This window comes from Balaenoptera ricei, chromosome 17 (assembly GCF_028023285.1).
Source record: "Balaenoptera ricei isolate mBalRic1 chromosome 17, mBalRic1.hap2, whole genome shotgun sequence".
Taxonomy (NCBI): Eukaryota; Metazoa; Chordata; class Mammalia; order Artiodactyla; family Balaenopteridae; genus Balaenoptera; species Balaenoptera ricei.
Window position 1 is genome coordinate 43,589,907 of NC_082655.1, and position 144,179 is coordinate 43,734,085.

Below are 144,179 nucleotides of genomic sequence, written 5' to 3' on the forward strand. Positions count from 1 at the left end.
GAAACTGTGAACTCCAGCTCTGGAATGCTGGAGTTGGGGAGAAAACTGAGGGTAGTATGAAAGAAGAGCATAGGGGCATCCCTCCTAAATATGTAATATTAATGGATATAATATTGATGAATCTAAGCAATTATTTAAGTATGCATACTATTAATCCTAGAATTGTAGAACACTACATCTAACAGTTGCAGAATGCACATTCTTTTCTAGTGTATTCTGTGTGTATTCTAGTGTATTCTCACATTCTCTTGAGAGCAATCATTGAGATAAACCATATGCTGGGCTATAAAATGAGTCTCAATAATTTTCAAAAGTTTGAAAGCTTATAGAGTATGTTGTCTAACAAATTGTAATGAAATTAAAAGTCAGTAACAGTAAGATATTTATAAGACACCCAAATACTTGAAAACTAAACAACAGAATTCTAAACAAATAACAGTGATAAAAGAAAAACTCACAGAAAGGGAAATTTAAAAATAATTCCAAATGACTTCTAGTTAAAACACAACATATCAAAATTTATGGGATATTACTAAAGCAGTTCTTAGAGGTAATTTTCTAGTTTTAAATGCTTATATTATTAAAGAATAAAATTTAAATCAATTCTTTTTAGTTTCCACCTTAAAGACATAGAAAAATAAGAAAATTAAATAGAAAAAAAGAAATAACAAAGAGCAGAAATCAATGAAATATTAAACAGACATTAGAGAAAATTAACAAAGACAAACTTTGGTTTTCTGAAAAGAAATACATTTGAATCTCAGAAATACTTCTGTTAGGAGGGCAAAATACAACACCTTGAAAAAGCACTTTGATATTATATTTTCATTTAGAATGTGCACGTGCTCTACAAATCTGTGATTTTACTCCAGGTTATAAACCAAAGAGAACCTCTTGCGAATCTACACCAGGAAAATCATATAAAAGTATTTATAAGCACGCTTTTTGTTATAGAACAAACCTAGAAACAGCCCTAAAGCACTATCACAGGACAATAGATATAGGAATTGTGGCATATTCATGAGTTAGAATAGTATAAGGAATTAAAACAAATTGATTACAGCAATTAATTTAATTAAAACTTTTCTTGTGTACCTATTAGGTGTTAGGCACCTGGGATACGTCAATTAATAAAACTGACAGAATAGACCTCTACCCTCAAGCAACTTACATTCTGAGGTGAAGAAAGATAATAAACAATTTACATAATATATAAGTAAATTATACTAAAAACTGATGAATGACTATTAACAAAGGAACCAATGAAGCATGGTAAGGGGACACTTGAATCTGAGTTGGAGAAACTGAGGAGGCAATACACAAGGGGAGCATACTATCAATATTATGTGTACCACTAAGAAGGAGAAAATGCTATCAGGGAATTATTTATGAGCTGCATCCTGATTTGAGAAATGTTTGTGAAATATGTCATTGACATTTTGGGTTAAATGCCCAATAAGCAGAAAAAAAGAAGTAAATGTGAACATTTTCAGCTCACTACAAGGTATGCTTTTTATGTATGTCATTTGATGATTAAAGAAATAGCTGGCAACTCTACATTTGAAATTATATACTCAAAATATTTGTAATATATGGTCCATATTTCTTCTGTGTACATAAAATAATTCTCTATATATGTTCTCACTATTAATCATCTGAAGAATTTTTTGACATAATTTTCTTCTAGATTTCAGAGACAATATTGCATTCAATTATTCAAAAAGCAAACAAACACTGAAATATGTGTTTAATAACATGTCAGTTCTCTTCATGGAGTTCATTCTATATATGTGCTATATAACTGTAATTTCAAATATAGAAATCAATAAAAATGTTTTTTAAAGTTTATTAATTTTCTGAGTTTTGAAAAGGAAGGCTTTCTTTAAGAAAACATACCCATTTTCCAGGTTTTGTTAAGTGATTTAAATATAGTACAACAGATTAAAACCAAGACTTTCAAGTACAGACTTAGAGGATCACAGAGTTTTTAAATGAACTTACATGAAAAATCATTCGTTTAAATTTTTAAACAAAATTCACCCTAAACACCTCCCTGATGTTGTTCTAGGACAATCCCACAGAAATAATATCATGTGTGTTTGACCTAGTAAGTAGCCGATTCCAGCTACTGAGAAAGCAAATTTGGATAATTCAACTTTTAAAATCTAAGGCAAAAGACTGCTTAACAAGATTAAGTAATTTGATATGATATTTCTTATTTTAATATATTCAATGAATTTCATACATCTTGACAGGATTATAATTTCTGCAAATTGATCCAAAATGATTCTCCCAAATTTCAATCTATATGCACATTTATCTAGACGAAAGATGGTGGCACATATAATTATTAGATTCTAGTTGACAATTCAACTTACCACAAATTTAACTAAATGACATATCTGCCATTATATAATAAAGAAATAGGTATATTCATAACATATATCTGGATGTTTAATTTTATGTAAAGCCATTTATTTCTTGTTCAATGTCCCTAGATATACTTTATTTGGTATTTGGTTAGTATATTCCTCATAATTTCTTCTAATACATATTTGTGCCTAGGAGGGAATTTTAAATTATACACGTTCCAAGTATTGGAGAACAAGCATGAGTTGAAAAATAAATAATTGAGGTCTGGATAACATGAGACTCTCTTACACCAAAAGTTTAAAGTATTAAAAGTTAATTTGAAACATTATTTTTTGGAGTTTAATTATTTTAAAAGATGCTTGCAAGACTACTTTGGAATAGCCATATTCATGGAAGGTAAGTTGGCTAGTGCCCACCTTATAGATCAGTAAACTACTTGCAGACAATTTGTAAGGAAAAGCTATCTCATAAGGGTATGTTCAAGATAAGAAATTCATTGGCAGAGACTCATTACTCACAGTTTTAACCTTATTTCCTCACTGTGGATACAGTTTGAAAATTTATTCCTGTGTATGTGTAACACACTATTTTCTACGAGATGTTTAAATAGATACCAAGGTGTAGAGTTCCAGAAATTTGAATATATGCTTCAAACATCTGGAGTTATACATATGGGGAATATACAGCTGTGTTTATTTCAATGATTACACATTTACATGCATATAATACATTTATTTAAATGTATAATTTCTTATATATGTGAGAATATTCAAACACATTTGCTGTACTTATTCGAATATGCAATTGAAAAAGGATTCAAATAAATAATTCACCATTTTTATTTAAATCTTACAGTATTTATTTGTATAATGTACTTATTAATATACAATCAGAGCACTTTTTAGTGTAAAACCAAATATTTTTAAAAGATTAAAGTAACAATCGGGATCATGAGTCATACAAATGAAGAAATTTTTTGTACAGAGGTATTCATAGCTAGCAAACTTTCAGAAGAATTTGGAAATTCAGCAGGACAAGAGAATAAAAGCATTTGCAATTGGAATGTGTTTCTTTTATTCTAACAAGTTTATCATAGTATAGTGGCCATTTTAATTGAATCTCAAAGCACTTATCCAGAGGCATTGTTTTTGTTTGTTTGTTTTTATTTTCTTTCTTACTACCTTATCTGACAAGACAAACACTTCTGGGTATTGGTATAATATAGAACGAAAAAGGATTTTATTATTTTAAAGCTGCACACATGCAAATCTGGTCAAGAGTATTAAGATAATCTCATTTAACTCTACCTTTATTTCTGGAAGAGGAACTGGACCAACAAAGGATTTAGAAGGACAAAAAATAAAATTACATTTTTAGACTCAATTCCTGGCCCTGATATCTTGGGAGATTTCAGAGAATCTTCTAGTTAGTCTGTTTATACTTGTCCAGTTCTTTTGTATGCTATTTCCTTTCTCAAGGTTTTCTTTTGTTTGTTCGTTTGTTTTTAAAGATTTGACGGGCTGTCCTAGAGAAAAGTGACTCATGTTTCAGCAAGAGAAAAATTAAATTGGAAGTCACATAATTTTTTTAAAAGAAGTTTGAGTTCAATTTACTACAGTATAAAAATAATGACTGCAGGCACTTTTTCATGTGTTGAACGACTGAATAAACGTCACTCACAGCCTCAGTTTCTTCGTTCTTAAGCTGTGGATAATAACATCTTTCAATGGGTGTTGTGAGGATTATATAAGGTATAAATCATTCAACTGTCAGATGCTTTGCAAATAATAACTAATAACAATATTTCATTCCAATTTTGTAGGTGTGAAGACTGGGTACCTGGACATATCTCCAAATCTTAGTTGTTGGTCAGGTTTCAGGAATCACCTTTCCTAAACTGATTAATCTGTTAAAAGCTTGAATCTGCAAACAACATTGTTTTCAGACAGTTCATTCTTCTTTCCAGGGATACCCCCCCAGAGAGTGTGGATGGGGATATGTGTGTGTGTATGTGTGTTACATGAGAAAAGTTCAATAATCAGAAGAACGTATTTCTGTGCTTTATATTGAAAAACAAGTCGCAGTCCTTATTTTCAGTTTCCACGGTCACTTTGTGAGACAGGTATCAGAGCTTGGGAATTGCGTCAAAAGGAAATGCCACAGGTTCCGCGCATTTCCTTCCAGGACCCGCGCAGAGGCGGGAGAGAGAATGACCAATCGGAGCGCAAGTTAAGGCTGCTCCCGCCCCTTTCCGTCGAGCCCCGCCTCTTTTCCGTACCGCCCTCTGGGAGTAGGGGTGTGCAGCAGGCTCGTCCCGCCCCCTCCTCTGAGTGACAGGAGCGTGGACAGCAACATTTCCAGCCGGACACATAGTTTGTTGGCCCTTGCGTTGGCTGAGCTGAGGTGTGTGTGTCCAGCGAGGGCGAGGGGATTGGGGAGGCCCTGCCCGGGAAGCTCGGGGTCCGGGACTGAAAGCAGGCGCACCTCCTTAGTGGACCCCCAGTGCGTTTAGGAGACGTTTGATCCGCCCCTGGTAGCGGCACTTGGGCGGGCTGGGCGGAGGGGAGCTCTGGAAGAGGAACCCAGAGCCCGGGAAACCCAGTAGGTACGATAATGACTTAAGGACCCTTCCCGGCGAGCAGGGAGATCGCGGTGGGGGTGGGGATGGCGGCGCGGGATTCGGGCGGTGGGTGGGCGTGGCCGCCGTGGTTGCTAAGGAACGCGCGGTTCCCGCCCTGCCAGCGTGTCTGGAGCTGGCTGCTGGGCCCTAGAAACCGTAGCCCCACCCACCTCCCAAGGCCTTCCGCTAGGGTAGGGGTTGGCTCCCGTGTGCTGTCAGTTAATTCGCGTCCGTTTCACTGTCCTGATCTCTGCGTCTGTAGTTCCCGCTCAGGCCTCCCTCTCTCATGTTACTCCTCTCAACATTTTTCCTCGCCTCCCCTTCTAAAATGAACAAGTATCTGCAGACCAAAACATGTGCAGAGAAGGGCTTCAGGCAGCCTGAGGTGGCTTTATTGCCAGGATGGTGGGGCGGGATTGGGCCTTTTCCTGGTATTTCGTGAATCCCTGAACCCGCATGGTGTCCATGTGGATGACTAGGAAAAGGGAGATAGAAGATCTGATTTCTTCAGCCTGGAATTCTTTTTAATGGGTGCTGCTGTTTGAGCTCAATGAGCTTCTCAGGAAGTTGAGGCAATTCATTATTGGACATGCCCTAATATATGATCTCCCTTTCGGAGCCTATTATGGAGAAGGGTGGTACTAAGCCTATAAAGCCCTCTTTTGCTTCACTGTCCCATGTTTAATGATTAACTATGAGATGGTAACGATAGATAACCATTTCAAATCTCTTTTTTGCCCCAATCAGCTGGCCCCAAATGATTCAGCAAAACAGACATTCCAGAGAGAAAACACAAAGGAGCTAAAAGTCTGCTTTTACTTCCTTCTGCTAGGTTTACTGTATAAATCCCCAAGAAGGAAGCTTGTATTACTTGTTACCACTGGGAAGAAGACTGGCCTAAAAGTCAGGAATCTAACAGAGTTTGGAAATATTTGCCCTTAGGTAGTAACCCTCATAACTGTTTTCTCATCTGGAAAGTGGAGATACTTATGTGCCCTTTATTTCTAAAAAGTAAGGAGGAATAATTGGTTGTGAAAGTGTTATTAAAGTAATGATCTACAAGGATGTAAACTGTTATTGATTACACTTTTAATCTATCTTTTTGTCTCTATGATCTCTGTTGTCGATTCTGTATTAGGTCTTGTTAGATAGTACCTGAAATGTCTTGCATGACATTTTTTTTTTCCATTGACATCACTAGATTTTTTTCAAGTATATTCATAGCCTGAAAGAATTGGTAAAGAGTACTTTCTAATTCAACGATGAGTGACCTTTTTGGTGTCATATACCATTGTAAGAAGCCAAGGGAAGCTATTGACTCTCCCCTTAGAAAAAGACACAATTACAAGCATAAGTGGACCTTGGATAAAGAACATCTGTTTTTGATCAACTTCTTGAGGGTTAAGGAAATTACTCTCCCACCTTACCTCACTCCAAAGAGTGAGTAATTTATATCCAAAACTACTTGACTGGGAGCAGAATTGGGTCTCTTTCCTTTCTTCCGCAGTGCATCTCACTGTAGCTTACCTTAGTTCATGGTCTTCAGTGAATCCTTTTTCTTTTCTTTTCTTTTCTTTTTTTAGTGTTTAACAAACATGAGCTACCAATGATCAATAAACTGTTGCTGTCTTTCAAAAACATGTAAATTGTATTTTATTCCAAATGCCCTTTGATCATCCTCTTAAAGAATATTCTTATATTTAAGCAAGTAAAAGAGAAATTATTGTCAAATATTTTGGGAAAATGTTAAATTGTATTTTTGTAATTCTCTCTTCTATCAAAGTCCATTTTGGACAAAGAAACGCTGATTACTTTTAGTGTATGCTACTAGAATTATTTAATTTAAATGAATGATCTTTTATAACATTATAATTTCCCGTGTCTAAAAAATATTGTGTTTGACTCCACTTTGGCTCTTTTCCCGATTTCTGTATTAAAATGGAAGGCTAGAAATAGAGATATTTTGTTTGCTAACGTACCTTTATCTAGCTTTATCAGTAAAAGTGGGCATTAGTAGTAGATACTATCGTTAGATAGAGAAAACAATGAAAAGGAAAAATATATAGCTTTTGTAATAAACATAAGAGTATTTAGGAGCACTGATTGTTTCTTTAGCACTTATAATTTTATTCGAACTGTTTAGTATTTATTCCTTTGTTTACTCAACTCACTTCATTTCTAGTGGAGAAACTAGAATAAAGACAAACTGATTGCAGCGAGAATTCTAATGGAATTAAAGTTTTAGGGCCTCAATAAATAATAGCTCTTTTGAATTTGTAAACAGGTGGAGTTGGCAAGATCTGCTTCATTACTACAGAGCTGATTGGACATAGTGCTTTCAGTGGGAGACCAAAAATGAGTACTAGAACTTCCTTCCCCTTTTTAGCTCCACTCCCTTTCTCGGAACCTAGACTTTAGTCCAGTGAGAGAAAATTTCAGTTTAAAGAACAGATGCACTTACTCAGAATTGCTGGTCTGTATGATCCAGGGCAGAGAGGGAAGAAAAAGAAGGTAAACCCCTAGTGTTTACAGGTTTATAACAGGTTATCTCTACCCATTGGAATAATATGGACTGAAGGATTTCAGCTACAGATCGTGTAACTCCCCTGTTGGGAAGCTGTGAATACAGAGTGGGATCTGAGGCCAGGACTGTTAATCTAGTGCTCTGGTTTTTCATCCTGGATGGTACCTCTGGGCCATTTGAAATATGTGGAGGTGTTATTAAATTATTACAATATCTTTAAAAGCTACTGGCTTTTAGGACCCTGAGATTTAAGGATGCTGAATATTGTATAATGTAGAGGTCCTCCAGCTCAATGAAAGCTTTCCTTCCCCTACTCCAATGCCAAAATCATCTCTAGACTAGAGTGGAAGTTCCTCCATATAGAAACATGAAACTAGGCCAAATTTCCCCCTAGTCTTTGTTCATATGTACCATGTTTTTTCTTTCTTTCTTTCATTTTTTTTAATTGCAGTGTAGTTGACTTACAATATTGTATTAGTCTTAGGTTTACAACAGAGTGATTCAAAATTTTTATAGATTATACTCCATTTAATATTATTATAAAATATTAGCTATATTTCCTGTTCTGTACAATATATTCTTGTGGCATATTTATTTTATACATAGTAGTTTATACCACTTAATCCTCTATCCCTATCATGCCCCTACCTCTTCCAATCTCCCCACTGGTAACCACTAGTTTGTTCTCTGTGAATCTGTTTCTGTTTCATTATATTCATTTGTTTGTTTTATTTTTTAGATTCCACATGTAAGTGGTAATATACAGTATTTGTCTTTCTCTGTCTGACTTATTTCACTAAGCATAATACCCTCTAGGCCCATTCATGTTGTCACAAATGGAAAGATCTCATTCTTTTTATGGCTGAGTAATATTCCATTGTATATATACACACCACATCTTCTTTATCCATTCATCTATTGAGTATCTACCGTGTTTTTGATATCAATAGATTTGACTCTAAATTTGAAGGTCTTAATAAAAACACTGCTTAGAATGTAGTTATTTTTTGGTATTCTCTCAGAATGACTAAAATTACATTAATGGAAAATAGCGATACATAGTTCATCATATTTAATATCCTTAAGACTGAATATATCCTTACTGAACATATAAGAATCATAGACTCCTAGAGCTAAATTTTTTTCACCCCTATTATGTACACTTAATTCTTTCTTATATGGTACAAGTATTAAGTATCTTTACAACAATAGAGTGAGTAGGTACATATTTTCATCAAAAAGAAAAGATGACTTCTTAGCTTACTTTTTAGTTTTGAAATGTTAACAACGATAGAAAGATAAATACTCTGTACTCAGTGGTTTAACAAACTCTGTTGTGTTGAATCAGAAGGTGGAGACAGTTCTGTAAATGAGAGGATCTTTTCAATTTCATGGTTTTCAAGCCATTGAACATGGAGAATGAAGCAGGAATAAAGTAGCTTAGTTCTTCTATAGTAGTATTATGTAGGACAAAGTTGCAAAAACAACAGACCAATTAGATTGAACAACAAATTTTTGAGGAAGACGAAGGGAAGATAGTTTAATGCAAAAAGCATTTTTTACATACTTTGAATTTTAAAATATTCAAATATTGCCGGATATAGAATAAGAAATTATATGGATACCTGTGACAAAATCCTAATTGTAGATTACAGTTTATAACCTACACCAGCTAGAAGGTGCACTGGACTGAAAGTTTTAGACTTGGCTCCAGCAGTAGATACATCATTTGTTGGGTTTTATAATGTCTCCAGGCATCAAGTTCCTTATTTGTGAATAGAAAGAGTTGAAGATTTATGGTTTTCTACTGTTTTTTTCTGAAGAATATGCTTGAGTATTATGAAAATTCTCATTATTCACAGTGATTCACTTATAGCAGTTTATAGCACTGAATCTTTCTGGGCAGGAGTGTATTAGATATTTTTTAGGTATAATTTTAAAAAGAATATCCCAGTTCCTGATATCATTTTGTCTGTTCATAGAGGTCTATTCTCTGTCTCTTCTCCTTTCCTCAACATTCCCCTCACCCTCCACACATGCACACATTTGGAAAACACTGGGCTATGTAGAAATGATCTATACAGGCTCTTTCAATGCCAGAACTTTCTGGATAAATTTAGCATTTGAAATGAATAAAGTGGAACAAAAAAATCCCACAAAACCGAGGAAAAGGAAATTGGCAGAATACTCATAAGCATACCTGTGAAAATCTGAGAAGAATTTTAAGCTAAGGAAAAATATTTGAGGGAATTTTTTGATATCTAACACATGCAAGAATGCATAGCCTCTATGGATAGGAGAATGTCATATAAAAAGAGCAATGATTAAGTGACACTAGGAAGAGAATAAGATAAAAAGAGGACAAAGAAACTGAAAAATGTGAGAACTGTATTAGTTTTATATTCATGCTGTATGATTTCTGTATTTCAAAGTCTGATACAGGTTTTACTGGGCTGAAATCAAGGTATTGGCAGGGATGCATTCCTTTCTGGGGGCTCTGGGAGAGACTGTTTCCTTGCCTTTTCCAGCTTCTGGAGGCTGCCCACATTCTTTGGTTTATGGCTCCCTTCCTCCATCTTCAAAGTCAGCAACACTGCATCTCTCTGACTATTCTTCTGTAGTCAAATACATTATGACCACAACTAGGAAAACTTAACAACATTTAAAGACTCATCTGGATAATCCAGGAGGTTCTTCATTTAATCACATCTGCAAAGTTCCTTTTGCACTGTAAGGTAACATATTCACAAGTTCTAAGAATTAGGACTTGGACATCTTTGAGGAGGGACATTTCTGCCTATCACAATAACATATTAAAAGTTCACATTTGAGGCAGTAAAGAGCAGAACTGATGTTATGGTAGAAAATCTAATGTGTGGAGAATAGACTTGAAAAAATGTCCTAGCTGAAATACTGAATGCAAGAAAAGAGAGAAAGATGAATGAAGTCCATTATATGAACATTTGGAATTTCTGAAGGAGAGACTAGAAAATAGATAATTGTTCCTAAACAAGAGAACAGAACATTTACATTTGAAAAAAAGTAATAAACAAAGGGATAACAGGAAATAAAAGTTTTATGAACTAAAAAGTGACCAATGTATGCAGAAAGGATATTTCTTATATAAGATGTGACAACTCAGAGACACAATATCAAGATTTTTTTCAAATTATAATGATAAAGGAAAAAAAAATTTCATATGTATAGAAAGAGAGAGAAAAAATAGCATATTATTATCAGGAAACAAAAATTAAGCTGGTCTCAGACTTCTTTTCTGTAGTATTAAATACCAAATGACAACAGAGCAACATTTTTAAAGTTTAAAACAAAATTCCATGCAATCTGTCTTATTCACACACAGCAACAGAAAACCACTCTTAAGTATATAAAGAACTCTAAACTACATACTTTTTGCTTGGGGGGAAAAAGGACAATAATTTATAAGAAGCTGATACAATATAAATATGAAAGCGATGGTATATTAAAAAATGAACAAAAAAGATGATATATCTCAGAGCCCTAGAATATAGAGGTGGCTTTAATAATTACGTTGTCTAGTTAAAAATTCAAATGTAACAAAAAAACTGCATGAGAAGATATATAATGTAAAAATTAATTCAGTAACAGCAATCTAAATTTAAATAAAACATTGTGATTTTCTGATTTATTTATGCCAGAGATGAAACCTGGTAATTCAAGAGTATGAATAGATTAAAAAATAAACCATAGCTCAGCAAACTATGACCCGGAGCCCACCCACATCTGGCTTGTTTTTTTTTTTTTTTTTTTTAGCAGCAAAGTGTTTTTTTTTTTTTTAAGAAATTCATATTCTTTTATTTATTTATTTATTTATTTATGACTGTGTTGGGTCTTCGTTTCTCTGCGAGGGCTTTCTCTAGTTGTGGCAAGTGGGGACCGTTCTTCATCGCGGTGCACGGGCCTCTCACCATCGCGGCCCCTCTTGTTGCGGAGCACAGGCTCCAGACGCGCAGGCTCAGTAGTTGTGGCTCACGGGCCTAGTTGCTCCGCGGCATGTGGGATCTTCCCAGACCAGGGCTCGAACCCGTGTCCCCTGCATTGGCAGGCAGATTCTCAACCACTGCGCCACCAGGGAAGCCCCTGGCTTGTTTTTGAAGGACCCATGAACCAAGAATAGTTTTTATGTTTATAAATGGTTGAAAAAAATCAAACCTGATATTTTGCAATGTGAAAATTATATGAAATTCCAACTTTATTGTTTATAAATAAAGTTTTATTGGAACACAGCTACACTCATTTGTTTACATATTGTCTATAGCTGCTTTTGTGTTAAAACAGCAGTGTTGAGTAATTGCAACAGAGATATAAATGTGGTGCTCTCATAGCTTTGCGTTGCTTCTCAGAGTGCTGCAAATCACAGTGACAAAATTGAGTTATAACTTGATTTTGTCTCTTGACCTGCAGAGCTTAAAATATTTATGATCTGGCCCTTTACAGAAAAACTTTGCAACTCCTAACCTAAACTTTATATATGGACTCTAGTGTATAAGACTGAAACTTTCTTTTCAATTCACGGTACCCAGATTTACTCAGTTATTTCCCTTCAATGTTCTACTTACCCTAGCAACTCTTTGGTCTTATATGGACTTGGGTTAAAACCAAGAATCTATTATTCTTTATATTTAATAATCCAAATTTTCTCTTTTTCATCTCTGTGCTTTAGAAAAAAATTCATGTAAAGATTTTAGAATATCACTTCCAAAGACAAAAATCAGTTAATACTGCAATACTGTAAGAAGAAATAAGTACGTTGTATGTCAATCATTTAATAATCAAATATTTGTTTGGCAAGTATAGGTGAATTATTTCAGAAGAAGTGACATTGAAACAAGGTTTTGAAGGATATTTGTAAATTCAAGGTGGTTAAGGCTGGGGCTAGGGTAACATGGAGAACAAGATTGGTAAAGCCACTAAGCTGTCAGTGGGGTCATGTGATTGGGAAATGTAAGAAATTCAGTAGCTGGAACAGAATTTGGAAAAAAAAAGTGGCTGGAGTTGAGGCAATAAGACCTGCTAGCCCAGGCCAAGAAGGCTGTTATATGTCATGCAAAGCCAGTCTCATCTTGTGGGCAATGAGGATCCATTTCAGATTTTTGAACTGTAGAGCAACATGATCAGATTAGTATTTAGAATAATGGTTCTTAAATTTTTCAAGTACAGCACTCCCTAAAATTCTTTAATTCTATGACTTATACCTTCATGAAGCAAAAGTTGCCTTGGGATATACCCATTTATGTTATATTTATAACAGTTTTTCCTTTGAGGGGGATATATAAACAATCCCCCAATTTCTTTTCTCCATTTTACAGATGTAAAGTCTATATCTCAGATAAATGATCTGAACACTGTCTTCCTTGTAGAGGAAGGTGAGTGTGTTCTGTGATTAGACAGATTTGATTTCAAATCTCTACCCTTACCTTGTTAACTGCATGCCTGGAAAAGTCACCTAATCATTAGAAAACCTAGTTTTCCCAGTTGGGGTTAATTGTACTTATCCCACAGGAATATTATGAGAATTTCTGATAATGCATGCAACATACTTAACACAGTAAATGGAAACTGCTGATATTATTATTATTACTAATATTAATCATCATCATTATAAGGCTTCGACACCCATTATTCACATTTTCAGAACACAAAAGTTTTGAAAAATTATTTTTTTTCCAAGTTTTCACAAACTCATTTGAGACAAACCAGCTTTGAAATGACAAAGTACTACTTATATAGTATTTATTTTTCTAGTCATTGTAAATATTGATAAGATTTTGCTATGAAGTATTGATGTGCTGCCCCCATACTCCTCTAAGAGTGTCATGTAATTATGGTAGATATGGGACATATTACCTTTCTATAGTCTCCAAAACACATCTCGCCCAGTTTATTTTATTTAATTTTTATTTTATTATTTATTTATTTTTTAGAATTAAAAAAAAATTTTTTTTAAAAATTTAAAAGAATTTTTGAAGTGTTTTAAAAAGACTTTAAAATTCTTTTAAAAATCTGGACCATTCTTAAAGTCTTTATTGAATTTGTTACAATATTGCTTCTGTTTTACATTTTGGTTTTTTGGCTGCGAGGCATGTGGGATCTTAGCTCCCTGACCAGAGATCGAACCCGCACCCCCTGCATTGGAAGGCGAAGTCGTAACCACTGGATCACCAGAGAAGTCCCTCAAACATTTTAGATAAGGACTACAGATCTATATTATTATGATTCTTTTATTTTAATAACAGCTTCATTGAGATATGATTCACAATCATAAAATTTATCATTTTAAAGTGTACAATTCAGTGGGTTTTAGCATATTCACAGAGTTGTGCAATCACTACTATCTAATTTTAGAATATTTTCATCACCTCAGAAAGTACCCACTATCAGTCACTCCCCATCTGTTCTGCTCTCACCCTCACCATTAATCAAACTATTTCTGTCTCTATAGATTTTCTCATTCTGAACATTTAACATAAAGAGAGCAATAGGAATGATGCATTAATTGGACTTTTGTGAATGGCTTCTTTCACTTAGCATAATGTTTTCAAAGTTCATCCATGTTGTACCATGTATCAATATTTCATTACTTTTTAAGTTGAAATAATATTCAATCGTATGGTTATACCACATTTTGTTTATCTATTTATCATGGACTGTTTTCACTTTCTGGCTATAAGGATAATGCTGCTATTTACATTTGTGTACACATTTTAATGTGAACATACATTTTCATTTCTCTCACGTATATACCTGGTAGTGGAATTACTGGGTCACATGGCCATTCTGTTTAGTTTTTTGAGGAACAACCAAACTGTTTTCCAAAATGGCTGCACCATTTTGCTTTCCCACAAACAGTGTATGAAGGTTCTAGTTTCTCCACATCCACAGCAACACTTCTTATTATCTGTCTTTTGGTATAGCCATCCTAGTGTGTATGATTTGAATTGTGATTTTGATTTGAATTTCCCTAATAACTGATGATACTGGGTATCTTTTCATGTGCTTATTGGCAATTTGTATTTATTCTTTGAGGAAATATCTATTCAAATCCCTTGCACATTTTGAAATTGTTATTTGTATTTTTACTGTTGTAAGCGTTCTTCATATATTCTCTGTATATGACCCTTATCAGTTATAAAATTTGCAAATATTTTCTCCCATTCTGTGGGTTGTCTTTTCATTTTCTTGATCATATCTTTTGTAATACAAAAGTTGTTTTATTCTGATGAAGTCCAATTTACCTATCTTTTATTTTGTTACTTGTGCTTTTCATGTTGTTTCTAAGAAACTATTGCCTAACACAAGGTCATGAAGTTTTACTTCTGTGTTTTCTTCCAAGCATTTTATAATTTCAGCCTTTGCATTTAGGTCTATGACTTGGTTTGAGTTAATTTTTGTGTATGGTATGAAGTAGGAGTTCAACTTTATTCTTTTGCAGCATCATTTTTTAAAAAAGACTATGCTTTCATATTGTGACTCTTGACCTGAATTATCATCATTATTTTCAAATAGTCTACAAATTGCAAGCTACTATTTATTGAAATTCAGTTGACCTACAATATTATATTAGATTCAGGTGTACTGTATAGTGATTTGACATTTGCATACATTATGAAATGATCACCACAATAAGTCTAGTAACCATCTGTCCCCATACAAATATATTATTGACTATATTCCTTATGCTGTAACTTATTTATTGTATAACTGGAGTTTGTCTCTCTTAATACCCTTCACCTATTTCACCCACCTCCCCACCTCTCTCTCTTCTAGTAGCCACCCATTTGTTCTTTGCATCTATGAGTCTCTTTTCATTTTGTTTTGTTTGTTTGTTTGTTTTCTTAGATTCTACATGTAAGTGAGATCATGCAGTATTGGTCTTTTTCTTCACTTGATTTATTCAACTTAGCATAATACCCTATTGATTCTTTTGCATGTAGCTATCCAGTTTCCCCAACACCATTTATTGAAGAGGCTCTCTTTTCCCCACTACATATTCTTACCTCCTTTGTCATAGATTTATTGATCATATAAGTGTGCATTTCTTTCTGGACTCTGTTCTGTTCCATTGATCTGTGTGTCTTTTTTTTGTGCCAGTATCATACTGTTTTGATACTTTTGTAGCTTTGTAGTGTAGTTTGAAATCAGGGAGGGTGATATCTCCAGGTTTGTTCTTCTTTCTCAAGATTGCTTTGACTATTCTGGGTCTTTTTGTGTTTCCATACAAATTTTAGAATTGTTTGTTCTAGTTTGATAAAGAATCCTTTGGGATTTGATAGGAACTGCATTGACTCTGTTGATTGCCTTGAGTAGTATGGTCATTTCAACAATATTAATTATTTCAATCCATGAGCACAGTATATTTTTCAATTGTTTGTGTGGCTTCAATTTCTTTCATCAATGTCTTAGAGTTTTCTGAGTACAGGACTTTTACCACCTTGGTTAGATTTATTTCTAGGTATTTTATTCTTTTAAATGGAATTATAAATGGGATTGTTTTCTTAATTTCTCTTTTTGATACTTCATTGTTAGTGTATAGCTATGCAACAGTTTCTGTATATTTTTATTGAATTCATTGGTGAGTTCTAATAGTTTTGTGGTGGTGTCTTTAGGATTTTCTATGTATTTATATATGTATATAAATTATATAGTATATACATATTTTATATATATGTATATATATATTTTTATATATATATTCATGTCATCTGTAAACAGGGACAGTTTTACTTCCTCCTTTCCAATTTGGATTTCTTTTATTTCTTTTTCTTGTCTCATTGCTGTGGCTGTGACTTCTGATACTAGGTTGAATAAAAGTGGCAAGAGTGGGCATCTTTATCTTGTTCCTGATCTCAGAGTAAATGCTTTCAGCTTTTCACCATTGAGTATAATGTTGGCTGTAGGTTTGTTATACATGGCCTTTATTATGTTGAGGTACATTCCCTCTATACCCATTTTGTTGAGAGTTTTTATCACAAACAGATGTTGAATTTTGTCAAAAGCTTTTTCTACATCTATTGAGATGATCATTTTTTTTTCAATTTGATAATGTAATGTATCACATTGATTGATTTGTGAGTATTGAATCATCTTTTGTCACTGTGATAAATCCCACTTGATCATGGTGTATGATTCTTTTAATGTATTGTTTGATTTGTTAATATTTTGTTGAGGATTTTTGCATATATGTTTATCACTGGTGTTGGCCTGTAATTTTCTTTTTTTGTGGTCTCTTTTTCTGGTTTTGGTATTCAGGGTGATGTTAGCCATGTAACATGAGTTTGGAAGTGTTCCTTCCTCTTCAATTTTCCAAATAGTTTGAGAAGGATCGATGTTAACTCTTTAAATATTTGGTAGAATTCATCTATGAAGCCATCTGGGCCTGAACTTTGTTAAGAGTATTTTTTTTTATTACTGATTGAATTTGTTAATTAATGATTGAGTAAATTAATATTAATTTATTTATTAATGACTGAATTTCATTACTTGTAATTGGGCATGTCATATTCGGTTGGCCAAAAAGTTCATTCGGGTTTTTCCATTACATCTTACAGAAAAAGATGTATGTTTTCCCATACGTCTTACAGAAAAACCCAAACAAACTTTTTGGCCAATCCAATATTTTCTAAATTCTTCCTGATCAAGTCTTGGGAGATTTTACTTTTCTAGAAATTTATTCATTTCTTCTAGGTTGGCACATAATTGGTTGTAGTAATCTCTTATGAGCCTTTGTATTTCTGTGGCGTCAGTTGTAACATCTCCTTTTTCATTTTTCATTTTATTTATTTGGGCCCTCTCTGTTTTCCTTGATGAGTCTGTCTAATGGTTCATCCATTTGTTTATCTTTTCAAAAAACCAACTCTTAGTTTCATTGAGCTTTTCTCTCTCTCCCTCTTTGTTTTGTTTTGTTTTTTTTAAGTCTCTGTTTTATTTATGTCTGCTCTGATCTTTGTTATTTCTTTCCTTCTACTAACTTTGGATTTTGTTAGTTCTTTATTTTCTATCACTTTAGGTGCAAGACCAGATTGTTTCTTTCAGATTTTTTTGTTTCCTGAGGTAGGCTTGTATCACTGTCAACTTCCATCTTAGAACTACTTTTTCTGCATCCCACAGAGTTTGGATTGCTGTGTTTCCGTTTTCGTTTGTCTTCAAGTATTTTTTTACTTCATTTGATTTCCTCTATTACTCATTGGTTGTTTAAGTAGCATATTGTTTAGCTTCCACCATGTTTGTGTTTTCTGTAGTATTTTTTTTTCTTGTAATTGATTTCTAGTCTCATAGCGTTTTGATGGAAAAAGATGCTTGATATGATTTTAATCTTCTTAAATTTATGAAGACTTATTTTGTGGCCTAGCATGTGATTTATTATGGAGAATGACCCATGTGCACTTGAAAAAAAATGTGTATTTGTATTCTGCTGTTTGGGGATGGAATATTTTATATGTATCTATTAATTTCATCTGCTCCAATGTGTCATTTAAGGCCAGTGTTTTTTTTTTTACTAATTTTCTGTCTGAATGATCTGTCCTTTGATATAAGTGGGGTGTTAAAGTTTTCTACTACTGTATTACTGTCAGTTTCACCCTTCATAGTGGTTAATATTTGCTTTATTTATTTAGGTGCTCCCATATTGGCTGCATTTATATTTACAATTGTTATATCTTCTTGTTGGGTTGATCCCATTATCATTATGTCATGTCATACTTTGTTTCTTATTACAGTTTTTGTTTTAAAATCTATTTTGTCTGTCAGTGCTCACCCAGTCTTTTTTGTTTCAATTTTCATAGAGTACTTTTTTTTCATTTCCTTACTTTCAGTCTGTGTGTGTCTTTAGAACTGTAATGACTCTTGTAGAAAGCATATGTATGAATCTTAATTTTTTAATCCATTCAGCCACTCTATGTCTTTTGATTGGAGCATTAAGTCCATTTAAATTTAAAGTAATTCTTGATATGCATGTACTTATTGTCATTTTGTTAATTGTTTTTGGGTTGTTTCTGTAGTTTTTTTTTTTTTTTCTCCTTTCTTCTTTTGCTTCCCTTTTGATTTGATGGCTATCTTAGTGTTATGTTTAGATTCCTTTCTCTTTTTTTGTGTCTGTATCTATTTTAGGTTTTTGATTTGTGGTTACTCTGTGGTTCATATATAACAACCTATATACATATATATACAGATATGTATTGTGTATGTGTGTGATTATTTTAAGTTGATGATCTCTTAAGTTTGGAGGCATTCTAACCGCCTTATATTTTTACTCCCCCACCACCACGTTTAATGTTTTTGATATTATATTTTTGTTTTTGTGTCCCTTAACTATTTATTGTGGATATAGATGATTTTACTAATTTTGTCTTTTAATCTTCCTACTTTATAAGTGGTTGATTTATTGTATGTTTGCCTTTATCAGTGAGATTTTTTTTCCTTTCATAAGTTTCATATTTATAGTTGTGGCCTTTTCTTTTCTTATTAAAGGAGTCATTTTAATATATCTTTTAGACCTGGTTTGGGTGCTGAAGTCTTTTAGGTTTTGCTTGTCTGTAAAACTTTTGATCTCTCTATGAAATCCGAATGAAAGCCATGCCAAGTAGAGTATTTTTGGTTGTAGGTTTTTCCCTTTCATCATTTTAAATATATTGTGCCACTACCTTCTCACCTTCAGAGTTTCTGCTAAAAGTCAGCTGATAGCCTTATGGGAGTTCCCTTATACATAACTTGCTGCTTTTAACTTGCTGCTTTTAATATCCTCTGTTATCATTAATTTTTGCTATTTTATTTATAAAGTGTCTTGGCCTGAACCTTCTTGTGTTCATCTTGTTTTGGAATCTCTGTGCTTCCTGGACTTGGACGTCTGCTTCCTTCCCCAAGTTAGGGACTTTTCAACTATTATTTCTTTAAATAAGTTATCTGCTCTTTCTTCTCTTTATTCTGTGACTCCTATAATGTGAATGTCAGTTTGCTTGATGTTGTCCAAGAGATCTGTTAGACTATCCTAATTTTTAAAAATTCTTTTTTTGTTTTTTTTTTTCTGTTCAGCTTGGGTAATTTCCAGTAGTCTATCTTCCAGATTGCTGATCTGTTCCTCTGTATCTAATCTACTATTGATATCTTCTAGTAAATTTTTTTTATTGCAGTTATTGTAATCTTTGCTCTCTTTGTTTCTTCTTTATATTTTCTAGCTCTTTGTTGAACTTCTCACTTTGTTCATCCATTCTCCTCCTGCATTTGGTGAGCATCTTTATAATCATTACCTTGAACTCTTTATTGGGTAGATTACTTATCTCCCCTTTGTTTAGGTCTTTTTCTGAGATTCGACTTGTTCCTTCATTTGGGACATATTTCTCTGTTGCCTCATTTATCCCAGTTCTCTGTGTTTATTTCTACATGTTAGATCAGTCAGTTATGTTTCTTCTTCTTGGAGAAGTGGCCTTATGTAAGAGATATCCTATGTAGCCCAGCAGCATGTTCCCCTCTGGTCACCAGAACTATATGTCCTCGGGGTGTCCCATACATGGGCTGCATGTGCCCTCTGTTGTGGCAGGGCTGACTACCATGGTCGTGCTGGTAGGTGAGGCTGGCCCCAACCCGGTTGGCTGCGAAGCCACATGTTGTGTGGTAGCTGCAGGCCTGCTAGGGGATAGCATGAGCTCCCCATGCAGTTGGTTGTACAGCCTGGGAGAAATAGGACTGCCGCTCGCCTGCTGGTGTGTGGGGCTGAGTCCTAGCATGGCTGTTTGCATGGTCCAGGTGGGCACTGAGCTGGCACTGGCCTGCTAGTGAGCATGGCCAAGTCTCCGGGCGGCTGTCCACACAGTCCAGGGAGGCATGAGTCTGTTGCTATCCCACTGATGGCTTGAGGGAGGATTCCAAAATGGGGATTGACAATGCTGGTGGTATTGCTGTAGAATGAGCTCCCAGAAATGGTTGTTGCCAGCTTCTCTATCCCCATGGGGAGTCCCAGTTACCTCCTGCCTCTCTGGGAGGCTCTCCAAGATCAGCAAGTGGGTCTGACCCAGGTTCCTCTCAGACTACTGCTTCTGTGCTGGGATTCAGAACATGTGAAGTTTTGTACATGCCCTTTGAGAGCAGAGAGTTTGTTTCCTATAGCTGTCTGGCTCTCCCAAACATAAGACTTGCTGGTTTTCAAAGCCAGACATCCTGAGGATTTGTCTTCCTGGTGCAGGACCCCTAGGCTAGGGAGCTTAGTGTGGGGCTCAGGCCTCTTATTCCTTGGGGAGGAACTCTAAGATTTTGATATTCTTTTCATTTGTGGTTTGACAACCTGAGGAAGTGGGCTCTGACTATACCACATCTCTGCCTCTCCTATTCATCTTCTCGTGGTCCCTTCTTTATATGTTTAGTTGTGAAAAATCCTATATGCTAGTCTTCATGTTGTTCTCGTAGAGAATTGCTCTGTAAGTAGTTGTAATTTTGGTGTGTCTGTTGAACTCCAGGTGAGTTCATGGTCTTCCTACTCCACCATCTTGGCCACCTCTGCAAGCTATTTTTAACGATATAATTACAATTAGTAAAACTTGTATTCTCAAATACTTTGAGTTAAATTTTGTGTTGATTATTATTGTTAGACAGCAGTTTGGAACCACTTAAATTTGATACTCTATGTGACAGCAATTGTGGCATAAAGCTAGAGATAAGTTCAGTGCCTGGCACATAATAAGTATTTAATAAATATTCATTGAACAAAAATGAATAAACCATACATTATTTGAATGTTTTCCTTGTTGCTTTTTAATTGGCATTTGGTTTAGAAAGTAACATGTACTTAACAATTATGGCTGAATAAATATATTTATAGGTCAACTCTACAAATTGCAATAACAGAAAATAAATTCAAATTAGTCTCTACATTCATATTTAAGTCTAAAATATACTGGAAACATCTCTTAATACTTTTCAGATAATCACTATACAATGAACCATTCTTCAAGTGTGATCTGCAGAAATAATGTTACTGTTTATTACAGTGGAAGGGGGTCTTTACTTAAATAAATTTGGGACACATTGGGTCAAGTAAATTTAAATAGGCTTTTCTATTACAGGACTTCTCAGAGCTTTTTTATGAAAGTGTACCTTGTGTAAAGGGGGAGTAGTATGCAATGTTTTTCAAGTATACATGGCCATAGAAACTTAATTTGAATGAACATATAACAGAGCTAGCAAACCACAAACCACAACTTGGAAAATGCTACCACAGTGATTTTATTTTGTGGACATTAAGGAACTGGAGATCATCCATTTAATATTTCCATATACTCTATTTTGAATTCCAGTAAGAAAAAGCAACCAAGAGTATTATTATTGGTATCTGGAGTTGAATTTGCCAGGAATGTGAGCACAGCTTTCTCAGTAAAGATCTTGCCTTTGGAAACATCTTACCCCTTGACATCTCTCCAGAGTTAAGACTTGGCAGCCTCAAGGACACAGCACAAGGTGTGTTTATTTGATTTAACATTTGGCAAAAGGTGTTTTGACTTGTGGTTTGTTTTCTTTCACTTTGTTTCTCGTGTTTTGGTTTGTTTGTTTTTGGCAATGAACTTGAGTTTGGAATTAGTTCTTTTTTATGGGAGGCAGGATTACCATGGGGAAATGTTTTTACTTGGATTTACTTTATGATTTTGGGTAAATCCAAGAAAATGAAACAAGATCCATAAAACTATAAATTTTTATCTGATTAATTTGTTAAATCATTTAGTATTATTAATTGTCTATGAGAATTTGTTGCCACATTAAATATTTGGTCTCTCTTGATGTTTGATACACTATGATACTTTGATATATAACTATATGTTGATAATTATATATTGGTTAAAATCAATGTCCCTGCGTAGTAAGTAGTGAACAAATTAAGATCATCATAAAATATCTATTATTCAACATTATTTTAAATCTTTCTTGATTAATTGGTACATCTATGTCTCACATGCTTTGTGGAGAGAGGAAATATGTTATAAAATGGAAGAAAATGGGCCCCCATTATATCTGTGACCCTATCTTCTACTCTCTTCTTCCACCCCTCATGCTAATTAGAACTCTTCAATAGCTCCCCATTTCACTCAAAATAAAAGCTAAAGCTTTGAAACTGGCCTGTATGTCTCTGAAAGACCTGGCTCCTTGTTACCTCTCTAATCTCATCCCTAACTACTCACTTGCTCAGCCATACTGTCTCCCTTGTTGTTATTTGAACATGCCAGGCGGGTTCCTATCTCAGGGTTTTTCCATTATTTTCTCTACTGAATTGCTTTCTCCCTGATATCTGCATGACCAATTTATTTACTTTCTTTTGGGTTGTTATTAAAAGGTCACTTTCTAAATGAGGTCTTACGTGGTCACCATCCAAAATATCCCTGCTCTGTGTTTTCTACTTAGCATTTATCTTATCTAATAAACTATGTATTTTATACTTATTTGTCTTGTTTACTGTCATTATCATTTGCAAGAATATTAGTTATTCCTATGAGGGTAAGGGTTTTTGTTTGCTCTGGTTTTATTCTAGCAACCAGAGTAGTCCCTGGCCTTTGATGAGTGAATGAATGCATGCTTAATTTAGCAAATATTTTTTAAGGACTTACCATGAGCAGTACTAGTTGGTGAGGATACAGAAATGAAATACACAGTTCCTGCCCTCAGAAGTACACTTTGAAGGGAGGTAGAAATTGCAGCAGTATGAACAGAACTTTATCATTACTTGAGGAAGCAACATTTAATCAGACTGTGTTGGGCTCATGAAAGTCTTCCTGAAAAATGTAACCCTTTGAATCACTCAGATAGCCTAGGTTTTGCTGTAGGAACAAAGAAGCCCAAAGCTCAGTATCTTTCTTTTTTTAATTTTTATTTTATATTGGAGCATAGTTGATTAATAATGTTGTGTTAGTTTCAGGTGTACAGCAAAGTGCTTCAGTTATACATGTACATGTATCTATTCTTTTTCAAATTATTTTCCCATTTAGGTTATTACAGAATACTGAGCAGAGTTCCCTTCCACTATACAGTAGGTCCTTGCTGGTTATCTGTTTTTATTATAGCAGTGTACGTGTCAATCCCATGCTTCCAATCTTAGCACAACAAATATTTATTTCTCACACAGACTACATGTCCAAGTTGGACTGGTAGGGATTCACAGTGACCAAAGACACTGAAGCCTTCATCTGAATGTACTTCCATGATCACTGCAGAAGTGAGAAGAAAGAGTGGCTAGTTATGCACTGGCATGTAGAGTTTCACTGGTCAAAGCAAATTGCTTTATTTCAAATGGGGGACTGTGAAGTACAATACTGGCCTCTACGCAAAGGGAAAGGAAAATTGGAAGATATGTGAACAGAATTAATGACTACCATGCCTTTCTACTGTTTTAAAGGAGTATAAGATACCCAAGTAAAGAAGTATTTGAAAGCATTTTCAGAGAAAGGAAGGACATGGGCAAAGCCAGTAAGCTGTTACATATTATGATCATTTCAGAAAACTACATGTAGTTAAAACTAGTTGGGGCATAGTGCATGCGTGGGGAAAGACAGATAAAGAGATTAGTGGGAAAACAGGGGCTAGATTATAACACACTGTGGAATTAGAACTCTATCCTAAAGGACTTAGGGAGCATTGAATGATATACCTCAGAGGAATTTCCTGATTAAATTTAATTTGTGAGAGATTATTCCTGTTTTTTGTTTGTTTTTTTTTGTTTTTATTGAAGTATAGTTAATTTACAATGTTGTGTTAGTTTCAGGTGTACAGCAAAGTGATTTTATATATATGTGTATATATACATAGACATATGTGGGTGTGTATATATATATATATATATATATATATATATATATAACTTTTTCAGATTTTTTTCCATTAAGGATTATAACAAGATATTAATATAGTTCCCTGTGCTATACAGTAGGTCCTTGTTGTTTATTTTATATATAGTAGCATATATATGTAGTAGTATAGTATATGTTAATCCCGTATTTGTATCATTTTTATTAGATTCCACATGCAAGTGATATATGATATTTGTCTTTCTCTGTCTGACTTGCTTCACTTAGTATGGTAATCTCTAGGCCCATCCATGTTGCTACAAATGACATTATTTCATTCTTTTTATGGCTAAGTATTATTCCATTGTATATGTATACTACATCTTCTTTATCTATTCATGTGTCGATGGACATTTAGGTTGCTTCCATGTCTTGGCTATTGTAAATAGTGCTGCTGTGAACATTGGGGTGCAGGTATCTTTTTGAATTAGAGTTTTCATGTGAGATATTATTCTGGAATCAGTGTGGGGGATGGCTTTGAGGGGAGGAAAAACTGGAGACAGTAAGACCAATTATGATACTAATGCAGTAATGCTGGTGAGACCCTGGATAAAGACAGTGACAGAGGAGATGAAAAGGAGGGGAACAAATGGTAAAAAGGCAGGAAAGTGTTTATGGAGTGGACTCCAGGGCACAGAGGAAGTAGGATACTTCTTACACTGGCAGTGTTTGTGCCTGAGCATGTGTATGTGGATTTTTGTTTAGTGTGTGTGTAAATGTGTATGTTGGTGTGTGTGAGAGAGTGAGAGTGAGCTTGCAAAGTCAGTTGACATTACCTAAAGATATATGTTTTCTTTGTGATTTGGTAAACAAACTCATGTGCCCAGACTGAAACGAAGATGGGTTTCAGGAGAGCCCTGCAAGCTGGAATGGCTACTGAGTCAAATGGGAGATGGGATCACCTTGGGGCTGAGAAGTTGCTGGGTAGTGTTCTGTACTTGTAAAATATCAGATTACACATTTTACAGCAAAAATTGCTTTGGGAAGTTCAGTTGCTTTTTTCTTTAAATTGTTTAGAGTTCAGCAATAATTTGAAAATAAACATTTTAAATGAGTTTGTGTATGCTATTTCCATTAGAGGGGCCCATGATATATAACCTATCCCCTGCTCCCAAATTTTGGTTAATGTGATAATGAAGACCCAATCATTTTATAATAGAGGAAAATTTTCTAAAATTAGTGAGGTAGTTATCCAGTGCTTTTATAAAATCATTTTTTTATGATAGACTGAAATAAAATACTATAATGTTATAGTGAAGTTTAATTTTCAAAAAGAAAATAGAGAAGTGATTGGAATACTTATATTTTTCTTAAAGTTTTTTGGAAGACATTGGAATGTACTATAAATTAAAGATATTCTGAAATTGTATTTCTTGTTTGCCATTGTATGTTAGACCCATGGTCATTTTAAATATTTGGGATGATAAATTTATTACTGCAAATTCAAGTTTTGGTCATCGACAGAACCTGTTTTATCTAATGTCAGATTACTGCTCTAGTAGAAAGAACCATACTGACCTGCCCAATGCACGTGGTGGATATATGAGAGAAATTGTGACATATAGACTTAGAAATAACATCAAGAGTTTACAACTCCTGAACTCCTGATAAGAGAATATCAAAGAAGTCGTGGAAATGTTGAACTGAGAAGATTCTTTTCTTAGACTGGAGAATAATTGGAGATTTCTGACAAAGATAAGAGATTCAGTTGTTAGTTTAAAAGATGGGGACTAGTGTTAAAGATTTTTGTTGTTGTTCCATAAATGGAATGCCTTCCATTTTAGAAAGTATTTTTGCATACTGATTATGTACATGTACTGTAAACATATAAGTGATAATCTATTCAAAGTTTTCAACACACTAACAAGAAGACAGCATATGTAATTTGGCATTTTAAAAGTTATCCAAAGATACTTTTGCTGAAACCACTTAGCTGGTGATAGAAGATGGTTAGGAGACCAAATAATAGCAGAAAGGGTACAATTTATATGTAATTAAGTTACACATAAGATACATATTATGAGAACATTCTTTTCTTTTTGTATCTCATTGACCTTTTAAATGAATGTGAGGTCTTCAAGTTCAGGTTATTTTTTTTTTTTGTCTAAAAAAACTTATTTGGACTGTATGGTGCCTCAACAGTGAGTAACTGATTAAGCCAGAATGTTGTAATGATACTAACAACAATTATTGAGCACTTACTATGTGAGAAGCACCATGTTAAGTACTTTAAATGAACTAGCTATTTAATTTTATGCTTAACAGCAGCCACATGGGATAGGAATTCTTACTGTACTGATTTAAAAAAATGGTAAATGAGCTTAGCTTCGTAAACAACTAAAAAGTAACAGAACCAGAAAGGAAACGAGTTAAAGCAGGGAAGAGTTAACCCACACTTTATCAGGCTCATATTCTTATAAAAGATAGAGAACTTATAGTAATATTTTAAAACTCAAAGCATTTTAAAATTAAGTTTATAATAATTAAGCATAAAATGTGGATGTTTTAACTTAATGTAACAGTCTTCTGAAAAATATCTACTCAAAAATATACTGTCTACTATGTCCACAGTGTTCTAATTGTTTGAGATTATTTAGTGTACAAACAATTGTGGTACTACCTTCTAGTGGAGGGAAGTCAGAAAATAAGCAATAGACTAAATTTAATATGAAAAGAGCTTTTTAACATTTTAAAAGTAATAGTTGATAGGTCTAAGGTAAAAATAACTTTTCTGTTTCAACACTGATCATCTAATTGTTCATATTTTATATGCCTACATCAAATCATGAAAAAGGTGAAATATTGATTGCTATAATATGGTTATTTATTTTAAATATTATTGACCATTACTTTGAAGAAATCTCTCCCTTTCCTCCCTCCTTACACACTGAAGATGCAGCATTCCAAGAAAACAATTAAATGTCATTTGTAAAAGAACTTTATTTTATATAATTACAGAACTAAGTGCTCCAGGGCTTAAACTGAATGAAAGTGAAAATCTTAGGACATATTTTTCCTATGAAGGACACATTTAATTGCATTTTAGCACCAAAATAGCTGCAGATGCTCATGATTAAAGGTTCAGTCATCGTCTTTTTGTTTGCAATATATAGGGGTATGTTTATGTGTGTATGAGAAAAAGAGGAAGGGAAAGAATAAACATGAGAATGAGAATGAATAATGCCAAAGCTCCCTAGGTGCTTTTGTTTTAGTAGCTTCTCAGAATTCTACCTCTATAATTCAGGGAATTGACTAAACATTTACATATATTGTTAAAGTAAAGGATGCCATTTCTCTGTTCTATGTTTCTTCTATTTTCTCTCAAGTGGTCTTAGTATTACTATACTGGATATTCTTTTATGTAGCTGTCTCTAGTATATCGCTCCGTATCTACTTGGTAGACCGTCTTACATCTATTCTTTCTTGTGTATGCTTTAAGGAGTTAAAAAATGGTTATAGTTTATGAACTTCATTATTGAAGTAGTAATGATGTGGTACAGTGAAAAATTAAAATGTTCAACCACAAGGTCATTAACAAAGAATGAAAAATAATTAAGGGCAAAAGATGAAAAAAGGTTTTAAGATAAAATCGAAACTGAAGTATGAAAAGACCACTGTGTTGAGAGAGGCATAGGAAAGATTTTTGCAGAGGATATAATCTGTATTAAAAGCCCAGTTCTGTTAGGAACTAGACTTTTGTACTGAATGAGATAACATGAAAGTCTTTGGAACAGGCAGTAAAAAAGTTTTGGAAAAAGTAAAGGTAACAAAAGTGAAAAGTGTAGTTAAAAAATAAGCAGTAAGGAATATGATTCATTAGGGAGAATTTTGGACCAAGCAGAGATTGTGATTATGGCCAATAATGTGAAAAATTTGGAAAACAATATTTTTTTCTTTATTAATTGCTTCATCAGTTTATTCATGCACTAAGAGTTGTTTACTTTCATAAAATCCCATTTTCCAATCTGAACTAAACAAGGCAAGTTTAAAGGCAGGGACTCAGAACAGTTCACAGCCCTTTCGCTACATTCATTTCTAAATGCCTTATTTGAAAGAGAATGCCCTGGTTTATGATTTTCATATCTTTTTCCCTTTTAGAAAGAGGCAGATGGTATGAAAACTGGACTCCCTTATTTTAAAGGGAATGTTGATATTTATAACCAAGCTTATCTCCAGCAAGATTTGTTTTTTGCAGCTGTTCCAGGTTGAAAAAAATATTATATTAAAGCCCTGGCTTGTTTTTCTTTCCATATTTGGGGGGGGGGGAATCTTCAGAATGTGAAAAAGTGATGTTTGATTTTAAACATGAATGCAATGTAAACTGTGATTTTTTGCTTCTATATGTGAATTTTCTGTTTGTATGCTGTGATGATATTACTCTTTTTGTTTCACTGATCTATTTCCTAGATACATCACACTTGAGAAATAATTTACTCATCTTTTTCCTATCATCAAAGTATTCTAGGAAGTGTAGTAAATTTTCGCTGAATTAGCCTTTATTATTAAACAAACTATTTTCTAACTGTCCATTTTGATATGTTAGTCATTTTCTTTCTGCCCAGAGTGAGTATATTTTTCGCTGGGAAATCAACTTTTTCTGTTCTTTTTTAATAGTTATATTATTTTCTGTAAGATATGTTTTTCTTTCTTACTTTCTATTCTTTGTTTCTATTTTCAATTATAAATGCTGCTATTTTTCTTTGAACATATTTTAGAAGCTTTCTTTTATAATTTAATAGAAAATTAATTATATTTTAAACTCTAAACTTAATATATGGAGCTATCTTTTTGGGCATGTGATGACACTAGAATGAATATCTAAGCTTATACACACACATAATCTTTGTTCATATGTGTTCTTATTATGTACCCACATATACAAAATTTTCCATAAAGAAGGATATTTTATCAATATATATGTTGATTTATTGTGAATAAATGTGATTATTGATTTAAGTGGACATAACTTACATAGCTGGCTTGTCAAGTTAAAGCAAGCCCCACTATTTTCATAAAGATTACCTTCTTGAATATGAAATATTATGCAAATTATGATTATGTCAGGCATATATTTTTCCTTTTTGATAATTAAAGCTGAAACTATTATTTAAAAGTTGTTAGTGTTTATCAGCACTCACAATTAAACTATTTAATTTAATATCATGAAAACCAGCATATTGCTTAAATTTACAAAACCCCAACCATTATTAGTAGTAAACAGTTTATTTCCAGAGAGTTTCTGGCTGTTTTCTGAATAAACCCTTTAAACTTCAATCTTTGATCCATAAAATAATCAGTCTCTCTCTTTAATCACATAGAACATGAGTAACTTTAGTAGATTTTATCAGTTCAATTTATTCCACACCTCCCTTTATTCTTCCTTTATTCTTTACAATGATAATCACGGTTAAAAGTGTTGTGAAGAATATGTGAACTCTTTGTTGGTGTGTCACCTCTCTCCCTATCTTTTTGTAAGGAATGCTTTTCACTCTAGTATGTTAGTTCATTGTACAAATGCCATATTTTCCTTGCATGAGTGTTTGCCTAATGTGGGTTTAGTAAAAATTTAAATGGAATTCTCAAAATAAACAAATTGTCTTGAAACACTTAGTGAAAGCTGCTAGCATTCTATTATTCTGTACTCTCACCATGTAACAAAGCAAGTGATTCTACAAAACGTATGAAACTGAAAACAAAAGTCTTTCACCTTACTATTCCTGGTTTTATTATTATTGCTGCATGTTCCCAATGGATACCGTATGAGTGAGCTTTTAAGGATCCTGTGACCTGGGGTTGTCTATATTCATTTTCTACTTCTTTAGCCAGGAGATCCAAAGTATATATTTCTCAAATTCTTTGAAAATAATAAAAATAATAAAGATAAAAGGGTGTTCTTTCAATCAGTACTTATACATCTAAATCTCACATAAGTTCAAATACAAAGAGATAGGGCAGAAATAAAATACATTCTTTTATTATATGATATGGCTGAAGGAGATGTTGTGTTTAGTCATAGAGAAGTAGTATATAAAAGAAAGCGAAATAAAATATATTTATAAACTATATTAAAATAATTGAAATTTTAATTCAGAAAGCATTTATGTGTTTCCCAGGCTTTCAGCCTTTCATTTTGTTTTTTTTTTTTTTGTTTTTTTTTTTTTTTTTTTCACACACACACACTGTATTTTATTTTTACAAGAGATAAATCGACTGACACCAAGCATTGTACATGGATGACCACAACAAAAGCAACAATGATTGCAATTACCAAACATGAAACACACTCATACTATGTCCAGCCTTTCATTTTGAACATTAGTGATCATTATTCTATTAGTTCATGGGGAAAATAGCAAACTGCTCACAATAATCACCCTCTTTTTTTGAAATATCCTTCTAGAGGACCTGATTCCAAGGTAAAATGTTAGCTTATGTGAAGGAGGATTTAATTAACAGTTGAAAATTGACCAGTGGGAGAGAGAGAAAACTTGTAGAGTAGGAATGCCATTTTGTAGTGAATAAAAATTGATTCTAAATATAATGACACTTTAATTTCTTAATAAGAATGTAGTTTAGGAAGGGTCTGACAAAGGTTACACATTCTTTTGTCTTTAAAAATAATTACTGGGGGGCTTCCCTGGTGGCGCAGTGGTTGAGAATCTGCTTGCCAATGCAGGGCACACGGGTTCGAGCCCTGGTCTGGGAAGATCCCACATGCCACGGAGCAACTAGGCCCGTGAGCCACAATTACTGAGCCTGCGCGTCTGGAGCCTGTGCCCCGCAACGGGAGGGGCCGCGATGGTGAGAGGCCCGCGCACCGCGATGAAGAGTGGCCCCCGCTTGCCACAACTAGAGAAAGCCCTCGCAGAGAAACGAAGACCCAACACAGCCAAAAATAAATAAATAAACAAAGTAAACAATGCCTTAAAAAAAATTCTTTAAAAAAAAAAAAAAAAAAAAAAAAAAAAAAAAAAAAAAAAAAAAAAAAAAATAATTACTGGGAATTTCCTGGTGGTCCAATGGTTAGGACTTGGCGTTTTCACTGTGGGGACCAGGTTCGATCACTGGTTGGGGAACTAAGATCCTGTAAGCTGTGTGGCGCAACCATAAAAACAAAAAACAAACAAACAAACAATAAATAAAATAATAATTACTAATAATAACCAACATGGCTATGTTTAACTGATTCAATAAACTACATATTAGATAATTGATTTCCAGGTATGTGTTAGTTTTCTATTGATGCATAACAAATTACCATATACTTAGTGGCTTGAAACAACAACCATTTATTAGCTCACAATTTTGTGGGTCAGAAGTCCAACATGGCCTGAATGGATTTTCTGCTCAGGGTCTTACAAACCTGAAATCAAATGCCAACCAGGCTGTTCAAGGCTCTGTGAAAGAATCCACTTCTAACCTCTTATATGTTCTTGGCAGGATTTAGATTCTTCTGGTTGTAGGACTGAAGTCCTCATTTCCTTCTTCTTGGCTAACTGCTCTATTTCAGGTCAGCCTTATTTTTTGCCACATAGCCCCCTCCATCAATGGAGAATTTCTTATACACAGAATTCCTTTGACTTTGAATTTCTCTGACTTCTCTGGCTTTGACCTCTAGACCAAGATTTAAAATGCTCATATGTGAAACCCCTTTGCTGTTAATGTAACATAATCACAGGAGTTATATTTTATCATATTCACAGATTCCACCCACCTTAAGGAGGGGAAGAGATTTGCAAAGAAGACCATATTGGAGGTCATCTTAGAATTCTACCAATCACATTTGATGTAGTCATTACTTATCAATATGAGTGTATGGATAACTTTTAATTGACGGTGTGCTCCAGGATTACCTCATTTTTGTAGCTAATACCAGGTCTTTCTTGCTCTGCTCACTTAAAATTTTTGTATTTACATCTAACATTTTACTTCCTACATCTCTGCTGCTTTGTCATAGTTTTCCTCTTATCTGTGTTTAGAACAGGTGAGACATAGGAACCCACACATTGAGATTTCTACTTTTAAAAAGCAGCAAATGAATTCCTAGGGAGAGTTATTCTGGGTCTCTTTTGGACATTCAAAACTGTTTTGAGAAAACATAGTTAATTGCAAAAAGCTGTAATGAATTTAGGAATTGATGGGGCAGAAATAGAGTAATGAATTATATATATTATCACAGGTTCCCCAGACAACAGATTCTGAGGCACAGCTTAACCTTGAATGCAATACTAGGGGGATAAGAGTGAGTGAAAAATGGAAGAAAGAAAAACTTTAGATAAGGAGGAAAAAAAAATACAAGGTGGTTACTAAGCTGGCCATAGGTGCAAGAGAAAATATAGACTTTTGTGTAGTCATGTGGGACTTCTCCAGGCCGGCTGTATAGAATCAATTAGTTGGGTTGAGGAGAAGAAAGTAATTTATCTGCCAGCATCTCTCTTATTTTTCATTGGTCAAAATTCACCTCATGGTTTGTTACTATCCCTGTACTTTTCAGATTGTTGTTGTGCTATGGAGCTTGGGATTTGGAAGTGGCAGGAGGAGCCAATCTTCCTATGGGTCTAGGTGTAGGTATTGCTGTAGCTGTGAAGGTAGTGTTGGAAGCTGTACCTTCACCTTCACCCCCAGAGGAAGCCAAGTCAGCCAGTGGTATTAGAAGATTAGTTGAGGTTAATGGCTGGTGCTATTGGGCAAGTGACTGAAGATCCAGGAGGCAGTGAACCTGCGGAAGTACATAAATTGGGTCTAACATAGAATGACATGTAGTGATTGCATCTGGTCAATTTCTTTAAAGATTCCTTATAATATGTAAATGTGCCTTTGATAGTACCTATGTCACAGTTAAAACTCATTAAATGTTTATGAAGGTTAATTTTTAGATAACATCATCTCCTTGGTCATCAGATAGTCTTTTCAAAATTTAGATAGTTTAGTTTTTAATAGTTGGGGAAATAATCAAGCATAATTAATGTGAGAAGCAATAGATATCATTCCTTTGGATATCCATTGCTAATTGCGTCCTAGAGTTATACTGAAAGGCATTGATCTTGTGGATGTGTTGCCTTTCAAATATGAGTATTCAACCAGGTCAATATTCTTTACAAAAGCCAATTGTCTAATTTTCACACCATTACTGTAACAGCAGAATTCAGATTAACATTTGCGTGGTCTTCTTAGACAAAGATTTTGTTATTATTTATTTTCTGTTATTATTATTAGGATCAGGGTAGGATTGAACCCAGGTTCTCTGATAAGGCTTGTTGGACTGTCCAAGGTATAAAGGTTAAGAACAAATACATGTATTTAATCTCTGAGGTTTCTTCTGATTCTCTGATTCTGTTGTACTAAATAAACTGTTGTGCTGGCTAGTTATACTCAGATCCTTCCTTTTATATATTTAAGGTAAGTTCCATGGCTTTAATACTACCATTCTCATTCAAAAATTGAGGTATATTCATATATCTTTTAGTTAAGTTCTGTGGTTTTAACTACCATGTTCGTCCCAGATTTTTTTTTCTTTCAGACTAACCTCAAATATTAATCTCTGGGACTATATTTTGATTGACTTTTGGAAAATTCTAACTATGAAGAAAATAATAGCTCTCTAAATTTTGTGGTTGATTGAGTGAACAAACAAACCAAACTAAGTTTGTATAATTCAAGTACATTTTCATTGTCAATTGTACATGTAAAGCATATTATCTGTTTTATAATGAAATATTTCGTTATCAAATGAAATGTTATAAAGCAATGTTATAAATATCTATGTCTCACACACAAGACTAAGAAATAAAATTACAAATTGAAAGCTTCCTCTTATGGCCATGGTGGAGGAATATGGGCCACACTTTGCCTGCTTTAAACAACTATCAATAACAAACTGGTATATTTCAACAATTTTAAACATTGGACAACAGACAGTAGAATTGTGATTCCTAAGAGAAGGAAAACAAACAAGGTGAGCACTGGATTTCTTCCTGGAATTAATTTCCTGCTTGTGGGTATAGAGAGGAGGAACCCAAACAGAACCCAGCCACCTCACTGAATTTAGCTGATACGAATTGGAGTTTGGAGAAGCTGAATGGGCTATATATTGTGGGGCAGAGTTCTGGATGGAGATATGCAGTCAGAGCATTTCAGAAATCTACATAGGGGTTCCCTTGCATCTTTATTGTGTGCTATGCCATACATGTGTAGTATGCAACTCTGTTTGGCTGGGCATAGCATGGGAAGGGTGTGTTAAATTGAACAATTATGAGAGCTTACACAGAGCGGGAAGATTAGAGCTTTGGCCAGTCAGAATGGGGGGACCTCATTGTCAAGTAGGGCATTTAGTGGGACCCTAGAGATTATAATGCCTTAAAAGTAGGACTGATCTGAGTGAAGGCTGTGCCAGACCCAGCCTAGAAAAACTTAAATAAAACCTGATCAAACTGATTTGTAACTTAACTGCTTTCCCATCCTCCCCCTAAAAAAAAACCCAAAATGTTTCAAAGGAAGAAAATGATATCCAGACACTCAACAGTGTAACATTTATAATGTTCATCATCCAATAAAAATTACTAGACATGTCAAGGTGCAGGAAAATGTGATCCACAACCAGGATAAAAAACAGTCAATAGAAACAGACTCATAAATGACAGATTTGGTGGACCTACCAGAAAGGAATTTAATTAGTTATTATGAATATTTTTAAATTTTTGGAGGAAAACATGAACATAGAAAAATGGAAGGTATTAGAAAGAATCAAAGGAAGTTCTATTGATAGAAAATACAGTTTATGAATTAAAAATTTTACTGTATGATATTAATAGATTAGACACTGTAGAAGACAAGATCAGTTTGAACATATTGTAATAAAATAAGCCCCAAATGGAAAATAGAGAGAAAATGATTGCTTAAAAACAAAAAAAACAAACAAAAAAACCCACAGAGCCTCAGTGACTTATGAGACAATATGAAGTAGTCAAATATATATGTAGCTGAAGTCCTAGAAAGTGGGGGGCAGAAAAATATTTGTAGAAATCATGGCAGAAAAATGAAAAAAAATTTTTTTTTAAAACATCTTTATTGGAGTATAATTGCTTTACAATGGTGTGTTAGTTTCTGCTTTATAACAAAGTGAATCAGTTATACATATACATAAGTTCCCATATCTCTTCCCTCTTGCATCTCCCTCCCTCCCACCCTCCCTATCCCACCCCTCTAGGTGGTCACAAAGCACCGAGCTGATCTCCCTGTGCTATGCAGCTGCTTCCCACTAGCTATCTATTTTACATTTGATAGTGTATATATGTCCATGCCACTCTCTCACCCTGTCACATCTTACCCCTCCCCATCCCCATATCCTCAAGTCCATTCTCTAGTAGGTCTGTGTCTTTATTCCCGTCTTGCCACTAGGTTCTTCTTGTTTATTCCCATCTTGCCACTAGGTTCTTCATGACCTTTTTTTTTTCCCCTTAGATTCCATACATATGTGTTAGCATACTGTATTTGTTTTTCTCTTTCTGACTTAATTCACTCTGTATGACAGACTCTGACTCCATCCACCTCACTACAAATACCTCCATTTCATTTCTTTTTATGGCTGAGTAATATTCCATTGTATATATGTGCCACATCTTCTTTATCCATTCATCTGATGATGGACACTTAGGTTGCTTCCATGTCCTGGCTATTGTAAATAAAGCTGCAATGCAGTCTTTTTGAATTATGGCTTTCTCAGAGTATGTGCCCAGTAGTGGGATTGCTGGGTCGTATGGTAGTTCTATTTGTAGTTTTTTAAGGAACCTCCATACTGTTCTCCATAGTGGCTGTATCAATTTACATTCCCACCAACAGTGCAAGAGTGTTCCCTTTTCTCCACACCCTCTCCAGCATTTATTGTTTCTAGATTTTTTGATGATGGCCATTCAGACTGGTGTGAGGTGATATCTCATGGTAGTTTTGATTTGCATTTCTCTAATGATTAATGATGTTGAGCATTCTTTCATGTGTCTGTTGGCAATCTGTATATCTTCTTTGGAGAAATGTCTGTTTAGGTCTTCTGCCCATTTTTGGATTGCATTGTTTGTTTTTTTGTTATTGAGCTGCATGAGCTGCTTGTAAATCTTGGAGATTAATCCTTTGTCAGTTGCTTCATTTGCAAATATTTTCTCCCATTCTGAGGGTTGTCTTTTGGTCTTGTTTATGGTTTCCTTTGCTGTGCAAAAGCTTTTAAGTTTCATTAGGTCCCATTTGTTTATTTGTGTTTTTATTTCCATTTCTCTAGGAGCTGGGTCAAAAAGGATCTTGCTGTGATTTATGTCATAGAGTGTTCTGCCTATGTTTTCCTCTAAGAGTTTGATAGTGTCTGGCCTTACACTTAGGTCTTTAATCCATTTTGAGTTTATTTTTGTGTATGGTGTCAGGGAGTGTTCTAATTTCATACTTTTACATGTACCTGTCCAGTTTTCCCAGCACCACTTATTGAAGAGGCTGTCTTTTCTCCACTTTATGTGCTTGCCTCCTTTATCAAAGATAAGGTGACCATATGTGTGTGGGTTTATCTCTGGGCTTTCTATCCTGTTCCATTGATCTATGTTTCTGTTTTTGTGCCAATACAAAACTGTTTTGATTACTGTAGCTTTGTAATATAGTCTGAAGTCAGGGAGGCTGATTCCTCCAGCTCCATTTTTCGTTCTCAAGATTGCTTTGGCTATTCGGGGTCTTTTGTGTCTCCATACAAATTGTGAAATTTTTTGTTCCAGTTCTGTGAAAAATGCCAGTGGTAGTTTGATAGGGATTGCATTGAATCTGTAGATTGCTTTGGGAAGTAGAGTCATTTTCACAATGTTGATTCTTCCAATCCAAGAACATGGTATATCTCTCCATCTATTTGTATTATCTTTGATTTCTTTCATCAGTGTCTTATAATTTTCTGCATACAGGTCTTTTGTCTCCTTAGGTAGGTTTATTCCTAGATATTTTATTCTTTTTGTTGCCATGGTAAATGGGAGTGTTTTCTTAATTTCACTTTCAGATTTTTCATCATTAGTGTATAGGAATGCAAGAGATTTCTGTGCATTAATTTTGTATCCTGCTACTTTACCAAATTCATTGATTAGCTCTAGTAGTTTTCTGGTAGCATCTTTAGGATTCTCTATATATACCATCATATCATCTGCAAACAGTGACAGCTTTACTTCTTCTTTTCCGATTTGGATTCCTTTTATTTCTTTTTCTTCTGTGATTGCTGTGGCTAACACTTCCAAAACTATGTTGAATAATAGTGGTGAGAGTGGGCAACCTTGTCTTGTTCCTGATCTTAGTGGAAATGGTTTCAGTTTTTCACCATTGAGGACGATGTTGGCTGTGGGTTTGTCATATATGTCCTTTATTATGTTGAGGAAAGTTCCCTCTATGCCTACTTTCTGCAGGGCTTTTATCATAAATGGGTGTTGAATTTTGTTGAAAGCTTTCTCTGCATCTATTGAGATGATCTTATGGTTTTTCATCTTCAATTTGTTAATATGATGTATCACGTTGATTGATTTGCATATACTGAAGAATCCTTGCATTCCTGGAATAAACCCCACTTGATCATGGTGTATGATCCTTTTAACGTGCTGTTGCATCCTGTTTGCTAGTATTTTGTTGAGGATTTTTGCATCTATGTTCATCAGTGATATTGGCCTGTAGTTTTCTTTCTTTGTGACATCTTTGTCTGGTTTTGGTATCAGGGTGATGGTGGCTTCGTAGAATGAGTTGGGGAGTGTTCCTCCCTCTGCAATATTTTGGAAGAGTTTGAGAAGGATAGGTGTTAGCTCTTCTCTAAATGTTTGATAGAATTCGCCTGTGAAGCCATCTGGTCCTGGGCTTTTGTTTGTTGGAAGATTTTTAATCACAGTTTCAATTTCAGTGCTTGTGATTGGTCTGTTCATATTTTCTATTTCTTCCTGGTTCAGTCTCGGCAGATTGTGCATTTCTAAGAATCTGTCCATTTCTTCCATGTTGTCCATTTTATTGGCATAGAGTTGCTTGTAGTAATCTCTCATGATCCTTTGTATTTCTGCAGTGTCAGTGGTTACTTCTCCTTTTTCATTTCTAATTCTATTGATTTGAGTCTTCTCCCTTTTTCTCTTGATGAGTCTGGCTAATAGTTTATCAATTTTGTTTATCTTCTCAAAGAACCAGCTTTTAGTTCTGTGGAGCTTTGCTATTGTTTCCTTCATTTCTTTTTCATTTATTTCTGATCTGATCTTTATGATTTCTTTCCTTCTGCTAGTTTTGGGATTTTTCTGTTCTTCTTTCTCTAATTGCTTTAGGTGCAAGGTTAGGTTGTTTATTCGAGATGTTTCCTGTTTCTTGATGTAGGCTTCTATTGCTATAAACTTCCCTCTTAGAACTGCTTTTGCTGCATCCCATAGGTTTTGTGCCGTCGTGTCTCCATTGTCATTTGTTTCTAGGTATTTTTTGATTTCCCCTTTGATTTCTTCAGTGATCACTTCGTTATTAAGTAGTGTATTGTGTAGCCTCCATGTGTTTGTATTTTTTACAGATCTTTTCCTGTAATTGATATCTAATCTCATAGCATTGTGGTCAGAAAAGATACTAGATATGATTTCAATTTTCTTAAATTTACCAAGGCTTGATTTGTGAGCCAAGATATGATCTATCCTGGAGAATGTTCCACGAGCACTTGAGATAAATGTGTATTCTGTTGTTTTTGGGTGGAATGTCCTATAAATATCAATTAAGTCTATCTTGTTTAATGTATCATATAAAGCTTGTGTTTTCTTATTTATTTTCATTTTGGATGATCTGTCCATTGGTGAAAGTGGGGTGTGAAAGTCCCCTACTATGATTCTGTTACTGTCGATTTCCCCTTTTATGGCTGTTAGTATTTGCCTTATGTATTGAGGTTTTCCTGTGTTGCATAAATATTTACAATTGTTATACCTTCTTCTTGGATCAATCCCTTGATCATTATATAGTGTCCTTCTTTGTCTCTTGGAATAGTCTTTATTTTATAGTCTATTTTGTCTGATATGAGAATTGCTACTCCAGTTTTCTTTTGATTTCCATTTGCATGGAATATCTTTTTCCATCCCCTCACTTTCAGTCTGTATGTGTCTCTAGGTCTGAAGTGGGTCTCTTGTATACAGCATATATATGGGTCTTGTTTTTGTATCCATTCAGCTAGTCTGTGTCTTTTGGTGGGAGCATTTAATCCATTTACATTTAAGGTAATTATCGATATGTATGTTCCTATTCCCATTTTCTTAAATGTTTTGGGTTTGTTATTGTAGGCGTTTTCCTTCTCTTGTGTTTCTTGCCTAGAGAAGTTCCTTTACATTTGTTGTAAAGCTGGTTTGATGGTGCTGAACTCTCTCAGCTTTTGCTTGTCTGTAAGGGTTTTAATTTCTCCATCAAATGTGAATGAGATCCTTGCTGGGTAGAGTAATCTTGGTTGTAGGTTTTTCTCCTTCATCACGTTAAGTATATCCTGCCACTCCCTTCTGGCTTGCAGAGTTTCTGCTGAAAGATCAGCTGTTAACCTTATGGGGATTCCCTTGTGTGTTATTTGTTGTTTTTCCCTTGCTGCTTTTAATATGTTTTCTTTATATTTAATTTTTGATAGTTTGATTTATATGTGTCTTGGCATGATTCTCCTTGGATATATCCTGTATGGGACTCTCTGTGCTTCCAGGACTTGATTAACTATTTCCTTTCCCATATTAGGGAAGTTTTCAACTATAATCTCTTCAAATATTTTCTCAGTCCCCTTCTTTTTCTCTTCTTCTCCTGGGACCCCTATAATTCGAATGTTGGTGCATTTAATGTTGTCCCAGAGGTCTCTGAGACTGTCCTCAGTTCTTTTCATTCTTTTTTCTTTATTCTGCTCTGCTGTAGTTATTTCCACTATTTTATCTTCCAGGTCACTTATCCGTTCTTCTGCCTCAGTTATTCTGCTACTGATCCCGTCTAGAGTATTTTTAATTTCATTTATTGTGTTTTTCTTCATTGCTTGGTTCCTCTTTAGTTCTTCTATGTCCTTGTTAAATGTTTCTTGCATTTTGTCTATTCTATTTCCAAGATTTTGGATCATCTTTACTATCATTATTCTGAATTCTTTTTCAGGTAGACTGCCTATTTCCTCTTCATTTGTTAGGTCTAGTGTGTTTTGAGCCTGCTCCTTCATCTGCTGTGTGTTTTTCTGTCTTCTCATTTTGCTTATCTTACTGTGTTTGGGGTCTCCTTTTCACTGGCTGCAGGTTCGTAGTTTCCATTGTTTTTGGTGTCTGTCCCCAGTGGCTAAGGTTGGTTCAGTGGGTTGTGTAGGCTTCCTGGTGGAGGGAACTACTGCCTGTGTTCTGGTGGATGAGGCTGGATCTTGTCTTTCTGGTGGGCATGTCCACGCCTGGTGGTGTGTTTTGGGGTGTCTGTGGCCTTATTATGATTTTAGGCAGCCTCTCTGCTAATGGTTGGGGCTGTGTTCCTGTCTTGCTAGTTGTTTGGCATAGGGTGTCCAGCACTGTAGCTTGCTGGTCATTGAGTGAAGCTGGGTCTTGATGTTGAGATGGAGATCTCTGAGAGATTTTCGCTGTTTGGTATTATGTGGAGCTGGGAGGTCTCTTGTGGACCAGTGTCCTGAAGTTGGCTCTCCCACCTCAGAGGCACAGCCCTGATGCCTGGCTGGAGCACCAAGAGCCTTTCATCCACACGGCTCAGAATAAAAGGGAGAAAAAATAGAAAGAAAGAAAGAAAGAGGATAAAATAAAATAAAGCTATTATAATAAAAAATAAGAAAAAAATTATTAAGAAAAAATTTATTAAGAAAAAAGTTTTTTTAATTTTTTAAAATAAATTTATTAATTTTTTATAATAAAAAATAAGAAAAAATTATTAAGTAACAAATTTATTAAGAAAAAATTTTTAATTTTTTAAAATAAAAAATATGAAAAAATTTATTACGAAAAAAAATTTTTAATTTTAAAAATATGAAATAAGGAAAAAATTATTCAGAAAACATTTATTAAGAAAAAAAATTTTTTAAGTACAAAAAAAAAAAAAACAAACAAAAAAACGGACGTACCGAACCCTAGGACAAATGGTGAAAGCAATGCTCTACAGACAAAATCTCACCCAGAAGCATACACATATACCCTCACAAAAAAAGGAAAAGGGGTAAAATTAATATATTCTGCTCCCAACGTCCACCTCCTGAATTTGGGATGATTCGTTGTCTACTCAGGTATTCCACAGATGCAGGTACATCAAGTTGTTTGTGGAGCTTTAATCCGCTGCTTCTGAGGCTGCTGGGAGAGATTTCCCTTTCTCTTCTTTGTTCATACAGCTCCCGGGGTTCAGCTTTGGATTTGGACTGGCCTCTGCGTGTAGGTCGCCTGAGCGCGTCTGTTCTTCGCTCACACAGAACGGGGTTAAAGGAGCAGCTGCTTCGGGGGCTCTGGCTCACTCAGGCGGGGGGGGGGGAGGGAAGGGTACGGATGCGGGGCTAGCCTGCGGCAGCAGAGGCCAGCATCACGTTGCAGCAGCCTGAGACACGCCGCGCGTTCTCCCGGGGAAGTTGTCACTGGATCTCGGGAGCCTGGCCATGGAGGGCTGCACAGGCTCCCGGGAGGGGCGGTGTGGATAGTGACCTGTGCTCACACACAGGCTTCTTGGTGGCGGCAGCAGCAGCCTTAGCGTCTTATGCCCATCTCTGGGGTCCGCGCTGTTAGCTGCGGCTCGTGCCCGCCTCTTGGGTCCCCGCTGATAGCCGCGGCTCGTGCCCGTCTCTGGAGCTCGTTTAGGCAGCACTCTGAATCCCCTCTCCTTGCGCACCGTGAAACAAAGAGGCAAGAAAAAGTCTCTTGCCTCTTCGGCAGCTGCAGACTTTTTCCCAGACTCCCTCCCAGCTAGCTGTGGTGCGCTAACCCCTTCAGGCTGTGTTCACGCCGCCAACCCCAGTCCTCTCCCTGCGATCCGACCGCAGCCCGATCCTGGGCTCCCAGCCCCCGCCCACCCCAGAGGGCTAGCAGACAAGCCTCTCGGGCTGGTGAGTGCTGGTCGGCACCGATCCTCTGTGCGGGAATCTCTCTGCTTTGCCCTCCGCACCCCTGTGGCTGCGCTCTCCTCCGTGGCTCCGAAGCTTCCCCCCTCTGCCACCCGCAGTCTCCGCCCGTGAAGGGGCTTCCTAGTGTGTGGAAACCTTTCCTCCACAGCTCCCTCTCACTGGTGCACGTCCCGTCCCTATTCTTTTGTCTCTGTTTTTTCTTTTTTCTTTTGCCCTACCCAAGTACGTGTGGAGTTTCTTGCCTTTTGGGAGGTCTGACGTCTTCTGCCAGCGTTCAGTGGGTGTTCTGTAGGAGCAGTTCCACGTGTAGATGTATTTCTAATGTATCTGTGGGAAGGAAGGTGATCTCCGCATCTTACTCTTCTGCCATCTTGCCCAGACCCCCCAGAAAAATTTTAAAATTTGATGAAAACTTTAAACGCACAGATCTAAGAACTCCAGGAATCCTAACCAGGACTGAAAAAAAAAAAAAAATTAGACAGACAGCAAAACACATCAAATTGCTGAAAACAAGGATTTAAGAAATCTTCTAAATTAGCTAGATCAGGGGAGGAATATGAAGCGAAGAAAAAATGGTGAATTTGAAGAGTGTTCATCAAAACTATGCCAGCCAGAAGACTGAAAAAATATTGTGACCCTAGAATTCTATACCGAACAAAAATATTCTTTAAAAGTCAAACACAAAACAATACTTCTGTATGTGAAAAAAATCTTAGAGAATTTGTTGCCCAAACACTTGCATTACAAGGAATATTAAAGATAGTTCTTTAGGAAAAATGAAAATGAAACCTCAATCTATACAAGGAATAAAGAGAACTGGAAATAGTAAATATGTTGGTAAATATAAAATGTATTTTTCTCATTTCATAAATTTTTTTTTAATTTTTATTTATTTATTTACTTTTGGCTGTGTTGGGTCTTCGTTTCTGTGCGAGGGCTTTCTCTAGTTGCGGCAAGCGGGGGCCACTCTTCATCGCGGTGCGCGGGCCTCTCACTATCGTGGCCTCTCTTGTTGCGGAGCACAGGCTCCAGACGCGCAGGCTCAGTAATTGTGGCTCACGGGCCTAGTTGCTCCGCGGCATGTGGGATCTTCCCAGACCAGGGCGCGAACCCGTGTCCCCTGCATTGGCAGGCAGACTCTTAACCACTGCGCCACCAGGGAAGCCCCATAAATTTTTAAAAAGATGCTTGTTTAAAGAAAACATATTAACTATGACTTGGAGTGTACTGTTGCAAGGCCTTATACTACGTTAAGTAGTAGAATGTTATTTGAAGAAAGACTGTGATTAGTTATATATGTGGGTTATAAATTCTGGAGTAACCACTGAAAATGTAAAACAAAGAAGAATAACTAATAAATTAAAAGTGAAAATAGAATATTAAAAAATGTTCAGTTAATCCCGAAGAGGCAAGTAAAGAAGAACAAGGAAAAGAACAGATGGAACAAATAAAGAACAAATTGCATGATAGTAGGTATAAACAGAAATATATGAAATCCAGTAAACAAAATTATCTTAAAACTCCATTTGAAACAGGTATTTTCAGCCTGGGTAAAAAGACAAGCCGCAACTATATGCTACCAACAGATATAATTTAAATACCTCTGTGCAAGCTATCTCAATTGTTATCTTCCTTCCTCGTACCCACCAAATAACTAAAGAATTTGGTGTTTTGGTATTTATTATTAGGAAGCATGAATATACATATATATAATATTGTATATATTTTACCTAAATAATATTAGCTATTGATTTGAATGTTTTAAAATGTTATATAAATGTATTAACACATGTATTTTGTCCATATGTTTTAACTGCCTTATATTTCATTGATGAATAAATTGTGATGTATATGCAGGGCTTTTTTCTTTTATTGCTGTTATTAAAAATGTTGCCCTGAACATTCTTTCTAGTGTTTTTGTGCATGTAAATATAGAATTGTTTTTCTAATTCATATAACTAGCAGAGGAATTGATGATTCTGGTGAATGCATATCTTAAATTTTAGTAGATATTGCTGCATCACTCCCCAAAATACTCATTAGTTACTGCTCTTATTTTATTACAGTAATCTATTCTCTTTAAAAAGTTCTGTAAGTGATCTTGCATGCATTTTAGAGGTATTCATAGTATTTATAGGTATTTTATAGATTTTACTGTTATAGTAATTATGATCTTTGTACCTAGATTTAATATACATTAGTCTTGCTGAGCCCTTGTAAAGAATGTTGTACACATTCTAATAATTTGCCTGTAGTTTCCTTTCTCTCTCCCCAGTCATATTATTTGTGAATAATAAGTTTTTTTTTTTTATTTTCTTTCCAATCCCTGTATCCTTTCTCCCCTTGTCTCACTATATTACCTGGATTTCTCAGTAAAAGACTATATTTGTCTTGTTTATGATTTTCACTATTAAGGATAATGTTTATCTGTTTGCCTATTTATAATCAGAGTGAGAAAGTTCTTTTCTATTCCTGTTTCCTCCCTCTCTTTCTCCCCTGCTCCCACCCAACTCTTCTTTATTTTCTTTCTCTCTGTCTTTAAGAATCAATGGGTAGTAGATGTAACTTTTATTTTTGCGTCTATTGATTGAGGACTTTCATTTTTTTTCTCTTCTTTAAAGTTACATGCAGAATATTATTGTGTTATCTAATATTAAACTATCCTTCCATTTTTGTTATTGGCCCAGCTTCTTCATGGTGAATTTTGTTATTATGATTATACATACTGGATTTAGTTTATAATATTATATTTAGGATTTTTATATCTCTCTTCATAATTGAGATTGGCTTGTGATTTTTCACTCTCATAATGTCCTTATAGTGCCTATTTGTATTTTTCAAAATAGCTTATTATATATCTGATCTAGCTTGTTAAGGATTTTCTTTTCCTCGAATATTCCTTTCACATCTGAAGCTGGGGAGCTGATTGATAAGCATGTCTCTTAACCAGTTCTTGATATCTTTTATTCATTAACGAGATGCTTATTCCCTTCCCTTATAATCCTTCTAAATCAACTTTCCAATAATCCCTTTAATTCAACAAACTTTACATGAAACAGAGGTTTTATGGGATGATAACGGTGCAAAATTTGAAAAGTTGGACAAGTAACATTGGAAACATAGTTTCAAGTCCTCTCAGAGATTAACAAGACACATGTGGAGATTCAGTAAAGCTTTGCAGTAAACTTGTCCTAAAACTACCACATTTTGGGAACTTGGTTCACGTTTACTTCAATGTAAAATACATGTAAATTAAGAAAAATAAAAATTTTAACTTTGTTTGAAATAAGCCAAACTTGGTTATAAATAGTGATTTTGATAGATTAAGGGTGAATCAGAACACTTCATCTACACAGATATATATTATTTTGGGCTAAACATAAAAAACGTACTTTTTGCTGGTAAACCTTTGTCTCAGGTAACTTATTGAAAACTCTGAATAAGAATTTGCTAATATTACTTCAGAACCAAGGAAAGGGAGTTCATATTGAGGAATTATGATAAAATAGATATACATCTGTTTACTTAGGAATTTCAGAGATAAGAATAGATGCCATCTGAGATGTTTGCATTTAGAGCTTATTGTTTTCCCTCATCTTTTAGCTACCAGTTTTTGGTAGCATCTGGATGGAATAAAGTTTTTTTTATTGATATGATAATTGAAACAATCTTGGGTTTCATAAAATTCCCTTAAAATAATCCCTCGTGTAAAGGGATTGTAAGTATTGAAAAATCAAAGTTTGTGACCTTTAGAGCTAGAACCCTATTTTTAATTACTCTTTGTCTCTTCAGGAAAAACAGTCTGTAGGTGTGTTGGTCAAAGGTCAAGGATGCGAAACTGCCTTTTCTCTGCTTGAGTCCCTGAAGCCAACCATAGCCTTGCTTCCTCTTATTCCTCTTGACTGTTAGTAGCTCTTAGCATGCATTGTACATGTTGCCTGACTTACTGATTTTATACTAGAACTGTAGGTGTCTTTGCTCTTTTTACATGGTTGGATATGTGTCTCTTCTTTTATCAGCACTTTGTAATAGTAAAAACAGGGTCTGGAGTTTTACTTATTTGGTACCATATTATTGTAACCTATAAAATCTTTTTGAAAGTACAGTTTACAATTAAAAAAACCCTTATTTGAAAGAGTGTAGTTTATGACTTTTTAATTAACTATTAAAAGTTATATCATAGGCCAATCCTAGCTTAATTAACCTATCTTCTTTTGCAAATGTAATACGAGAAATTAACTGAAGTGCATTTCCCGTTTTGCTGAATTTAAACCCTGCAAATCATAATGATCATTTTTCTGCTTAGGAACATGGTCCAGAGAGAAATTCTCTCCCTGTCAGATTTGAAGTGCCTATTCCTTTGATATTTATGCGAAGTTCAGAATTTTAAAAAATAATTCCATGGGACCCAGCTAATGTAACTCCCCCACCCCCAAATGATGAGTGTTGTTGATGGTACATGCAGGCAGCTTTTTGTCTATTCTGGGCAGTATAAATTTAATGTGTTGTTTTCAAGTACGCCATGTGTCCAGATGCCACAACAATCTGTGAATTAAAAAGGCATTAAAATAAAAGTAAGTAAAATATTTGTAGGTATTTTTTTTATGAAGACCTGGGAATTTGTGATACAATTATGTTTGGATTAACTAATTCTATTAGGTTTCAGGAAAAACAAGTGCATTGTTTTCTTACAGCAATTTTAAACATTTTATGGTGTGGATTTATACTACTACTCTATCCTCATCGCCTAGCCCATACCTTCTTCTCCCGCTATATTACCTATTTCTGTTAATGACATTACCATCTCGCTAACCCAGTATTTTGCAAGTATGGGCCATGAACCACCTGAGTTTGAAAACTGCGGCAGGGAGCTGGTGCTTGTTTAAAATGCAGCTTCCTTGGACCCACCCCGACATTGCTGACCGGCTGTATCTGAAGAGTAAGACCTGGGACTTTGTATTTTAATTATGACTCAGTTTAAAAGCATAGTCATCTTCAACTCTTCCTTTGCCTCATACCCCCATCCAGGATGTTCCCAAATTCTAAAAGTCAAACACCAAAACGTCACTTCCTTTCTACTTGCTGCATTCCTCCCTTAGTGGATTGCCTTTGAACATAACTAAATTTTTTTTTAAACTTATTATGTTCAAACCTTCCAGTCTTTCTAATATCATTAGAAAGTGTCTGATTTGGTTACCTCAATACCCTTTTATGGTTTCCTGTTGAAAACAGGAAACCCGAGCCTTTTCCTCTGGAACTGAGATGCTCAGTTCTGGGCAGCTGACCCTTTCCCCAGGGACTGAGATCTCCCCATTTTACCCAGGCCACAGCTGCCTCCTGAGAGGGACGCCTGAGTACTCCATGCAGTTATGAGTTAAGCTCGTTCGAGATATTACACATTCCTGTTATATTCATTCACTTTTTAAGATGACCTATTTGGCCATTTTTCCTCCCCTTAACACTTATGTCCCCCATTATTTTGTGGGTTTTTTTGGTTTTGTTTTTGTTTTTCATGGACCACTCTTTTGCTGTTCCCTTATGTTCCTATATTTTTCTTTATGTCCCTCTTGAACCCCATCCATTCTCAAGCAATTGATTATTACTTTTACCTCTTGGCATTAATTGAAACCTTATTCTTCTCAGAGACACCATTTCCCTGAAGCTTTCTTCAGTGGAGACTGTTCTTCCTTTAACCCTGCACATACCCATGGATCAAGATTTTGGTGGTTGTCTTTTCATTTCCTTATTACCACTTCCAGATCATTTCTTTTTCCATGCATATAGAATGACAAATGAAACAAAAAAAAACAGCTCCTTTGTGGTTCATTCCATTAGACTGTAGTGCCCTTTACCTCTCTTCTTTGCTGTTATCTGTGGACATTCAGGTCACAGAGTCTCCCTAACTTAGAGTTTTCTTTCCATCCTACCCCAAATCTTTCCACCCTCCTGAGTGCCTTCACTATTCATATGTATGAAGTATATATTATTCTGGTCTCTCGTTTCCTTCTCTGCCATATTGTTTTTCTATCATTTTAGTCACCCTCCATGATGGGTGACTAACGTGCTTCATCCCGATAATAACATCAATCACCTCACACTTTCTATTAATAACCTTTAGTTCTTCTAGAGTAAAAGAAGACTTTGGTTATTGGACCTCATACAAATCTTTAAGTCCAAAAATTGATCTATTTTCTGCTTAACTCTTAAATCCCCACTGTCTCCACTTCTTTCTCTATCTTTAAACTCCATGGTACATCATTTCACCCACTTTTTATAGTACCCTAATCTTTTTGCCCTACTGCCCTTCTGTTATGCCTGTCCGGGAAAAACGAAACTTTGCTTAATCCAGCTCTCTACCCCGTCCCTAGACCAGCAATGCACAGCTGAACACTCAGAAATATATTATTTGCAATCATGTAGCTTGCTGCTACCGTGGATTCATGGTTACCAAATTAATGTGGTCTCTTAGTGTTTCTCATTAATCCGATTTTCCCTAGACACCTCTTTCCATTTCTCCACAGCAGAAATTCCAGCCTCTGCACTCTCAAATCTCTAAACTTCCCACCTTCTGTTTCACTCTTAGGAGATAACCTTGCTTCCTAATTCATAGCGAAAGGAGAGCTACCACTGAGCGCTCCCTCTGCTTTTGGCAGCCAGACCTCAAAACTTACATAGATTTTTACTCATCGTTTTTTCCTCTTTCCTGCTGAAGTGAAATAGGTAGTCTGCTATGATTATTCCTTCAAGTGTACACTGAATTGTCCCTTCCTATCTACTTGGAAACCTCAGTCATTTTCTGGTTTTTTTCCTGTGTCTTCACCTCCTCACTTTGTGCTTGTTCCTTCTACTTACTATTTAGACCAACTCAAATTTCCATCTGTATTCAAAAACAAACATGCCCTCAAGAGTAAAACAAAGCAAAGCATAACCGAAAAATCTCCCTCAACCTCAGTTCCTCTCTACTTACTATCCTATATCTCTCCTTCCTTTTACTTATTTTGTAATAGATTTGTCTAGGCTTTCCATCTCTGCTTTCTCACTTTGTACATATTCCTGAGACCATAGGAATTAAGTGTTTCAGTGTATGTGTCAGGGAAGAAGCAGGGATGACCATTGTTAAATCATATTATAAGGCCACTTATAATGAAACTGATGAATGCCCATTCAATTTAGGTCCAAAGGAGACATTGCTTTTTTTGCTCAGCATACTATTTTTGAGATTTATTTCCATTGTTGCATACTACCAGTAGTTTTTTGCTGGGTAATATCTCATTATATGAATAAACCGCAGTTTATCAGTTTTTCTATTGATCAGCATTGGAGCTGTTTCCACTTTTTGGCTACTATGAATAACAATGCTATGAACATCCTTGTACAAAGCTTTTTTTGTAGGCATATGTATTTATCTCTCTTAGATAAATACATAGGAGTAGAATTGTTGGTAGTTAATTTTGTAAGAAATTGCTAAACAATTTTCCAAAGTGGTTGTATGATTTTACAACTTACATACATGAGAGTTTCAGTTGCTCCACATCCTCCCAATATTTTGTAGGCTAAATCTTTATTTGAATCATTCTAGTGGATGTATAGTGATATTTCAATTCTAATTTTAATTTGCATTTTGCTGATTACTAATGGTGTTGAGAACTTTTTCGTGTGCTTGTTTGTTATTTACATATCTTCTTTGGTGAAGTTTCTGTTCAAGTTTTTTACCCATTTTTTGTTGAGTTGTATGTCTTATATTATTGAGTAGTTCTTTATACATTCTGGATGCAAGTTCTTTTTGTCAGATATAGGTATTATGAATATTTACTTCCTATAGGTAACTCATCTACTTATTTTCTTACTTGATGAAGTTCAGTACATCCTTTTCTTTTTGCTTTTATGGTGCATACCATCTGTGTTCTCTCTAAGTGTTATTTGAAAGTAATCTTCTTTTTTCCTAGAAGCTTCATTGTTTTATTGTTTTTCTCTTTTGTTTAGGTCTATGGTCTATCCTCAATTGAGTTTTGTGTGTGGTATGAGATAGGGGTCTTTTTTTTTTTTTTTTTCCCATAAGGATATACAGTTGTTCCAGCACTATTTGTTGATACTGTAATTACTTTAGTTCTAAGTATAGATGAAGGGTAGTCCCAATCACTAAGATTCCTCTTTTGGAACATGACTTTTTGGAGTCATACAGATTACTGTCTTGTAGTTACTTTTCTAATGAATTTTTATATCAATGTTGGCAGGTGATCAGGATTTTGGAAATCACATTTTCACACATTCGAGTTTTTACATACTCTTTCTGCAGCTACAAAGGAAATTAATTCGACAAAGTAAAGACAAAATGGTCACTTTGATCCTTGAAAATATAAGGAAGACCACTGTTTAGCTCTCCAGTTTTATACAATAGGAATTTGTTCTTATTACAGACTTATCTCACTCTTACACTTATGTCAAGGTATACATTGTCTACTTGGATGCTGTGTCACATTTTAATAGTCTTTTAATTACCTATTTTTCATTTCCTCAATTGTGGAGAATTATCTCTGGAGATCTGAATCATGTACCTTTTCTTGAAATATTAAAATATAGATTCCATGAGTGGGGGGGGGGCGGGCTATGGAAGTGACATTTAAAGTAAATTGCAGAGTTTCAAAATCATGGACCTAAAAGCTGAATTTGATAGTGCACTGGAACATGAGTAGGGAACAAATGACAAACTTGGATCATTAATGCTTCTTTATACCAAGGATTTTTGCTTTATATAGGAAAAAGGCCATCATTTGGATGACTTAAGTATGTTAGTTACATGATCAGCTTTGAATTTTTAAAACATTACTCTGGAATGTTAGATCAGGGACCCTTATCTTCTTCGTTTACTGCTTTCTTCAATTCAGCTTCTAGCATAAGATTGTATTTTCATGATTGGTTCTCAATTCTGATCAAGCCATAGCCAAACATATTTTTTGCCTGTTTATAACTTAATACTTAGGTAAGAGGTTTTTTGTTTTATTTTTTTGTTTTTTTTTAAGTGAGGGTCTATCTTATAGCCTTAAAAACTGAGATGGTTAATTTTTTGTGGTTATGGGTTGATTTTTTTTTAATAACCTGTGTTTCGATCTGTATTTAAATGTCACAGTCTGGATTGAATGCTTTTTCTGGAAGCAGAGACATATGTGTGAAGTCTTCAGGTTTCTTATTTCTTTACATGGTCTTTCTGGATTTCATAAAAAAGGTATAAATGAGCAATAAAATAATTTGGTTGGAATGTGATTAAATATAATACTACCTTTGTTTTCTTTTTTAAAGGTCACATATTATGCTTAAAAATATGTGTGGCAAATTGCTGTACAAAATTCAGGTTAAGAAAGGATACTAAAAACAAAAGTATTCTCTTTAATTTTAAAAGTCCTAAAGAGTGTACAGTTTTAATGGCGTAAAAATTAATTATGAATTATTTTAATATGCAATTTATGTATTAAATAAAATTAACTTTTTTTTCTTCCTTAAAACTGTGTTTCAAGAATGTTAAAAACTTCTCTGATGATTTAATCCGAAATAATTCTTACAGCAAAATTCATAAATAATAAATATTATCTTATTAATCCATATTTTAGTTTAGCTGGGTCTCAGAGCAAGTTAGTTCCTCAGGGAATGTAGTCTTCTTTATAAAAGAAGGTGATGAGATATAATCTCCAAGGAATTAAATTGTGAAAACAGTCTTGGTATTGTACATGCTAATATAAATCTGTTATTCCCTTTCTGCATCTATCACAACACATTTTAAATTGTGGCTGATCTTGTATGCAAATAGCTGTCTTATTAGAAATCGTGGCTGTATGTGCTAATGTCTCCCTGGATTTCTTGGGGGTTTGCTATCTAACCATCAAAGCAATAGAAATGAATGATGATTACTGCAAGGCTTTGAAGAACAAAGAAAAGTCAGAGCATTTTAGAGGTTCTAGATGTCTGAGGCATTGACAGTTTGCACCATATACATGAATGGGTTTCTCTTTAGATCATTTAAAATAGCCCCAATGTGTTTATTAGGAAAGAAAAATATTTTCCACCTTCTTGTGTCTGTTGCAACTAATAAAATGTGAGTCATTTGTGCACGTGTGTGTTCTCTAGGCATTTTTTTGTTTCTTTCAACATTTGTTAAAATGTAACCTTGCTTAAAAAATAGAATATAATAATTTCAAAGATAAGAATAAAGTTTAAATTTTTGAAATTTTGCATAAGGGTTATCAATCACCAAAATAATTAGGAACAAACATTTAAAACTAGTTCCTCTTTAATGTATCTCCTAGGTTGAAATTCTCTTAAAGTTTTTATATTCACAGGTTATTATACACATAAAATGTGTCATTTATAAAGTGTAGGCCCTTATAAACCTTTAGGTTCTTTAGCTTTTTTTTTTTTTTTGATATAATTTTGTGTATTTAAAGTACATTTTAAAGTAAATAAAGTCCAGTTTACTTTGGTGAAAAGATTATCTATGAGTTCCTGACTTTTTTATTTACTACAGATAATGAATGAATAAAATACTGGCCTCTAAAGTGTTATCTCTGTTTGGATATTTGTTTAAATGACCAGGAAGGAATTGGGGGAAACATAGTTAGTGACTGTTTTGGTAGGTCACCTTAGTAACTTGCTTTTTAAACATTTAAGCTATTCCATAAAGGCAAAAAAACAAAACCAAATTGAAGAGAGAATAATATCTTGTGTATTTATTCATTTAAATTAACTTCTCTCCTAAAATGTAGTGATATCTTGTCTAGTCCCACACAATCAAGATTAAAATAACTTGACTCCTCTCTACAATTAACAAATGCAAAACAGTATGCAAATGGAATTGCTATATGAATAAATTATAATATATCTGTTGACATTATTTATGGTACTTGTATTATCAGAATTATTTTTTGATATTCTGAATTACAACAAGTGAGAATATAGGATTAGGTGATGTCTTGGTTTCAATTCTGTAATTTTAAGGGTGTGTTATCTTAGATGTAATAACTACATGGTTTATGAGAGATGAAGACAATTTATTTGACTTTTTGTCTTGCTTTGTACATTCCTAGATATTACCATAATATTAAATCTGAAGACTATTATGAATATAAAAATCAATTTTTAGCTGAATTTATAATTTTCTTATATATAAGTAGAAATTATTACTTTGGAAATGCCTTTTACTGTACAAAGTGGGATCATTGTTATCATTGCTCTATCTGTGTGACCATAAACATAAATAAACAATACAGTTTGGTCTGAACAGGTTTCAAATGTGTTTGGCATTGTTAATAATGCTCATTTACAGTTTGATAATTGCATCAGTTTATATGGAGAAATCTATACATCTGTTTGTTTTAGTTAGGGTGATACTACCTACTGTGACAAATAGATGCAAAATGTATAGAGGCTCAAATGCTACAAGTTTATTTCTTGTGCTCATAGCAGTATGAAAGGGAAAACAAGTTGGTTGAATAGCTGTCCTCCATGCAGTCATTCAGGATCCAGGATGTCATGGGCTCTGCCATCTTCATCACATTATTAACAGGGTCATTCTGGAGGTCATCTCCATTTCAGCCAGATGAATGAGTACATATGAAAAGTTTTTATAGGTTAGTTATAGAAGTAGCAAACATTAATTTATTCATATTCCATTAATTGAAACTCAGTCACATGCCCGCAACTAACAGCAAAGGAGGCTGGAAAATGTAATTGAGTGTGACCAGGAAAAAAAAAAGGAGAGCATGTAATTTAGGAAACAGCTTTTCCTACATTCCACCTTTCTGGTTATGATATAGCCATGCACATCCTTTTTCCTGCCTCCCCAGTAGGGAGATCCTAAAGTTCCCCACTTACTGAATCCCGCACAAAGTCAAGGATCTCAAGCCAATGCACAGTCTGTGGTTCCTTGAGGTTTACAGACTGTGAAATTTACCTACTGTTTCCCAGCCTCACCAGGCCTCTAATAAACAACAGCAAAGCAAAGGATAACTGCTTCATAGCCGTGATTTATGTCATAGAGTGTTCTGCCTGTGTTTTCCTCTAACGGTTTTATAGTGTCTGACCTTACATTTAGGTCTTTAATCCATTTTGAGTTTATTTTTGTGTATGGTGTTAGGGAATGTTCTCATTTCATTCTTTTACATGTAGCTGTCCAGTTTTCCCAGCACCACTTATTGAAGAGGCTGTCTTTTCTCCATCGTATATCCTTGCCTCCTTTGTCATAGATTAGTTGACCATAGGTGCGTGGGTTAATCTCTGGGCTTTCTATCCTGTTCCATTGATTTATATTTCTGTTTTTGTGCCAGTACCATACTGTCTTGATTACTGTAGCTTTGTAGTATAGTCTGACATCAGGGACCCTGATTCCTCCAGCTCTGTATTTCTTTCTCAAGATTGCTTTGGCTCTTCAGGGTCTTCAGTGTTTCCATACAAATTGTGAAATTTTTTCTTCTAGTTCTGTGAAAAATGCCATTGGTAGTTTGATAAGGATTGCATTGAATCTGTAGTTTGTTTTGGGTAGTATAGTCATTTTCACAATGTTGATTCCTCCAATCAAAAAACATGGTATATCTCTCCATCTGTTTGTATCATCTGTAATTTCTTTCATCAGTGTCTTATAATTTCTGCATACAGGTCTTTTGTCTCCTTAGATGGGTTTATTCCTAGGTAATTTATTCTTTTTGTTGCAATGGTAAATGGGAGTGTTTCCTTAATTTCTCTTTCAGATTTTTCATCATTAGTGTATAGGAAAGCAAGAGATTTCTGTGCATTAATTTTGTATCCTGCTACTTTACCAAATTCATTGATTAGCTCTAGTAGTTTTCTGGGAGCGTCTTTAGGATTTCTATGCATAGTATCATGTTATCTGCAAACAGTGACAGCTTTACTTCTTCTTTTCTGATTTGGATTCCTTTTATTTCTTTTTCTTGTCTGATTGCTGTGTCTAAAACTTCCAAAACTATGTTGAATAATAGTGGTGAGAGTGGACAACCTTGTCTTGTTCCGGATCTTAGAGGAAATGGTTTCAGTTTTTCACCATTGAGAATGATGTTGGCTGTTGGTTTGTCATATATGGCCTTTATTATGTTGAGGTAGGTTCCCTCTATGCCTACTTTCTGGAGGGTTTTTATCATAAATGGGTGTTGAATTTTGTCAAAAGTTTTTTCTGCATCTATTGAGATGATCATATGGTTTTTCTCCTTCAATTTGTTAATATGGTTTATCACATTGATTGATTTGTGTGTATTGAAGAATCCTTGCATTCCTGGGATAAACCCCACTTGATCATGGTGTATGAACCTTTTAATGTGCCGTTGGATTCTATTTGCTAGTATTTTGTTGAGGATCCTTGCATCTATGTTCATCAGTGATATTGGCCTGTAGTTTTCTTTCTTTGTGACATCTTTGTCTGACTTTGGTATCAGGGTGATGGTGGCCTCATAGAATGAGTTTGGGAGTGTTCCTCCCTCTGCTATATTTTGGAAGATTTTGAGAAGGATAGGTGTTAGCTCTTCTCTAAATGTTTGGTAGAATTCGCCTGTGAAGCCATCTGGTCCTGGGCTTTTGTTTTTTGAAAGATTTTTAATCATAGTCTCAATTTCATTGCTTGTGATTGGTCTGTTTATATTTTCTATTCCTTCCTGGTACAGTCTCAGAACGTTGTACTTTTCTGAGAATTTGTCCATTTCTTCCAGGTTGTCCGTTTTATTGGTATATTGTTGCTTGTAGTAATCTCTCATGATCCTTTTTATTTCTGCAGTGTCAGTTGTTACTTCTCCTTTTTCATTTCTAATTCTATTGATTTGAGTCTTCTCCCTTTTTTTCTTAATGAGTCTGGCTAATGGTTTATCAATTTTGTTTATCTTCCCAAAAAAGCAGCTTTTAGTTTTACTGAGCTTTGCTATGGTTTCCTTTATTTCTTTTTCTTTTATTTCTGATATGATCTTTATTATTTCTTCCTTTCTGCTAACTTTGGAGTTATTTTCTTCTTCTTTCTCTAATTGCTTTAGGTGTAAGGTTAGGTTGTTTATTTGAGATGTTTCTTGTTTCTTGAGGTAAGATTGTATTGCTATAAACTTCCCTGTTAAAATTGCTTTTGCTGCATCCCATAGGTTTTCGGTCGTCATGTTTTCATTGTCATTTGTTTCTAGGTATTTTTTGATTTCCTCTTTGATTTCTTCAGTGATCTCTTGGTTATTGAGTGGTGTATTGTTTAGCCTCCATATGTTTGTATTTTTTACAGATTTTTTCTTGTAATTGCTATCTAGTCTCACAGTGTTGTGGTCAGAAAAGATACTTGATACGATTTCAATTTTGTTAAATTTACCAAGGCTTGATTTGTGACCGAAGATATGATCTATCCTGGAGAATGTTCCATGAGCACTTGAGAAGAAATTGTATTCTGTTGTTTTTGGTTGGAATGTCCTATAAATATCAATTAAGTCCATCTTGTTTAATGTATCACTTAAAGCTTGTGTTTCCTTTTTTATTTTCATTTTGGATGATCTATCCATTGGTGAAAGTAGGGTGTTAAAGTCCCCTCTATGATTGTGTTACTGTCGATTTCCCCTTTTATGGCTGTTAGCATTTGCCTTATGTATTGAGGTGCTCCTATATTGGGTGCATAAATATTTACAATTGTTATGTCTTCTTCTTGGATTGATCCCTTGATCATTATGTCGTGTCCTTCTTTGTATCTTGTAATAGTGTTTGTTTTAAAGTCTATTTTGTCTGATATGAGAATTGCTACTCCAGCTTTCTTTTGATTTCCATTTGCATGGAATATCTTTTTCCATCCCCTCACTTTCAGTCTGTATGTGTCCCTAGCTCTGAAGTCGGTCGCTTGTAGACAGCATATATATGGCTATTTTTTTTTGTATCCTTTCAGCCAGTCTATGTCTTTTGATTGGAGCATTTAATCCATTTACGTTTAAGGTAATTATCGATATGTATGTTCACATTACCATTTTCTTAATTGTTTTGGGTTTGTTATTGTAGGTCTTTTCCTTCTCTTATATTTCCTGCCTAGAGAAGCTCCTTTAGCATTTGTTGTAAACTTGGTTTGGTGATGCTGAATTCTCTTAGTTTTTGCTCTTCTGTAAATATTTTAATTTCCCCCTGAAATCTGAATGAGATCCTTTCTGGATAGAGTAATCTTTGTTGTGGGTTTTTCCCTTTCATCACTTTAGATATGTCCTGCTATGCCCTTCTGCTTTGCAGAGTTTCTGCTGAAAGATCGGCTGTTAACCTTATGGGGACTCCCTTGTATGTTATTTGTTGTTTTTCCTTGCTGGTTTTAATATGTTTTCTTTGTATTTAATTTTTGATAGTTTGATTAATATGTGTCTTGGCCTGTTTCTCCTTTGATTTATCCTGTATGGGACTCTCTGTGTGAAGTGGACCTGATTGACTATTTCCTTTCCCATATTAGGAAAGTTTTCAACTATAATCTTTTCAAATATTTTCTCAGTCCCTTTCTTTTTCTCTTCTTCTTCTGGGACCCCTATATTTCGAATGTTGGTGCGTTTAATGTTGTCCCAGCGTTCTCTGAGATTGTCCTCAGTTCTTTTCATTCTTTTTTCTTTATTCTGCTCTGCGGTAGTTATTTCCACTATTTTATCTTCCAGGTCATTTATCCGTTCTTCTGCCTCAGTTATTCAGCTATTGATTCCTTCTAGAGAATTTTTAATTTCATTTATTGTGTTGTCCATCATTGTTTGTTTGCTCTTTAGTTCTTCTAGGTCCTTGTTAAACGTTTTTTGTATTTTCTCCATTCTATTTCCAAAATTTTGGATCATATTTACTATCATTATTCTGAATTCTTTTTCATGTAGACTGCCTGTTTCCTCTTCATTTGTTTGGTCTGGTGGGTTTTTACCTTGCTCCTTCATCTGCTGTGTGTTTCTCTTCTCATTTTGCTTCACTTACTGTGTTTGGGTCTCCTTTTCTGAGGTGCACGTTCGTAGTTTCCAATGTTTTTGGTGTCTGCCCACAGTGGCTAAGGTTGGTTCAGTGGGTTGTGTAAGCTTCCTGGTGGAGGGAACTGGTGCCTGTGTTTGGTGGATGAGGCTGGATCTTGTCTTTCTGGTGGGCAGGACCACGTCCAGTGGTGTGTTAAGAGGTGCCTATGACCTTATTATGATTTTACTCAACCTCTCTGCTAATGGGTGTGATTTTGTTCCTGTCTTGCTAATTGTTTGGCATAGTGTGTCCAGCTTGCTGTTCGTTGAGTGGAGCTGGGTCTTAGCATTGAGATGGAGATCTCGGGAAGAGCTTTTGCCATTTGATTTTATCTGGAGCTGGGAGGTCTCCAGTGGACCAATGTACTGAACTCAGCACTCCCACCTCAGAGACACAGGCCTGACACACAGACAGAGCACCAAGACCTTGTCAGCCACACAGCTCAGAAGAAAAGGGAGAAAAAAAATGAAAACTGAATAAAATAAAATAGATTTTAAAAATTATTAAAAATAAAAATAAAACGTAATAAAAAGAAAGAAAGAAAGAAGAGAACAACCAAACCAAAAAACAAATCCACCAATGATAACAAGCACTAAACATTATACAAAAACCAAACAAAACAATCAAAAAAATCCAGACAGGCAGAACCCTAGGACAATGGTAAAAGCAAAGCTATACAGATAAAATCACACAAAGAAGCATACACATACACACTGACAAAAAGAGAAAAAGGAAAATATCTATATAAAAATAAATAGGAAACGAGCAACCAAATCAATAAATAAATCTACCAATGATAATAAACTCTAAATACTAAACTAAGATAAACATAAAATACTAAACTAAGATAAACATAAAGCTAGAAACAAATTAGATGCAGAAATCAAACCCCAAGTCTACAGTTGCTCCCAAAGTTTACCGCCTCAATTTTGGGATGATTCATTCTCTATTCAGGTATTCCAGAGATGCAGGGTACATCAAGTTGATTGTGGAGTTTTAATCAGCTGCTCCTGAGGCTGCTGGGAGAAATTTCCCTTTCTCTTCTTTGTTTGCACAGCTCCTGGCATTCAGCTTTGGATTTGGCCCGCCTCTGTGTGTAGGTTGCCTGAGGGCGTCTGTTCTTCCCTTAGACAGGACTGGGTTAAAGTAGCACCTTATTCAGGGGCTCTGGCTCATTCAGGCCAGGGGGAGGGAGGGGTATGTAATGCGGGGCAGAGGCCAGTGTGACATTGCAACAGCCTGAGGCACACTGTGTGTTCTCCCGGGGAAGTTGTCCCTGGATCATGGGACCCTGGCAGTGGCAGGCTGCACATGCTCCCAGGGGTGGAGGGGTGGATAGTGACCTCTGCTTGCACACAGACTTCTTGGTGGCTGTAGCAGCAGCCTTAGAGTCTCATGCCCATCTCTGGTGTCTGTGCTGGCCACAGCTTGTGCCCATCCCTGGATCTCATTTAGGATGTGCTCTGATTCCCTTCTCCTTGCTCACTCCAAAACATTGGTCTCTTGCCTCTTAGGCAGTTCCAGACTTTTTCCTGGACTCCCTCCTGGCTAGCTGTGGTGCATTAGCCCCCTTCAGGCTGTGTTCACGCAACCAACCCCAGTCCTCTTCCTGAGATCTGACCTCTGAAGCCCGAGCCTCAGCTCTCAGCCCCCGCCCGCCCTGGCAGGTGAGCAGACAAGCCTCTTGGGCTGGTGAGTGCTGGTTGGCACCGATCCTCTGTGCGGGAATCTCTCTGCTTTGTCCTCTGCACCCGTGTTGCTGCGCTCTCCTCCATGGCTCCGAAGCTTCCCCCCTCTGCCACCCGCAGTCTCCGCCTGTGAAGGGCCTTCCTAGTGTATGGAAACCTTTCCTCCTTCACAGCTCCCTCCCACTTGTGCAGGTCCTGTCCCTATTCTTTTGTCTCTGTTTTTTCTTTTTTCTTTTGCCCTACTCAGGTACATGGGGAGTTTCTTGCCTTTTGGGAAGTCTGAGGTCTTCTGCCAGCATTCAGTAGGTGTTCTGTAAGAGTTGTTCCACATGTAGATGTATTTCTGATGTATTTGTGGGGAGGAAGGTGATCTCCACCTCTTACTCCTCTGCCATCTTGAAGTTCTCTCGAATTTTATATTCTTTACCAATATCTAATGGGAATAAGTCAAATGCATTTTTACCTGTTGCTTTAAAAATGGATTTTGTGAAATAAATTATTCCTGAAGTTTGTAGAGAGTTCTTTTGAGTTTTTAGGACTTCATCATAATTATTTTCTTTCTTTGCAGCAGGCATTTTGGAGATCAAAGATGGGGAGAAAAGATGCCTCCACTATAAAACTGCCTGTTGATCAGTACAGAAAGCAAATTGGTAAGCAATGAATTCCCTTTGATACATTCTTGTGAATTAAGATGAAGAAAAAAAGCAGTTATGTGTGATATTAAGAAAATAACTTTTCCCTAATACATATGATGCACAGAATATGAATAACAAAGGACTGCACAGGACTGTTTTTAAGGAACAAAAATCAGTGCAGCCCTGTTTACCTATGAAGAAATACCTTTTTTGTACTTATGATTTTTCAAAGCTCTTATAGATTTAATTAATTTGGTAAAGCAAAAATACTTTTATTGTTATTCTTAAGGCAAGGTGCTTGTGTATAATCAGTATTTTTAATGTTAACATCTGTTTAATTATTTATTTTTATCCTTATAAAATCTTTCAATTCTTTTGACTCTTAGTGAAAATAATGTGATAACCTCATAATTCTCCATTAAAATTTTAACTTTGTAAAATGGTGGACTAGAGAGAAGTCCAGTCAACAGCAAAGGAAGATAACAGGAAGCTTCTCTGTTTTAGACTATGCTCTATGTGCAGGATTTCCTACTCAATCTTTTCAAGGATGCATGGAGTATTTACAAAAAATTACCTCCATACTACATCACAAACCAAGTCCCCTCAATTTTAAAGAATCAATATCCTGCAACCACATCTTTGAACAAAGTGTAGTAAATTAGAAATCAGTTGGAAGCCAAAAAGTTAACCTCCCCTTCCCCACCCGCTACCCTCTCTTCTTACATGTTCCTTCCTGTTGCCACCTGTTCCCATTCTTTTGGAAATTAAAATAATAATAATAATAATAATAAAACCTCTTCTAAATAACTGACAGATACACAAAGAAGTTACAATACAAGTCAGAAAATAAGTAGAAGTAATTGATAACAATAGAGTATATACCTGTTTTATAAATATGATGCATAAGGTACACTCCAGAAGGGAAAAGATATTTCTGCAAAACAAAGGAGATGAAAACAAAGTGAAAAATATTTCAAATATGTAACCAATTAAAAATTTACATGTAGAAAAATAAAGCCCTACTGTAAAGAAAATAATCTGGAAATCCAATAGTAAAATGGGCAAAAAATATGAGCAGGCAATTCATAAAAGAGGAAATCAAAATACACAAAACCAAACAACTATTACAATAAAAAATGCAATCAAAAAAATCTTATGAAAGGTTTAACTCACGTAACTGATGGATAATGCAAATTAAAATACAGTATTTCTGACTATATTATTTCTTAGGAGAAGGTTTATGATATTTGATTTCTTTTGTATATATCTTCCTTCACTTATAGGATGCAGCATGAGTAAATTGTGTGGGTTGTTATATTATTTATGTGTTTAAACAGAAGGACTTACTTACCAGATTGAAGTGTGATCAAATGGGATGTGCTAAACCACATAAATAAAGAATAACCATATTGGGGATCAATCCACATCCAACTCTTAAATAAACAATTCTTAGAATTTTGACGAGTGTATATATCCATGTAACCACATATTCCAATCAAAATATAGAACATTTCCATCTTCTCAGATAGTTCTAGTCAGTCCTTACCCACACCCCCCATATGCAACCACTGTTCTGATTTCTATCATCACTGATGACAGAAAAATTAAATAAAGCATCAGCTAAGATTTTTATTGAAATTGAATTGTATCTAATGATCAATTTTTGAGAATAGACATCCTAAAAATCTAAAGTATTCTGTTCTATAAACATTGCATATCTTTCCTTTGATTTAGTTCTATTCATACATATAAGAGCCAAGAAAGAATAAGACAGAGAAAGTAATATAATTGTAAAGTCTCAGCCGTCTTCTTATACTAAATTGTTCTGAGGATTCTGTGTTATGCATTATGTTCCCATATAGAGTTCTCTTTCCTGTTTCACTTCCTCTTGAAAATATAAGCAGGCACAAGATCTACCCTTCTCACAGGATGCTTGTGAGATCCATAAAAAGTGTTAGAGCAGTTTATAAACTAGAGTGTTGCATGGACATGAGTTATCCTGGGTATACTTTGCAAATACAGTAATCATGATCAAACAAACTATACTAAAATTAAAATAGTGAGGGTATACTTTTGCTTACTCTTTTTAAGGATAATGCACTGCAGTGTTTAGATTTTCATGTATATACTATAGAATATTATAGTAATATTATGTAAGTAATAATAATAATAATATGTAAGATCTTGTAAAGAGAGAAAAAATGAAATAGAAAAGATATTAATTAGTTAATTAATTAGGATATTAATTTTTTTTTTCGAGAATTTTCTCAAGGAAAGATTTTTTTTTTCTCACTTAATGTGTCAGAGTTAGAAAGTACCAGAAGCCTCAACTCATACTAATGATGATAGATGGTCTATCACCGACACTGTCTTCCTTACATGGAGTTCTATGTAGACGTTTTCCCAGATACGATCCAAAATGTGAGAATAAAGCACCTAGAATTATTTTAAGAAGATATTTCAGTATTGGTGGTAAAAAACGAAGTACAAATAGCAAATAAACTGAGTATCACAGTGTTTTTTCTAGTATTCAAGCTGTTAGTAAGCTAATTTAGATTGCTAATAAAGTTTCACAATGAATAGAGGCGTTGTATGTGTGCAGTGCTCACTTGTTACTAAATCTCATTTATTTATGTAATTTTTGTATGGTCAGTCAGTAACTGTACTTGGCAAAACCAGTGCCATTTTTGAATGATGATTTCAATATCACTGTTTAATATTTGTCTTCCACTAAAAGTTTTGCCTTTTTAATTATGTAATAAATGACAGTGATTAATGGCTTTCACAAAAAGCCTTTCTTACAATAGTCTTTGCTCAGGTAAGAATCAAATGAGCTGACACTGTGACTGGAAACACCTCGTAGATAGAGAATTTTCACATTAAATGGACACTATGTTAATTATTGTATCGTGATCTTGAAATGTGTAGTGAACTGAGATGGAATACCCTTCTCACTTTCAAGGCAATAAACTAAGAAAAACTGAATATTCTGAAATATTGCTGACTGCAAGGGGAAATAAATTGGTTTGGGCCTTACATTTCTTCATAAATAATGTTTTAAAAATATATAATGTGAGACTGGCTAATATTACATGTATTATTCTAGAGATAAATTATTTCAAAATTGGAAAAGAATAGAATTTTTAAAACTCCTAACATAAGATATTTTGTAAATAGATATTATTAAATATATGAGGCCAAATAATACATGTGCTAGGTAAATCATATAAAAATTATAACTAATTTACTTATAAATTCCTATTTTCTTATATAACAGAAGTATTATAGGCATCTTGTGCCACGCATATCTTATTTCATCCTCATAGTAGTCCTATAGGAGCTATTGTTAGCTTCATTTTTTACAGATCGGGAAAATACAGCACAGATGGGTTAAAGAACTTTCTCAAGGTGCTACATTTGGTAAGAGGTAGAGCCAGGACTCCGTTCCAAGAAACTGACCACAGAATCCCTTCACTATACTGCTTCCCTGGGGCCAAAGACTATATTAGGTACTGGCAGATGCAAAAATAATTAAGTCATAAGATCTGAGTTCATGGAATTGGCGGTATAATAGCACTATGGCTGTTATGACTGTCTGAGGAAACTCTGGTCATAATTTAGAAATACAAAGTCCAAAATAAATTCTGGTATTTCTTAATTCTCTCTATATTTTTAAAACTCCTAATGTTATTACTGTAGTTTATTCAGTAAAAATTCATATATAATGGTATACGTATTTACTATTTCCTCTATTCCTAATTCTGTTTTATGTCCCAGACTTTCTATCTAAAATCATTTTCTTTTGTGCCTGGTAGACATCATTTTTTAGAATTTCCTAGAATATATGCCTGCTTGTGGCAAATTCTCAGTTTCTTTTTTTAAAAAATGATATTGATATACCATTATTTCTGAAATATGTTATCTCTGGCTATAGAATTTGCATTTAGAAGGTTTTGTTTTTATTTCATTGTGTGTTCTTTCAATATATGAAAATATCACTCCTTTGCATTTTGTCTATTATTTTTACTCCTAGGAACTCAATCGAAATGTTACTTCTTTAAAAATAATCTTTTTTTTTTTTAACCTCCTTTTAAGATTTTCTGTGTCTTTGGATTTCTGCAGTTTCACTAAGATGAGTCTAAGTATAGGTTTGATTTCATTTATTCTATTTGGGGTTTACTGGGCTTCCTGTTGTTGTAGATTCATTTTTTTAAATATGTTCTTGAAAATTCTTATCCATTTTTTCCTGAAAATATTACCCCAGTTTCATTCTTTTTCTCTCATTTTTGGCAAATACCAGATATTCTATTGCTGTACAATAGAAAGGTGCATTTTCAGCTTTACTAAATGCTGGTAAATTACTCTCTAAAGTGGATGCACTCACTATTTTACAGTCACAGAAATGATGTAAAATGTTGTCTATTTCTCCATATCTCTTTGTTACTTTTTAGACTTAAAATTTTTGCCAATCTCATACACATGAAACTGTATTCATTCTTATTTTTTCATTTTATTACTTACTAAGATTAATCATCTAATATATTTATTGATCTTTTGATTTGTCTCTTTGGCAAATCTATTGCTGCCATTTTTCTTTTTCTTTTTTTTGTGTGAGTAGACTTTTAACTACTATTCTTTTCTTTCATTCTTTTTTTTCATCTGTTAATAGATCTATATTTTCTTGAACCAATTTGTGTAACATCCTGGGATGAAGCTGAATGAAATCTACTGAGTTGTTTTTCTCTCAATGCATTGTTTCATTTCTTTATTTATACTGATAATAATTCTCTGTTACTTTATTCCATTATCCAATTTGCTTCTTGCTTTGGAAATACCTTACTTGTTTAGTTACTATAGCTTTTATACTTTTATACGTTTTTTTTAATAGTCTTTAAAGTGGTAGGACAAATCCTCACCCTTATGTGTTGTTTTTAAAACTTGTCTCAACTACTCTTGGTCCTCTATCCACTCATGTGAATTTTAAAATTAACTTTGAATAGTCATGAAAAAGACCACTGGTAGTCAAATTTGAATTCCCTGGGATTTGTAGATTACTTTGTGGAGAACTTATGTCTTTATATGTGAAAATTCATATCAATTTTATCTTTTGAAATGATCCTATGGCTGATAAATTCAATAATTTTTTATTATTTTCTTCATAAAGTTATTGAGTATTTTTGAGCTAAACAGAAGTGATACATAATTTATTTGCTATTATTGTGTAATTTTTTTGCTAATATAAAATTATATTTTGTAATTGGCTCTTGCTGCTATATAAACATGGTAATGAGTTTTAATGATTAACCTTGTACTAAGCAACCTGACTGCATTTTATTAGTAGTAATAATAATTTGTAATTTCTTTTGATTTTCTATATAGATGATTTTCTAATAGGCATAATTAATTTTTTTTTAACCTTTGTATTTTATCTTTCATATCTTGTTATGTTGTGCTTTTCAAGTAGTGGATATAAATTACTAACTTTTAAGAAAACACTTCAGTCGTTTTGCCATTATGTATAATACAGCTCTAGGGTTTTGGTACATACTTTTTGTTGGACTAAGGAAATTCTCCTTTGTTCTTAGTTTGCTAAGAGTTTGTTTTTCTTTTTTAAAATAATAAAGTATGTTGAATTTTATTGAATTTTTTTCTGTATCTGTTGGAAGGATATTTTTGTTATTTTGGCAAATTGTATTTATAGATTTTCAAATGTTAAACTATCCTTGCATTACTGATATATATCCTACTTTGTCTTGATATTTTTTAATACACAGCTGAATTTAGTTTACTAATAATTTAAGATTTTTTTAACATCCTTCTTCATGCATGAAATTGGCACATAACTTTCCATTCTCTTGCCATCTTTGTTCAGTTTTAGTTTCAGAGTCATATAAGATTTCTATAATGAATTGGAGAAATATCTTTTTTATATGCACCAGGATAGGTTATATAAATTTGGAAATATGACTTTCTGGAATGTTTATAAAACTCCCTAGCAAAACCCCTGTCTGAAGCTTTTTAGGTGAGTAGACTTTTAACTACCTTTTTTTTCCATCAGTTAATAGATCTATATTTTCTTCAGCCAATTTGGGTAACATATTCAGTGATAAAGTTGAATGGAAAATATCAAATATATTCATAAACAGTTATGCATAAAATTTTCTTAATATTTTAAAATTATAACTGTAATTTCTATTTTTAATTGATGTTATTTAATTTAACTCTATCTCTTTTTTCATCATCACTTGAGATTTGTTTAAATTTTTTAGACACTTTAAAGAATTAGCTTTTGTTACTAGATTTTATTATTTCCTTTTCCATAATTCTACTGTTGTCTCTGATTTCCTTCATTGTAATTCTTTAACTTGTCTCTTTCTTTTATAATTATTTGAGTTGAATTCTTCACTATTTGCTTTTCAAACATTTTTTACTAATGTATTCATTTAATGGATCAGTTTTCTTCACTACATTATTGGCTCTATTATATTATTTTAGAGCTTTCTTGAGTTATATACAGTTATCCCTCAGTATCTGCCAGGGATTGGTTCCAGGACCCTCTGCAGGTACCAAAATCCATGGATGCTCAAGTCCCATAGTTGACCTTTGTATTAATGGCTCTGCATCTATGGATTCAACCAACCTTGAATTGTGTGGTACTGTCTGTATTTACTGGAAAAAAATCTTTCTAAAAGTGGACCTACATGGTTTAAACCCATGTTGTTCAAGGGTCAACTGTGTATATATATATGTATTTCAAATTGATTTTTAACCTTATTGTTTTCTGTTCAGAAAATGTTTTTAGAATAATGTTAGTTTTTGATATTAAGCTCTTCTCTATTGCTTACTATATATATGGTCAATTTTGTTAACATTCTCTCTGTGCTTGCAAAGGATAGGTATCCTCTAATATTGGGATGCAGTACTGCTTATATTAATTGTGGTGTTCAAATCTATTTTGTACTTAATATGAATGTATGAGCTGTCATTCTGTGAGAAAGGATAATTAAAATATTCTTACTAATTCCATGAAGCTGTCAATTCTTGTAATTCTGTCATTTTTTACTTTGTATATTTTGAGGTTATGTTTTTGTTGCATAGCATTTCTAAATTGGTATATATTTCTGATAATTATTCCCCCTTTTCTATTAAATGCTGGTCTTTATAAAGTGCTATTAATTTTTTTCAGAGAATCTTTTTGTCTTAAATTAATGTTGGTAAAGACCTTTCTTTTGTTTAGTATTCTGATTGACATTTTTGTTCCTACCCTTTTACTTTCATCTAGACTTTAATGTTATATTTTATGATTTTGATACAGCCTAAGAATCTTTGTTTTGGGGCAAGCAAATTTAATCGTATATTATTTACTGTGAATAAAAAATCTAAATATATTTCCACAATTTTATTTTGTATTTTTTATCTGTGGTGGTTTTTCCTTGCTAATCTCTACCCTAACCTTCTTTCCAAAAAAAATTGGATTGTCTTTTTTTTTCTTTCAAATTTTAAAGTTTTACATTCCATTTCTTTCTCTATTTTCTTTTTTTGTTTGTTTGTTTGTTTAATTTTTTCATCCTTCAGATGTTATCCGGTATATTTGACTTAGTGAAAGCTAAAGTGTATCAATATGTTTATTTATCCTAAACAATATAAAGATTTTTAACTCTTTATATCTGATTACTTTTTCCTGTTGTTCATGTTGTTGTATGTATTACTTTCTCTCTTGTTTTTAACAGGATAATAGTTATTGTTATTATTTTTAACTTTTTTTTTTTTTAACTTTTTAATCACCAATAATTACTTAGATCTAACTTTATGTTTGCTCTCTTTACTAACCACTACCTCTTATATTTTACATCTTCCTCCTGGTGAAGTTTCCTTGCTCCTTTTGCCTGAATGCAAATATCTATTAGGGAAAAATTCCTCTGTCTCTGCTTAAAAGACAATATTGTTACATTGTACTCACACTTGAATTATTGTTTCAGGTGTTTCTGGTGAGAACTCATCCATTAGTCTAATTGTCATTTCTTTTTGGTGTATTTTTTTTCCTGTCATTAAGAATTTTTTAACATATTTTTCAACTTTAATTTAATGCAAATGTTTATTTTTATTGGTAAAAAGAAAGAAAGGGGGTGGGCTTCAGAATTGGTGTGATTCTTCATCCTGGGGATTCTCGTCTTTCTTAAGTTTCAGAAGGACTTAAATCTCTGATTTTTTTTTTTTTTTTTTAATAATGACTTTCCTCCTCTCTAATCTCTCCTTCTGGAATTCCTATTATGTATAAGTTCAGTCTTCACATTATAGCATCCATATCTCTTAAAATCATTTTTATATTTTATATCACTGTCCTACTCTGGGTTACTTCTCAGATCTACCTTCCCTTTGACTAACATTCACAAATTCTTTCTTTTTCTCTCTCTCATTTATTTCTTACTATGTCTAACTTGCACCCATAGATGTATCATTTCAGTGACCTTTTTTGTCCTGGGTAAAAGGTCTATTTAATCATTTTAAAAAATCATTCTGTTTTTATTCTGTTCCTTAATTTTTTCCTCTTTAATTATTTTAAATACCTAGTTTATATATTCTTTCAGGTTTTTTTAAATTATTTCTTCTTATGGTACCAACTTTACCATTTGTTGTATTGGCTTATTTATTCTATGTCATGCTATTTTCTTCTTTTTCTTTCTTTTTTTTGATCTCTTTGTGCTTTATGGTTCTGAGTTTGTGTGTATGTATTCAGCTTCAACAGAGGTTTGTTTTTGTTTCTGTTTTCTCCCTCTGTGAGAGTCCCAGCAGTCTGAATTATGAAATATTCTTATGGAACAGTGTTCTATTTATTTATTGACAATGGGGATTTTATAGATTTTGAACTATTATTTTGGACTTATTTCTTGGCCTAGGATTCCCACAATTTGGACTTCATACCTTGTTTTGGGTCTAACAGTATTAAGATTTGTATTTCTCACAGGAGACACATCTATCTTCCACACCCAGAACTTAGAGGAAGCAGAAAGATTCCTTGCTATTTCTCCAGACAAGCACAGAATTACTTTTTGTATGTTTTGGTCAGTCCTTTGAGAACCTCAACTTTATCCATATATCTCACAGTGGCACTATACAGGTCTGGGCCTTTAAAATCTAATGTGCAAGCCTCTTGACGTCTAATACAGGCACTAATATGACCACCCCGACTTCTGCACCCAGGACCACCAGGACATCAGCTGGAACTAGCTGTCTTGCTTTGAGTTTTTTCCTTGTTTCTGGCATTTGAACATTTTCTCTATTTCCTTTATTTTATTATAAATATATGTATGTATGTGTGTATGTAAATATGTGTACATCTAATATTAAGAGCTTTATAGAATGTTTGTTTGTTTGTTTGTTTTTTTCCTACTGTTTCTATGTACTTATATCAGAGAAGGGTCCATCTCAGCCCACTCTACCATGTTTTCAGAACTGGAAATCCTTTTAACATTTAACTTTGCTGATTGCACACACTGCTTCCTTTCTACCTTGTTTAAGTATTTATATTTTTATTTGTATCTACTAGGATTTAAACATTTTTGCAGGCAGAAGCTCTATCTAATTTTTGCATCCTTAATGATCATCCCTAATGATAGAAGGTACTTAATACAATAAAAAAGTCCCTAATTCTTAGGTAATTAAAATTCTATATGCCCTTTGTTTAACCTACTCTGTTTATATTATTTATTGTTTTGTAATTCCTCTTGAAATAATAAGCAGTATCTTTAACTAACTTGAAAACTCATTGATATATGCTGTTATTTAATTTTTCTGGAATTTGTTTTTTATCTTCTGTGTGATACCTTTTTGTTCTTTTCCTTTAATTTCATCTCTGTATCCCCAAGGGCACTTTACACATAGCAGCTACTTAAAAAAATATTTGTTGATTTTTTTTTGAGGGGGGGAGTGGTGGTTAAATACAAACTAAAGATTGAGATACTTTATAATACCTCTTACTTAACTACATTTCCCTCTGTTGGGGAGGAATAAACTTTCCTCTATCCATCTAGGTTCTTCTGGCTGGTCTAAGAATTAAATTGATATGAGACAGATTAATAGGAGAAAAATCAAACAAAAGTTTAAATAACATGTATACATAGGAAAGACCTAGCATAAACTGATTAACTCACCAAAATGACTGAAACCCTCACCTTAAATACCATCTTTAGCTAAAAATAAAGGAGGACTTGGGGGTAGTAGTTTGGAATTTTAAAAGAGAGGAAGGTAATTCACATGCAGATGGAAAGCAAACTTTTGGTAAACAAATGTTTGCTGGGCCCTGCAGAGATAATGAAACACAGAGTTCACTCTGATCTGTAGGCACTGCAGAGTTTCACCCACCACACCCAGCCCCTATTCTTGCAGATATCTCTGGTGATAGCTCTATTCTTAGAACAAGCTCTCTACCTAAATTTTTTAAACAGGAGAAGGTCAAAGTTTCTTCCTGAGTCTTTTTGGGCCTTGATTGTTTTAAGCTCAAAATAATCTGCATGCCAAAGAGACATTTTGGGGTGGCAAATTTTGCTCCCCTACATGTATAAGTTGCTCTCCATATATTAAATTGTTGCTTGGTTAGCATTTTTAAAGTATTTTTCTGGGAAGTTAATTTATATCTCATAAGCAACTTGTTGCATTATCTTTGTAGCCACTCAAAGTAAAGTACTTGTTTCTTAGTACTTAATGACTTAATGTGCTGTTAAATGGTGATGATTAATGTTAAGTTGATTAATGTATGATTAATGTTAAGTTGTTCTGTGCAAGCATTGAAAAATTATCATTGTTTGAGTTGCCTCTATAACATAATTTTAAAAGTTTGCGTGAGAATTTTGTTTCTGAGGATTAATTTACCAGCTTCCTCTCTATAGCCTAGATACCCCTCAATAATTTTAAGAAAAATACTTTTTTCAAATTTACTTTTATAGATACCTCCTTTTTCTAAGTAAATATGTGGCATCATTTTGTATGACTAGCTAAGTATAAAAGTGTACAATGCTGATGAGAATCCATTAGATCTGTATTTTTTATTGTGTTCCTGGTTTTGTAATAATTTTCTTTTTATCAACTTGATTGATTAAAATTTTAATTATATTTTGCCTGTGACCATGCAATTTGTGATTTTATTCATTTTGCAGCTATCAAAATGCAGACTTTTTGTTTACTGGCATAGCTACTGGAGCTTGCTATAGAGTTCCATAAGAAAGACTATTGACCCTTGCTTTTGCAAAGAGTTTTCTATAGTTATTTGTAGTTTGTAATATAGTAGCTAAAAATTGTGTTCATATAGTAGTTGGAAAATTACTTTATATGCCAAATAGTATTGTTCTTTTATGTGTAATTATGGTAATATGAGAAAAGTAAGATTTCAAATAGCATTTTGCTTTTTAAGGAAGGGAGGATGGATTTGAAGCAGTTGAGAAATTATTCTAAAGATGTTATAGGAAATATAAAAGTCTTTATTGTTGATTAGCAAATTTTATTATTTGTCAGTATTTTGGGCATGCTGTAAATAACTCATCTTCCAATAATTCATTTGAGTAATTAAATTTAGATTGCAAATTTTTCTTTTCAAATATTTTGACTCTTATCTCTTTGCTTTTCTATTGTATCTTAATTGGTGTGGTCTATATAAATGGACAATAAATTATATATCTTTGTTATAGAGATCAGACAGTGAATAGAACTTGGTATTCATCCCAGACAGAATTATGATTGAATGTGTTTGCAAGATTAAAGCACTGAATTTACTTTTTTCTAATTAAAGGCAATTAAAGATTTCCAGACACAAATAAAAGACAATGAATTGAGGAATAAGTGTAGGAGCAAGTCCATTTGCAGGTGAAAAGATGTGCCTTTGAAGCAGAACCAGCTGTATTTTCATTGAAAGAATAACAGTTGAGGAAGCTTTTCTGCATGTGCTTGCTTGATAGCATAATGTACTCATAAGCAGCTTATGCAGTATTCAGAAAATAACAGTGCATTAATTTTTAAAGCAGCAAAGGCAGAGGAAGAGCAGTACTGCCACATGATGATAATGAGTGTGGCTAGTGTAAAGTCTACTGTTCTAAGAAAGAAAAAAAAAAAGTGAGCTTCTGAAAAATGAACATTTATAAAACAATAACCAGATATTCACATGATAATGAGCTTAGGCCACAATATCAACAAAGGGCAAAGATGCAGTCTTGTTTCTGGGCAAAGCTAAGGAATTAAAAAGCAAAAAGCCAAAAGCAGTTAAGTTATCTATTCTTTTATTAAACTAAGGAAACTGTCAGTTAACCTGTGGCACAGTAAACACAGACTATTACTTTAAATATAAAATAATTCATGGCATAAATGTAGGTTTTTATGTTGAATTAAATAGAGCATATAAATTAATCTATTCTTTCCTAAATTAATTTAATATGAGGAATGGAAAATGATAATATTGAGATATCAAAATATGATCTTTATTAAACATATATTCTTATATCTACCCGTGATTCTTTATAGAAACAGTGCCCATGCTAAAGTTAAATATATTTTAATTATACTGAATAAGAAAGGAATTTTTAACATATATAATATCTACTGATTAGAAATTGTAAATGAAAATGGCTTTTTAAAGTATTCTGTTTAAAAAAGCAGATACTACACAGATTGTTTGCAAAGTGTATATAAATAAAAATTATGAGAATGTAGGTATTATCCTTGCTATCAAAAAATTCAGGCATAATTCAAAAATTCTTTTGCATCAATGTTTTCTTTTTAGTTATTATTTTGCTCTTAGTTTATATTTATAATCCCTGTTTAAGACTTGAAACAGGAAATTCTGGTGATTATGTACAATGAGTTGTCAAGTATATGTTTTCAATTTGTATTTAACAGGAGAAATCAGAGACAGACTAGTTTGTTTTGTTAAAGTTGCTTGAATTGGGAACTACACACATATTATTAGGTAAATCTTAGTTTTCTGTCATTAGAAGTAACCTGAGATATAATCTTTTGGGGCATAAGGATGATTAAAATGATCCCAAAGAAAAGTATCCACTCCACTTTGCTCTTAGTTTTATAAAGTGTGAGCCAGGGCTAGAAATAGCCGTGAATCCAGAGTGAAAAAAGAAATAAACTTATTGTTCTCTTATTTCCTGGAATCAAGAAGTAATCAATTAACCTCTCTCTCTCATTTTCATCTTATTTCAAGTTGGCTTTCTGTCCTTTATCATGAAAATAATCCTGAAGAGTATCTAAGAAGATCCTCAAAAACTACCCAGATATTTTCCAACCAAGCCAGAGACTGTTACTCTCTAAATCTAGGATCTTAAGTGATATTTAGTCTTTTTATTCTTTCTTCTTTTTTCTATTATGATCCAGCCTAAAAGATGAGAAAGAAATATTTAAATTTTTATAATGCTGTTTTAAGGAGAAATTGGTTGTGTAGAGAGGATGGGCAGGTCACTCTAGGAGCAAGAGAAGGTTGCTCAGGTTATCATTGGTTCAGGTTATCATTGTCAGTGTTCTAGCTGGTCATAGTACTTATAGTTTATGACCTTCCTTCTCCAATATTCATTCCAGATCTTCTTATCTCTAGCAAGAATCTGAGTTTGATGAGCCCTTTGCCATTAGTGGGTAACACAAATCTTCGTTCCTGAAGGTTCTAAGTGATTCTTCTTGTTATAAAGTCACACAGTTGAACTTTTTTTTTAATATAGATATAGAAATATATATATTTATTTATTTATTTTTAACATTTTTATTGGAGTCTAATTACTTTACAATGGTGTGTTAGTTTCTGCTTTATAACAAAATGAATCAGTTATACATATACATATATCCCCATATCTATTCCTTCTTGCATCTCCCTCCCTCCCAAACTCCCTATCCCACCCTTCTAGCTGGTCACAAAGCAACGAGCTGATCTCCCTGTGCTATGTGACTGCTTCCCACTAGCTATCTATTTTACATTTGGTAGTGTATATATGTCCATATATACACTACCACTCTCTCACTTTTTCACAGCTTACCCTTCCCCCTCCCAGTGTCCTCAAGTCTAGTAGGTCTGCGTCTATATTCCCATCTTGCCCCTAGGTTCTTCATGATCTTTTTTTTTTTTTTTTTCTTAGATTCCATATATATGTGTTAGCATACAGTATTTGTTTTTCTCTTTCTGACTTACTTCACTCTGTATGACAGGCTCTAGGTCCATCTACCTCACTACAAATAACTCAATTTCATTTCTTTTTATGGCTGAGCAATATTCCATTGTATATATGTGCCACATCTTCTTTATCCATTCATCTGTCGATGGCCACTTAGGTTGCTTCCCTGTCCTGGCTATTGTAAATAGAGCTGCAATGAACATTGTGGTACATGACTCTTTTTGAATTATGGTTTTCTCAGGATATATACCCAGTAGTGGGATTGCTGGGTCGTATGGTAGTTCTATTTTTAGTTTGTTAAGGAACCTCTATACTGTTCTCCATAGTGGTTGTATCAATTTACTTTCCCACCAACAGTGCAAGAGGGTTCCCTTTTCTCCACACCCTCTCCAACATTTATTGTTTGTAGATTTTTTGATGATGGCCGTTCTGACTGGTGTGAGATGATATCACATTGTAGTTTTGATTTGCATTTCTCTAATGATTAATGATGTTGAACATTCTTTCATGTGTTTGTTGGAAATCTGTATATCTTCTTTGGAGAAATGTCTGTTTAGGTCTTCTGCCCATTTTTGGATTGGGTTGTTTTTTTTTTTGATATTGAGCTGCATGAGTTGCTTGTATACTTTGGAGATAAATCCTTTGTCAGTTGCTTCATTTGCAAATATTTTCTCGCATTCTGAGGGTTGTCTTTTCGTCTTGTTTATGGTTTCCATTGCTGTGCAAAAGCTTTTAAGTTTCATTAGGTCCCATTTGTTTATTTTTGTTTTTATTTCCATTTCTCTAGGAGGTGGGTCCAAAAGGCTCTTGCTGTGATTTATTTCATAGAGTGTTCTGCCTAGGTTTTCCTCTAACAGTTTGATAGTGTCTGGCCTTACATTTAGGTCTTTAATCCATTTTGAGTTTATTTTTGTGTATGGTGTTAGGGAATGTTCTAATTTCATTCTTTTACATGTAGCTGTCCGGTTTTCCCAGCACCACTTATTGAAGAGGCTGCTTTTCTCCATTGTATATTCTTGCCTCCTTTATCAAAGATAAGGTGAACAAATGCACATGCACTTATCTCTGGGCTTTCTATCCTGTTCCATTCATCTATATTTCTGTTACTGTGCCAGTACCACACTTTCTTGGTTACTGTAGCTTTGTAGTATAGTCTGAAGACTGGGAGCCTGATTCCTCCAGCTCCGTTTTTCTTTCTCAAGATTGCTTTGGCTATTCGGGGTCTTTTGTGTTTCCATACAAATTGTGAAATGTTTTGTTTTACTTCTGTGAAAAATGACAGTGGTAGTTTGATAGGGATTGCATTGAATCTGTAGACTGCTTTGCGTAGTATAGTCATTTTCAGAATGTTGATTCTTCCAATCCAAGGACATGGTATATCTCTCCATCTATATGTATCATCTTTAATTTCTTTCATCAGTGTCTTATAGTTTTCTGCATACAGGTATTTTGTCTCCTTAGGTAGGTTAATTCCTAGGTATTTTATTCTTTTTGTTGCAGTGGTAAATGGGATTGTTTTCTTGATTTCACTTTCAGATTTTTCATCATTAGTGTATAGGAATGCAAGAAATTTCTCTGCATTAATTTTGTATCCTGCTACTTTACCAAATTCACTGATGAGCTATAGTACTTTTCTGGTAGCATCTTTAGGATCCTCTATGTATAGTATCATGTCATCTGCAAACAGTGGCAGCTTTACTTCTTTTCCGATTTGGATTCCTTTTATTCATTTTTCTTCTCTGATTGCTGTGGCTAAGACTTCCAAAACTATGTTGAATAATAGTGGTGAGAGTGGGCAACCTTGTCTTGTTGCTGATCTTAGTGGAAATGGTTTCAGTTTTTCACCATTAAGGACGATGTTGGCTGTGGGTTTGTCATATATGACCTTTATTATGTTGAGGTAAGTTCCCTCAATGCCTACTTTCTAGAGGATTTTTATCATAAATGGGTGTTGAATTTTGTCGAAAGCTTACTCTGCATCTATTGAGAAGATCATATGGTTTTTCTCCTTCAGTTTGTTAGTATGGCATATCACATTGATTGATTTGTGTATATTGAAGAATCCTTGCATTCCTGGGATAAACCCCACTTGATCATGGTGTATGATCCTTTTAATGTGCTGTTGGATTCTGTTTGCTAGTATTTTGTTGAGGGTTTTTACATCTATGTTCATCAATGATATTGGCCTGTAGTTTTCTTTCTTTGTGACATCTTTGTCTGGTTTTGGTATCAGGGTGATGGTGGCCTCATAGAATGAGTTTGAAAGTGTTTCTCCCTCTGCTATATTTTGGCAGAGTTTGAGAAGGATAGGTGTTAGCTCTTCTCTAATTGTTTGATAGAGCTTGCCTGTGAAGCCATCTGGTCCTGGGCTTCTGTTTGTTGGAAGGTTTTTAATCACATTTTCAATTTCAGTGCTTGTGATTGGTCTGTTGATATTTTCTGTTTCATCCTGGTTCAGTTTCGGAAGGTTGTGCTTTTCTAAGAATTTGTCCATTTCTTCCAGGTTGTCCATTTTATTGGCCTATAGTTGCTTGTAGTAATCTCTCATGATCCTTTGTATTTCTGCAGTGTCAGTTGTTACTTCCCCTTTTTCATTTCTAATAATATTGATTTGAGTCTTCTCCCTTTTTTTCTTGATGAGTCTGGCTACTGGTTTATCAATTTTGTTTATCTTCTCAAAGAACCAGCTTTTATCTTTATTGATCTTTGTTATTGTTTCCTTCATTTATTTTTCATTAATTTCTGATCTGATCTTTATGATTTCTTTCCTTCTACTAACTTTGGGATTTTTTTGTTCCTTTTTTCTAATTGTTTTAGATGTAAGGTTAGGTTGTTCATTTGAGATGTTTCTTGTTTCTTAAGGTAGGATTGTTTTGCTATAAACTTCCCTCGTAGAACTGCTTTTGCTGCATCCCATAGGTTTTGGGTCATTGTGTTTTCATTGTCATTTGTTTCTAAGTATTTTTTCATTTCCTCTTTGATTTCTTCAGTGATCTCTTGTTTATTAACTAGTGTATTGTTTAGCCTCCATGTGTTTGTATTTTTTACAGATTTTTTTCCTGTAATTGATATCTAGTCTTATAGTGTTTTGGTCAGAAAAGATACTTGATATGATTTCAATTTTCTTAAATTTACCAAGGCTTGACTTGTGACCCAAGATATGATCTATCCTAGAGAATGTTCCATGGGCACTTGAGAAGAAAGTGTATTCTGTTGTTTTTGGATGGAATGTCCTATAAATATCAATTAAGTCCATCTTGTTTAATGTATCACTTAAAGCTTGTGTTTCCTTATTCATTTTCATTTTGGATGATCTGTCCATTGGTGAAACTGAGGTGTTAAATTCCCCTGCTATGATTGTGTTACTGTCCATTTCCCCTTTCATGGCTGTTAGTATTTTCCTTATGTGTTGAGGTGCTCCTATGTTGGGTGCATAAATATTTACAATTGTTATATCTTCTGCTTGGATTGATCCCTTGATCATTTTGTAATATCCTTCTTTGTCTCTTGTAATAGTCTTTATTTTAAAGTCTATTTTGTCTAATGTGGGAATTGCTACTCCAGCTTTCTTTTGATTTCCATTTGCATTGAGTATCTTTTTCCATCCCCTCATTTTCAGTCTGTATGAGTCTCTAGTTCTGAAGTGGGTCTCTTATAGACAGCATACATATGGGTCTTGTTTTTGTATCCATTCAGTCAGTCTATGTCTTTTGGTTGGAGCATTTAATCCATTTACATTTAAGGTAATTATCGATATGTATGTTGTTTTGGGTTTGTTATTGTAGGTCTTTTCCTTCTCTTGTGTTTCATGCCTATTGAAGTTACTTTAGCATTTGTTGTAAAGCTGGTTTGTTTGTGCTGAATTCTCTTAGCTTTTGCTTGTTTGTAAAGTTTTTAATTTCTCCATCAAATCTGAATGAGATCCTTGCTGGATAGAGTAATATTGGTTGTAGGTTTTTCCCTTTCATCACTTTAAATATGTCCTGCCACTCCCTTCTGGCTTGCAGAGTTTCAGCTGAAAGATCAGCTATTAAACTTATGGGGATTCCCTTGTATGTTATTTGTTGTTTTTCCCTTGCTGCTTTTAATATTTGTTCTTTGTATTTAATTTTTGATAGTTTGATTAATATGTGTCTTGTCATGTTTTTCCTTGGATTTATCCTGTATGGGACTCTCTGTGCTTCCTGGACTTGATTAATTATATCCTTACCCATATTAGGAAAGTTTTCAACTATAATCTCTTCAAATATTTCTCAGTCCCTTTCTTTTTCTCTTCTTCTTCTGTGACCCCTATAATTCGAATGTTGGTGCGTTTAGCATTGTCCCAGAGGTCTCTGAGACTATCCTCAATTATTTTCATTCTTTTTTCTTTATTCTGCTCTGCAGTAGTTATTTCCACTATTTTCTCTTCCAGGTCACTTATCCGTTCTTCTGCCTGTTATTCCGCTACTTTTCCCTTCTAGAGAATTTTTAATTTCATTTATTGTGTTGTTCATGATTGTTTGTTTGCTGTTTAGTTCTTCTAAGTCCTTGTTAAACGTTTCGTATATTTTCTCCATTCTACTTCCAAGATTTTGGATCATGTTTACTATCATTATTCTGAATTCTTTTACAGGTAGACTGCCTATTTCCTCTTAATTTGTTAGGCCTGATGGTTTTTTACCTTGCTCCTTCATCTGCTGTGTGTTTCTTTGTCTTCTCATTTCACTTAACTTACTGTGTTTGGGGTCTCCTTTTCACAGGCTGCATGTTCGTAGTTACCTTTGTTTTTGGTGTCTGTCCCCAGTGGCTAAGGTTGGTTTAGTGGGTTGTGTAGGCTTCCTGGTGGAGGGAACTAGTGCCTGTGTTCTGGTGGATGAGGCTGGATCTTGTCTTTCTGGTGGGCAGGTCCACATCTGGTGGTGTGTTTTAGGCTGTCTGTGACCTTATTATGATTTCAGGCAGCCTTTCTGCTAGTGGGTGGGGTTGTGTTCCTCTCTTATTAGTTGTTTGGCATAGGGTGTCCAGCACTGTAGGTTGCTGTTCATAGAGTGGAGCTGGGTCTTGGCGTTGTGATGGAGATCTCTGGGAGATTTTTGCTGTTTGATATTACGTGGAGCTGGGAGGTTTCTTGAAGACCAATGTCCTGAACTTGGCTCTCCTACCTCAGAGGCACAGCCCTGACACCTGGCTGGAGCACCAAGAGCCTGTCCTCCACACGGCTCAGAATAAAAGGGAGAAAAAAAGAAAGAAAAAGATAAAATAAAATAATATAAAATAGAATAAAATAAATAACTTAAAATGTTATTAAAATAAAAACAAAAATTAATTATTAAAAATTTTTAAGTAATTAAGAAAAAAGAAAGAGAGAAGAGAACAACCAAACCAAAAACCACATCCACCAATGATAACAAGCACTGAAAACTATACCAAAAACACAAACAAACAAACTAAAAAAAACGGACAGACAGAACCCAGGACAAATGGTAAAAGCAAAGCTATACAGAGAAAATCACACACAGAAGCATACGCCTACACACTCACAAAAAGAGAAATCGGGAAAAAGAAAATATATATATATATATATATATATATATATATATATATATATATATATATCGTTGCTCCCAAAATCCATTTTCTCAGTTTGGGATGATTCGTTGTCTATTCAGGTATTCCTCAGATGCAGGGTACATCAAGTTGACTGTGGTGATTTAATCCACTGCTGGGATTTAATGAGGCTGCTGGGAGAGATTTCCCTTTCTCTTTGTTCGCACAGCTCCTGGTGTTCAGATTTGGATTTGGCCCCTCCTCTGCGTGTAGGTCGCCTGAGGGCGTCTGTTCTTCACTCAGATAGGATGTGGTTAAATTAACAGCTGCTTCGGGGGCTCACGCTCACTGAGGCCGGTGGGGGAGGGAGGGGTACGGAGTGCAGGGCGAGCCTGCGGTGGCAGAGGCCAGCATGACGTTGCACCAGCCTGATGCGCACCGTGTGTTCTCCTGGGGAAGTTGACCCTGGATCACAGGACCCTGGCAGTGGTGGGCTGCACAGTCTCCCAGGAGGAGAGGTGTGGATAGTGACCTGTGCTTGCACACAGGCTTCTTGGTGGCTGCAGCAGCAGCTTTAGCGTCTCATGCCTGTCTCTGGGGTCCACATTGATAGCCGTGGCTCACACCCGTCTCTGGAACTCTTTTAAGCAGTACTCTTAATCCCCTCTCCTTGCGCACCAGGAAACAAAGAGGCAAGAAAAAGTCTCTTGCCTCTTCAGCAGTTCCAGACCTTTTCCCGGACTCCCTCCCAGCTAGCCGTGGTGCACTAACCCCTTCAGTCTGTGTTCACGCAGCCAACCCCAGTCCTTTCCCTGCGATCTGATCAAAGCCGGAGCCTCGGCTCCCAGCCCCCGCCCGCCCCAGTGGGTGTGGAGACATGCCTCTCGGGCTGGTGAGTGCTTGTTGGCAGCGATCCTCTGTGCGGGAATCTCTCCACTTTGCCCTCTGCACCCCTGTTGCTGCGCTCTCCTCCATGGCTCCAAATCTTCCCCGCTCCACCACCCACAATCTCTGCCCGCGAAGGGCCTTCCTAGTGTGTGGAAACCGTTCCTCCTTCACAGCTCCCTCGCACTGGTGCAGGTCCCGTCCCTATTCTTTTGTCTCTGTTTTTTTCTTTTTTCTTTTGCCCTACTCGGGTACGTGGGGAGTTTCTTGCCTTTTGGGACATCTGAGGTCTTCTGCCGGCCTTCAGTAGGTGTTCTGTAGGAGTTGTTCCACATGTAGATGTATTTCTGATGTATTTGTGGGGAGGAAGGTGATCTCCACGTCTTATTCTTCCGCCATCTCCCAAATGGGTCTTCTTCTAGATGTATATTTTTATACCACACAGTTGACCCTTGGTATCCATGGGAGATTGGTTCCAGGACCCCCATGGATACCAAAATCCTGATACTCAAGTCCCTTATATAAGTAAAATGGTGAAATACAGTTGACACTTTAATGACATGAGTTTGAACTGCTCAGGCCCACTTATACACACACTTTTTTTTCCCAATAAATATATACTAGAGTACTACAAGATCCTAGGTTAGCTGAATCCATGGATGTGGAACTGGAGATACAGCAGGCTGACTATAAAGTTGTACTAGATTTTTGACTGTGCAGAGGGTCAGTGCCCCAACCCCTGCATTTTTCAAGGGTCAACTGTATTTGTGTATAACCTACGCACATCTTCCTGTATACTTTAAATCATTTCTAGATTACAGTTGACTGTATATAAATTTCATTAAATTCTACCATTGGTCATGGTAGTACATGGGATTAACCAAGGAGTTCCTTCACGTCTTTCCATATTCGTTTTGGCCCTCACTACGTATTAACAAACCATTTTCTCCTTGATAACCAGCATCAATTATCCCAGCCAACACTGTGAGTCCCCATTTTACTGTTTACTCATAGGCATGAATAATCCAAACTGACTGGGTAGCAGACTCAGCTTCCAATTCAGGAAAACTAATACTGTGTATTTTTTTAGGTTTCCTCTCTTTCTAGGTAAAGTACACAACAAAATGTACTACTTAAACTTTGGGCACTGGGAGGATTTCCCTTATAAATTGTGTTTTAGGACCACCTCCAAAGATAGCAGTATACTTCCAGTTGGTGCAGCATATTATAATGAACCATCCACATACATTATTTTTTAACTACTAAATCAGTACACACAATTTTATGGTTTGTTGAATTAGATAACCCCCAATTCATGACTGGTAGCTCAGGCCAGATGGTCCCTGAGTCTCGTGACCAGGTAGTCAGTCTTCATCAGAGCTTGGTAGCAACCCAGGAGTTGTTTCTTAGCAGCTGTTACCTGTTGAAGGATGTATGACGTTGTTCCAAAACCCTAGAGACTGCCACTTCTTTTTAATTGGGACCTGCTAAAGGCTTGTTTCTATGTCTCAGTTAGTTTAAAGCACTTCAGGCTCCTTTGATTATGCCATGTCATGAGTTCTAAGAAGTAGAGGAGCTTGTACAGCAATCTACTGGAGAACCTTTTATTGTACCATGTCTTAGCAGCTTTTCAGGTTCTTTACATATATAAAATATGCATGTAGATTAAAAAAATTAACAACATGAGCAACCATGTATCCATCACCTAGGTTAAATATTAGACATATACCAGTAGCTTAGATGCCTCTTTATGCACCTTCCCAATTGCTACACCCTCTATGCCTCTATACCTGTGAGAGATAACCACTATCTTGATTTTGTATTCATTCCCTTTATGAATTTTCTACCTAGATATGTGTTAAACAATATATTTTTTAGTTTATGAATTTTATATAAATGAAATCATGCTGTATATATTGTTATGTAACTTGCTCTTATTGAACATATTTTTGAGTTTTATTCTTATTGATGAATGTTAATATAGTTCACTCATTTTCTATGCATTATAGCATTCCATTATATGACTATACCAATATTTTTCTATCTATTCCACTCATTTTGACAATTGCATGATTCTCAGTTTTTTTTCCTATGAATGCTATTATGAGGATTCTATAAATATTTTCAGACATGTCTGTTCTTTGGTTCACATGTGCAAGAGTTTTTCTCTACAATATATACCCCGTAGAAAAATGTTGGATTATAGGTATGGATATGTGACATTATCAAGTAATGCCAATTTCTTAAGAAGTTGTACCTATGTTCCCTTCTTAATGGTAGATAGAGCACAAAGCTCAGCGAGTTGACCTTTTCTTCTTGGAGATAATCTTGACATGCTCTAAATCAGTGGACTTCCATGAGTCAGATTTAGTTGATAAGTCTCTGTATTTTTGACAGAATGTTCTTTCTTCTCCCAGATATAGATATAGATAGGTATAGATATAGATACAGATATGAATGAGGCATCTCAGGCAGTTTTCATATCTTCTTCAGGGCTTATGTCTTATTGTCATTATGATATATTGCAGGTTGGTGAGGCAGTTAGTCTATTGGAATCAGATTATAGCATTAGATGGAGAGTTGATATAGTTTAAAAGCAGGTTTGTAAGTATACTGCTATCCCTTCCAGTAAAGGCAGATAGTCTCTTGTGGTATCTGTGATCAGAATTTAGAAAGATGCATTGGCTAGATTAATTACCTAGTTGTGACCATGTGCAAAGGACATTTATATTCTGCTACAGTAAGTACAGTAAAAAAATTCTACCATAAGTTTATGTTTAATTATACTCAGTCTCCAGGACCAACTAGCCACAGTGAGGAAATAAATAGATCTGCAAAAATAATCAGTGTAACTGCATATTTTGTTTTTGATGATATACTCAGTTTCTGAAACTTCTCCAGGAGTATGCATTCCCTTTGATTTACCATTTTAGTAAGCAAGGAGATTAATATTTCTACTTCACTCTTACTTTCAAAAGCTCTCACATCACATATCAGGGAACCAAGCTGAAGATCCTGCCTATTTCCAAGGTTATCATTTGAGCCTATATATTCAGATATTGACAGTTGGTTCTGGACCACTGAGCCTGACATCAGAAATTGAACTTTTTACTTTTATTACCTATTAAGCTCTCTTTCTGACTTGGGAGACTTCAGTGACATTTTGGCCTCCTACAGAAGTTAGTGTTTTCTGACTCTTTATACTTAATATGTTCCCAGTATTTGGAATTGCTTCCACCAGTTATCCACATGACTTCCTCCCTGACGTCATTCAAGTATCTGGTTAAGTGACATCAAATGATAATGTCAAGTGATATTACCAACAAGGCCTTCCCTAACCACTCTATCTGAAACAATACATCTCTCTCCTTTGTTTTCTGCCACTTGCCAAATGTATACTTCTTTTTAGTGCTTTTCATTACCTGGCAAATTGAACCATTATTTTTGTTTGCTTATTATCCATCTTTTTACAAGGTTCAAGATAATAGGCATTTGGTCTGTTTTGCCAAACTATTTTATTTTCAGTACCTTGAACACTGTTTCTATATAGTGTAAGTGCTCAATAATTTTTAATGAATGAATGAAAGCACTGTTTAAGAAAATAAGATATAAGAATTCTTATGACCATAAGTGAACATTTTCAATTATGCTTAGGCACAAGGTTAACTAAGAAAAATTATAATTGGTTATATGTCCTGATGTTACACTACTTACAATACTATTCTCAGAGATTCTAGCAACTTTATCTGCTAACCATAAAAAATAATGTCTCATGCAATTAAGAGCTTGCATACAGGTGAAACTAATAATAATAATAGTAGTAATAATATATCTATATATAGATATATAAACACATAGGTATAACTTTTTTGTTTCCTTATGGATAACAATATTTTGTTACTTGCTAGCCAAAGTAACCTTATGTCAGAGATTTCACAATGTACTCAATAACTATGTGTATATACTCATAGAGGTTTGATAATCAGTTGTTAATATTTGTTCAAAGAGCAATTTTATAGTACAGATTTCCTGTGTGAAAATGCAAGTTTTAATGTTTCTTATTTTGAAATGCCCAGTTTTCAGCATTAAGTCCGGATTAATTTTGAAAAAAAATTTACTAAATTCTATTATAGAATAAATAGCAAAGTTCACACATTCTAAGTGTATTTTTCCCTTATATAAGTTATGGTAAGTCCAGGCATTAACATGAAAGTTAATATGTTTTATTGTTCCAAGTGCATTACTTAGCTGTATCATTAGCATATTTGGGGAAAGCCTTTTATATTTCTTCCCCAAAATGATCTTGGATTTTACATGCAAAGGGAGAAGCTTTATAATGAGATATTGACAGAAACACACACTCTCTATTAAGAATCTCAGATTGTATTGAAGGAATTTTAACTTTCGATGTCATGATTTCAGAGAAATTTTCTATTTGTATTGGCAATATTAATAGTGCAGTCATCTAAATATATATTTATTATTAAGACCTATACATAATGGATAATAGAATCTATATTCTTACTAAGCCATAAAAACAGTTTTCCATATCATGGAATTTTTACTAGAATATTAGTTTTGCAACTTTATTTTAAACATACAAAAGGTGGCATTTCATTATTATAAATATGTCTCAAAAGTTTAAGGTATAATATGTAGTTATTTTAGAGAAAATCAAACAGAATGTTATGGCTGTTTTGATGAAGGTAATTGAGATTGAGGATTAAGAGTGACATTTGTCATCATTTATCAACCTGAACTTTGTTTTATTCCTGTACTTTGTTTTGGTTTTACAGTATCAAGAAAATTCTATTAATACAAATAAATAGTTAAAATATTAATGTAACTTTTTAATAGTACAGATCTAGCAATTTAAGGATACTCTTCAACTAAACTGAACACAAAACTCTAGAGAAGAGTAGTTAGAAATGTTATTCCAGAACTAAAAACACAGGTATTATCTAAGGACAACCTGCAGTTTTTATCATGAATATAAAGTTTCAGTAACCAAAGTATAATAGTCCTTCTAACTATGTATGTGCCTTTCACTTTTTATTGCAAAACAGTTAAGCTATAATAAGAACATGCATCAAATAGGAACACCAGTATCTTGTCTAGCATTTTTAAGGAAAATGCATCTGTGCTACAAATTATACACTTGTATAATTCTTTGTCTGTGGACATTTAAAGTCCTGAATTATTAAAAGTCAACTGTATAGAAACAACTTTCCTAACCTATGACACATGTCCAAGAAGATCAAATATAAGTACAGCAAAGTCAAAAGAGATAAACAACAACTAGTAAAACTAGCACTGCAAAGCAATGTACTGCTTGTTTCCATTATATTAGAATGTGAAATGTATTGGATTGTGCATGTTAAATTTTTTTTAAATGTAGAATATCTTTAAAAATAGGAAATTCAATAAAATATTGATTTGAATTAGACTCAAAACTTAAATGTATATTTTATAATCTCTTGGGAAACTATTGAAACATTATTCTAAGAGATATATCAAAATACAATATATGATTTAAACAAAATATTAAAAAATGTTCATATAACTTAAAAAGGCATGAAAAGTGAAACAGAAACAAATCAAAGCAAACAAAAAGAAAACAAAGATAAAATGGTAGACCTAAATAAAAATACATTAATAGTTTCATTAAATGTATATGTTTAAACATACCAATGAAAGGACAGAGGATTTTCAGGTTGAAATTTTATAAACTGACATAAATATAGGCTGTAGATAAGAAATTCACTTCAAATATAATGAGATTAAAGGTAAAAGGAAATGGAAAGTAAGGACCTCAAAAGTCTTGAATGGAAAGTAAGGACCTCAAAAGCCTGCTCTTCTATAAAAGCAAGAAGAATGACAAAAATTGTCAAAATCAACTTTTCCAGAAATCTACAAATTTTCAAAAAAATTAAAACAGTGCAAAGAGTGTTTATTTGAGAAAAACAGCTAACTCTGAGTAAGAACATCAAGCTTTGTTTTGTTCAACTTGCCTTAATCCTATCTTCCTCTGATCAGCTTTGCAACAATAGTAGTCATGAAAAACAGCAGCCTGCAGTCACTGGAGAGGCAGAATGGGTTTGGAGCTACCCCAAATCCCATCCTCTGAGAACTGTCACTATTTGACGTATCTGGGAGCTCACTGAAAATCCCCATTCTCAGAAGTTGTCTTGATTTGACCTGACTTAGAGCTCATTCTGTGTGAAGAGTCCTTTCCTGATGGCATTTGGCAAAAACAATCAGTGGCAAGCATTTAACATCATGACTACCTGAGGCAGCATTACTAGTTGGGGCTAGCATAAGGCTGACCTAAAATTGTTTTTAAAACTGGGCAATGAGATGTTCATAGTGCCTTTTTAAATCCCTGACATAGATTCTTGGGAATCTAGAAAGTCATGAACCTGTGCAGGACTATGCCTTGTCCAGTAAAGACCTGGAAAGGCCATAAGCTCTCACTTTTTGCTGACCTTGAGGAAGCTAGCAGGAAGTGAAGGCTAACACAGAACTATGAAGTCCTGTCAAAGTATGGAACACCTGTTCAACAAACCTGGAAGATTTATTGGTTAAAGACATTTAAGAAAATACCTGTCCAGTTATTAGATGAACATTAAGCTAAGTGACTCCATATAACAAAGAATACAGACTCTACAGAATTAGACCATAAAAGTCACTAAACAAACAAACAGTAACACCAACAAAAGAAGAACAAAGAGCAGCAACAACAAATCCTAGGGAAGATCTGTTTGGCAGAGTTGCCACATTATGTTATTTAACTGTTGCTAAATAACATTATTTTGTAGAAAACTGTTTTCTACAAAAATTATGAAACACACCAAAAAATCAGCAAATTATGGTCCATACACAGAAAAAGAATAGAAAGCATCTCTAAGCAAGTTCAGACCTTGGACTTACTAGACAAAGACTTTAAATCAGCCATTTAAAATATGTTCAAAAAATAAAGAAAACCATGTCTAAAGAATTAAAGTATGAGAATGATGTATCAACAAATAGAAAATATTATTATATAAATGTAAATTATGTATATAAAAAATAGAAATTCTGGGCTTCAAAAAATATAATAACCAAGATAAAAATTTCACTAGAGGGGCTTCACAGTAGATTTGAACTTATAGGAGAAACAGGGAACATGAAGAGAGGTTAACTGAGATTATCCAGTCTGAGGAACATGAATAAAAAATAATGAACGAGATATGACAAAAAATGAACAGAGCCATAGATGCCTATAGGACTCTATCTAGCATACCAGTCTATGCATAATAATAGTTCCAGAATGAGAAAAGGAAGAGAGAGTGTCAAAAGAATATTTAAAAGATAAAAACCTTCTTGAAATATGATGAAAAACTTTAATTTGTATATCCAAGAACCTCACAAAATTTTGAGAAGGATAAACTCAGAGATCCACACCTGGCCACATCATAGTCAAACTGCTTAAAGTCAAACATAAAGAGTAAATCTTGAAAGCAGAAAGTAAAAAGTAATTCATTATATATGATGTGATGAAAGCAAAAGAGCATCAACCAAAAATTCTACATCTAGCACAACTGTCCTTCAAAAAAGCGAGAAATCAAGATGTTCTTGGATAAACAAAACCAGAAAATTTGTCAATAGTACACCTTCCCTATAAGAAACACTAAAAGAAGTCCTCCAGGCTAAAATGAAAGTACATAAGGCAGTTACTAGAATCCACAAACAGAAAAAATAAGTTAACACCAGTAAAAGTAACTGCATAGGTAAATGTATCTACAAGTGTTTTTTTGTATAACTTTCTTCTTCTCCTTGCTGACTTATGAAATGATGATAAAGCAGTACTTAGATGGAGATTTATACCTGTTAATGACTATATTAATAAAGAAGAAAGGTTTCAAATCAATAATCTAAATTTCTATCTAAAAAAATTAGAAAAAAAAGAGCAAACTAAACTCAAAGCTATCTGAGGGAAGGAAATAAGAAAGATTAGAGTGGAAATAAACAAAATACAAAACAGAAAAATGGTAGAAAAAAATTGACAAAACCCCAAATTTGTTATTTAGAAAGATCAACGAAATTGAAAACCTGTAGTTAAGACTATGGAAAAAAAAAAAGAACAAATTACTCATACCGGTAATAAAACAGTGTACACTACTATCAACCTTACACATATAACATGGATTATAAGAGACTACTATGAACAACTGTACACTAAAAAAATTAGATAACCTAGATACAATAATACCAAGTGCTAGTGATGATGCAAAGTTATCAGAACTCTTATTCGTTGCTGGTGGGAATGCAAACACTCTGAAAAATGGTTTGGCAATTTCTTACAAAGTTAAATATATACTTACCATATGACTCAGCAATCTTACCCTAGATAAATGAAAACTTATGTTCACATAAAAACCTGCATACCTGTGTTTATAGTAGCTCTTGTCATACTTGCCAAACACTGGACATAACCCAAATGTACTTCAATGAGTGGATGGATAAACAAGTTCTGGTACCTTCCTATAATGGAATACTAACCAGCAATAGAGAAGAATAAAATGCTGATACATACAACTTGGGTGAAATTTAAAGGCCTTATGCTGAATAAAAGAAGCCCTTGTCACATTATTGCTGCATTATTGAAAAGACAAAGCTATAGAAATGGACAATATATCAGTGGTTGCCAGGAATTATGGTAGGAAGGAGGGTGAGTTTAGAAAGTTAGTGCCAGGGACTTTTTTGAAATGATATAACTTTTCTATATCCTGATTATAGTAGTAATTACCTGATCTATACATAAGCATTAAAATTCATAGAACTGTATACCAAAAGGAAAAAAATATATTATATTCACTGTATGATAAGTAAAAAATAAAATATAATGAAATAATATAATAGGATCATATTGTAGGGAGGAAGCATAAATCAGTCCATCAGAAAGTGTGGAGATGGGGGAGAAAGCTTTTGTTACTTAAACTATGTCATAGGAAATTAAAATACAGAACTGTGATGAATGGTGTAATTGAGAAGAGAGAAACGAGATGATTGAGGCCCCATATTGGCTTCGTAGGCTTGAATTTCTCTCATATAAAATGTCATGAGCAATTGCTAAATTGCTACTTTTGTTGTTGTATTATTGATATAACCAAAATCAGATCCAATTGTATTTAAAAAGCTGTCTACATATAAAATCTACATTACATAAATGTGTTTTTTCCTGGGTGTAAGTACTCAGAAGGCAGGAGCTTCTTATTTTGTATTTTTTTTACAATCATGTGGGTATAGGTATTTTTCTTGAAGCCATAAAAAATTAAAATGTTAAATATCTTTTTGGGTATAATGGAGAGATCTGGTTTTAGTTATAAAGAACTTAACAAATGCCCCTGTAAACATTTTCACTTAGTAGACTGAAACCACGTTTTGCAATATATACTTTTGGATATCATAGTCAGCAAGGAGAATGCTACATTAATGACAGATGCACTTTTTGGAGAAGTATGAGGTGTGTAATAATTTTTAAAACTGTCTATTTATTATAAATACTGCTTTAAATGTTCATATCAACTTTAATATAAATTTAGAAGTATTATTCTTTAAGAGATTATAGGACTTGAATTGAAATAGAGCACATTACTTAACCAATGGCAAGTGAAGTAGAATGATAAAATCTCACTTTAACATTGACTCTTTTAAGCATATTTGAATCTGCTTTATGACAGACACATCATCCAGAATATTGCATATGTCTACAAAAAGCAGATTGGTTAAGATAATCTTTTTTTTTTGTTTATTTTGTCCCCGTTGCACCCAGAGTTTATTATAGGGCATATATAACATAAGAAATGACTTCTTGGCTTCAAATCTATAATATTGAAATTTCTTTTTAGATTCTCATTAGAAATTTGCTTTGTAACCCTGAGTGGAGACATTTGATGTGTCACCAGTTTCATTGCTCTGAACTGTTTATATCTCAGCAGGAATAATGACATGAATAATTTGACTGTTGAGATGTGAAATCAGAGTGAACACTTGTCAAGATTTTTTCAGCAAAATTAAATGTTGCTAATTTAAAATGGGTCAGAGTAATATTTTTCTGTATTTGTTCATTCCATAATTTAAATTTAGATCATTTGATATACATTTTTACAATTGGCTCATTTCTGGATCATTAAACCCCATCATCAAATAATATTTATTAAGCTGCTGCATGCTCATAGATCCAGAATGACTGCTATACCATTGCAGTTAAGGAAATAGCATACACACTTCTTAAAAACAAAAAATAGCTCTTCAGCCAAATAAATACTTTTATGTGTCTAATGAACACAGATATAGCATTTCTTCATCATCCCATCCATTTGTCTCACTTCTCCCTGGCACTTCTAATTCTAAAAATCTACATAGAATTTTAAAGGTACTTTTGAATCATTAGCAAACACATTAAAAAATATATTGCACATTAAATTTTGATGGTATACTTTAGATAAACTGCTTTCAGATTTACTTCAGTGTGACGAAGATGTGGAAATTAAAGTTAGCAGTTGTATTATTTTGATAGACTACAGGGGTAAGTTTTTGGAAAGTAATTGACCGTTGAAAGGAAAGGGAATAAAATGGAAACAACAAGGCCAAATAGGAGAATATGAAATAGTTGAAGAGATTATATGGTCAAATGTTAACTCCTACTCAGAATGACATATGATTATATTTGAGACTCATTTGACCCAATTCTTAGCTAACAGTTTGGTTAACAAAAAAAGTATATTATTCTAGTCAATGCTTTTGTTGTTGTTATTGTTAAATCTGTTTTCCTCACAGGGTGTGTAATAGGTCTTTTGTTACTCATTAGTGGGGTCACCAGGTGGTATACACAAAAAAAGCACATTTGGTGACACTAACTCAGTTTTGTTCATTTTTGGTTGTTAAATGTGGTAAAGAACATTGAAACTAATGTCTAAATATAGCTATCTTACATCATTTATCTAGCCATATTTATTCTCTCCTCCACAGAGAGCAAACAAAAGTTAAATACTTTTTTCTAAAGAATTCAGCAACTGAAAGTTAATTATTTACAGATCAGTCTTTAGTTTCTTACTTAGAGAAACTTTGAGGATACTTCTCAGATTGATTATTGAATACTTAATATATCCATAATAAAATAAATTTCTAATGAACTGTTATTCTTCAATTATGAAGACAGAGTTAACCTTACCTATTTAATGGGATCTTATGTAATTTCATTTATTTCCGCATTTGTCTCCAAATGCTTCTAAAGGTTTACTCTCTTTGCTTTAAACATCTTATGCTCTAGAAGAATTTTTTATCTTTGTTGATATTCACTGCACAGCAAATCAAAGATGTCTGTCAAATCTTCTTCCTGAAAAAGTAAGAGAGAAGGAAAAATTGACCTTAGGGTGACCAGTTCATGGTTTCCATAACTGGGAATTACTTTGCAACTTTGTCTCCCAGTTTTACTCTATTTAAAGGTTCTTTGACATTTCAGATGGCTGTTAAACTTAAATTATAGCTCATTGTCTGAAATTATTCTTTCTAGGTAAACAGGATTATAAAAAAACCAAACCTATTTTACGAGCAACCAAATTAAAAGCAGAAGCAAAGAAAACAGCAATAGGCATAAAGGTACCTGTATTTGATAACTTTAAAATTTGTTATATTGCATGCCATCTCATTTTCTAAAACTGGATTGCATAAATGCTGAATTCTAAATGTTTTATGACATTTCAAAATCTAAGTCAAATGCCAGGATTAAAGGCTTTTAAAGAGAATTTACTTAATGAGAAACATCCTTCCCATTCTAAGATTTTATTAGGTCTTAGAATAAGACCTAATGTCACTTAAGAGGAACAGTTACACTTGAAGTTGCAACTTACTTTTTCTCTAGCTACTGTATTTATTGTTCAAACACTTCAGCGATATATGTGGCCTGGATCAAAAACTTTTCTCACTTGCAATAAGTTTCATGTTATGGTTGTTTAACTTTTAATTATAATTGTATATACTTAGATCGTTAATATATGTAATTTTACACATGTATTATTTTTGTTGTCAGTACTCTCTATGATGAAATTCTAATGATGTTCCCAAACTTGTTCTTTTAGAAAACCAGTGTTTTAACTGCTTAAGAGGGATAAAAGCAACTGAGAATGATGTTAGCAGATGTTAATCCAATGTGCTAGCACAATGAAGTTCAACAAAATTACATTTACATTATTACCCATGTCAACTCTGCCAAGTGTTTAGAGTAAAATTAAACTATAAATAGAAAAATTAATTTGACGGCTCTACTGTCAAATGTGCAAAAGTAAAGTGACTAGTACATATATTTTATTTAAATATTAAAATGTTAAAAGGAGATTTTGGGTTTTATCTGGCAGATGAAAAATCAATTTTTCTAAGTTATAGCTTGTAGCAAATGCCAAAGTATTACTACCAAGCTGTAACAGCTGTTGAACTGCCAGATGATATATTTGGTTGTCTTCCAGAATTTACTATTATGATCACGAAACACTGCCTTCTTTTTACTCCTGCTTACTGATTTTGATCAAGCATTGCTGTGTGCTGCGGTATGTTTTCACAGCACAATCTCCTCAGTTAGTGCTGTGTGTCAGTTTTTAACGGAAAAAAAAAAAAAGTGAATTGCCTTTTTGTTTGAAAGAGAGATGATTAATCTTTTGAAGTTTCTTCTAATTTCATGTGAAATTTCATTCATCTTTAAAATTATTTCCATGACACAAACTTTCTAAAACCAGTGGTTAGTTTCTTATTTTGCAGTTAGTTACCTGATGATTGTCTCTTGTAATGAGAGCACTGTCTGTCATTTTCCAGGAAAGCAATATGTCACTTATTTTTATCTTTCACAATACAGGGCTTTGTTTTTGTCTTGTTAGAAGAATATTGGGGTAGCACACTCCACTTGTGGCACAGTATAAAGAGCAGCTGCAAATTAGAATTTGAAAAATATTGCAGCCATGCATTTATTGATATATACCACTTTCCTGTATATATCCTCTATTTCATTTGCTCTTATCATTTTTGCTATGGTTTTAGCTTGAGGAAATAACCATATTCCTAGTATAAGTCTACCTTATAGTGCAATCTAATGTCTTTTTAAAAACAGTACAGAATTTGTTTATCTTTTATGAGAAAAAATTTGTTCTTAGATTTCATTTATGATTTAAAGTATGTACAGAAAAGTTTCTGACATCAAAAACAGCTCCTTTTTAATAAACTAGCATACCATTTTAATTTGCAAACCTGTGAAAAACAAAAACCTTATCTTTAAACACTGTTTACTTTGCTTGAAAATTTATGTAAAGAGCCCATTAAAATAATAGGAAACTTTTTAGAATCAGAACCATGGAGGTGTTTTACATTTCAAATCTGGCATACTAATTAGTTTGCCCTGTCAAACTTTGATTGCCTTGTCATTTTAGCATAGTATTTTAAATAACGAAGTTTCTTTCAGCAATTGCCATTTAATGCTATTTAATTTCCCCAGTGAGTGATTTTATCCATGTTGATAATGTCAGAGAAGCAACTAAGGATTAATGAACATCAAACATGTTTGACTCTTATCTAGTTAATACAGGATGACCATAATGTTATAATATTTTATCACTTTACTACTTATTTTTCAGAATGAATCATTGCTATGCTCTTAAAATAATTTAAATCTACAGAAAATATGAACAGCTGCAAGGAATAGAAAAATAACAGCAATGATAAAACTGAACACGAAAGAGGCCTAGAATCACATGACTCCTCTTACTGTTACAATGATCTAGCTGAGTCTAAACTGGCACATTTGTAAAATGGATTTTATGCCATTTACCTCACAGTATAGTCAGAAGATTTAAATAATACACTTAACATAAATATTTCTTTGAATTAGCTATTACTGGTTTGCATAAATAAGACTGTCCTTGGATGTTTGTCATTGGCCTAAAGATCCCCTACTTCAACTAAGTCTGCTTTGTGTGACTATACTACATATTACAAAATGTTTTTAGTTTTGCTGTGAAGATAGTATTATGGATATTATTGCTGTAAAGTTTTCAAAACATTACATAATTTTAATATACCTTGTACATAAATTATATAAATCTGACTCAATCCTTCATTTATTTAGAAATTGCTATGAGCATTACAATGTTGTAGAACCTGTGGAAAAAATGATGAATAAGACACAATTGTCTTGGAGGAATTTCTACAAGAAATCGCATGATTGAGAAATCATGGATTAGAGATATAAAAATTACACAGTAGGGTACTTACCCTCAGGGGCTTCTAGTGCTTTTTTTTTATAAATGTATGTTTAGTGATAGAAAATTTCAGGGAACAGTAATGATTCAGAATAAGATATGAATATCACTTCTTCAGAATGTGGAATTATTTCTATTGAGGTGCTATTTTTAGTTCGTGTCTTTTACCAATATAAACAAAATGTCATAATTTATGACCCAGTAATGAGTACCACCTAAAAAAAATATTTGCACAACTAATATTTACTATTTGGTTGCTGTTCAATTTGAAGATTATTTTTCAAGAGTTGCAACATCAGGGAAAAATTTTTTAGAATGCAAATACCTGTGTTTCCTAGTATTTAGAAGGAAAAAGATAATCTATATTTGTTTATTAAGTAGTTTATTTGAAACAAGTGATTATAATAAAAAAATAAGGATCAGAAATTTGATTTATCTGTTACATAAATAAAATATTCAAATGGCAACCAGATCCTGCTAACAACCCCTTGGGATGAGCCAGCTGGAAGCATTATTTTTGTTCTCTTTGTTATTCCTGATCTCAAACTAAAAATGGCCAAGGGTGGGGAGAGTCATAAATGCCTGTAGGTCTCTAAGTTATGGTTAGTGTGACCAGAATTCTGAAAGCAGTATTTTCAAATTTTACCATAGTTTTAACCCTCCAAGCATGCAGTCCCCACAATACTTATCTCCTTAACAGAATAGGGACATTCTGAAACAAATGATTTGCTGTACCTCCTCGTCCAATACTTCGGAAGCCTCACTCCCCACACCAGAGTATGTTGAATAGACTTAATTGAATTAACGGATCTTCTGAAGTTGTATTCTATGAATGTTCTCTGCTTCCTACCCTTAAACCCCTTTTTCATGCCTCTGAATATTCTGAAAATGTACAATGAAGATGATACAGAGCTGTTTGAAAGGATAAGAAGGAGTTGAAAAATAGCAATTAGAGGTGATTATCAATGAGATGAGAATCACAGACTCTAATCAAGAGTAAAAACTTTAGTTTTGTGTTAAGCTTATGGGAATGGTGACTGCTGTTGAACAGTTTTTTGTCCACTGTACAGAACAGATGGAGTTTGCAGTTGTGTGTCACTTGTTTATTACATCCTCTTAAAATTAGTAGCTGTGTAACCAGATGGGTCTGGGAGCACAGCTGTGGATACAAGAAAATAAATGAAACCTGTCTGATGCTGCCATGCCCTTTTGAGATGCCAAAGTATTCCAACTGCAACAGAGAAAAATTCACTTTAATTTGACATTATATTGATAGAGTAGATTGAGAAATCAAATCTTACAAAAATAGTTGACACTAAATCTTTCAACCCCATGTTTTTTATTAATATTTATTTTTATAGTTTGAAAATCTAAAAAAATATAATTATAAAGCTAAAAATCTGTGTAAAATGTCCATTTGTAATTTCAACACCCAGGTAAAAATTACATGTTGATTATAAACCAAATTTATTCTAATGTTTTTAAAGTTTATTAGGTAGCATATGTTGAATTATTAATTTTGCATTCTTTTGAAATGTAAACTACATTTGTGTAAGTGCAAATAAATTGCTTCTCCATAAAATAATGTCAGGAAGGGGTGTGATATGCAAGTGGGAATTACAAGGGAATATTTAAGCCCTTTAGGATACTGTACTGGCACTATTTATTCTTCTTTCTGTTTGGCCAAATGATATGTTAATATTGAGAAAATTCCTTCATGGTATGTGTGTGTGTGTGTGTGTGTATATATATATATATATAGACTTTGAAAAATAATATGATTTTTGCCATTGTATATGTGGTAATTTTTTGGCTATTATATCAACATAATTGATTAATATAATCCATATCAAATCACCAAATGAAGTATCCAGGACCATCCTTCATAGTTGTGTGAATTATATCATACCATGCTTCATGAGCCAAGAGTACTTAGTTTTGTTCTGCCACATTGTAAACTATAGAATTTAGAATTTAAAAATGAGTTTAAAAAAATAATATTTAATAAGGATGTTTACAGAGACATAATCTAGAAACTGGTTATAATAGTTTCTTCCTATTAGAAAAGGAATGATAATTTAAAAAGGAATCTGTGTCCAAATGCTATAGCTAATAATAAATGTATTGAAGCAAGAAATAATGTTATTTCTTTCTCAAATGTTATTTCTTTCTCAAATAGAGAAAGATAAACTGTGTAGGCACAAACTACATTGCTTACATCCAACAGTTTGATACCCAAACTATGAAAATATATTAAAATTATAAATGTTAATTTTACTATTAGAAAAACACAAATTTAAATAAAAATAATAATATACATCTATTATTATACCCACTGATGTACCTGCCATTATATTAGGTATTGTCAAGCACAAATGTTTCTTTGCTTAATGACAGTAAGTGTTAAACAAAAAGAATGTGATTATTAATTCTAGACTGTGGTTTTTTATCTCATTAAGCTGATAACGTTAACCAACCTCATTTCATGAATTTCAAATCTACTTTTTTTTCCTTCCTCAGGAAGTTGGCCTTCTACTTGCAGCTATATTGGCCCTCCTACTGGCTTTCTATGCTTTCTTTTATCTCAGACTGTCCACGGATGTTGACCCTGATCTGGAACCAGATGAAGATTAGTTGAGCAGCAGTCAATGCATGAAAAGGATATAATTTTATAAAAGCACCTCTAGGGACCAATACTTTCTGAAGTACTGAGACAGCAAGATCTTGATTTTTTTCTGCTGGTATTTTCAGTTTGCAGAAATATCTTTTAAAATGTTGCATAGGATATCAAGAAAAGGACCTTACCTAGTAATGTAGTACGTGTGCTACCAGATGCTTTTATAAATCTTTCTACTTTGACAGGCAACCTATTCATGGTGCATTTAGATAAAGTGAAAAACAGATCCTAAATTCTTCAGATGTCTTAGGCAATTTATGTGTATAACTCCATCACTTACAGATTACTAAATCTATTTTTGTTCCATATACATTCTAAGTAAAAGTATATATCCTCATTTACAGAAACATTCTCTAGTCACATTCAGAGCCTAAGAAGGAATGAAAAGTCATGGGAAATTTTTCATTTTACAGAGAAGCCCTGCTTTCTTTCCAGACGTAGTTTATATCATTAGAGAGACAATCTGCACATACATCTACAGTAATCTTTTTCCTTCTTTGCCAACTGTTCAGTGCACATGTGCTCCATCAGAAATGGCACCTGGATGACAGAAGCTCAAAGAGTCACATATGTCTCTAAAATAGAGTTGCTTTCCTCTTGGGCTGTCTGAACTGGTGTAAATAGAAAGTTCAGTTGATCTTGATTTTAATTAACTTATTACTCTATTAATATAAACTTGGAATTCTATTTTAATTATGTTGTCCTGGCTGCTTGCAGTATCAGTTTGCCCTTCTTGTTAAGGAGATATGTAGCAATCTGTTGTCTAATTGTGCAGTCTTTTTCACACAAGGGTAATAGCAGAAGTCCTACCTACTCAGAGTCATTTTCTTGGGTTGTCTCTTATATCTGAACAATACAAACTTGTTTTACAAAATTGTATTTTGTCTCTCGGGAATTAAATCAATTAAGTCATTTTCTTGGGTTGTCTCTTATATCTGAACAATACATACTTGTTTTACAAAATTGTATTTTGTCTCTTGGGAATTAAATCAATTAGAACCCTTTCATGAAAAGTAATAGAAGAAAATATATGTCTTATATTACTCACATATGGAGTTTTTTGTTTATATGATTTTTCAAGGTATTTTACATTTGTTGGAGTATAACGACTAATGTATTCAGTATTTTTTACTGGTAATGGAATTTTTAAATAATTTTATAACACATGAATACATAAAGATTAGAAAATGGAAAAATATGTGTCCACAGCAGAGTTGTTAGTTACTACCTTACATAAATATGTATAGAAAATGAATAGCTTGCAACATGTGTATAAGGTGTTTCATAGTAAATACATTGTATTTATAAAGAGTAAATAAAATGTTAAGATTGTTTCCATACTCTCCAAGAGAAGAAAGTATTGATAAATATCCTAGATAGTCTTTGAGACTTTTGCAGATAGTTGAATGTGGTTGTGTAGCATTATGTTCTGTAGAATTTTTTCAAGTAGCATAACTTATTTCATCAGTGTGAAAACAGCCAAAAGTTCCAGTATCCTCACAGATCATTTATGCCAAACATCTGAGGGCAAAATTTAACCAGTGTTATTTCCTGGATTCTTCCCCTTGAAATCACAAACTTAAGAGACAGACCAAGAGTTCCTATACACTCACTACAGTGGACAAATCCAAGTGGCATTTTTAGGAAAGGTTGCAGCATTTAATGCCATGTGGTATGTCTGTTTGTGAAGTGGGTGGCAAGAGAATATCCAAGCTGGCATTTTGGATATGATGGGTCTTTTACTTTCCTGAGTGACATGCCACATGTCAAGAAATACTGCTTTCCCCCACTCCTATCACATTTATGTGAACAATCTTCATTTAGTTATTTCCCCTCCCATCTGGTGTTAAATACAGTCATATAAAATAAAGATTATTTCTAATTTCAGTGGTAATTTAAATGCAAGGATAAGTAATAATTGTCTATTAGATACCTATCCAAGTGAGATATAACAGAATTTACAGTACTTAAAATAGATCATTATACTCTTGGAACTGTTTGAAAATGCATTACCCTGAAAAAAAAGAAAAAAACAACTTTACTATCCTGTTCTACTCTTGAGGTATTCTTTGGAGGAAAAATGTTGTTTCTGATAATAATGAATATTAGCCTAAACACAGCATAACTAACTTAACTGATTAACTTATGGCAAGTCCCAAAGGCTAAACTCTGATTTTAATAAATAGCAGGTAAAGTGAGACAATGTATGCTTACAAAATAATGTTTTCGTGAAATGCACATTTTTCAAGCTCACATTAACTGGGAAGCAGCCAATCCTCTGTAGAGAAATCCCAAGTTGAAGTCTGGTTTGAATCTTTGAAGACAGAGAGGTGATATCCGGCCTGCAGCTTCAGGGGACTACACTTTTAAATAGTGAGTGGTATTTGGCATAAATCTGAGACTGGCACCATACAGATTTTAGGCATGGGTTTTTCCCCTCCAATAATTCACTGCTCAGAGTAATTCAGAAGACAAAAACAAAAAAAATTTAATGACTTTTCAGAATGTTAGAATCTATCTGTTAACATACTCTTTCTGCAGAAGAAATTTCAACTAATGCAGCTGGACTTAACGTACAGCCTATAGAATACTGTGAATGAAGCTTGAGTGGTTGCTGGTTCTTATATTGCATGAAAAATACAGAATATGTAAATTCATTTGAGAGGCGATGTTGTAAAAATATAACCTCATCTAGAATTTCTTTTAAAACAAATGTGCTAAAAGCCTATTTTAGTACCAGAATGAGGTTTGCTGTTGTTTTAAGGTGACAAAATACTTGAAGATTTTCCAATCTTTTCCAATTTTTTGTAAATGTAGGTGAAATACTCCCACTCCAACCAAGTATTCCAAAATCCTGAGAATATGTTCTTATTCATTTCTGTAATTCCAGTAGTGTACTGGTCTGCACATTTTTAATAAATGCATGTTAGAATTTAAGTTAATCTCTTTCAGTCCTCTCAGAGCCTGGCACAGTTCTTGCATGTAACAGATGATCAAAAATTATTTGCATTTAATAAATAAAACTTAAAAATCACAATATTGATCAACTCAGCATTTAGCATTTATGGTCGTTGGTTGTATTGGGACACATACACATTTAATCCTGGTTCTCTTTAAGATCAAGACAACTAGCATTAAATTTGCTACAGAACAGAAACGTTGCTCTTTTCTAGGAAATCAAATATGCTATTTTCACCTTAGTATTGTTAAAAATCATACTCATTGTTTTAAATTTAACTTAGTCTAAATCTTCACTCCCATTGAAAATAAAACTAAATTTTCATTATAATGCTTATATTTATGTGAAAACTAAAGTGTTATATTTTCCAGATTCTAAAATTATATAGTCATTGATAATTCAGTAGATCAAGTTATGCTTTAGATAAGCTTCAGAAATAAACTTCTAGAAATTAAACTTAAATTTTAATGTATTTTATCCATAACATAAGGTTATTGAGCCAGAGACTATCTAAGATAAACTTTTATTTTTTTCTTACCAACAATTAGGTTTCTTTACACTTACCTGAAGCTTCTCTGGGGAGATTCTCACCACTTTTCCCTTAGCAGCACTGCCTTCTTTTATTAGAATTGCTCCAATGCAGCCTGGATAGAATGTTTGCTAGATTTTGTTCCACTGACACCATATCTAAAATCAGTGCAACCTACAGTAAAAATTGTAGCAGATGAATTCAGTGCCTACAGAAACACTTTACTATTTTGTATAGGTTTTAGCTATACAGGTAAGTATAGAGGGAACTGGGAGAGTCACTTCAAGAACTATACCAGTGTGGAAATATCTATAGTGGGTCAGTAAATGTATTTAAAACAATTGAACTGCTGTCGTATTCAGCATTGTGCCTCTTTGTTAAACATTTTTTTTTTTTATCCCTAGCAACAGACATGAGATCCTTATTTCAAGAAAAATAAGATACTTTACATGCCAGAAGATTTTTTGATGACAGTACCCCCTCCTATTCTTCATTTTTTAAAACAACAACCAAAATGGTGGGGCGGCAGCCAAAATTTGAGGTACCAATGCCTCTCGAACAGATGTCGCACCATTATTTTTTAGCTCGTTTAGATGAATAAACATGTTAAACTGTGAAGTATTACATTTTAGATTTTTTCATTAAAAAAAGAGACAATCTGTTTACTGTCCTAATTGAGACAACAATCCTTGTGGTTGCCAGTTTTGGCAGTCATAACAATGAACTATAAATATTTGGACCAACCAAGTAAATGATGGCTATAAAGGCTATAGCATGTGTAAAGTTCTGTTTTCACGGGCACCCATCTTAGTATGGCATTTTTTTCTGATTTCTTCAAATACAATTGTTTGTGTAAATCTGAAGTTTCATGGTGAGCCTAAAAGAAATTGATTTCAATATCTAATTTTGTTCTAGTTTATCATCCTTTTCAGTGTTCAACTATCCATCTGCTTGTAACACATTGCTTCTGCAGTTGCTCTATTGAATGCGACAAGGCAGGTCTTATTGGATTGCCTTCTCTGTACATCCTAGGATAATACAAAATTCAGAGGTTTTTTATTGTTGTTGTTCTCATATTTATAAAGTGAGGTTAAAAAAAATTTTTAAAGTCTCTTAAATTGCAGTTTTTTTAAAAGAAGATTTTATAAATAAACATGGCCAAATATAACCCTTGTTATAATAACCATGAGATGGAGGTCATAGTCTTAGCCCTTATTAGTATGCTTTACATAAAACAAGAGTGTGGGAGAATTTGGTGGACCAAAGAGAAATAATCCAGACATTAAAAACTCATTTATTACACTAGTTCCTAAACATTTGTGATTCAGATAGTGAGTGCCCTTCTAGGCGTCTTATTTGAGTTCTCTTGCTCATTTCTCCTACTCTTCACATATGTGCCTCAATTCTAAATTCTCAGCAATCTCGAACATTCCTTCTCTGTTTGTGTGAACCTCACTTGTACTTTGTAATACTTAACTATGTGCTTACTATATTAACTGCCTCTATCTACTGTTTTACTTAGAATCATCATTGATCCTCACCTATTTTTTCTACTGTCTCTTACTTCTTACCTGCTTTCTTTTTCATCTGTCACTAACCACAGGTATGACGCAAAACTAGAGAGAATAGTACAGTGAACCTCAATCTACCCATCACCTAGTTTCAACAATTACCAATATTTTGCCACTGCTTTATATACTCCATGCATCTTCTGTAACCTGAAGTATTTTAAAGCAAAACTCAAATATGCTGACATTTTACCTGTAAATATCTCAGTATGCATCCCTGAAGGAAGTTTCATATTTGTTTGTTTGTTATTTGTTAGGTATTATTTTTTGAGTTACTAAGAAGCTACTATTACAGCTAATAGAATTACTTATTTCCTGTTATCACTTAATACCAAGTCAATATTCAGATGTCCTTAATTGCCTCCAAGATACCTATTTAAGATAGGTTTTGAATCAAGATCTGTACTGCATTTGGTTGTATGTCTCTTAAATTTCTTTTAAAGTTGACCCTTGAACAATGTGGGAATTAATCTCCTTATAACTCAGTCAGCCCTCCATATCCCTGGTTGCTCCACATCTGTAGATGCAACCAACCACGATCATGTAGTAGTACTGTAGTATTTACTATCGAAAAATATCCGTGTGTAAGGGGATCCATGCAGTTCAAACTCATGTTGTTCAGGAGTCAACTGTATTCTGCAACAAACCTTTTTCTTTCATGCCATTGATTGTTGGAGAAACCAAGTTATTTGTCCTTTTGGATGTTCAACATTCTAGATTTGGCTTTTTCATTTTGTTATTCAGTTTATTCCTCTATTTTTCCTATTTTCTGTAAACTAGGAGTTAACTTTTAAGTTAGATTAGATCCAGACAGTTTTGTTGTTGTCATTTGTTTGTTTTTAAGGCAAGAGTATTTCATAGTGAGACACATGAGACACATGATATCTGGTTGTCTCACTTATGGTGATGCTGAAATTTAACAGTGGATTCATGTGCTAGTAACCTGATTCCCTCCAAAATAAGGTTTTACATCAACATTTTACCTAAAACTTTTAGCATCCATTCATAATTGTTTCCTCGGTTCATTATCTCATTAGGCATTTCAAATTGGTGATTTTCCATCATTCCTTTACCATATATTAAGTGAAATTATTAAAAACAATTTTATCAACTATTTGGTTAGCTTACACAGCTCATAACAAGAAGGAATCATAAATACTTGAAATCCAAATTTCAGAGTAATGGCTTAGCACTCTCTAACTGTGGCCAATGAAGATGTGTCATTGTTGTTCCTGTTGTTTCTTTTATTATCATTATAAAGGCATAGATATTACCTATGTAGTGTGGCTCAATCCTTTGTAATATTTGTTCTTTTCAGTACTGAAAGGAGAATTCCATTATCATGCTTTACATTATTAAAATCATGAAAGTTTTATGCTTTTACACTATTTTAAGTTATTCTGAAAGTGACAGCCAGTCCAATCAGATTTTAAAAACAACAGGAATAAGTAGTAAATATGGGAAAAAGTATAGTATTTTCATATTATATGATCGACTAGAAAACTAAGAAAATACTGAGTAAGTTTTATATAACATGCTCTTTTAGAAAAATATCTGTGAAAATCAATATCTATCTACCTACACAATAATTAGCTAAATATCATAACATAAAAATATTTTTACAATTGCAATCAAAACTATAGAATTATCTAGAAAAAAATCAGCAAGAAGTATGAAGAGTCTTCATTGGAAAAAGAACTTTACAGGAGAACATAATAAAACTTTAATAAAAAGGAACCAACTATTTCCCTGAATGATATCATTCAGTATTGTACAAATATAAATTTTCTTCTAATCTGGAAATAGAAAAGAGAACCTTTATCAGATATTAAAGTGTATTATAAAGTTATAATACATAAAATAATATCATTGTCAAGGAAAAGTAGACAAACAAATAGAAAAAGTGCAATGTCCAGAAATATATTCAAATGTAGATATTCATTTAATGTATCCTGTAAGTCATGAAGATGGAAAGATAGGTTATTTATTAAATGTATTGAAACAACTGAGTGTCCATTTTGAAATTAAAAGATGCCTACCATGATGTAAAACAAGATTAATTTCTGATGGAATTTTATTTCTGTATGAAAATAAATGAAACCATAAAAAGTATTAGAAGAAATTGTAGACATTTTAAGAAAATTGTAGTAGGGAAATTATTTCTAGACATTGATTCATGAGTCAGAAACCATAAAGGAAATACTGTTGGTTTATAACACATTAAATTAAAATCTAACACATAACCCGGTACCCAGTGTTAATTAAAGATGTGAGAAAACAGTCTCTTTCATATACTGCTTGGGGGAATGGTAATCTTACACACTTTGTGGAAGGGACTTTTGCAGTGTACTTTAAAAATCTTAAATTTCATATATACTTTAGAAATTTATCTCAAGATAATAATGCCTATAGTGTGTAAATACACAAAGTTAACCACAGCATTCTTCGTAACATCAACACAAACAAACAAGCAAGCAAATAAAATGAAAGCAATATAAATGCCCAGTGTAGGAGTCTTTTTAAATGAGTCATGTTACATCTATAAAATAAAATGTGATGTATTTATAAAAATAACATTTATACTTAACTGACATGGAGAGAGGTGAAAAAGCAGTCATAAAGGATTACATGTAATACAGTTCTCTTTTGTTCGAATGTATATACACGTCTGTGTGTTGTATATGTGTGTGTGTTTGTGTGTTTATATGAGTCTTTTGGAAGAATATTTAGCAAGAATTAAAGAGTATTTATCTTTGGATATTAAGTTATAAGTGATTTTTACTTCTCTATATTGATAGAATTCTTCAGTCTCTGCTCTTCAGGAAAGACTAGAAGGGAAATGTTTTACTGAGCTACATCATGGGTCCAGACACCTGGCAGATCTACCTGTTTTGGGTTTTTTGTTTTTTTTTTCCCCATTATGTTCTTCTATTTTTCATTCATTTAATAGACATTAAGCACTTATTAGGTATTATAATAAGTCATCTTTTACATTTACCCATCTATATGCAATGTAAGAAGTATGAGAAAAGGCAGTTCTGGGTTTTTTGTTTTACAGTGAGAAATTGAAGAATGCTTCAGAAAAGAACTGATATTGTAATAGGGAAGAACTTTTGTATCCTATTACAAGCTAATAACTCAAGGCATGTTGCCTATGAGATTAAATTATACATAATGGCTCATCTCTGGGAACCCTGCCTCCCAGGTAATGAGCATTAAGCTAAAATACCTTTGTTTAGCTCACAGGAAACATCCTGACCAAGCCCACCTGTGAATGACTTCAGGGAGGAAGAAATTAACACATCCCTTTTGGAGGCTGATGGGAATAAGAAAATGCTTGACTTTACTCCCTCCCCTTTTAGTATAAAAGAAGCCTGAATTCTAACTCAAGCAATATGGTTCTTTGGGGCATGCCCACCATCTTCTTGGTTTGCCGGCTTTCCAAATAAAGTCATTATTCCTTGTCCCAACAACTCGTCTCTCGATTATCGGCCAGTCATGTGGCGAGTGGTACGAGCTTAGACTCAGTAACAGTATTTGGGTTTATTCATTTGTTCATTCAAAAATAACTTAATTGAACATTTGCTACATGCCAGAACTGTTTTTGTGCTTGCAACATATCCATAAACATTAAAAAACAAAAAAACAAAAACAATACTCTTGCTCTCATGACATATGATCTTGAGAGATGGAGATGGTGATGGTTTCATCAAACAGAAAAAAAGCGTGAAAAGGGTATTCTGAAGTGAGAGAAAACCAATAAAAGAGTACAAATACATATTAGTGCTTGAGTGCTTGACCTGTTGCAGCCAAGAGTGGCTGGAACACAGAGTGTATGTGGTAGAGTGGAGTGAGAAGGTTGTTTGTTAATGTCCCTTTGTACTTATTGTCACGTTTCTTTCCTTTGCCTAAAACCATTTCCTTATATTTAATCTGGAAAATGCCTACATATCTATTCTTTAAGACCCATCTGTTCCCAGATTTTCCTGGACTTCCCCCGCTCCAGCCACCAACACCTCCAACCCAAGGCTAGAATTTTATTCCATGACAATTACTCATTTATATAATTCTTCAACTGGACTCTGAGGTCCTTCAGGAACTCTGGGTTTCATTGCTGTATCTCAAATGCCAAGCACTCCTCTAGACCTATGGCATTTGCCACAGTAAATATTTTTGAGTGAATAAATACTACACCTCATTCCCTAGAACAGGGTTTCTCAACATTGGCACTATTGACATCTTGGGCCAGATAATTCTGTTGTGGGGCCCTGTCCTGTGCATTGGAGGACGCTGAGCAGCATACTTAGATGCTAGTATGCAACTAGATGCCTGTAGAACCTCCTCCTGCCCCAGTTATTGTTGGAGGAGGTCATCAAGAGGATGTGACAACTGGTTGACCCACGAGTTGGACCAGGGCAATGGGAGGTTCCTTGCCCCTTCCCTGGGATGTGTATTCTGCCCACTGTTTCCACAGTGGGAACCATTTTCAAGGACACAGCCTTTGGAGGGCAATGTGTTGTGGAAATCATTTGGACTGTGTATGTGACTGTTAAGGCCTCTATATAAATGTGATGATTCTGACGGCAGGTGCAGAGATCTACTCATCTCTTACTTTCTAATTTTTCATTCATTTGACTTGCCTTTTACTGAGATTGGTGTGTTAAAGTCTTTTATTAGTATTTTTTTTTCTCATATCTTCTGTGGTTTTTGCATTTTGAACATGGCTGCTTTGTTATCTGGTATCTTGTTATTTGGTGTATTGATATTCATAGTTATTATATCTTGATTATAAGTTTTGGATTTTAGCATTATAGAGTGTCCTTGATGCTTTTAGGCCTGAATTCTACCTTTTTTATATCAATATCACAATTCCTGCAGTCTTATAGTTTCACTTTTTTGATATGTCCTTTCCCATACCTATGATTTCAACATTTTGGAACACTGTATGTTAGGTGTGTCCCTTACATAGAATCACAGAGTTCAGATTTGCTTTATGAGCCAATTTGGATTTTTTTTGTAATAGATGAGTTAAGCTCATTCACATTTTCCAATGTGGCTGATATAATGGTATCAACTCTGCATATAATTTTATAATTTTATTTTACAGTCACCAAATATATTTAGTTATATATACTATGTTTCTGTATTTGATGTGGCTTTGCTTCTAAAAAATTATTTTGGTATTTTTGAACATTGGTATTTTTATTTAGAGATTTCACTTATATTTATACCTTTTTTGTGCACTTAATATACCTTTTCTTAAATAACCTTTTATTCAGTAGACTGTCAGTCTTACATGATATCCTTGACTTTCATCTATTACCTATAAAACAGTCAATAATCTTAGTCTGCTTTCTCCTTTGTCTTTCCCTTCTTCCATTTCTAACTGTTTTCTTTCTACTTTTCTAGAGTATATTCTTCTACTCATGCCACTACCCTTCTTTTAGGTATTTAACTCTTAAAATACTCAAAAATTAAACTTAAATTGAACTCAAAAATTAAAAATATATAAAATGCTTATCATCATTTAGTTTGCCAAAATTTTCCAGGTTATCTCTTAGTTGAATGAAGGTCACGCAACCAAGGAAGGGCTAATGTGTAAACTATTCCCTTGATTCATGAACCTTTAAAATAGTTTTTCTATTGCCTTGACACTTGAGGGACAGTTGGGTGATTACAGAATACTTGGCTTGCAATTTTTTTTCCTCAAATTTCTTCAAAATGTTGCTCCACCATTGCTTTTTTTGTTTGTGTGTTACCTTTGAAAAGCTTGATGCCAGTCTTTCCTAGACCCCCTCTATGCATAAGCAACTTGATGTTATTGCCGGTATACCCTGAATTCTAATTGTTTTTCTAGAACATGTCTCTAAGTTGATTATTTTTGAGTTTCTAGGCACACAGTGGGTCCTTTGAATATGTAAAAAAAGGTTTTTCTTACTTCTGAAAAGTTTTCTTTGATTATACTTTTACATATCAGTTATAGCACATTTTGTTTTCCTTCTTCAGAGACTTCAATTATATGTATTTTGAATTTTCTTTTCATCTCTTCAATTTCAACCATTTTCTCTTTGACCCTTTTACTTACTACTTTATCTCATTTTATCCTTTATCCTGCTTTTCTTCAAAGTTCCTTAGTAAATTTCACTAGAATCTATTATACCTTGGGTACCTCTCAATTTATTCTTTATTTCTGAGACAGGCTAGTTTTTTTCTACAGTTTCTTTGCTGAGATCAATCAACTCTTACTCCATCACTCCCCTTTTTTTTTCCCATTGTGGTCTTAGTTTTAAATTTTCTGTTTCTAGTTTATATCTGTATCTATATCTGTGTCTCTACATATCTATATCTAATTTTCAAATGCTCATTTGAGGATTTTTAATTCAGTTAAAAATTGTGTAAGCATATTCTTCTGGTTTGTGGTTTTTGTTTTTTTTGTTTGTTTGTTTGTTTTTGTTGTTGCTTTTTGGTACAGACCATTTCATCGGCTGAAGTATTTTGATTTGAATTTTCTGTTTTCTTCTTCCATTAACTTTGTATGTAGTTGGTTTGATTTTTTTTCTATTCCTAGTCATTTTGGGGGTTGAGTCTCTAGTTCAGGATTACTTCCTTATAACAGCCTAGTGAAGCCAGTTTCTTTAATGAATGCTTTCAGTGGTAGGGGAGACACAAAGGATTGCATGCCTTGTCTCTTTCATTTCTGAAAGATCCTCAGTTTTTCCCTTACCTTCTTTCTCATTTCTGCTACATTCTCAAGAGCATAATCTTTTCTACTTTTATGATTCTCGCTAATAAGCAATGCTCTTTGAGGCTGCTGACTTCCTCAGTATTAATCATTTTCGAACATTTTTCCTATAGCTGGTACTGTGAAGTGCCAAATACCAGACCTCAAATTTTGCCACTTAGTATTGTACTTCCTTTTTCTGGGGTCTTTGACTTGTTGATGTGTTCCACTTTTCAATGGTGTGTCTTAAGTTTCCCCTTTCCTAATTTTGGCCCCTACAGGCTAAGATGTTTGTTGGAATGTGGTGTTTATACCTCTATTTACAGGTAACTTGATTTTGGTGTTTTCTACTTCCTAATAAGGCTAAACACTTGAGCCATTTGTGATTATATTTGCATTCTTATTTTGATATTATCATTGGGTGGAGGACTTGAGAGATTCAAGTTCAGGAGGATATCGTTATCTCCAGTCCCACAATTTTTAAATAGATTTTGAAATTGCTTATTTTCTAGGTTAAATGTATAAAGCTGCTTTGGATTTGTCTTCTATAGACCTTATTATATTTTGAATTTTAAAATGTTTTTGTGTCTTTAACTTGTATATCCCTAAATGGACTCCACACTTTGAGGGGAGAGATCTTGTAATTTTGATATTCACCATAGTACCTGATATACTAACATACACAGAATAGTTTCTCAATACATATTAATTATTTAGTTATTAAAACTTTTTATATAAGAAATTGTAAGCAAAATATTTGGGTTCTTTATATATCTTTTTAAAAAGATTTCATACATAGATAAATATTGAGAAATATCTCCTAAAACCATTAAAATGTACTCCAGTTTCTTAAAAAGAATCCATGTTTTAAGAGAAGCACCAATATGAGAACATGTTCTCATGATAAAACTGGAAATAATAGACTAAGTAGTTTCTCCAATTCAAATTTTTCTCAATAATTTCTCTGCAAAAAAAAAAAAAAAAAAGGAAACCCATAAACTTTGTTCATTTTAACATGTGTAAAAATTAAATCAGCAAACAATAAGAAAATATAACACATTATTGTAATCTCTGCTATTTATTAATTCATTTAATTTAAATGCAAATTGTATGTTTTAATCATAAATTGCTTGGTACCAGGTTGTTCCTAGTAATGAGCAGTTCAAGAGATGGCACTTTTTTGAAATTCTAATAAAGCATTCCACAGAGCCCTCATCCTTTGTGAGCATGGTTGCCCCTTGAAACATCCTGAAATACAGAGCTAAAATGATTTAAAACCTCAGAAGAAGATTTCTAAGGTTGGAATAGGAAGCTACTCTTGGCTTCGTGGCTAGATCTGAACACCAAAGTTAAGAAGTAATTTCAAATCAATCTGTAGAAAGATTTTACCTCTGATCATGAACAAACAGAAGCCCTCTCTCCAGAAGGTGTCAGGAGTCATATGATGGACACTAATGATGTCTCCTGCCTTTTATCATCTGTCAGGGACGAGTCACATTTATTTTCACACAGACAGTGAGAACATTTAATGAAACAAAACAGCATTATCGAGCTCCAGGTTTCCCAATTCTCTTTGGTCCTAGAAATGAAGCTCCAGGTTCATTAAATTGTGGCTTTTGGAGGTATACTACAATTATAGTCCATTGAACTAAAAATTAAAATAAGATCCCAAAGCAAAGCTTTAATATACACAGACCTCCTCTCTCTATTTCAAAAGTTCAAGTTAATTCAGCAAATACCACAGCTTTAGGATATATATATAGAGAGAGAAAAATATATATATAGAAAAAAATACAAAAATGAATTAAAAATAACCAAAATCATTATCCAGAAATATCCCCTAATAATATTTATACATTAATTATTTTGCTTTTAGCCTTCTAGACTTTATACTTTCATGTTATTATAAAAACATGCAATTTATTTGTTCCCAGGCCTCAGTAGCCTGTGACTACGGTAATTCCCAAATTTTTGCTGTCTTTAATTAAAAAATGCACAAATGTAGACATATATAGGCCTACCATCTTGTCATATTCTTGTTTATTTATTCACTCAACAAATATTTACTGCATTTCCGCTAGAAGCAAGACACTTTTTAGCAACTAGAAATATAGCAGTGAACCAAAAATAATGAAATCTGTCCACACAGAGCTCGTATTCTGGAAGAATAGGTGAGCAGAGATATAAAATAAACAAATGAAAAAATACATACAAATATATAAACATAATATGCCAGGTGATGAGAAGTGCTATGGAGAAAAAGAAGGTAAGGGAGGTGGAAAATGAATGTCTCTTCACCCACTTGCTCTACCAGACAATTCAGACTATTTTTTAAAATTAATTAATTAATTAATTTATGGCTGTGTTGGGTCTTCGTTGCTGCACGTGGACTTTCTCTAATTGTGGTGAGTGGGGGCTACTCTTCATTGCGGTGTGTGGGTCTCTTGTTACAGAGCACGGGCTCTAGGTGCCTGGGCTTCAGTAATTGTGGCACACGGGCTCAGTAGTTGTGGCACTCAGGCTTAGTTGCTCCGTGGCATGTGGGATCTTCGTGGACCAGGGCTTGAACCTCTGTCCCTTGCATTGGCAGGCGGATTCTTAACCACTGTATCACCAGGGAAGTCCCAGACTGTTCTTGATTTGACAAGACATGCTTTGACCTGAGGGCCTTTGCACTGACTGTTTCTTCTATTGGACTCACTCTTTCATCTCTTTCTAATCTTTGCTCAAATGACACCTTCTCAATGAGGCCAACCCTAACTAGTCTACTTAAAATTGCAACCTGATGCCATCTGCCCTCACCAGCACTCCTAAGCCATCTTCGTATTTTGTCATTACCTAAGGCTTATCACTTTGAACATTCTGCATAGTTTACTTAGTTATTATGCATACTGTCTATTTTCAGTCTCTCTCCACTGAAATGGAAGGTCCATAAGGGCAGAGATTTTTGCCTGATCACTAATGTATTCCAAGTACTGAAACTAGCATCCAGTACAAAATAAATGTTCAAAAAATATTTGTTGGATGATTAAAGTGGAGATGTTGAATAAGCAGTTGAATATCTAAGACTCAAGTCTGGGGAGAGAAATCCAGGCTAGAAATACAAATTTGGGAGTCATATAGGGTGACATTTTAAGTCATAAAATTGTATGAGACCTCCTAGGGAATAAGTAACAATAGAGAAGAGGCCCTTAGAAATGTTAAGGAATCAACAAGATGGGGGCACTCCAGGGAGGAACGCTGAGAAAAGAGGGTAGTAAGGCAGGGGGAAAACCAATTGTGCTTGGCCTCCTGTCATGTGAGGGAAGAAAATGCTTCAATAAAGAAATGGTCAACAAATTTAGAATATTTGTCTTTTTGTAAAAGATAAATATGCAACATATCTTAATTTTTACCACTCTTTTAACTACTACACTGCAAGATAAGCTCTGCATTTCTGAGTAGTATAAACAATTTTTTGTCACTCCAATTTCATTACAAAGTATTAAAAATATTCTAGTTTTTATAAAATTAGCTGCTGGCAATATGTGCACATAAACTGCAGGGTGGCCCAGTAAATGAACAGCAAGCATCCTGAATCTCTTAAGATGCACAGGCTTCCCTTTAGAAATCCATTCATCTGCAAAATAAGACTCCAAGGGACCTAAGGTTGAGCTTATTCAAATAAGACTCATCACCTGCTTTCTCAATTCCCTTCCTCCTCTAATGATTTCTTCTCCCATATGTGGCACATCTTTCTGTAAAAGCTTCACTGTTCTACATGATTCCTCTTCACTCCCTTCCAGCCAAGGGACCAGCTGTGTTGGTTTTGTATCCTGCCTATGTTGCCTCTGTTGCTCTCACTGCATCCTGTTTGCTCCTTCCTTACTAAGGGCATCTTCTTTCAGGCCCTTAATACTACAGTTTCTGTCTTCTCTTCATAACCAAGTGTCATCAAAGCTGTCTCTCTTAAGGTTCATCTGCATTCACTAACTCCCCTTGTCACCCCCTTTCATTCCTCACCTACTGTACTTTAACTGTACTGTTCTCACATCTCTGTCACATCTGCTTCAGCTGGGGTTACTAATAACCGCCTAACTATCCACTTAAGTGGACATTTTCAGTTCTTGCTTTGCCTATTTGTGGCACTGGACATTGTTGGAAGCTTTCTTCCACTTGACTCCTTTTCTTCTCGTGGCTTCTGTCATACCACATTATATCCTACTTTTTCACTTCTCCTGATTATTTGCAGCCTCCTCTGCAGCCTCCCTTTTCTCTCGCTAGCCTTAAAATGTCAGTGTTCCTCAGAGGTCAATCTGTGGTCCTCTCAGCACACCTCTGTCTTTAATCTACGTGAGTCCCTTGTTCCAATCTAATTAAATTGAACTAAATTAATTCATTCCCCAATGCTCACCTATGTTTTTCTTCTCTGCTCTTTGGTCACGCTGTCCCTACTTTCTAGATTCTTCTTCCTACTTGCACCATCAACCCACTATCAGATCTGTAGTACTGGTCCTTCACGACTCAACTGAAATAGCCTTGTCCTTTCCTCCCCAGAGCACCTCAGCTGTACCTTTAATAAGGCGCTTTCCACAGCCCATCAAGCATTAGCATTATTCATGTATCCTATCATCCCCCTGCAGGCTGGCCACATGTCTAATTCATCCTTTCCTACATTGGCCTTAGACAGCTGAAACTCAATAAATGGGCTGATATTACAATGACATGATAATGGTATCTAGGAAAAGGCCATTTAGTTAGCAACTTCCTGAATTACCTAGCACACTCTGAATTAAGAAGTGAGCAAACTAATTCCCATCCTGTTGAAAATACTGTGCTTGACAAAGCATCTCAATGAGCGGTGGGTTTGGCACAGATTCACTGAGAAGTAGATAACTTTTTCATAGTTCTGAATAACTGGACATTAAAATATAGAAACACATTTACAAATATGCAAATTACAGTGGTTATCTTTTCTTCAGTTACTTTCAGTGAATCATTTATATGTACATCAATACTGTTATTTCACGTTTTTATAATGTTTTAGACATTTATTATGTATGACTTCACAGTTCTCTGAGTACCTTGGCAGAGCTCACTATGAAATAAAATTAACATTAATGATTATTAATAACAATTTAATGGGGCATTATATTAACATGTATGAAGATTAGGGCTTATTACACTTATTATTAATATTCCTCATATGTTAATTTCTTTAACAGTTTTAAAATTTGTCATGTCATTATATTGGCCCCTTTTCCTTAAGCATTGCTTGGACTTACAACTACCAAAACTATGACATTTTATTAGCCAGTAATAATAATAGAAACAAAAGCTACCATTTACTGAGCACTGTGCCAGTGTAGGCCTACTGGTAAGCACTTTATGTGCATCATTTTCTTTGATCCTTACAGAACCTCAGGAGGTAAACCATATTGTTATCCCCATTTTACATTGAAACTGAAGCTTAGGAAAGTGAAGTGACATTTTCGAGGTCATAATCTGGAAGTAATGGATCTAAGTTTTCATAATAAAAATGTCTGATTTAAGAGCCAGTCTTTAACCCAAGCTTATTTAGCTTCTAAATCTCTTTGCCCTCAGTAAGACATATATTTGTATAAACAATACCACTTCTACTGAGTTTGCCAGTTTTCGTATTCAACATCTGTAAGGTCATGCTGTACTTTGCTCTAGGAAAAACCAAATGTCCCCAGATAGGGAACTTATTAAACACATTATGGTATGACGTATGGTTACAGCATTTCCATAATTTTTTGAGAAACATTAACTTAAAAGAAAATGAACCTGAAATAGGTTCTTATTGTACAATGTTGGCTTCATTTTAAGTGCTCACAAAATGCATTTTTAAACAACCCATTCTAGACTCTTGACTAGAATCAAGTTCTCTGACCTGCTTTGGAAGAGCAGAGCTAAGTTTGCCCACTCCAGCCTCCCAAAATTTCAAATCTTCATGATTCCCTAGGACATCCAATTAGATTGATGAAATGATACTGTTTCCTTAATGTTCTAAATAAGTGATGTTTGAAAGCTAAGAGACAAATGTAGTTGAGACAGAAATTCTTCCAGTCTTCTTATGGATTTCAGGCTTCGATTTCCTCTTACCAGCATTTGTCCTAGCTTTCCTATCTGAGGATCACTCTCCTTTGACACCCAAGGCAGAAAAATCATCAGCCCTTACCAGATCTGTTCTCTACTTGTCATCTGTCAGTACTGTACAATTAGACCTGAACAATAGGCAACCTGGACCTTCCCTGTTCTTATTTGGAATGTAAGTAAGTGAAACTTTTTTTGTATTTGTCCTTATCAGTTTTCTCTCACTTCAATTCATTTAGGGGCTAAGACATCCTGATGGAATTCTTTAAAATCTCTGCTACATTTTTGGTATTTGTTCTTCTTTAATACACATTTTTTACATTGAAATCCATTAGAAAGCTCCCTTTAGGGGTATATGTAACTTCTAAAGTTGATGGTCCTAGACCATTTAACTGAACAAGCTTTGGGAATCTGATGAAAGCTCGGGGCACCCCTCCCCTGAATAATGCACCTACAGATTCAAATTTCTTATAAGTTCAGGGAATTTATAAACCAATGGCTTTCATCCATGGACCCTTATAGAAAAAATTCTGATTAGAGCCACCATTGTTAAAGACTTTCTCATTCTTACCTTCATTAGTATTATCACAGTTGTATTGAGGCAATTAAAATTTTAATATAAATAATTTAATTTTTTTCTTTTTTCACTTTTTTCCTTCTAATTGACATACAACACTGTATAAGTTTAAGGTGTACAGCATAATGATTTAACTTACATACATCATGAAATAATTATCACAATAAGTTTAGTGAACACCTATCATCCCAGATAGATACAAAATTAAAGAAAAAGAAAAAAATTTTTTCTAGTGATGAGAACCCAGGGTTTTCTCTCTTAACAACTTTCACATATAACATACAGCAGTGTTAATTATATTAATCATGTTGTACATTACACCTCTAGTACTTATTTATCTTATAACTAGAAGTTTATACCTTTTGTCCATCTTATACCAATTTCCTCTTCCCCCACCCCACCTCCAGTTACCCCAAATCTGATCTTTTTTTATAAGAGTTTGTTTGATTTTGAAATATAATTGGCCTACAACACTATGTTAGTTCCTGGTACATAACATAGTGATTCAATATTTCTATACATTACAAATGATAACCATGTTAAGTCTAGTTACCATCTGTTACCATACAAAGATATTACTTTATTATTGGCTATATTTCCCACACTGTATATTTCCTACCCCTGACTTATTTATTCTGTAACTGGAAGTTTGTACCTCTTAATCTCCCTCACCTATTTCTCTCATCTCCTTCAGCCCCTCCCCACCCGGCAACCACCTGTTCTCTGTATCCAGGGGTTTGTTCATTTGTTTTATTTTTTAGATCCCACATATAAGTGAAATTATTCAGTATTTGTCTTTCTCTGTCTGACTTACTTTACTTAGCATAACATCCACTAGGTCCATGCATGTTGTCACAAATAGCAAGATTTCATTATTTTTTTATGCCTGAGCAATATTCCATTGTGTCTGTCTGTATATCTGTGTATGTGTATGTATATGTATGTGTGCATAATATATATATATATTTCTATATATATATGCCACATCTTCTTTATCCATATGCCACATCTTCTTTATCCATTTATCTATCGATTGGCACTTTGGTTGCTTCTATATCTTGGCTATTGTAAATAGTGCTGCTATAAACATAGGGGTGCATGTATCTTTTCAAAATAGTGTTTTTGTTTTCTTCAGATAAATGCCCAGGAGTAGAATTGCTGAATCATATGGTAGTTCTATTTTTAATTTTCTGAGGAACATCCATACTGTTTTCCATAGTGGCTGCACCAGTTTTTAATACCCACCAAGAGTGCACCAGTGTCCCCTTCTCTTCACATCCTCACCAACACTTGCTATTTGTTCTCTTTTTGATAATAGCCCTTCTGATAGGTGTGAGGTGATATCTTATGGTGGTTTTTATTTGCGATGTTGAGCATCTTTTCCTGTGCCTGTTGGCCATCTGTATGTCTTCAGGGAAAATGTCTATTCAGGCCCTCTGCCCATTTTTTAATCAGGTTGTTTGTTTGACATTGAATTGTACACATTCTTTGTATAACTGGATATTAACCCTTTATCAGATAAATCATTTACGTATATCTTTCCCCATTCAGTAGATGGCCTTTTGGTTTTGTCTGTAGTTTCCTTTGCTCTTCAGAATATTTTTAGTTTGATGTAGTCTCATTTGTTTATTTTTGCTTTTATTTCTCTTGCCTGAGGAGACAGATACAAAAATAATATTGCTGAAGAAATGTCAAAGAGCATACTGCCTGTGTTTTCTTCTAGGAGTTTTAAGGTTTCAGGACTTACATTTGAGTTTTTCATCCAATTTGATTTTATTTTTGTGTATGGTGTGAAAAAGTAATCCAGTTTGATTCTTTTGCATGTAGCTGTCCAGTTTTCCCAACACCATTTATTGAAGGGACTGTCTTCTCCCCACTGTATATTTTTGCCTCCTTTGTTGTAGGTTAATTGACCATAAAATTTTAGATTTTCTTCTGGGCTCTCTATTCTGTTCCATCAATCTATGTGTCTATTTTTGTGCTAGTGCCATAATGTTTTGATTACTGTAGCTTTGTAGTATAGTTTGAAATCAGGGAGCATGATACATCCAGCTTTATCCTTCTTACTCAAGATTGTTTTGGCTGTTGAGGGTCTTTTGTGTTTCCATACAAATTTTAGAATTATTTGTTCCAGTTCTGTGGGAAATGCCCTTGGTATTTTGATAGAGATTACATTGAATCTGTAGATTGCCTTTGGGAGTATGGTCATTTAAACAATATTAATTCTTCCAATTCATGAGCAGGGTATATCGTTCTATTTGTTTGTGTCATCTTCAACATCTTTCATCAGTGTCTTATAGTTTTCCAAATACAGGTCTCTTTCTCCTCAGTTAGATTTATTCCTGTGTATTTTATTCTTTTTGATGCAGTTGTAAATAGAATTATTTTCTTAATTTCTCTTTCTTTTTGTTGCCAGTGTATAGAAATGCAACAGATTTATGTATATAAATTTTGTATCCTGCAACTTTTTCTGAATTCATTGATGAGTTCTAACAGTTTTTTGACAGCTTCATTAGGATTTTCTATATAAAGTATCATGTCACCTGCAAACAATGACAGTTTTACTTCTTCCTTTCCAATTTGGATTTCTTTTGTTGACTGAAAAAAAATGCACAAGGTAATAGTTGTGAGTTAAATTTATTTGGGGCAAAATGAGGACTATAGCCCAGGAGACAGCATTCAAGATAGCTCTGAGAAATTGCTCCAAAGAGGGAGGTGGGAAGGTCAGTATATATGTGATTTTGGTGAAGGGGGAGTACATGCAATCAGACACATATTTTTTGCAGAAGGTTTCTGCTAGTCTTGTGAAGGTTACTGCTAGTCACAAGGAGCAGATGTCACCATGAAGATTTTTAGTTCTTTTCTAGATATGAGAATATGCAAGAATTGGGCTCATAAAATCTTCTCCTAAAAATATCTAACTATCTGAAGGCCTGTTCTGCTAGTTTTTTTCAGAGCACAGAGTGCCTCATTCCTGATCTACACCCTGGACTACTTTCAAGGTGTATTGAAGGCCAGCAGTCACAGCAGCTTGTGATTTGATCCTTAGATGGTAGATGGCAAGTGGCAATTTGTAGTTGACACTTTTATTTCTTTTCTTTGTCTGATTGTCGTCACTAGGACTTCCAATACTATATTAAATAAAAGTGGCAAGAGTAGGCATCCCTGTCTTGTTCCTGATCTTAGAGGAAATTCTTTCAGCTTTTTGCCATTGAGTATGATGTTAGCTGTGGGTCTGCCATATATGGCCTTTATTATGTTGAGGTATGTTCCCTCTATACCCATTTAGTTGAGAGTTTTTAATCACAAATAGATGTTGAATTTTGTCAAAAGCTTTTTCCAAATCTATTGAGATACTCATATAATTTTTATTCTTCACTTTTTTAATGTGGTGTATCACATTGATTGATTTGCATATATTGAACTATCCTTGCATCCCTGGGATAAATACCACTTGTTTATGGTGTATTATCCTTTTAATGTATTGTTGAATTCGGTCTGCTAATGTTTTCTTGAGGATTTTTGCATCTATGTTCATCAGTGATGTTGGCCTATAATTTTCTTTTTTTGTAATATCTTTGTCTGGTTTGGGTATCAGGGTGATGCTGGTCTTGTAGAATGAATTAGGAAGTGTTCCTTCCTCTGCAATTTTTTGGTACAGTTTGAGAAGGATAGATTTTAACTCTTCTCTAAATATTTGGAAGAATTCACCTGTGAAACTGTCTGGTCCTGGACTTTTGTTTTTCGGGAGTTTTTAAAATTATTTATTCAATTTCATTACTGGTAATTGGTCTGTTCATATTTTCTATTTCTTCCTGATTCAGTATTAGGAGATTGTACATATCTAGGAATCAGTCATTTTTTTCCTAGGTTGTCTGTTTTATTGGTATATAACTGTTCATATTAGTCTCGTATGGTCCTCTATTTCTGTGGTGTCAGTTGTAACTTGTCCTTTTTAGATAATTGAATTATAACAATATTTATTTTAGGGTCTCCCACCACAGGTTTATACATGTCTTTACTCTGAATATTTTGAAGACTGTCTTCATAAGATTTGCTTACCACCTTCATTTTCTACCACAGCTATTTTGTATTATTGATTCAACTAAGGCAGTGTGTATAATAGAAAAATACAAGGCTTTGATATATAACATTAATCAAGGTATTTAATATCTCTAAGCTACAGTATTTCCCTGTGCTAAATATGATTATGATTTATTTCATTGTTTGTTTGCTTTTTAATGGGTAAGAATTAGATGGGGATGTCAGCTCCCCAACAGAAGAAATGTCATTGGTTTTGTTAATTGTGGTTCCTCAGCACTGGTCCAGAACAGCACCTGGCACATAGTTGTTGCTTAATGAATATTTATTGAAAGAATCAATAAAGTATATAATATTTGACTTGCCTGATGATGATTCCATTCTGAAATTAAAAAATCATTACTAAGAACATACCATCTGCTAAGAATGTAAGAGAAAGAGAAACAATGAAAATACAAGAGACAAAGAAAATAAGAAATTAATGAGAGAATGAGAGAGACTGAAGCTAAAAGAGAGACTATGAGGAGAAAAAATGAGTCCAGGAATAAGGAAAAGAAGTGTGCACATAAAGACTAGTTAACTGAAAAGACTTGTCTCTACACTATTTTCCAAGAGGATGAACAAATAATAAAAAATTACTCTCCTATTGAGTTGGCAGCAAGAAGCTTCCTGCAGAAGCAATATATCTGAAGTAGATTTTTGTACCTGATGCTTAGCATTGAACGACTATATAATAAATTTTATTCAATTTCTTAGATTATCTTAGAGACCCTAACTATGTCTTCAAATTATTTATTGATAGAATTTAACCAACAGCTACATCTTAAATATCCAGTATCCTGGAGTTTCTATAGAATTTTCTTTGGGTGTTCTCAGCATCTATTTGCATGACATCATTATACACTCCTTGTGAAGAATGCCAAGGAATGGCCACAGGTGTCTGGCACATTCTGACTATGGCCAAGAGACCCATATCATTAGGATAATGACCACAAGTCATCCTGCTTGGCTATGTGTCTGAAATCAAAATGTGAGGCAAAACCAACATAAGTGCAGTTAATTTAAGACACTTTCTATTTATTAAAGCTAATTTCAAGTCTGGTTTACAATTAACAATTGCCCAAAGGATTAAAATGCCCATGTCATGTGACATAATAGAGTGTCTGTGGCACTGACCCCTGGATTTAATATTTCCAGGAATGGATTTCATTGCTTGTGACCTTACTGCTGGAAAGAGTCCTACTGTAAAATAAATATCAACAATATCTTGGCAATGCCAAAGCAATTTATGATTTTATGACAGTTTATACTGGTGTCTAGTATTAAAGCAATATTGCTGGAGGCTAATTAATGGGTACAGGTAGGATGTTCCATTCTGTAAGAGGGAGGTTGCCTGTTCCCTCACTGGCTGCTGGCTGCAGCTCTCATACTGATAGCATGTTGTTGCCAGTGTTGCCAGCTCATTAGAAAATTAGCTTTTAATTAATTTTGGAAGCTGTTGCATGGGTTTCAATAGGAGACATACATTTGTACACATCTCGTGGCAGAATTAAACCACCCCTCCATGTTTCTAATGGGCCTCACCTGCCTCGCAGAAAAGCAGCAGTCCAGCCGCTTGCAGGCAGCAGCTCCATGGGTAGCAGTGGCCACACAGCTCCAGCCTACTCCCAATTACACAGAGATGTCCTTTAGTGCCCTCGTGTGCAGTCCCTTACTCCAAGGCCACTTGAGACATTAAGCAGTAACAGAGAGGACCAAAATCCCAGATGCTCCCCTTTCATGCTTCTGACCCCCCAACCTGGCTTTAATGGCACATAGTCTGGCAAGAATGTGCCTTACTTCATTTTTATATTTAAACATCTCTGCCTGAGCACAGTGGTGATAAACCTACAGACAAGATAAATAGCTAGATTATCACTCTTCTCCCCAGGGGAAAGTCATGCTGTCAATTAGGCTAATGGGGGTTCCGGGTTCAGCTTTGGCATGCCCTAACATTAGGGAAGGCTTTTTGCCCTGCATAACTGTAAAGCCCAAAGATGGATTTGAAAAGTAGCTATGACCCTAGGGTGGCCAGTCAGCAAAGAGGGAAGTCAAGAACCTGATGATTAACCATCTGCCACAACAATGGGAGGGAAAAGAAGATGAGGCCCATGAGACCAGATCTTTTGAGCTCTATTATAATTATACATTGCTTTTTTCGATTCAATTTGGTGGCTTAAAAGGAGATATGGGTGTTTTCTGCTGAAGAAGTGAGGCTCCATCCTTTACTAAAAATAAGTGTTCTTTTGTCATACGTTTTCAAAGCACTTATTCTGACATCTCATTTGATCTTATTACTAATCTCTGATGGACTTAGGGCAGGTGGCATTTTTCTCATTTTGCAGCAGATGGAATTGTGTGACATAGCAGAGTTTAGCAACTTCCCTGTGACCACACAGCCAGCTGTGATGGCACCAGGATGACAACCCAAATAATCTAGCTATCCTAAATTTTTATAATGGTTCTCCATTGCATCATACTTCACTCTACAGTCACAGAAATTAACTTATGAACTGCTGACAAATTATTTTTGTAATTTTATTTGTTACATATGCATAGGAGTCAAACCTAAAAGGTATCTCCTCCTGGCAAATACAGTCTGCCAAACAATGAAATAATTTATTTAATCCAAAATTGGAAAGCATAGTGTTAGCCCTGATTTATTCTACAATTGGGGAGATATAGGGATCATAATTTTTTTAGATACCAGCAGAAAATGACAGACCCTGTGCAGTATTGGGATTTTCCATACCAAAGACAGGCTCTTTGTAGTATGAATATTGGATTATAAGCAGGGTGACAATGTAGTTTCCTGATTTACCTGAGCAGATCCCAGTTTTCAGCTGCTGTCTAGGCATTTGATTAGTTTTAGCATTTGTCCTGGAAATAAATGGCCCAGCTTGATAGTAAATTTTATGGCACCCTAATTTTAAGTCAAAGATTTATCTTCTAGTTATATTGTCCCATTGAGGAACCAATACTTCCACAGCTTAGCTGTTGGAAGTTTACAGGAAACGTTTTATTAATCGTATACTTCCCATGCTTTCCCAGGAGCGGATAATAGTTGTCAAGAAGGCAACAATTCACTGAGCACTTGCTCTGTGCCAGGTGCTATGTTTTGTACTTTACTTGCATTATTATTTCCTTTAATCATCCCCAAGCCCTCTGAGGTGGTTACCATCATTACCCATATTTTACATAGGAAGAAACTGAGGTTCACAGCGACCAAGTCACCAGCTCAAGATGCAACAGTAAGTAAGGGGCAAAGCCAGGATTTGAGTTCAAGTCTTTCTGGCTTCAAAGCCCAGACTCTTAACAGCTATGATCTTTCAGAGTAGGCAAAGTCTCAATCCAGGTCTGTTCACCAGTGTGTTTGACTCCTACAAAGGGGAAAACCCATAGCACTGTCTCAGGCCTCCCAGGTCATTTTCATTAGCTTCACCTAAATAATTGCTTCTTGTGCTTTAACAGGAACAAGAATCACATGAGGTGCTTTATTGAAATGCATATTCCTGGACCTTTTTTCAAAGATTGACTTGGTAGACTCTAGGAATTTCCCTTTCCAACAAGCTCCCTAGGTAATTCTGGTGCTCAGGGATTTTTTTCAACCACATTTTGGGAAACATTGATTTAGATATTTCTAACTATTAGAAAGTTTGGATCTGAGGAGAGATTACCAAGTAGGCTGGGAGAAGCAGAGGTAGACCATCTATTTCACTGAAAATCCCTGAAATGGAGAACAACAATAATGGCGATATTGGGCACTGACCTAGCACCAGACGCTTTGACATGTTTTACTGCATATAATCTTACTAACAATCCTGGTGTGTGTGTGTGTGTGTGTGTGTGTGTACACATTTCACCAATAAGAAAATTGAGACTACTAAAAGTGAAATGTCTATTACTAAGTTATGCATCTTGGTGGTGGTATCAGGATACAAACTTAGATGGTTAACACAATGCAAATACTTTATTTATATGGACTGAAATACATCAAAATTTTAATAATTTTAATAATATCTTCTATAGTTATGTTCTGACAGTTTTTGTCTTTTTCTTTGTACCTCCTATTTTCCAAATTACCTTCAGTGGGTGTTATTTTTACAATCAGTAAACACATAAAAATATTCTTATTTTTCACTGGTTGGCTCTCCCAGCAGTAAACTTTAAATAAGGATTTGAGCACAAGTAGTTTATTTGGGAGGTAACCACTGGAAGCACTAGTAGGGAAGGCAGAAAGGAGACAGGAAAGAGACTGATGCCCACACAGGGTGTTCATGAACGGATTACCATTGTGGGCAAGTGGGACTCAGTCCTCCTGGGGACAGTTAGAAAACTACAGAGCACTCCTCAGGGCTATCCCACCCAAGGGCTGAGAAAGTGGGGTTATTCATCCTCCAACTGCTGTCCATCATCATTACTCAGCACATCCAACCTGCCCTGCCCATGATATGAGAATTCTCCTGTGGTCAAAGAAAGCCCTAGGGCAAGGAGATGCAGGTGTTTGCAGTAAAAGGACATCAGGCTGCAGGGAAGCTGACAGAGTTGGCTACATTACAGAAGCAAAGCAGGTGAAGCTCCAGTAGCAAAACTAACTAGTGTGTCTTTGGCAAGAGTTATCGTTTGGCTTCTTCAGGATGTTTCAGAAGTTTACAGCCTCCTGATCAGTCACTTTTCCTATTTAAAAATATGTAGATGATATAAACTTAAACTTTGATTTCTATCTACATTATAGCCTACACATAGGTTTATTTTTCTGTTAGTAAGATTTTTATTTTCACTGTCTAGTTAAAAAGATATGCCAGGGCTTCCCTGGTGGCGCAGTGGTTGAGAATCTGCCTGCCAATGCAGGGGACATGGGTTCGAGCCCTGGTCTGGGAAGATCCCACATGCCGCGGAGCAACTGGGCCCGTGAGCCACAATTACTGAGCCTGCACGTCTGGAGCCTGTGCTCCGCAACAAGAGAGGCCGCGATAGTGAGAGGCCCGCGCACCGTGATGAAGAGTGGTCCCCGCTTGCCACAGCTAGAGAAAGCCCTAGCACAGAAACGAAGACCCAACACAGCCATAAATAAATAAATAAATAAATAAATAAATAAATAAATAAATAAATAAATAAATAAATAAAAAGAAATAACTGGCAGTGGGAAAAAAAAAGAAAAAAAAAAAGATATGCCAATTTTTAAGGAAAGAATCAGCTTATATTCATTGTGTTGGCTTTCTACTTTCAGTGTGCAGAATAAACTTACATTTGGATTCCCAGATCTCTGAGGACCATGAAAAAATGAAACAAGGAAATCTGGAATTTGGATGTGATGTTTCTTCTTCATAGAAAAGGATGGAAGATGCATGCTACACCCACTGTCTTGGATACTCCAAAGGAGAGCTCAGTCTTATTGATACAATGAACTGACAGTTAGAACCTGACGGTCCCCATCAATCATAACCCAAATCAGCTGAAATGCTGCCATTGCTCTTTGGGGAGCAGCAGCCCAGCAGAGAAAATCACCTTTGCTAATTGAAACTCTTCTGGGGGAATTGCCAAGTTTGTGCTAAAAGCAGCTGTACCTGTTCTTCACTCCAGAAAAGGACAAGAGGGATGGATCAGAGGACCAATAGATACTGGGTTACCATCATTTCCCTAGATGTATTTACTGCCTGCACAAATTCATATCAAAGTAAACTCTGGGCTGTATAATGAGAAAGAGAGACAACTCTCTTCATTCTTCTATTTCTAGCAATAGAAATTCAAAGATAAGCCAATATTGAAAACTAACACCTTTTATTAAAAACTTGTTTGATATGAAGCAGTGAAGATAGTACCAAAAGAATGTGATGTAGGTCTCCTCAAAAAGCTTATATTATCTTGAGCTGTGCAACAGGAAGTGTCTACTTCTCTTCCTTTATTCTGTATTTTGGTCAAAGGCATTACTGTAAAAGACTATCTCTCTTTGTTCATGTCAGCCACATCCTTGCTTGAGATTCCTGAGACTGTTAACTAAAACATTTTCTTCTTGCAATTCATTCTCTTTTTCTAAATCTCTCAGTTGATCTGCTATAAAGAAGAGGCATGGGTTCTAAACACTAGATCCTCAAGACAATATAGATACAACTGGTTCTAGATACAAAGATTACATATAAATACTTAACAAATAATAAATAGGTGTGAAGGGAAAGTCCAAAGGGAGAGGAAGATAGAGATGGAGATCAGGACTTCACATTTGGCCTTGAAGTCCAAGCTTCTCAGTTCTCTTTTCTGGGCTGGGCTCCCCAGCAGTATCACTACTGCTCTTGGTAGAGGACCAAGTGATTCTTCAGAGAGAAGCCTCTTCTGTTGGCCATATATTTAACTCTCCCCATGAGGATTTTTGTCGTTGTTTTTTGTTGTTTTTTAATTTTTACTGGAGTATAGTTGATTTACAATGTTGTGTTACTTTCAGGTGTACAGCAAAGTGAATCAGTTATACATATACATATGTCCACTTTTTTTTAGATTCTTTTTCCTTATAGGCCATTACAGAGTATTGAGTAGAGTTCCCTGTGCTATACAGTAGGTCCTTATTAATTATCTATTTTATACATAGTAGTGTGTATATGTCAATCCCAATCTTCCAATTTATCCCTCCCTGCCCCCTTACCTCCTAGTAACCATAAGTTTGTTTCCTACATCTGTAACTCTATTTCTGTTTTGTAGATAAGTTCATTTGTACCCTTTTTTTTTTCAGATTCCACATATAAATGATATCATATGATATTTGTCTTTCTCTATCTGACTTACTTCACTCAGTATGACAATCGCTAGGCACATACGTGTTGCTGCAAACAGCATTTTTTCACTCTTTTTTATGGCTGAGTAATATTCCATTGTATATGTGTGCCATATCTTCTTTATCCATTCCTCTGTTGATGGACATTTAGGTTGCTTCCATGTCCTGGCTATTGTAAACAGTGCTGCAATGAACATTGGGGTGCATGTATACGTTCAAATTATGGTTTTCTCCAGATATATGCCCAGGAGTGGGATTGCTGGATCATATGGTAGCTCTATTTTTAGCTTTTCAAGGAACCTCCATACTGTTCTCCATAGTGGCTGTACCAGTTGGTGCTGGTACAGTTGGTGCTGTACCACCAACACTGTAGGAGGGTTCCTTTTTCTCCACACCCTCTCCAGCATTTATTGTTTGTAGACTTTTTGATGATGGCCATTCTGACCAGTGTGAGGTTATACCTCATTGTAGTTTTGATTTACATTTCTCTAATAATTAGTGATGTTGGGCATCATTCCATGTGCTTTTTAGCCATCTGTATGTATTCTTTGGAGAAATGTCCATTTAGATCTTCTGCCCATTTTTTGATTGGGTTTTTTGTTTTTTTTGATATTGAGCTGCATGAGCTGTTTGTATATTTTGGAGATTAATCCCTTGTTGGTTGCTTAAAGACTGGTACTCAGAAAACTATAAGATACTGATGAAAAAAATCAAAGATGACACAAACAGATGGAGAGATATACCATGTTCTTGGTTGGAATATTGTCAAAATGACTATACTACCCAAAGCAAGCTACAGATTCAATGCAATCCCTATCAAATACCAATGACATTTTTCACAGAATTAGAATAAAAATTTTTACATTTTGTATGGAGACATAAAAGACCATGAATAGCCAAAGCAATCTTGGGAAAGAAAAACAGAGCTGGAGGAATCAGGCTCCCTGACTTCAGACTATACTACAAAGCTACAGTAATCAAAACAGTATGGCACTGGCACAAAAACAGAAATCTAGCTCAATGGAACAGGATAGAAAGTCCAGAGATAAACCCACACACCTATGGTCACCTAATCTATGAAATAGGAGGCAAGAATATACAACAGAGAAAAGGCAGTCTCTTCAATAAGTGGTGCTGGGAAAACTGGACAGCTACATGTAAAAGAATGAAATTAGAACACTTCCTAACACCATACACAAAAGTAAACTCAAAATGGATTAAAGACCTAAATGTAAGGCCGGATACTATAAAACTCTTAGAGTGGTGCTGGGAAAACTGGACAGCTACATGTAAAAGAATGAAATTAGAACACTCCCTAACACCATACACAAAAGTAAACTCAAAATGGATTAAAGACCTAAATGTAAGGCCGGATACTATAAAACTCTTAGAGGAAAACATAGGCAGGACACTCTTTGACATAAATCACAGCAAGATCTTTTTTGATCCACCTTCAAGAGTAATGAAAATAAAAACAAAAATAAACAAATGGGACCTAATGAAACTTGAAAGCTTTTACATTGCAAAGGAAACCATAAACAAAACAAAAACACAACCCTCAGAATGGGAAAAAATATTTATCATTGTTGTTTTGTTTGTTTTCAGTGTAAGAAAAGTTACTTCCAACATTGCACCCTGGAAGCCTTCTCACTCTGCACTGGACCTACCACCACTCTCTACATGACCACCACCCCCCCCAAACCCAGCCAATGATAACTTTTTCCTCATGACATCAGCTACAGCCAAAACTGTTTACTTTGCAATCCACCCCTTACCATTTTCATTTTCTCCAAGCAATATTTTTGTATTGTTAAATCTTGAATTTTCTTTTGTTTATTTAAAAAAATATGTAAGGTGCTATTTCCTTAAAACTTTCTTTTGAATAATTATACAAGTGAAGAAATCTAGAATTTCACATCTAATAACTCAGTAAATTGGGTGATACACTCTCTTCAGTTCCTCTAGTGTGCATTTCACAACCTCTCATCCTTATTGCTTCTTCCTCTCATCAGACCTTCCTCCACTCTCATCAGTTTCTTGTCTCCTTGCCCTCAAGTGCAGCCCTGGTCCATCACTTATTCTTCACATAGTTGTGATGTTATATTTTTAAAGCACAGAAGTAACCATTATATTGCCTTGCTTCAAAAACTTTGCTAAAAATAAAAGGATAGGAGCATATTAGTGAAAAGCAAAAAAGACCTTGTACAACTTCTGTGAACATAGCTGAGGGGTCATTGGAGCCTGGGGTGTGATAACACCTAGTAAAGGTGCTGGATTGGGACAGATAGAACAACAGAAGCTCACAGCTGAAGTCAAGACTTGATGTCCAAAGGCATGTAAGGAGTACGATGCAGACACCAGTCAGCTATGGGATTCTCAGAGTAGGTTGTGGAGCCCATTCAGCTGGATAGAGGTAGGTAGATAATAATTATCTAGCAGCTCTGTCCAGCTACCAGTTTACTATTAGTATCAGTTAGGGATCTGGACTGAAAGTAATAAACATTCATATTAACTTGGGCAACAAGAACAATTTATTTCCTCACAAAATTGAGGGACGATTAGGGATATAGTTAAATCTCCAGGGAAAAATTGGATCCTTGAGCTCCAATCTCACCATTTTTCTCTTCTCTTTTCTCTCTTCTCCTTCTCCTTCACCTTCTCCTCCTCTTCCTTCCTTCTCTCTCTTTCTCTCATCTGCTTTTCTCATCATCTGTCTTAGTTTTCTCAGACTGCTTCCATTCACATACAAAATAATTTGATCATCAACAAATCCATTCTCCATATTTCACGGATTTACACAGAAAGTGCTTACATGCCTTTCTACATTTCATTTCAAAACGTCCAACATAAACTCTGATTGGTCTAACCTCACAATCCAATTGGAAGTTAAATTGCCTGGGGGAGGAGATGGAAGAATAATATGATTGGCAACTTGCACTAAGGCATGTGGTTACAGCTGATGGGGGAGCAGCTCCCCAAAGGAAGGGAGTACTGATTCTGTAAGAAGGAGAGCCAGATATCCAAACTACAGGGATGTTGTTCTATTAAAATAAAGATAAGGCAGAAGCAAACATCTGATGCTAAATTTATTTAACTGGGCAGATGAAATAGCTGTGGTTCCCAAGGCATGGGTGTGATCACCAGGACACTGAGACCTCTATGGATGGCCATGAAGAAAACTTAGTTGATAAAACAGCAGTGTGATGTCTATATTCTGGCATGCACACACAGATCTAGGAGGTAAACTTAACATCAATTGGTCTGGTCTTATAAAGCCTATTTTATATCCAACTTGGATTTGGTCTGACCTTGGAAGAAAGAGTGAAGGAAGTGGTAATATGTAATTTTTGATACTCAACCTTCATTCATTCATTTCTTCAGTAAATATCTATTAAGTGGTTTATACAGGCTAAGCTGGGTTTAGGGCAGTGAGTACAATACAGTGAATAGGACAGATGTTTCTAGTGCCAACAGATGCTTAGAAGAGAGTTCCTACCATGTTTTATTTCCCCAACCTCCGCTCTTGCAATGCAATGTGAAGTTAGTAGGACACTGCTGTAGAAACCCTCCTTTCCTACACAGATGCTCATTTCAGCAGTAGCCTGACTCCTAACATAGTGTCACATGTGTTGAATCTTTATAGATACATCTCCAACAAATGGAATTTCAGTCTGTAGTATATGGATGAGGGATAAGTTTAAAACTACTCCTTGACAAGTCATTCCTTTAATTAGATAAATGAGAATGACTTTTGTTTGCTTATAAATTATATTGATTAGTCACAGTAACTTCTTTGAGTATACCTGTTGTCAACAGGTATCCTTCTTCTTATTTGTATTCTTTTAAAGGCATCTGCATCATTTTCTTTATTAAGAAAAGAAAATCTCTCTTCATTGGTCTTGATATATAAGAAGAATCCCAGAAGTTTTCTCTTTCTTTCTATACCATCTCTGAAATTCAGCTGGCTTTTTAAGGCTCTGGTTGCATAGCCCATGAGGTGGGGATTCTGCTATGAAATTAACCAGGAAAAACATTGTACATAACACATGATTAAGTCATTTTCCCTATAAAATTCATTTCAATTAAAATAGCAACATAAATCATTGAACAATTTACTATAAGATGTATCTGAGAAAATGATACCTATTTTACTATAATTTTAAAGACATAAACATCTGCTATCGTGTTTAATTTAACTGGTATATGTGGTCATGTTGAGTTTGTGTTCTGAAATTAGCCAGTTTTTGATAGGCTTTCTTCATGATTCTAATCTTTCAGGTAAGGTTTTGTGAAGAAAAAATCCCCACAAAACTCTAGTTAAAATATGTTTATTTCATTAAGGTTCATACTCTGTAGTAACAAATCAAATACTGCCTGACATTGGAATTGAGTTTTACAGAAGCCTAGAAATTCATTTTAAGTAAAGAAAACACTTTCTGAACCAATCTTTTAAAAACTCTTTAGGGTCTCAATTACTAATTTACAAATAGAGGTATATAATATCTTTCCTCCTCCCAAAAGAATTTTGGAAAAAATTAAGAGAATGTACATGAAAGTACTCTGCAAACACTGCTATCATAATAGGTGAGACTGTTCTGTACTTATAAGCACTGCAAACTTTTCATTATAAAGACTATGGGTCAGTGGCTCCATGTGTCCCCCTATTGTGACATATGGTCAGTTTTCACACCAATGCACCATCAGAGTAATGGTCAGTAGAATTAGTACTTTGTGTGTGTGTGTGTGTGTGTATTTTTATATGCACTAGATATATATATAGATGTTAGGTAGCAAGCTACATTCACACATATATGCACACACATAAAAAGATGCATTTTATGTGTATTATTTTATGAGGCATAAACATCTATAAATATCTCAAGCACAGAGGTTCTTATCTTGTAACAACTGCAACTCTAACTTAAACAGAGTAGACTTTAACACACATTTGTAACATCAATAGACATATCACTGTAAATAGAAATACTAAGGGATATTAAAAGATATTAGCCCCCAAAAGTCAGAGATAACTAAATGCTTCTGAAACACAGTATAAATGGAAGGATGGAATCAAAATGCACAAAAGATAAAATATGTATTATATTTCCTCCAAATTTGAAATATTATCAGAGGGCAAACTAACAGAGACCATAAAAAATAGATGATTTTTTAAAACTTTAAGTACACATAAAAGAGGCGATTTAAGTAATGAGAAAAATTTCATTCAAATATGACAAAAGAGTATGCATAGCTCTAAAATAATCAAATATAGCTTCAGTCAAAACTTCCCTGGTGGTCCAGTGGTTAAGAATCCGTCTTGCATTTCAGGGGATGTCAGTTTGATCCCTGGTAGGGGAACTAAGATCCCACATGCTGCGGGGCAACTAAGCCCACGTGCCACAAGTAGAGAACCCATGTGCCGCAACTAGAGAGCCCACATGCTGCAACTACAGAGCCCACACACTCTGGAGCCTGCACGCCACAACTAGAGAGAAGCCCAAATGCCACAACTAGAGAGAAGCCTGCGCACCACAAAGAAGAGCCTGCATGCTGCAACTAAGAACTGACACAGCCAATAAATAAATAAATAAATAAATAAATATTAAATTCAACAATTAAAATAACAGAGTCATATCATTCAAGATAGTAGAGTGTAAAACCAGGAATAAAGAAAACCCAATCAATATAGGAAAAAGCAGAGAAAGAGAAAAAAATAAGCATAGTAAAACCATGGTAAATATTAAAAGAAAATAATTATGATAAATGTAAATGGATTTAAGTTGCCTTTTGAAAGGCAGATCCTTATGTTGGGTAAGGAACTAAATCTCATTTAAATGCTATTTATGAAAAACACACCTAATGCACAAGGATCTTGAAAGTTTGGAAGAAAAATGGGAGAAAAGTATATACTAGGTATTTTCTAAACAAAATAGAGTTGCCTGATGAAATAAATACTAGATGACCAGTTAAATTTTGATTTCAGATAAACAATGAATATTTCTTATTATGACAAGTATGTCCCAATATCGCATGGGCAAACTTACACCAAGGTGAGAAAAAGTTCATTGTTTACCTGGACGTCAAATTTAACGGTGTGTCCTATAATTTAATTTACTAAATCTGGCAAACCTAAATGAAAAGAATGTTAATCTAGCCATATTAATATCAGATAAAATAGACTTTAGTTCCAAAAGAATTTCTTCAATAAAGCACAAACTGCATAAACAATAAAGTGCTAGATACATCAACTACATTAAAATTTTTAAACTTCAGATCAAATAAGACACTATAAACAAAGTGAAGACACAATGCATAGATTGGGAGAAGGTATTCGTGATTCATATAATATGCAAAAGATTAAAACTGAGAACTTGTAAATTACTTCTATAAATTATGAAGGAAGGAAGGAAGCCAGGGAGGGAGGGAGGGAAAAAAGAAGGGAGGAAGGAAGGAAAGAAGGAAGGAAAGAAGGGAAGAAGACGTAGAGACAGAAAGAGAGAAGGAGAAAGAAAAGTAACTCAATAGAAAAATGATCAAAGTACATGAACAGGACACTTCAAAATGGAAATTCAAATGTTTAATATTATAAGATGATAAATGTCACTAATAAGCAGGAAAATTAATAGTAAACTAATCAAGAGCTACCATTATTATTTATCTGACTACTCCAATTTAAAATTTTGACAATTTAACTGTTGAATATCTAATAAGGATGTACATAGGATTGGTAGCTTTTGAACCAGATGTTCTATTCTGACATGTACATCTAGACCTGTGCTGTGCAATACAGTAACCGCTAACCACATGCAGCTATTTAAGTTTAAATTTAAATTAAGTTAAATAAAATTTAAAATTCTCTTCTTGTACTAGCCACATTTCAAGTGCTAGTGGCAAGTGTCTATCATATCATGGCAGCAAGTAGCTAAAATATTGGACAGAGCAGATATAGAACATTTCCATCATTGCAGAAACTTCTATGGGACAGTGACCCTAAGACTATCTTTAACAATAATTTCTACAAGGAAATATTTCTTTTCTTTCTGGCTCCCCCCTTACACCCTAGTCTTGCAGAACTGCCTATACCTTACTAACAGCCATTGATCTAAGATGATTTGTCTCAAAGATATTTTCTATCTGGTTTAGCTTAAGCACTTTAAAAACATTAGAGAAATAACTTAGTCATGTCTGAGTATATAAATAAATGAATATAAATATTGAATTATAGGAAAGGAGCTGAAAATAGCCCATCTGCCTAAAACAAATTTACCAAACTGGAGACATGTGAGCCTACAGATATATTTTGTTTGGCCTGTAGTTTGCTTTTGTTTTTGTGTTTTTAATTGTGCTAGAGTCCAACATTTAAAAATAAAGAGATTATCTTTTTAAAAAAATTGTCTGGATTCTCTTAAAAAATAGAAAAATCGGGCTTCCCTGGTGGTGCAGTGGTTGAGAATCTGCCTGCCAATGCAGGGGACACGGGTTTGAGCCCCGGTCAGGGAAGATCCCACATGCCGCGGAGCAACTAGGCCTGTGAGCCACAACTACTGAGCCTGCGTGTCTGGAGCCTGTGCTCCACAACAAGAGAGGCCACGATAGTGAGAGACCTGCACACCACGATGAAGAGTGGCCCCCGCTTGCTGCAACTAGAGGAAGTCCTTGGGCAGAAACGAAGACCCAACACAGCCAAAAAATAAATAAATAAATAAATAATAATTAAAGGTGCTAATAATTAAAAAAAAAAAATAGAAAAATCTAGAACACTGAGCCAACACTTTTGGCAGAAAACCTTTGCTAGTGCTGAGTAGTGGGGACTTCCTTAAGGTGGGCACAGGTTCCCCAGGAGGTTCAGTTTCTTCACAACTTCAGGCATTTCTGTCATCTGCCTGGTCTCTGTAGGCTTTTTTTTTTTAAATTTTTTAATTTAATTTTATTTATTTTTTTATACAGCAGGTTCTTATTAGTCATCAATTTTATACACATCAGTGTATACATGTCAATCCCAATTGCCCAATTCATCATAGCACCACCCCCACCTCCACATGGCTTTCCCCCCTTGGTGTCCATACAATTGTTCTCTACATCTGTGTCTCAATTTCTGCCCTGCAAACCAGTTCATCTATACCATTTTTCTAGGTTCCACGTATATACGTTAATATACAATATTTGTTTTTCTCTTTCTAACTTACTTCACTCTGTATGACAGTCTCTAGATCCATCCACGTCTCAACAAATGACCCAATTTCATTCCTTTTTTATGGCTGAGTAATATTCCATTGTATATATGTACCACATCTTCTTTATCCATTCGTCTGTCGATGGACATTTAGGTTGCTGTAGGCTTTTGAGTTTGTGACTCCTGTTCCAAATCTAGACAAACGATTTTACGTCTTTCTAGCGTGCCCTAACACTCAAGGGCTCCCAGCAACGTTGTAGTTGCATGTGGATGACCACACCAACCTGCATCAGAATAAATCTTTGATCATGACTTGAACTTGAAAAGACTAAAACATCAGTTGATTGGGTGGTGTTAAGATATTTTAGTTTGAGCATATGATTCTCTGCATATGTTGATTTCTGAGGTTTTATTTACATAGTCATGCCTGTATGTATGCATCTGACAATTGAGGAAATAAAGTAGAGGTGAAGGTCCAGCCATCCTCAGCTGTTAGAAGCTAATATTGTGTTAACAGATGCACCAGAAAAGGATAGCACTTTATCACTTTGTTTACACCTGAATTGGGGCGGTAGAGCAGGAAACACAATATAAATAAACGTAATGTTTTCAAGGAACATTAATGTTAAAACCAAGTGGCTTATTGCTTTTAGGGAAGAATACCTGACTTTTCTTCACATCTGACCTGAATTCCTTCTCTTAATTAATTAGGCAACAAAAGTATTAACATAACTATTCAGGCAGAGGTTTAATGGCTATTCTTCAGGGATATTGTAAAAAGAATTGCTGCTTTGTTGAGTTTCGGCTCGATTTAGTTTAATAATAATTTGGTTTCTTGACATCTTGGGGGTAAGTCAAAGTCAACGAGTTTAAATTGTTGGGTAGCTGGGGATAGGGCTGGAAATAAGGGTTGATTTTAGTGGCAAAACTCCAACTACTAGGACACACTTAAAACTTCCTCTGGAAAAAACGTGGAAGACTAGAAAGGTGGGCGTGGGGAAGAGAAACGTCTCTCAAAGATGGTGGAGGAACTAGAACCCCTTAGGACACAATCTCTTTAGACCAGTGTGTTCCAAACTTCATAATCCATTTGTAAGTCTTGAACTAATATCAAGAGATAACTTTTAAACAATATTTAATCTTTCTGTGTGATCTGCTCTCTAATACTTCTTGGTGGTTATTCTTTATTTTTATTCTGTTTAAATAAAGACTTCCCCACTTTCTTCCTTAGTCTTTCTCTTTCACACACAGGGCAAAGAGATGAGGCACTCCAGTAAACAAACAATAAGGGTACACATTTTCCTGAATTGTAATGCCTAAAGTCTAAAATATTAATGAATACTAAAGTGTAAATGATGCGAGCTGATTCACAAATTCCACTAACCCATTGTATTCACATGGGTATCAATAAGAATTATTTTACAGAGCACCAATCCACTACACTTTCTTTAAGCAGGGAGGGACTTTCTACAGGAAATTAGATGGGTTAAAAAGTCATCCTGAGAGTTTAGGAAACAGACTCTCGGTAGAGCTCTCAAGAATGACTCTGAAAAGCCACGCTGCAGAACTAGGTCATTGAAGAAACTGCTACCCATAAGCAAAATAAATGAGAGAAATTTAGTCTTTCTTGCCTAGTCCAGAGGCTGGCAAGGTTATGGTTAGGAACACTGCCAGGACTGGACCCTAGGTCTGTCTCATTCCTTCTGTGTCTGTGTTATCACCATTCTGTGTTCAAGAGAGCTGGACTACTGTCTTTCTCTATGTTCTCTGGCAACTGACACGTCCTCTGTGAGATTTTAATATCTCATCCATAAAATGGACCTAATATACCCTCCCATAAAATTCTTTTAGGATCACGAAAGCAAATTCCTGCAAAAGACCTGGCACAATGAATGTTAATTCCCTTTCTTCATTAAAAAGCTTATATCAGCATGCAACACCTTATGTAGGAGTGTTTTATTCTGAAGCAGTCGACTTGATGGATTGGAAAAATGGAAGAACTGTTGCCTTTTTGAATCACAGAGGTATTTATAATCATAAACACACGCATGCCTTTGAGTCAGTGTGATTGAACTGAAATTAGTGTGGTCCCTCCCTACAGAAATAGTGCTCATAGGTGGCAGTGGACTAGAATCTAAATAGCTTAGATTTTCTGTACAAATGAAACACAAATGATGAGTTTGATGAGTGTAGCTTTTTTCTTACATGATAACAGTTTAGTGGAAGGAGCACAGACTTTGAGTTGGCTTGAGTCTCTGCTGCATGATCTATGAGCTACATGATCTTGCTAATGTCCTTAACCTCTCAGACCTTTGGTTTCTTCATTTGCAAAAGCATTTGGGTGAATCTGTAAAACACCTGACACATAAAAGGTACTCAGTAAATAATGGGTGTTATTACTGTTCTTGATTGTGTTTTTATCTTAATTTACTTTCTACTATTTTTAACTGGCATAGTACCTAGGTAAGTAAATGTTAGCACAGTTTGATGGAGAGAGTACAACTCTGAAATGTATGTTCTTCCTTTCAGAAAGCCTTGAACCTTATATAGTCACCATCTTGTTTCTTTGCTCAGAATCTGACCTTTGGTCAATAGATCCTTGACTGCTGCAGTCTCCTCCAGAAAATAGTCTCTTTTTGCCATCTCCAAGTTCCCAACTACTAAACATCATTGCATTCTTCCAACTAAAAGCAAAAAAAAAGTGCTTGTCTTTGGCTATTTCTGAGAGAAAAATTGGTATGTTACATAGCCCTAGGAAATAAGAATATTGCTAAATTGACCTTTACTATTGTTATTTCAAGACCTGAACTATCAGAATTCCTCAAAGAAAGGAATATTTAGATAGTCCATAGGCAAAACATTAACTTTTGAAACGAATGAGGAAGTCAGAATCCGTTTGTTCTAAGTAGGTGTAGGAGAACTGGATTATTTGCACTTGATTGTTTTGACTGTAAATTTAATAACAGGCAAAGAAAGAAGAAAGAAAGGAACAAGAGTCTTTAAACTGGTCATCGGTTGGAAATAAAACAGATCCTGGCAAGCCATTTTACTGTGTAAAATAGATTATGTTATGTCATATTCACTGCCGATAGATATTCTAGGTACTTCACACATACTAAATAACATCTTACAGTATATAACAGTTACAGAATTAGACTTGGATTGCTCTTGAATGGTAAAAATGCCTTTCAAAATATAAGTATTGTGACAAAATCTGTGGGTGTAGTAAACCCTTGGGTATCAGTGAGTCTGAACTATCAAGAGAATAAAAGACACACAGCCTATATTTTCCCATGGAGTGAATAGTGCCAAACATAAATATTGCAGTATTTAACATAAAACACCCTATGTAAAAATATAGACCTTGTTTGTTTGCTTCCCCTAATGCTTTAAAAAAGCTTACATCAAGGGTACTATAAGTACTATATTTAAGAATCTAATTCAATTTAAGGGGTTCCACACTGCCTATAAATTTTTCTATCAAATTACTGCGTATTTTCAATTCAAGGCAATGCATTGTTCTATGCCAACAAAGCTTGTTAGGTACTTAATAATAGCAATAATCTACAAGGAGTGACTAAAATGCTTGTGGAAAAATTAGTCGTTAGTAATTACTGGCAACTTCTTCCCATTGGAGTTCAGACATATAGTTCAAGGACTGTTCTTTTTAAATTAATTTTATGGAATATCTACTATATATATAATCATGTTAAGGAGCTTTTCATTTATGCTTCCTTTAATCATTTTACCAGTCCTGCCAGGTAGGTTTTTCAGAGAGGAATCTTTCTCCTCCATCTTTATATTTCCATAGAAGGGGCCTTTGGGGGGAATTTTAAAGGGAGCATTTCTGGCTTTATTCTCTCTCCTCTATACCTGCTCCTCCCAGGACTGTGGAGAGCCTAACAGCCAGTGCATCGCATCCCACGTATCTCACACACTGTTGCCCCTCAGTAGTGGAGAGAGACTCCTTCTCGGTTCTCGTGAGCTGTTCGTTTAAATGAGAAAGATGGGGCTTTCCCTCAACTCCCTCTGCCCTTGAACTCACGACTCAGGGCATGTTCCAGAACTCACCGCGCTCTTCTGAGTCCTCTGGGGCTCCCCCTTAGGCAGCAGTTAGCGTCACTGCCCGTCCCTGGGAGGCAGATTCTCCAAGCAGCAGACATGAACAGGTGTTCTGAGGCTGTTAGCGGACCCTACTATTTCCCACAGCTGGCTGGTGAGGTCTAGATTTGGGCGTGGGGCTCAGGGGTGGGAGTGAGGGTGGGGGTGAGGAGAGGGTAAGAGATGGCCAAGTTGACCTCAGTTATCAGTCATGTCCTCCATATATCTTTGTTATGAATCATTATACTTTTGGAGTAACCGACATCCCTAAATAGGCTCGGGCTTTGATTTTCAATCATCTCCTTGTTCTACTCCTTACCCTTAGGCCTTGAAGGAGATGAAGACTATGTAGTTTGGACCCCAAACTACAATAAGTGACTATTTTAACTGGGAGATGACTGAGATGCAGGGAGGTGAATAAGTTGCCCTAATTGACCGTATAAATAGGTATGATTTAGAGTAGTGCTCATCAAAGTGGGGTGTGCAAGATGATTCATTGGGTTTGCAAAAATATATATATATAAGTTATATTTATATTATTTTTATATTAAAATGATCAAGATATTAAACTTTACTAATATTTAACATGGGGCTCAAAATGACACCTGTGTTGGGTGTACTGTATATCAGGCATTCATTTATCCATAAATATACAGGGCTCATCTACAACGCTGAGAGGCTTGCAGCCTCGCCCTCACTTTCTCGTTTGCATTCAGGGTATTGCAATGTATTGAGCTGCTGTGTGCCACTAAATGGATTTAAAGATTATACTGTCTTGTTCTAAGTAAATGAACATGGCCACAAAATAGATAAGTGGCTTATAAAGATTCCTATAAAGAAATAAAATTTGAAGATAATACTAGTAACATAAATACAAGTGAACAACAAGAAAATGGCAAAGCTGAGATTACTTACATGCTAGGACAGGCTTTTGTTGATCATATTCAAGAGGATAATAATGATAATCTAATCAGATCCCCAAAGAAGTTGAAAAACATTTAGAAAATATTATGGACAGTATTTAATATATAGATTTCATCCACCATATTTAACTAATAAACCTCATCTTGCCTTGAGATACTAATGATAATATAAAGTAATAATTAGCAAGGCATTTAAAATCCAGGCATCTAAACCATGAAGCAAGCCTCTTTTTTTTTTCTTAACATTTAAAGTTATTTGAAACATTATACAAAATATTATACAAAATTTTATACAATATTATACAAAGTATTACACAAAATTTCATTAAAGTTGATGATAAATATTTAAAAGCATTTTGGGGTTTCTTAATGTAATAATACTATAGAAATGCATGTAATATATATATACACACATATACACACATATAATACTTTCAGTTCTTCAATTGTTTTTTTATATGGTGGTCAGAATTCAAAAATATTTGGAGACTCCTGGACCAGAGGATTAGTGCAAGCCTAAAGGGAGATTTTAAGTGGCATACTAGAAAATGAGTTGGATAGCATATTCTGCAAATGTATAAGCAACATGAATCTGAAAGGTATCTAATTAAGATACTGGGCTAAAACAGGTGACTGAAGCAATGGATTCAGTACAACTAGAATACATTTAAAAATATAAAGTTCAAGTGCTACCCTTTGAACTTTATTTTTTTTAATGTATATTTGACAGTGAAAATTTCCACTCTTCAAATGCAGGATGAGTAAACAGCAGTGTAAGAAAAGAAACAACTTAGAAGTTTGTCAAGACAGAATGTGATGCACATGCCATAAAAGACAATTCAGTCTGTGGCAGCATAGACAGAAGTACTTCTTTATCTAAAATGTAGAACAGTCCAGTCAGACACCTGGGACATGGTTTGTGGTCAGAGTATCCTATTTTTTTAAAGTAACTTCTTTGTTTAAAATTTTTATTGGGGTATAGTAACAATTGATTAGCAATGTTGTGTTAGTTGTGTTTCAGGGGTACAGCAAAGTGAATCAGTTACACATATACATATATCCTTTTTAAATAGACTAGAAGTATCAATAAATAGAAGAGCAACCAAAGGAGAGGCAGACAAAAGGATTCAGTCTTAGGAATTGAGGATATTAACTTTAAAAATCTTCAAAAATGTCATGAGCCTACTAATATTTAAAGGTTGACTATGTGAAAGGAGAATCACAATTTTGCATGATCCTAAGGCAGCCCTGTGCCATTCAACTCCATAGCACAGCAGCTGCTACCACCATGCCAAGCTCTGTGAGCTGGCTGGAGTCTGGATTGAAGCCTGGGGTCTGATGGCCCTTACACCCCACAGGTGGGGCCTGCCCTTGAGGACTCACCCCTCTACTTTCAGATTCAAAAGTAGGGCTTGGAATCTGGCTCCCCAAGTCACCAATTGAGGGCCAACTATTGCAACCTGAAGACAGAGGAGAGTTAGTATAGGTCATTCTTGTCCTATACAAAAGTGGTGTGAGGAAGCTTGGCAGATAATTCCCCTTCCTTTATCCCTTGTGTGAACTACCCATTTTGAGTGAAGGCGCTATTCTGCTGTGTCTCCTTCTGGCTCATTGTGAAGTGGCAGCCAACAAATCTTACCTGCGCCTGCTTCATGTCCTCTGGGCTTGTACCAGCTAAATACATTACCTCCACTCCACTTTATCCTTGCCTCAGGCTTTGCTTTTTAGAGGACCTAGGCAAAGACAGCTAGTTCCCAGAATGTTAACACATGATGTGATGATAATAAAAATAGAGAAATATTTTGTGGTCAAGTATATTTGGAGAACTTTGTATTAAATAAAAATAGATTCACTTACTGCCGAACTTCTTGAATGAGGTAGATCCTATGCAGTGTTTTTCATATTTCTTAGAAACCTCTTTCCAGGGAGCAGGTGTAATATCAGCATAATATAGAATGAATTTGAAGGATGCTGTTTTAATTGGCAAAATGAGGAGCTACTCTTCAGCTCAACTTGAAGCACAATTGTTTTATCATCAGAACTGTTCAAAGGTAGAATAAAGGAGCCCCAGGAGACTGTTTGATCATTACTGAGTCTGAGTATGCACTGGGAATACCCGGATGGTAAAGAGATGAAGAGGCGTCAACTCATCAGATGATCTCTAAGGCCCATTCTAGTATTTGGAGTCTACTGTTTCACTTTATTATCTAACATTTTTACTTTAAAGCCTGGGCTGTCTTTGCCATTATATATAGCAGATCATATGGACACTCCATTTACAATAATATGCTTAGGTATTTCTTTGAAAGAGTTGTTCACCTCCTTTACCTTGAGCTTGCCCACTTGAGTATACTACATAACAGTTGCACACCAAAAAGAGCTAGCACAATTTATGATACATAATTGGTGTCAAATAAATGATAGTTTTCATTGTCATTATTTTTCAAGAGAAGAAAATTTGACCATATTTGGTAAATAATTCAAAACAGTGAATTTAGAGAGGATCAGCTAAATAAACTTCAAGGATTTAATTCTAGGTGACCAGTGCCTTGCACTTCACAACCAGAAATATTGAGTTGTTTGTAACTCATGCCAGGTTCTTGCATACTCTGTTCCTTTGTAGGTCCAGTCTCCCCTCTCTGTAATACTCCCTTCCTGCCATAATGTCTAGAAAATAACTACTTATCTTTTAGGTGTCAATGCAAAAATATACTTCTCCTCTAACTTACCCAGACAGAGCTAACAACCTTCTCTTATGCTTCTACAACAAGGCAGGGTCTTGGCAGAAAGCGCTCCAGCTGGTTCACATAAAGAAACTATTTACAGAGGAACAAGCAAATGCATTCAGAGACTAGAAATGATGAAAAGCCATTACAAACTCTAGGGATGAAGGGGCAAGAGGAGAAACGAGGATTCCTAGGGCCAGTGAGAGTGGAGCTATGGAGGAGGAGAGCTTGCATTCTGGTGGAGCTCTGCTACTGCCAGAGATGTGCACCTAAGCAGCCTCTCACTGGCCGAAACTAACTGCAAGTCAGGTGACAAGGGAGTCTGAGGGATGTATTCTCAGAGGTATGCCCACCTTCTGTGGCACAGGGAGAAGAATGAATGTAAGAGGAAGGGAAGATAAATGAAAAATAACCTATTGACATTCTATCCAACTTATCACACTAGATTTACTTTATGTGTCTATCTTCCCTCTCTTTGGACAAGGAGATAAGTGTGTTTTGTTTTGTTGTGTTGTGTTGTGCCTATATCCTTAGTATGTAGTAATACAGAGATAAGTATAAGTTGGAAGGAAGAAGGAAGGGAGGGAGAAGTGATTTGTGTTATATGTTAAGCATGTTTAATATAAAGTAGCAGTGTGATCCCAGTGAGACATTCTAAGAGGCAGCAGGAATTTAAAGTCTAGAAGCAAGAGGCTCCAAGTAGTGACTCAGGAA

The 144,179-nt window shown here is 34.6% G+C and overlaps 1 protein-coding gene across 7 annotated transcripts; it reads left to right on the top strand.

Moving 5' to 3' along the window:
- The first annotated feature begins 4,657 nt into the window (after positions 1 to 4,657).
- On the top strand, positions 4,658 to 101,283 carry TRIQK (triple QxxK/R motif containing). Of its 7 annotated transcripts, none has more exons than XM_059902042.1 (6): positions 4,658 to 4,776; positions 21,839 to 21,998; positions 59,909 to 60,061; positions 60,651 to 60,732; positions 92,842 to 92,927; positions 98,090 to 101,283. In XM_059902042.1, exons 4-6 carry the CDS (start codon positions 60,672 to 60,674, stop codon positions 98,201 to 98,203), a joined length of 261 nt encoding a protein of 86 aa, XP_059758025.1. In that variant the 5' UTR covers positions 4,658 to 4,776; positions 21,839 to 21,998; positions 59,909 to 60,061; positions 60,651 to 60,671; the 3' UTR covers positions 98,204 to 101,283. The 7 variants fall into 7 exon arrangements, with proteins under 7 accessions (XP_059758025.1, XP_059758026.1, XP_059758024.1 ...); XM_059902043.1 differs by having other exon boundaries at positions 60,654 to 60,732; XM_059902041.1 differs by lacking the exon at positions 59,909 to 60,061.
- Positions 101,284 to 144,179: the final 42,896 nt, after the last annotated feature.

Excerpts from the sequence above, each read along its gene's own strand:
- TRIQK (XM_059902048.1), top strand. The coding sequence starts at position 60,672 with ATGGGGAGAAAAGATGCCTCCACTATAAAACTGCCTGTTGATCAGTAC. Across the intron at positions 60,733-92,841 it reads TCAGTACAGAAAGCAAATTG|GTAAACAGGATTATAAAAAA; the intron begins GTAAGCAATGAA and ends TATTCTTTCTAG. Across the intron at positions 92,928-98,089 it reads AAACAGCAATAGGCATAAAG|GAAGTTGGCCTTCTACTTGC; the intron begins GTACCTGTATTT and ends TTCCTTCCTCAG.